Source organism: Zingiber officinale, chromosome 4B (assembly GCF_018446385.1).
Source record: "Zingiber officinale cultivar Zhangliang chromosome 4B, Zo_v1.1, whole genome shotgun sequence".
Classification (NCBI taxonomy): Eukaryota; Viridiplantae; Streptophyta; class Magnoliopsida; order Zingiberales; family Zingiberaceae; genus Zingiber; species Zingiber officinale.
Genome location: NC_055993.1, coordinates 129,368,360 through 129,484,181, shown reverse-complemented (window position 1 = coordinate 129,484,181; position 115,822 = coordinate 129,368,360). Strand labels below are relative to the sequence as shown.

Below are 115,822 nucleotides of genomic sequence, written 5' to 3'. Positions count from 1 at the left end.
CTCGTTGCTTCAGTCGACGGTTAGTTCTTCTGAGACATCCTGGCTCTGATAGCACTTGTACGACCTTTGGTGGCCGGCTAGAGGGAGGTGAATAGCCCTACAAAGAAAAATGAAAAACCTTTCTCAAACTTTTATAGCTTTATCAAAATTAACACTTGCATAAAATATATAAGACTAGTTAAAAAGAAAGATGCACAATAAATACTTGGTTATAACTGGGGAGGTTGTTAATTCAAGGAAGTGGAAAGCGCACTAATTTCTCCTTCAGGCGGAGAAGCCTCTTTACAGCAGTTGAAGTACTAAAAATACAAAGCTAGACAAAAGAAATCATTTACAAGTGTTCTCAAGTGTTGTCTTTTGGCTTCTGGGACCAGGCTGTATTTATAGCCCTAGTTGGGGCGTCTGGAAGGGTTCCAGGCACCTGGAGGGGGATAAAACTTTATCCCCGTGGCAACGGATCACGTTTGACGCGATCCAGATAAACATCTTAGTCCGGGCACCCGGACCAAGAAAGTCAACATCCTATTGAATTTTGGTTCCGCTCTCCTTGGTCCAAGTCTTCCGCTCCGGCTCCGGCTCCACTTGGGTGATCTCGACCTTCTGGAATAGGGCTCACCCGAACCTAACTTTCAGCCTTTGAGCAATCTTCTGCTCCGGCTTTTCGTCCCTCGGAAACGTCACGCGCCTCCTTCTCGTCCGCCTGCATACTCTTCAACAACACCTTGTCCCTCATACACACCAAGCCTGTCGGCTCTCTCCCATGTTATCCTTCTTGCTAATTGCGTCTTTCGCTTGATTTCCTGTGCTCCTAAGTTCCTGCACACTTAGACACAGGGTTAAAAACTAACATGACCTAACATAACTTGGTTGATCACATCAAAACTACCTTAGGGTACTAACATTTTAGACACTCCTAGTTTATTTTGATTTGATATATATATATATATATATATTGACATTTTCTAGTCATTTGTGCAAGAAGGCTACATTTTCTTGTGAAAATCCATCCAAAAGTAGTCCATTTATTCTGAGAAGAGCATAACAACAACGGTCTTTGTCGCCGGCGAAGTTGTGAAGATGCATCTCGAAGAGTAAAGGATTAAGGGAAGGGAAGGAACCACTAATAATATGTGCCTAAATGAACTTTTGAATGTCTTCTCAGGGTGGTCTAGGGGCTAGCACATGAGGTGCTTTCAACTTGAGGTCTAGGGTTTAGGAATTTCTCATTTTATATACCTAACTTTCTTAATACTAAATGTTGGATCGGGACGCACGTGAGAGGGGGGGGGGGGTGAATCACGTAGTTTTAAAAAACAAGTCTTTTTCATTTTTAAGAGCAGAGTGCGCAGCAGAAAACTAAGTAAGAAAGCGAAAATAGAAAAGCAAGTAAAAGAACAAGTGTTTGATTTTATTTGATTTGGAGCCTTCGACGACTCCTACTCCAAGACCTAGGTTCTGCGGATCTATCGATGGGTAATCTACTAAAATACCTCTTCCAGTACCTCCGAAAGAGAGAATTGAATACAAAAGAATTCAGAACAAGTGCAACACACTGCACTTATCCCGTTGTAGTTATTAAGTACACAAATGAAAAAATTACCAAACACTCTTTCAATAGGGTCGACTTGAGCTCGGTGTTTGGTCAGCTTCTTAGCAGTAAACGAGCGTGGTAGCATCGTAGCAGAGTTGTAGCAGGAAGTTGGAGCGTTCAAAAGTCCAATTGGAAGCGTAGATGATCGTATGAGTTTTGTATTCTGAAGCTCGGTTGAGTCCCCCTTATAAAGGATGTGAAGGCGCCTTCTATAACCATTGAAGGCACCTTCAATGTGACAAATTCTATCCTGACTTTGCTGCACCTTATTTGTGACGAGATCCAAGATTCATCTCGTTGAAGGCGCCTTCAAAGAACTGAAGGCACCTTCTATGAATAATGCTAAGGCGCCTTCCACTTCTTGAAGGTGCCTTTCATCCCTTGGAAGGGGCCTCTGGTACTGTTCACCCAAGGGTTTTTTCTCGCTCTTCTTGTCCTGCAAAGCATGTTAGTCCAATAAACCAAATAATAACATGCAAGACAAGTGTTAGCATAATAATACTGAGTAGTAATTAAACCTTGTGTTTAGGGATCCAAAATGGTCCTAAACTGGACCGACATCTACTGTCCCTCAACCGGGACGCGTCCTCATCGAGTCACTCTTCTTTAGTGATTTACCTTTACTTACCAACTTGCAGTCTGTTTGACTAGCCTCTTGACCCATCAAGTTTTCACGCAGTTGTCGGGTCCTGCAGATCTAACTGGATTTCTGCAGGTTGTACACCGGACTTCCTGCCAGATATCAGGTCGGCCCGTTGACTTATCTAGACTTCGCACCAGCTATCTGGTCCTATAGACCTAGCTGGATTTTAGCCTGCTGTCAGGTCCTTCAGACCAATCAACTTCTGTACACTTGGTAGAAATGTTAGACACACACTACATCTAACTTTAACTTATTTGTCATACATTAAAACCAGATTATTAGTGCAACCTGCACCAACAATCTCCCCTTTTTTGATGTGATGACAAACTAGGTTAAAGTTAAAAAAATAAATGCAATTAAGCATTAAGCATGAAATATTTAAAATATCCTTATAAATTATCATTACTAACATATTTTATTATCCTTATATAAAAATTTAAAATATTTATAATTGTCAATATAAATTAGTTTAGGTGACATTTATATTTGTCATTATTTAGATAATAAAAGGGCATTTATAAATGTCCATGAAATATTTTTTCGTGACATTTTTGATTGTCATTATATTCCTATATTCAAGACACTTTTGAAGTTAGCATAAATATTTTATAATGACATTATACAAATGTCAGGAATACTAGAGGGTCTGTGCTAACATCGCATTTCAATACATTTTTTGGTGATGTCACCATAGCTTTAGTGTCACTAAAAGTATACTATAAGGGTGCGTTTGGTTCAAGTCATCATGTATAACCTTGGTTATATGATTACCAGGTAATCACATAACCAAGGTTATAGGGATTAAAACATAACCAAATGTTGTTTGGTTCAACCTAGGTAATGCAACAAAAACTTATTTGTTTGAAGGTTTTAATGAATACCCTAGTTTAATATTTTACTGTATTACCCTCAGTTACAAAACCAACTATACATAATAATAATAATAATAATAATAATATTATTATTATTATTATTATTATTATTATTATTATTTATTTATTAATATTTTTTTACTTTTCTTTTTCCTGTATATTTTTTTACTTTTTTATGTGTTTTTTTATTTTTTAATGTTTTTATATTTTTTATATTATTTATATTTTTTTATTTTAATTTTTATTTATTTATTTTTTTTAAATTTTTTTATTTTTAAATTTTTTTAAATTTTTTTAAATTTTTTATTTTTAAAAAAAAATTAAATTTTTTAAAAATTTTAAAATTTTATTTTTAAAATTTTTATTTTTTATTTTTAAAATTTATATTTTTTATTTATATTTATTTTTTAAAATTATTTATTTTTTAAAAAAATAAATTTTAAATTTTTTTAAAACATTTTTTTTATTTTTTTACATTTTTCTCTTTTTTTCATGTTTTTTCTTATCGGAGGGTATTTTTGGTAAAAAAAAATTCGTTAACCCCGGAATCAAGAAAAACCTAAGGTGCGTTTGGTTTGCACCGTTTTCATTTTCATTTTCTGGAAAACGCGCGTTTTCTAGAAAACAGAAAATGACTTTTTGTCATTCTCTGTTTTTCTAGAAAACGATAGCCAAATTTTTAGAAAACGCGCGTGAAAAATGCAAACCAAACACCGTTTTTCAGAAAAACGCGCGTTTTCCAGAAAATGAAAATGGAAAACGCGCGTACCAAACGCCCCCTTAGTTTTCTGAGGTTTTCCAATTCCGGGCTGCATGACCCTTTTGCTGACGTATCGGGCATGGAACATTACTCGGGAATCATCGAATACCTAAACCAAACAAGATTTTTGTTGATAACTTTGGATGGATAACCAAGGTTATCAAAAATAACCCCGAACCAAACGCATCCTAAGGATATTTATGTGTGTCCTTAAAGACCTTAATTCTAGTAGTGTAATGCATTCAAGTATGCGAAATGAGAAATCTTCAGCCGTACCTCTTTCTTCGACCTTATCTTTGTTTATGGTCATTCTTTCTTCGGTCGTACCTCTTTTGTTTATGGTGTTTGTACTTAGTCAAATCCACTTGTTTTTTTATAATCTAGATATCTAAATGGTTGGATCAATAATTCTAGAGGTGGACGGTCTTCATCCGATTCATCCATCAAGTAAATCCAGAAGTGCAAGTGGCAATACATGTTGATCTTGGAGATAATTAAAGAATGTCATGTGTATAGGGAGGTCAATAGTCCTACTAAGATGACGGGCAAGGTCAAGGAAGAGCCAAAAAGTTCCTCGAGTCCGTATGACCTCAATTATCAGAAGCCCTTGACTCCATGGCATTCTCGACCCCAAGTTGTTTATCCCCGAGCTACACCCCGACTCGGTGACCCTTGACTCAATGATGCTCTCAACTGAAGACAATGTCTCCGTTTGTTTCGGTAAAAGTGGATAATGCTCGCGCAGGTCTCGGGATTTCATTCTATTTTAGGAAATAGATAACGATCGCATGGATCTTGTGATTTTGAACTATTTCAAGAAATAAATAACAATTGTGAAAATCTCAGGATGCGCGTAAAACGTAGAAATTACTGTCACTAGTTATATAAAAGATAGCCCATCCTATGGGCTTAGGTACACGAACACACGTATCCAAAAATCCTAAACAACTCCTTTTAGTTCTTCTTTCTTCACCCCTGTCGACGATTGACTTAAGTGTTGGATGGTTGCACTGGGGAACCCCCTGACTGTCATTCTAACTCTATTTTTTTTATCTTCTTCTATCCAGGCTCCAGCAGATCTCCCTACCAATCCTCGTTGTCACTAGGTGATTAGTGACCAAGGTGGCTTCTATGCCCATTCACTGGAGGTTCGTTCGTCGATGTTCTCAAGCAGGATTAAATTGGTGCCGACTATGAGAATACTGAGTTAAGACCCAAATTGAAACGTTAAAATATATGACACCGGAAGACTCAACGTCATCATCATGACAGCGAAAGATTTTGACAAGCTGGTAGCTATGACAGTACAGATAGTATTGCAAGGGTAGCCCCAACAACCACTCCCACTTAGAACCCATTCCCTAACCAAACCACTATCTCAGTTGGTTGAAGCTACGTCGGCACCTCATCAGAGGACACCTTAGCCCACATGAACGTTGTAGACTGTGTTCCCCACGCCAGTACATCAATAGCGAGGGACTCTTCTATGGAATCTTTGAGAGAGACCCCTCATCAGGATCCTATGATGGGAAAAACTCCCATATATGGTGGGTTAAAGGCCCCTCGAAGCCCTCCGTTCTGAAGAAACATCCTTCAGGATGAGTTACCGAGATATTTTCGGTGTTACAAATCGGGAAATATAATGGTACTACCAACCCTAAGGATCATATCTATAAATTTGAAAATGTCTCCCTGTTATATTAGTATACAAATGACGTCAAATGTCAAGTCTTCTTGACAACACTCTCGGACTTGTCACAAAGGAGGCTCATCCATCTGCCTCCCCCTCCTATATTCAAACTTTCGAGGGGTTCAAAATTGTATTCATGCAGCACTTCGCCACAAGTTGAAGATATCAAAAAACTCCGCATAATCTGTTTGCTCTCAAACAAAAACCCAAGGAACCTTTGAAGCAGTATCTACAAAGGTTCAATCAGATGGTCATGGATGCTCTCTTGGTATTCCCAAGGTGCAGGTTAGCACTTTCTCACACTGTCTAATCGATGGAGACTTCTTCAGATCTCTAGTGAAGAACCCCCAAGTTGGCTTTGACGGGTTGCAAGCCCATTCACTCAAATATGTTCCAGTTGAAAAAGCCTAATATGCAAAGAGAAAAGAAGTCGACTCCAACTCTCACCTCTACTCAGATAGACTGTAAAGCCCCTCTCATTCATTTGCGGAATCAGGAATTCACTAATAGGATAGAGGAAAAGGTGGTGCAGATCGTGGAAGCGGCCCCGACTTCTACTTTCGAAGCCGATCAGGAATTTCCTGAGAGAGATCGCTATTGTGCCTACCATTAGTTTAACACTCACTCCATTCAAGACTATCACCAATATGCGAGGGAATTAAGACAATTGACTGATCAATGAAAAATTAGTTGGAGTTGACCAAGTAAAAGAAGCTCTCCCGAGCCATACAAGTGCTGAAAGACCTGATCCTGGTTCGGAACTGATGATTTGACATTTTAGATGCATGCCCAATTCCGCGGATGGAGTCCTTTTCTGAGCCTCTAAGTGTTGAGCCGGAGGAATAACAAATGTGACATGGGTTTGGGTTTTATATTCACGCTACTTGCAAGTAAATAGCGAGGGCTCAACCCCTCGGGTGGAGTTGATTCTCTAATGGGCGTTGGGGGAATAATCTTAGTGGAAACCTTGGGCGGAGCACCATCTCATCCATAGTAAGATCCACAATCTTCGTGCCACGCGCCTCCAGTTTAGCCTCAACTAGCTTCACTAATCGGTTCAGGGACGCCCTTAACATGGTAGCAGTTATACGAATCAACAAGCATTTAGTTAGATAACAAGACTTGTAAAAATGAATGGCCTTACCAAATGAAGATGTCAGCAGCGTCAAGAGAAGACTCAACATGAACATATGAAGCAACCCCTCCTTGAGTAGAGAGTTGCTATTGAACTTCAAATCCTGCAGCTTTTACGATGAACTGAAATATCCCTGCTCAAAGTGGTAATCTTTCAGAGTGGGAGGTGTGGACACCTCAAATTGCCAACAAGTTGGCCAAGACACGGGGCTAGGAGGCTTTACAACAAAAAATTGGGACTTCCAACCCTTGTGCGAAGTTAGGAGGCCTTTCAACAAACTAAGCCCGGCTAGAAACGAAAAGAAGAATACTCCGTCTTTCATCTTCTTGAGATAAAAGAAAAAAAATGGAAGATATGAGGAGAAAGGGGAATATGATACAGTTAGAAGAAAATTGCTATATCGATTAAGATGCAGAAAGAGTTAGGGTCAAGTTGTGATAACATAATGTGAAAATACTGTGACACTTTGGCAAAAAAGGTCGGGATAGGGAAACATAATCTACTCAAAAGGTGACCTTTGAAAAAGGTCACAAAACTAAGAGAGGATGATCTGACCGGTCATTACCATTAGGAAGCCTTATCAAATGGTCGGTCAGAATGCTATAGGTGGTCCTTAATCGATCTAAGGTTGCGTTGGTAAAGCTTGACTCAATATACCTATACCAAGGAGTAGAAGACGAATCCCCAACTATCGAGATGGACACTACCCAACTATGACACATGATCAAAAACTGATTGAAATAAAGAACGACATGAAGGAAACAAGTGACTTACTGAACAAGAAGATGCAGAAAGCTTGAAGATGAGAAAGATGAAGAATAGTAGACTCAGAAGTAGCAATTGTGTGATTAAGAGAAAAACATCACTCTGCAACCTAATATGTCTCAGCGGGTTTGATTGAGATCGTCGAATCTTTTCTATCTCACCAGTTAGATGAAATTTTGGCCTTTGGATTAATCACATGGATTAAATCAAATTTGAGTAATCATTACAGTGTAAATGACATTTCGTATTACCTATCATGGGTCCCATCACATTAATATAATGCAATCTCGAAGATGCACTGGTGCATTCTAGGCTTGGAGATTAAGGCAAATCATGCATACACTGTATTTAAAGCGTAATGTCGGAGGTGTGCTTACGTTTAATACATAATCTTTTCGAAAATACGCAAGAGATGCGTCACATGGCTTGGGCAGTTAAGACTAGGGGATGCAAATGAGTCAAACTGCTCGCAAGCCACTCGCAAGGGCTCGACCAAAGCTCGACTCGAGCTCAAAGTTGACCGAACTTAAGTCGAGCTTTAGCCAGCTTGTTTAATATTCAAACTGATCTCAAGCCCATTTTATACCGGCTCGATGGCTCATCGAGCCTTATCCATCTAAGTTAATTCAGTATTCTAATATTTAAAATAATTATTATTTTAAAAATAAATAATGACTTGAGAAGGTATCTATGATTAGAAAGTTTTATTGGATTTGCTAATAGTCCAAGGTTTGAAATACAACTTGCATAGTGCCTTTTGTCATTTTAATTCAATTTTTCGAGCCGTGCTCGAACCCATGATTAGATAACCGAGCTCAAGCTCAAATTCATAAACTCGCTTGGGCCAAGCTTTTTTAATTTTCTCGAGCTTGAGCTGATCCGAGCTCAAGCTCATGATTAGATAGTCGAGCTTAAGCTCAACTTCACAAACTCGCTTGAGTCGAGTTTTTTTTTAATTTTCTCGAGCTCGAACTGATCCGAACTTGACTCGGCCCACGCGCACCACTAGTCAAGACAATAGGAATTGACCCATTTGGCCAAACTATCCTCTGGTTCCGAGCTCCTCCCAATAATGTCGCCATTTATTTCAGAAAAAAGTGAATAACGCAATAGATCTTAGAAACGTAGGAATCAACCGTCTCTCCAGAAAAGAGAGCTCACTCCTACGGGCTTAGGTAAATGAACACTCATCCAAAAATTCTAAATATCTCCTTTCGTTCTTCTTGCTCCACTTCCGCCAACAAGTAGTTGTCTTGAACGTCAGAGCCATCATTTTAACCCTTTTTCTTTCATCTTCTTCTATCACTACTAGATCTCCCCACTAATACTCATTATTACTAGGTGATTGGCGACCAAGACAGCTTCTAAACCTATTCGTAAACCTATTCATTGATAGTTCACTAGTTGACATTCACACGCAAGATCACACATAGTGCCTCAGTGGTCCAGAAGTTCAAATATGAGAGGCGTGTACTTACCGCTGCACCGCACCGTGCCCGGGGGATAGTCAAATCCACTACTGCACTTGGGTATGGTCGTTCATTGGGTGGCACAAAGATGAAGGTATATGAATCGACTCAATCAGACCGCACGCCAGATGTTCGATGAATTGTCTCAGATGAAGGTCTCCTGCATCACTGAAGTGATAGTAAGTAGTAGTCGACATTTGATCGACTTGCATTTCTGATTGAACCAGCCAGAAAAACTTGCGAGCTGATGGAGCTAGATTTGTACTTCTTACTCACAATAGATGGTGCATATCGAAGTTAATTAAGATGCTCTGTGCTCAATAGTCCAATATGTCTGCTGGAAGAGGGTCGCCCATTTCATTTTGAGATTGAGTTCCATCCAAATTCAACATGGTATCAAAGTTAGACTTCTCCCGAGTGACAGGTATTTTGAGATGAAATGAGCTTTATCCTAATTCAACCAAAGCTGCGGAAAGGACAGGAACACTGTTCAAATTCCAAAGCAATTAATGCAAAAGGCTGCTGCACAAATTTCCTGAGAGTTATTGTCCGTAAAGAGGAAAGTAAATCAGAGGTTGCTGTCTGCAACGATGATTCCAAAGCCAAACTCGCAAGAAACTCTGGTCGGATGTACTCCTATTTGCCTGCCGTGGCAAGAACAATTACGGTTGTTTTACTCATTCTGAAGAACAATTGCAGTTGAGTACATATGTTATCCAACTCTAGTACTTTTTCAGTTGATTATTTTAGTTTCTACAATGATTTTTTCCCCTGAAAATACGAACATACAAGCTTTCAGTTGAGTCGATCTTGGAAGCTTGAAGAATATAAAAGTTTGGAAATTAACATAATCTACTTTTTTGTTTCAGAAATGATGTCATCTTTACTTGTGCATGATGAAACCATAATCTTGTGGAAAATATTCTTGTTTAGATTGTGTGCTTTGTCGATGGACCCGTAAAGCATATGCATCTTTTCCTCATCCACTTTTGTTTGTCAGCTGAGCTATTTCTTTCCTAAAAGCCAGAGGCATCTATCACAGACACAATGAATATATATAGCATTTCACATTTTCAAGATATCTAGTAAACTTAATTTCCCTAGAAAGATGAAGGATTTTACATAGAAATTTTAATTTTATTCCAATCGATAATGATACAGTAGATCTCCATGCTCTTTTGTCATGGAGTTTGACTTCATGTTCTTGCTGAGATAGCTTCCTCACCATCACTACTTCCATCAGAGAGCTCAGTGACACAACTAGAGTCCATGGAAGAGGAGAAAGATGGCCTTATTCGACCCTGTTCGTTATCATTCTCCATCTTGGCTGTTCTTTTCCTTCTAAAAATTCGACAGAGCACCCAATCGCCTTTTGAACCTGAAGAATTCTGCATTTTGATTATCAGAAATATTTCTTCCTCGGTTTCTTGTTCTTCAGAAGAAATAGTAAGATTTACAGGGAATTGAAAGCTCACATGAGTAGAGTGATTCCTTTGTGGAACATGACGGTACTCATGCATGATCCAATCAGTTCTAGTTTGTGGCTTTCCGCGGTAGAAGACCAAAACCTTCTTCATCCCCACCACCTGGTTGTGCCAAGAAGCCACCACTTGCTTCTCCTTCCCTTCAGCTTTCCAGTACCCCGATCTAGCACCTCGGTTCAATTGGCCATGGCCCAAAATTTTTGCATCTCTGCGAGTGAAGAAGTACATCACCTCTTTGCAACCACCTATGGAATTAAGCTGACAAGTGAGTCCTAAAAAATAAACAAACAAAAAACTCTTTTTTAATTAGAATTTCTAGGAGAGGAGCAAACCAGGAAGATCCCAGGGATCATAGTTCCTGAGGTTGATGATATCGGGGATGATCAAGGCAGGCAAGGGACAGGAGTGGATCTTCCTCTTAAGGTACTGAACCACAAGTTCTTCATCAGTAGGGTGGAACCTGAACCCAGGAGGCAGCCTCAACACACTGCCATGCCTTGCGAAAACCGTCTTATCCATGCTCCAACCAAAGAAATAACTCTCCTTGTGCTTGAATTTTGCAGGATTACTGAAGAGGAGGTGTGTTTCAAAGTAGGGAGAGGAGGAGGAAGTTTTATAGCAAAAGGTGAGTAGTAAGGTGGCGTGATCAGGACTCAAAGGTTTGACGTATCGATACTACTAAGTGATCCAAGAATCTAGTACTAGGAAATGCCTATGGAGACATGAAGAAACATGGTAAAATCTTTTAACTCTATGGTTTGATACCTTTTAAGGAACTTTTCTTGGGTAAATTAACTGATGTCTATGAGTTTGTATCAATCGGTTGGGGGGTTCGGTGTTCGAATTCATTTCTTATGTGTTGCTAGAACCAAAGATGAACTAGTGGAGGAAGCAAGGAGAGGAGCATGGCATGTGAGGGGGAGGCGATTTTCGGTAGTCCTCCAAATTCTCGAATGACCTTTAGGGAAGGGAAATTGAGCCAAATCGGGAGGTGGATCACATGTGATAGTGAAGTTTTATAAGCTTAAATGAGCGAGACACTATTAATTTGAACTTAAACATATTGAATTGTAGTATCCCTTTCACGATCATCTAAAATGTATTCATTTTTGTCATCCTTATAGATTCATATATATAAAGTATCATAATCTCACCGTAAAAAAGCGGGAAAAAGTGAATGTCTATTATCGGTTGCTATGCACATGCCTCACCGACTCGTTAACTTAATGAAACATTCTAAAACTATTATTGGGTGGTCCAATATGTAAGGCTCAAACTCAAAGTGGTAAAACATCATGCGCACCTTCAACTATGGTTCTAAAGCCTCAATCATGGAGCCATGCCACTCTTTCTAAAAGTTAGGGTTCCATCTTACCAAATGGGATTTACTTTTCTTCTTTCTTTTTTTGTATTCGCTTTCGATTTAGCATCTGATCTCATGGACATGTCGAAATTCCACTTGGAGGAGTCATGGGGAGTAGGATTCTAGCTAGAAAGGTTGAGCAAGGGAGATGTGCCATGTTGGGTGATAAACTAAAGTTGAACACAATATTAAGGCAATGGGATTGTGACTCGAGTTGCATTTGTCTTTGTGCTTGTTTATTATGATCACAAGCAACTTAGAATTTTGGAAGAATTTAGTTTGAGTTAATAAGATAGTTGTCATGGATGTGATAACTCAATTAAATTATTGTGTGGTGTGATTTTAAATTATTGTGAAAATGAAAGAAATAAAATAGAAAAAAAATACAAGGTTGTAGTTGCATAATAATATGCCTTTTAATCCAATTTATTTTCATATATTTTATATTTTCATTTTTTGTTCTTTACAAATAAGTGCTTTTTCTTATTCTTTCGACTTCTCGAGACTTTTTATGTATTCATTTTCTAATTTTGAATAGTTTAAGTTAATATAGTAATTTTATTTAAAATTGTATATAAATTTAAGTGGTTCAAAATTCACATGTTTCAAGAACCTCTCGAGTTATTCCATCCGCTTATTTTTAATTTTTTTGGGGGGCAAGTTTAGATTTGTATAATAATTTTATTTAAAATTGCTATATAGATCTAAAATTATCAAATTTGTACTTTTAATAAAATAAAAAATTTAAGGGTTAAATGATAATTTCCTTTATAAAATCATATCAATATTTTTTTATTACCTCATATATTCAATTTTTCGATCGATTAATTTCAGAGATCATCAATCCTCGATCCCCGATATACATATTTTTCAAAGATAGAACTCGTCACAATAATAATTTTATTAGAGCAAAAGTAAATTTGTCACCTTAGCCGCCCCTTCAGAACACCCCATAAATCATAGGGAATATTTTTCTTAGTATAATAGTCTTTGCATGGAGAACTCAGACATCCAATTAGGTAATTTCATGATGATAGATTCGATGTCCAATCTGAATAAAGGATAATATGAAAAAAGAAAAATTTCTATAAATACATCATAATTATGGATTGAATCATGGGTGCTTGGGTAATAATATAGATGTCTTATTGTGGCACGATATCCTAAGGACTATTTAATTATCTATAAAGATATGTATAAAGAATAGATGAAAATGAGAACAGAAGATATTAAATAATCTAAATTCTACTAATTTCTATCCCTATTTTGCACCAATAATTTTTTTTAATTTATTATTTTAATAATCTAAATATTAACTGTTTCAACCGATTAATCTTGAAGATAGCCCCAATGATTTTATTGAATATTCCCAATGTATTATTGTGGAGAGTTGATTGATATGATCACATCGTCTGTTCCTGTTATTCCTCCTCCCTTTTCGTCTGTTCTGCTCTTTCGCTCCCTCTGCCTCCTGTTGCAATCTTTGGATCGAATGCTGCTGCTGGAACCCTTGCCCTAGCGATTCTTCGAGCGCTTCGCGGGATCGCTCTTGCAAAGTCTTCCTTTTTTTTATCGGCTCTTCAGTTCTCTCCCTCGGTTTGCTTTGGCTTCTCGATCTCACCGCCCCTGCTCGATTCCGTCGCGAAAGGTTTGTTTTTTCTTCTCGTCAGTTTGATTTTGTGGAGTTCGTATTTGGTTGACGGATTTTACGATCGTTGTCTTTGATGGGTTCTTCATGTGGTGTTAGATCGGGGAGAGCAAATGCAAGAAGAGGATCTGATCGAGCTCAAGTTCCGGCTGTATGATGGATCGGACATCGGTCCTATTCGATACTCGTCTTCTTCCACTGTCGCGATGCTCAAAGAAAGGATAATCTCCGAGTGGCCTCGTGGTAGGAGTCTCACTTTCTCGTCTTACATTCTTGTCAAATTAATATCTTTTTTTCTTCTTCTTGTTTCTTTCTGATTCTAAATAAATGAAACTTCTTTTCATTTCCATTGCTCAAGAACCTTTTGATTTTTTTTTTAAAAAAAAATCCTTACTTTGTTAGTTTCCTCGTGGCATCTTGTTATTCTCCAGAATTCAGCTTTGACAACTTTATGTTTGGATTTGTGGTACTCCTTTAACGTTACCGATCTTAGTGGATTAACTCCGTTTAACATTGTTGCTCTTTGCCTTGCAATGCCCTTTCTTATTAGTAAAGTTTCAATCGTTTTCTCAAATTTGTGTGAGCAATCCAACAAGTCAACCAGAAAACATTTGTTCTCTGCCACAGTACCTCTGACGATCTTGGAATTCAGGTAGTGGAAAGTAGTTTGGAGCACTATGAAGTTGTGAAACCTCAAGGGGAAATGTTAAAAGTTTGATCCCGATCAACTTTTCCCATTTTACTTGCAATTATATCTTCTTCTTTTTTTTCCCATTGTTGTTATTTTTTACATGGTTTTTATCACTTTGTTTAAAGTATTTTAACAGTATACCATGAAGCTTTGCCTTTGCGCTGCTTCTCAATGCATTGATCTAACGATGAATTAATTTCAACACATTTCAATATTTTATAATACTTGCCTTCAATATTTGTATATTTTCTGATTTTCTGATTTTTTTTAATTTTTTCTTGACTCATTTTGTGTGATGCAATCTGTGCCTGGTCAGTACTTGTCTTTAATCATTATCATAGTGCATTGGCATTTTTCTCTTTTTGTTTGATCCACATTACAATCTTTTCTAGCAACTGTACTATCCATGTGAGGATGTATGTGATTGGCTAGCAATGGTGTTGAATCTAGGACTGCAATGGATATTGTTGATAACCACCTTTTTCTTCTAGATGTTAGTTAGTGTCAATTATAGTAGTGTGGTAACAAAGAACATAGTAGTGGGATAGCATTCGGGAACTCTTATGATAGGACCTTGTTGTAGTTCATTGCGGTGCAGTTTTGATACATATTTAATTATTTATTCTTTTGACATTGTAGTTATTAGTGTTGATCTTTTCTTCTTAGGCAGAAGAAGTCTCTTGCACAATCAGCAAGAGATACAACGTGCTGCTTGTTTTTTACTATCAAGTCATTTACTTTAGTAAGGAAAAATACTTCTTTGGGGAAGTAACCCTAACTTTGAATTTTTTTTGGGTATTACTGAAAATGAGTCATCTAACATTTGGAACTAAAAAACAAAATGGTAGTAATAATAATATAATTAGAATAGAAGTTTGCACTGAATCCATTTCATGCAAGTTGTTCAAAGGTTCGTAGTTATTTATTTCAGATGATCACTGGGAGTCTCTATACATGCACTAGTCAGGTGTGTTTTTCTTCTATTCGTTATTATTCCTCTTGTCCATTTATGTTCTTATATATGCCCTTCATGTTATTATGGCTCTATGTTTACATGATTTTTTTGGTGATTTTGATTTTTGTACATGTTAGTCTTTGACTGCGCCAAGCCTACCGTTTAACTTAGTTTTGATTGCTGTTTTCTGTAGACAAGAAGATTGCACCAAAAGTTGCTAATGATGTTAAACTAATCAGTGCTGGCAAAGTATTGGAGAATGGAACAACAATTGCCCAATGCAGATCACCTTTTGGTGAGCTCCCTGCAGGGGTTATCACGATGCATGTCGTTGTGCAACCTACATTGACTAAAACAAAAACAGGCAAGTTGGAATAGTTCATACCGTGAGCTTCCTTTTGTTTTCATGCATTATTAACTTTTCATTGAGAAACAGCAGGTTGGTTCTAGCACTATGAAGAACTTACATTTCTTTTATTTTCATGCATTTGTATCTTATAATTGAGCGACAGCAGGTTGGTTCTCTAGCACTGTGAAGAACTTAGATTAATTCTATCTGGAGAAACTTCAATTCAACATCTTCTTAATCATCACTTGACAAATCATTTATCATAATTCCAATACACAGTTTTTGTTAACATTCTGATCTCACTCCCATACGACTAGTTTGGTTGAAAATAATGAACAATAGTATTGGATGGTTTTCAATGGTTGAAATCAAGAGAGTAAGCTATAAAGGAATAGTTTGAATGATTGAAACTAAAGAATTCAACCACATCAAAAGTGTCCTTCCATTCAATCATAACGATTTAATTTAAACCTCTTTATTACAAATTTGAGAGGGATAAAATAATGCTATATTAGTAGAAAAGAACTGTTACACTAGAATTGGATGTATAAGAGAGACACTCTCTGTCATCGACCAAGACATTCCACAAGATGTATTTTATCACGATCAATCACTAGTCATTGACCTCCTAACATTGAGGTTCTAATTGCTTAGATGGCAGATATGAGAGAGAGCAATAAAAGACTTAAAATTAGATATGGAGCATTTGTTGTTGTCATTTTTCGTCTTCATCCGATCTTCCATCCAAGTGATCAAATCCTCCTAAGGAAGCTTATGTACAGCATCTATTATTTCACTCTTATCCTAACTACTTGAATCTGCCTACTTGCTAGTACTCTTCTAATATATCTAACCCCTCAGATGATTCTTTTTCTTATTGTTTCCTCTTCAGAAAAGAAGGTCGACGAGTTGCCAAAGAAGAAAACTTGCTCTTGCTCCTGCTCTATATTGTAGGGCAATAAGATAGACGACAATTGTTCTATCCATCAGCGATAGTATGATCTACCATGTTGTTCGATGGTGATAGCATTTCCCAGCACAGTGAGTTTTGTTAGAGGAAGCTGTCATCCTGCTTTGTGTTTTAGCCAAAATTTGAGTTTGAGTTGGTTCATGGCATGGGAAGAGAGTGCCTTGTAGCAGTCTTATTTGTGGGGTGGGTTGCTCCCTATCTTCACTCATACTCTGCAATTTTTCTTAGACATGTTTTGTATAATTTGATTGCATTGATTGCAAATTCATAAGATAATACTGATGGTGTCTCAGCTCTATCTTCTATCTATTATATGTAAAAAGAGAGATACAAACTTGTATGATTTTTTTTTTAAAGTTGAGAAATTATACCACCAAAAGGTTGAATAATTATAATAATGTTTTTCTATTATTATTTTCCAGAAAATTTTCATGCCATACTACTGTTTAAATATACAATGATTGAATTATGTTTAGAATGGCAATTTGAATAATGAATTAGTTTTCATTCTTTATTTAATGTATACGCACAACTAAATTATTTTAATTCCTGAAAATATTTATTATTTTCATTAAAATAGTATAAAAAAACTAAAATAGGATTTCTGATAGTAGTTTTGATTAAAATTATTATAATATGAAGTATTTTGGTTTTAAAAAAATTCTTTAGTGATGGTTAAATTTTTTCTATATTATAATAATATTTAAATATTTTTAATCACATTAGAATAATTTTAATTGACCTACATTGTACTATTACCCTCTGTTTGGGAGGAGGTGAGTAAAGGGGAGGGAAAGGTAAACATGGGTAAAATGAATTTTTACCCTTGTTTGGGAGAGAGTGAGCTATGAAGGGGAAGGGGAGAGAAGGGTAAAGCCTCCCCTTGCATGCTCGGGAATAAGCGAAATTCCTTACACCCCAAATTGGGGTGTAAGGAAGGGTAAGGAGAAATTATTACAATTATATCCTTATTTATTTTTTCACATGCAGATTTATTAAAAAAATAAGAGGATATTTTTGTAAATTTGTATATTTAACCTTCATTCCATCCCTTTCCTCTCACATAAACTTTCCCTCCCTTCCAAACAAGGGTAAAATAAATATATTACTTTCCTTTCCTTTCCCTTCCATCCCCTTCCATTAATGAACCTTATCTCACCCCATCCCAAGAGAGGCTTAGAGTCATTTGATTAGTTTTAAAGTAGCTTTAGTCAATTTAAATAATTTTAAAGATTTCAAAAATTACGTGTAGAATAGTTTTGATCCCTTTAATCAATAATAAAACTTTTAACTAAAATTGTTTAGACTAATTATAGGTTCATCTGATGGTCGATCTGTATAGTCGGACCGTATCTCTAGGGTTAGTTGGACCGACGAGTCAGATATCTGAATTAAAAAGAAAAAAAAAAACGTTAGTTCTAGGTAGGGGTGCAAACGAGCCGAATCGAACCGAATAATGTAAAAATATTAATATTCGAATTCGAACTCGAAATATATATATAATGTTCGAATTCGATTCGAAGCTCGAAAATACTAATAACTTTAGCTCGAATTCGATTCGAAATAGGATTCGAGCTCGAATTCGATTCGAATTATTCGAATATTAATTCGAGCAGAATCGAACTTTTAACTAGAAATGTCTTAAGTTTGAGTTCGATTCGAATTATTCGAATCTAAATTTTGTCATATTCAAATTAAAATTATGTGCAGTACAATAAAAATAAAACCACATAACAAATACACAACAATTTCATAACATGAACAAAATACAAATACAAAACAGAATAAAAGCTACACAACACATAACATATACAAAATAAAAATAAAGTCTAAACAAGTAAACAACATATAACATATACACTTATACTGACAACAATTTCATAACATGAACAAAATACAAATACAAAACAGAATAAAAGCTACACAACACATAACATATACAAAATAAAAATAAAGTCTAAATAAGTAAACAACATATAACATATACACTTATACACAATAAAATTACAAAACAGAATGAGATTAGTCTTTAAAGTAGAATAATGGCCACAATGAGATAATCATGATACACATCAAATCCAAATTCTCAAGTCCCACTCCAGAAGCTCATAACATAGACAAAATAGAAGTTCAACTCAACACATACAAAGTTGAGTTAAAATGAGATTAATGGCCAAAAAACAACTAATTACGAAGCCTCCTCTTGATGCATCCCAAACTCCCAAATCCAGACTCCAGAAGATCTCCATTTCCACTACATTCCAAAGCTACACATTCATGCTTCTATTCCAAAGCTCTTCATCCTTTTGTCATTCCAGAAGCTCTCCATTCCTCTTACTGCATCCAAAGTTCACCTGCCATTGCATTTTCATGTTACACAAAACAATACAAAGACTTTAGAAAATAAAAAAAACTTTATACTTCCACGATTCCAGGCTTCCATCTTTTCAATCTGTGCAGAATTCAAAAATAAAATATATAAATGATTAAATAAGTTAGCAAACTCAAAATATAAAATGCTAAAAATTAAATCTATACCTCAATCTGTGACATAACCATTCAACTTCTAATTATCAACTTTATTTATAGGTAAATCAATTGTCAAATGTTGTTTTTCAACCTACAATAATAAAGATAAAATGTATCATTTATTTTTAAATTTATTTTCTGATTAGAAGCAAAAAAAACATAAACAAAATATTTTAACATCATACCTTAGACTTTTTAGTCACTCCATGTCGCTTTCGACACCAATCTCCACCGCACATCAACATTTCTACTGTTGTAGGAGCTAAAGAAGCACGATACTTGTCAATAACACGACCTCCAGCACTAAAAGTTGCCTCTGAAGCTACTGTAGAAATGGGTATTGCTAATATATCTCTAGCCAAAGTTGACAACACTGGAAATTTGTATGTATTGAGCTTCCACCAACCAAGAGCATCGAATGCATCATTTGGATTATGCCTATGACACCCTTCCTCTAGATACACATCCAACTCAGATTTTTCAGGTTGTACCATTTCAATTTCTTTTAAATAAGAAGAGAATTCAGTCCATCCAGAAGAAAACGTAGTATGTTCTCTATTACTTTGAATTACAGTGTTGCTATCTTGAGATTCAGAGTTGCTTTTTGATCCTTGAAGCTTTTCAATAGCAGTATCTGAATATTCCTTATAAATTGCATACAAAAGCCTTTGGACCTCTTTAATATTACTTTCTGCTTCAAATGAGTTATAAAGTTTAGGAAAAGTGAATTCAAGTACTCGCATTTTGCATCTTGGATCCAAAACTGAACCAACAGCCATTAATAAATTGCATTCACCCCAATATTTATCAAACTTTTCCTTCATTTTTTGCACCATTTTTCTAATAAACTCTTCTTCATCACAAGATTTCTCATCCAAGATTACTTTTACTCGATAGACTTCATTTAGAAAAAGATTGGCAGTAGGATATTCACTTCCAGAAATAATTTTGGTTGCTTCATAGAATACTTTCAAAATTGAAAATACTTTATGCAATTTCTCCCAATCATCTTCTGTTGGACAATGAATATAGCTAGGTTCTCGATCTTTAAATCTTGAAAAAACTTCTTTAAAAGCAATTGCTGTTCTCAACATCTCATAAGTTGAATTCCATCTTGTCTTACAATCATCAACCAATTTTCTTTCTTGTAACTTCAATTGTTTCACAATTTCAGCAAATTGAATGAGTCTAGCATCTGTTCTTCTAATGAAATCTACACTCTGACGAATTACATGAACAATATCCTTAATTTCATTGAGGTCATCCTGAGCTATAAGATTTAAAATATGTGCACAACATCGAACATGGAATAATTTCCCCCCACAAATCAGATTTGTATTAATTTTCAAGAAATCTTGCTTCATATATTTAATTGCAGCATCATTAGCACTTGCATTATCAACGGAAACAGTATATATCTTATTTTCAATTTCCCATGCCCTTGCACACTTTAGAAGGGTATCTGAAATTTGAGGACCACCACGAGGAGGAGGAATATGAAAAAAATTAAGAACGCGTTTATTCAATTTCCATGAAGAGTCAATCCAATGACCAGTGATAACCATATACTCTATTTTTTGATTTTTTGACTTCCATAAATCTGTCGTGAGGCTGATCTTTGTTACATTTTTCAACAAACCATGTAATTTTTTTTTCTCGACTTCATATATTGCAAAACAACTCTTTTTTGCTGTTGTTCGTGATATACGGGTCCACTCAGGCATTCCACGTCTACAAAACATATTAAAACCTTCTTCTTCTAATAATGTAAATGGATGTTCATGCATTAGGATCCATGTGGCAGCTGCTTCTTTCATTCGTTCCATACAAAATTTCCCATCAACTAATAAAGGTGACATAGTTGTTTCAACACTTTCGAAGCCTAACAATAGTTGTTGTTGTTTGAGTTTATCTTCAAGTTTCTTTTTAGACTCCAAGTGTTTAGCACAGTGATCCAAGTGTCGTTTTAAGTGTGTTGTAGTACCTGACTTCATTTTTGCAAGGAATAGATTACAATGTTTACACTTGTACTTATCACCTTTTGGATCCTCAACCTCAATCATGTCTGACCATACTAGAGACCTTTTTTGTTTCTTTGACTTGTGAAGCAAATTACCATCCTCAATCAAATTATTAGTTACACTATCCCCTTTATCTATGATTTGTTCTGGGATTTCATTTGAATCTAATGAAGCTTGAATAGCTGAATTTGCTGCTGGAGCAGAATCAACCATCTTCTTTGAAAATCAAAAGAGAAAGTATAACTAAAAAATATTAATAATGAAATAAATTATTCAAAGTATCCTAAATCCTAATCAACATATCTTCAAGAATAAAGCATAAATTACACAAATAACTTGCATGGAAATATTACTGTATTTAAATATGAAAAATTGTAACTCTAAAGTTATCAAAATCAACAATTATTGCATTAAAAATCAATATTTAACTATTGTTTCTTCAAGAAAAAAAAACAAACCGAAAGACTATTTCTTCAAGAAAAAAAACAAACAGAAAGATTAAGAAAAAAAAAGAAAATAATTCCTTCCAAAAAATGATAAAAAAAATAACTATGAAAAGGGTTGAATCCATTATGTACTTCAAAGAAAAATAGAGATTGAGGGAAAAAAAGACATACATCTTAGGTTTTTCCAAGCAAAAGTACACTGGGTGAAGAGAGCTTCCGTGTGGCCTTTGGCAAAAGCAGTGAGAGCAAAAAAGGCTGTGCTTGATCTTCCGACAGAGGGGGAGGCAGCAGAGCTACCAGGAGTTCTCGACGCTGGTAACGTAGAAGAGGCAGTAGGCACGAGCAGTGAGAGTAAGAGAAGTTGCGCTTGATCTTCTAGCAGAGGGGAAGGGGAGGCAGTAGAGCCATCAGAATCTCTCGAGTCTCGACTCTCGACGTCGATAACGCAGAAGAAGCAGTCCCCCAGCGCCTTCTCCTTCTCCAACACCAACTCTAGATCCTTCTCCAACACCAGCACCTTCTCCTTCTCCAACACCAACTCTAGATCCTAAGCACTTGAAGCACAATCGCTGGACAAGAACCCTAGCTACCTTCCGCCACCAGTCTTCACACTTGTTTTGTGGAAAAGATTAGGGTTCGCCGGTTTGTAAAAGGATTAAGTTATAAACTTATAATATAAATATGAACTATTATCCGTTAACCCATAATCCATTAACCCGCAATTTGTTAACCCATTAAGCATGATTGCAGAATCGTTACTCATCAGTCATCAGGTTCAAAGTTTTAAAACCATTACAAATTTACAATACATTTATTGAATAACATATTAGAAAATAATAAAATTATACAAAAGCTCGCGAGCGGCTCGCGAATATTCGAACAAAATGTTATAGATTCGAATTCGGCTCGAAACCTTATCGAACATGTTCGAGTTCGGCTCGAATTCGATAAATTCGAATACGAATCAAATATATTTCGAGCCGGCTCGAAAAGCTCGCGAGCCGGCTCGATTCGTTTGCAGCCCTAGTTCTAGGTAAAACGAATATACTACTAAAATAAATTTTAATTAAAAAAATAGTTTTAATGTTTTTTAAACATTTATTTTTTTATGAGCTCCTGCGTCGGTCTTATCTCTTCAATTGCAGGGTTCGAGCAGCTCAAAACCCACGGCATCTTCGCCTTCCTCCCGAGTTCCTCATCAATGGCGGCTTCTTTGACCTCCATCGTAACTGACGCTCCTCCCTTCTCTCTACCTTTGCTTCAATGTCCTGTAGTTACGACTTATCTCTGTCTCTCTTGTAGGCGAGCGTACGCCCAAAAGTTGCGGGTGTTCCGAGCATCGCTCCCCGGTCTCCTCTTCTGAGGCCTTCGAACACCTACTCGGGCCTGAAATCCTGGACGCGGCCGGAAATTTCGTCTTCCTCCGCTCTCCGATTCGCGCCCGTTTCCCCAAGAATAGCCCGCTGCACCATTTCGCCTCGCGCGGAGCTGAAGGTTGGACGATTCGATTGATTAGGGCTTCCCCCTCTGTTGATTCTTTATTTCTTGAATTGATTAACTGCTTTCGCTTTCCCCCTAGTCTGGTTGCTATTCGGTCCTTTGCTCCTTTATTTTGAATTGAAATGTAGTTCTTTTGTGTTTTCTGACGGGATTTAAGGTGACTGAGCTGCAATCTAAGGTTACCACTAAAGTGTATTTTGACATAAGCATTGGCAACCCGGTTGGGAAGGATGTGGGGAGGATTGTGATAGGGCTGTTCGGTGATGATGTTCCGCAGACGACCGAAAACTTTCGTGCTCTTTGCACAGGTTGCCTTCGTCCTCTGATTTTTTTTTTTTTTTAATCTTTTTCTTTTTGCTTACTTGGTTTGACAGTATTTGCTTGTCATTTTTGTGGTTTGGCCAGGTGAGAAAGGTTTCGGGTACAAGGGATCTTCATTTCATCGTGTAATCAAGGATTTCATGATTCAAGGAGGAGACTTTGACAAGGGAAATGTAGGTGTTCATGATGATTTGCAAGCATGTACTGCATTGGGACGTGTTCATAGTAACAGCTTCCCTTGAATTTTCTTTTCGTTTTTAATAGAAAGAATGAAAATAGACACAAACTGATTGAAATTTTGAAATAAGACATTCCTGAACCAAAAAAAGAAGGGTCTAGCACTATCAAATAATCTTTCTCCATATCATGTTATTGAAAGAATTTCAAGAATTCATACTAAGCATACAAGATCCGTATGAAGATATATAATGAATATCCAGAATAGTAAAGACAATTTCTAGGTTAAAAATATAAATCTAACTTTGACATATTCTACAGTCTCATACAAATTACTTGACTAAAAGTATTAATATTAGTGAACTTAAATTTTCTATGGTGCATTAGTAGTATATACATACTTAGACCACCAATAAATGTTCCAGTTAGGCGATGTGAAACTATGACAAACACTCATATCAAACGAGGAAGAGGAAGACCAAAAAAGACCTGGTTAAATGATAATATAGTAGAAGATAGAGCTCAATAGCGTAAAAGGATCTATATAGTCGATCTCACTTAGTGGGATAAGGTTTGATTGTTGTTACTGCTTCTATTAGGAGCATATACATCTACAGAATATATGATGACTATTGTATAACATCTATCTACTGAAACTCAGAGGGAAGTTAAATATTTTATCAATTGCAGTTAGGGAATAAATTGTTTCTATTGTCATTGAATGTTTACAGTGTCAAATCTCATTAAGTATTCCTTTTGTACATCGTGTTCCACTGTATTAACGCTAAATAGCATTATAATCTTGGAGCCATTCAATACACTATGGATCGTACTTTGGTGTGTGATTTACTTAGGAAGCACCTAACAAAATTTACGACTGTCTTAAGTTAACATCAATGAGTCCATTTTGGATTGTAATCATGTTTTGGAAATATTTGCTTGACTGTTATGTGGATGCACACAAAGGAAAATCTTTATCAGAAAATTGTATTGTTGAATTTCAGGGAACTGGTGGTAAGAGCATTTATGGTCGCACATTTAAAGATGAGAACTTCAAGTGTAAGTTCAACATGTTCAACATTGCCATTATTTATTGAAACTGTACTATATTGGATAAGAGATGCTTATCTACCGAGGAATTTGCCAGTGGTTCATGTGGGACCCGGAGTGCTTAGTATGGCAAATGCAGGACCCAACACTAATGGAAGTCAGTTCTTCATCTGCACTGTGAAGGTAAAGTTACGTTCGAATTAATTCCTGAAATTTGGTCTGGTATTTGCAAATTTTCCATGCGTCTTGACATTTAGTCAACTATTTCAGTTAGAATAATGTTATATTTCCTAGAAACTGTAAAAAGGATCTAGTAGACGCACATTACTTGATATTATTCCTGTTAAGTCAAAAATATTTGAAATTCCGTTGGGGTGGTTGCTGAGTCATGCTGTGCTTTATGTTAATTTGAACAGAACTTTAATGGTTTTTATAATGTACCTATCATCGAAGGAAAATATGAAAGGTTGGATTGCATTGCTTCTTTTGTTTGGAGGCTTGCTTTCAAATATGAAGACAAAAAATGTTGGATGGAGGACAAAACTTGTTTTCTTTTCCTCTTTCCACTTGTTTCCTGCATTCGTTATCATTACAATAAGTTGGGTGTTTGGTTCTTCTGTTTGGAAGCTTGCTTTGAGTTTGTGAGTCCATTAATGATCAAATGGAGGACAGCTTGTTTTCTTTCTATCTTTCCACTTATTTCCTGCCTTCAACACCATAACAATAGATTACGGTTTGGTTCTTTTGTTTGGAAGCTTGCTTTGAGTTTTACGTCCATGACTGATGAGGGCATTCATCTTGTTGCAAAAGTAAAAAAAAATTTCTTGTCCCTCATGACCATAACTTGTGCACATAATACAATGCTCAGACAATGAAGAAAAGATTTGTTCAGTAGTCTGATAATTTGATAATTAAATTGAACTCTACTATAGATTATTTGATTTTCCTTGCAAAAATCCTCTTTTCTTTTAACTACTGAAGATATCTCAAATTAAGTATGGGGTTGGATATTGTTAGTTGATATTCATCTGCAAATATAAACGCCAAACCATCTCCAGTTGGAAACTCATGAAGATACCTTCGGAATGATGCTTCCAATGTGGAGAAAGGTGGTGGGCACGGGCACTGTAAAACCTGTGACTGGGGATACTATTTAATTTTATGAAGCCCCTTTGTAACTAGAAGTGGAACCACCATATAGCATCGTGTCTTTTAATTGAATGCCCTTAGAAATTGCAAGTGGGAAAATTTCATTATAGAATTTTTAATAATACAATTAGCATTTTGTGGGCCAATGGAGCTACTTGAAGTAGAGGTCTACAAGGCAAGTTTTCCTAATCTAACAGAAACCAAGCTAGGAGGGAAACCCTTACTGGTCTGTGTTTTCTTTCTTCAATTCGCATGAGTACCCCAGTTAACAATGCTGGGGAGGATGACAGTCTATAGCTGTACCAGTTGTCACCATTTGCAATCTTCTCATAAACATGGTCACTCTACTGCATCTGTTTATTTTCACAGTTAATTAACCTAACTGCATCTGTTTATTTACTGGTTGGGGCCTACAAATTCTAGTATGGTAGTCTTATTTACTGGTTGGGGCTTATTCCATGTTGACGAAAGCTAACAAGTTTGATCATTGTGTCTAGTAGTCAATTTTATCATGGTCCATTGTTTTATGCCCTTTGCAATGTTGCCTGTCAAGATCGAAAGACAGTGCCTTACACTTATCTTGGAACAGTATGCATCATTAGTCCCAATAAGCATCTTGAGATCAGTCACTTTAGCATAATATATTTTATCAGTAGATTCTTTAGAACCTTTTTTTGTCCCTTGATGCGTTACCAGGCATCGACAACTTTTTTAATCTCATTTATAGAATCATTTTCCTGAACTAGATTTCAGACTCCTTTCTTCCTTATGGTGCCATTTATTATGGCCAGTGATTAAGATGCAACTCCTTTTTGTGCAGACGCCATGGTTGGACCAGAGGCATGTTGTTTTTGGCCATGTTCTTGAGGGTATGGACGTGGTGAAGTTGATCGAGTCTCAAGAGACAGATCGCGGAGACCGGGCAAAGAAGAGGGTTGTGATCAGTGACTGTGGCGAGCTTCCAGTGGTCTAAAAGAGGACATTTTTTTTACCTGAATAAGAGGATCATCTGGCACTCGAACTTACAATTTTCTACTTTTCATTGTGGCTTGATCGATAGTGACAAGGTCGACAATATTTGAAGAATGCATTGATTGCTTGCTACTTCTTTTCCAGGTTTTAGTTCAATCTGTACGAGCTACATCAATAATCAGAAAAACGGTTTCATTTAACTGGTTTTAAAATAATACTCGCTTGCAATTTTCAATATTGAAACCCTAGCTGCTTGCAAATGTTGAACTCAAATTTCAACAAGCCTCAGTGTGCCATTTAAAGGGCAGACAAGTTGGTTTAATTGGTTGAGTTAGTTAAGCGATTTTAATGGGTTGGTTGGGTTGGAGATCAAATCCAACCCAAGGCGGTAAACAAGCAAAGCTGATCCAAGTTTTGTGATGTTTAAATTTGTTTGATAGAGTAAATGAGTCAAGTCCAGTCCAAAATGAACAAAGACATAGACATTGAAATGATTGTTTAAGTTTAGTTTAGTTTACGAGCTTAAGCTTGTTTACTTTCAATTTAAACTTATTTGATTGTTTGAAATATTTACATTTTAAATTTATTTGGTTAGTTATTAAGAGGGTGTTTGGTTCTTTTCTAGGAATAGGAATCGGAATGGGAATCATTGTAGTGTGGAATGGGAATGGGTATGAGCATGGATATCACTCTTAAAAGTAATGTTTGGTTAGTTGCATATTTTCTATCGGAATAAATCAAAATTTCTTTTTTTACCTTTAAAGGAAAATAAGAGAAAAAATTAGATGAGAGAGAAAAATATGATGAAAGAGAATGATGAGAGAGAAAGTATGATGAGAGAGAAAGTGTGATGAGAAAGAATAAAAAGAGAGAAAGTGTGATGAGAGAGAATGAGAAAAGAATGTGTGATAGAAGAGAGCATGCTGAGAGAAGATGAGAGAGAAAATATAATGTGAGAGGATGAAGAGAGAGAGAAAATATAATGAGAAAAAATGAGAAGAGAGAGCATGATGAGAGAGATTGAGGAGAGAGAAAGTATGGTGAGAGAGAAAATATGATGAGAGAGAAAGTGTGATGAGAAAAAAAAGAAAACAATGAGTGTGATGGGAGAAATTGAGGAGAGAGAAAGTGTGATGAGAGAGAAAGTGTGTTGGGGAAAAAAGAAGGGAGTGTGACAAGAGAGATTGAGGAAAGAGAAAATATGATGAGAAAAAAAAAGTAAAGAGAGTGTGATGATAGAGATTGAGGAGAGAGAAAGTATAATGAGAGAGAAAGTATAATGAGAAAAAAGAAGGAAGAGAGTGCGATGGAAAAGATTGAGGAGAGAGAAAGTGTAATGAGAAGAGAAAGTGGAAAGAGAGTGTGATAGGAGAGATTAAGGAGAGAGAAAATATGATGAGAGAGAACAAGGAGAGAGAAGTGATATGAAAGAAAAAATAAATAAATATATTTTGATATTTGATATTAAGAGAGAAAATTTAAGTTTTAGGTCAAGGGTATTTTTGGAATAAGGAAATATTTTGATTGATGAAAATAGGGTAATGACTCATTGAAGGGGAGGTACATGGGAATGAGTTATTACCCAATTTCAAGGATTCATTCCCTTATTTGTATTCCTATTCCTAGAATCCAAACATTAACAATTGCAATCAATGATTCTCATTCCCATTCCTTACTCTTATTCCCCTAAACCAAACGCCCCCTAAATTTAATATGAATTTATTTATTCATTTTTATTTTTTTTATTTAACATGTTAATAGAAGTTTTATTGATTGTAGCAAAGATGATTACGCAAACTCCAAGCGTCCTTTACAATTCATCCCTAGATTATGTAAAAGAAGGTAAATGATAAGATCAATTTATAGTCAACCATCAAATTGGCTAGGAGATGAAAGGGATTTTTATTCCAAAGGCATGCCCTCTAGCCAATTGGACATCATTTGGGGACCTAAGAGTTTTATTGATAAATATTGTTCACAAACATGCATACGAACGTTATTTACGAACATTAATGAACTAAAAATATATGTTCAAGCTTGTTTGTTTAATTTAACGACTTGTCTAAGCTTATTCATTTAATTAATCTTGTGCGTATTGAACGAATATAAAGACATGTTTACTAAATCAAACACCAAACTTGTTAAAAACGTTTGATTCATTTATAACTCTTCCAACCCTTGTCATTGAAATGAATAGAAAATAAATAAGCAGGTTTTTTAAGAGATTCATCTAATCCAATCCATTCCCATTCAAATGAATAGGAGAAATAAACAAATCTTTTCTCATTCAAATGAGTTGGTTAAGGTATATTGTTTTCAATCATTGAAAGGAGTTTTGTTGGATTTGGCATTGTTTGTGTAGATGCGAGTACAAAAACAGAAACAAATACAGCAGTGTTCATCCTACACAATTGAGTATGTGAAGATAAAAGGAAACAGACGGAGAAGGAATCCTAAGACTTTCAGTAGAAATCAATTAGTCGGTACTGTTTAGACATGCGATCAGTATGACAAATGGAGATAAAAAAAATAATGATTAGATCACAAGATATGTGGGCAACTCATCTAACCTGACATCCTAGTCCAAGCCATCATAGGAAAGGGATGGAACTTAAAAGATCAATAAGACTTCAATCTTTAGAAAATTCCACTATGCTTGATTCCACAATTTTTTTTTCTTTTTCATGGTGAGCACTATATTTGATTCTGAAGGTTGGTCGTACAGATTCAGGATCACTTACCTGACTGTTGGTCATTCAATTGCATACTCACATCTTCCACTACTTCAGTAATAACCTGAAGAAGTTCAACAGGTGTTGCTGCAGGGTCCAATTCAAGGCAGCCCTTCAAAGCATTATGAGCTTCTTCGCCTGTTAGCAGATAAGAAGGAACCCGATGTGAGAAACAGAACATTTCTTCTCTTGCGATCCTCTTAACCTTCGTTGGGTCCATGTGCCTATGGAACACTGCTTTGAAACCAGCAACTTTCACCAAAGGCATGACAGTAACACCAGATTCTTCTTGATAATCAGCAAGTACTTCAGCCATTTCATATTTGTATATCACATCATCAGGTGTAAGCTCATTCCAATCTGGAGACCAATTGCTGTATAAGGCCCAGATATCGCCTTTACATGGAAGAATTCTAATTATTCCTCTCGGGCCCTTCTCCCATCTAACTCTATGTGAGAATATATTGACTGTGTCACTGATACGATATCGGCCAACCCTGAAATCCCCGCATGTCTTTGCATATCCAGAGGCTACCCAGTTAATCGGTCCTAGTTCATGGTTGGACTTAGAAGTGAGGAAACTCATGCGAATACTGAAAGGTCTACGAGACAAAACTTTCTGAACCATTGCATACAATCGAGGCATACCATCTTCGGAGTCATATGTAGCCCATACCTGGTCTCCTTCAAAAATCCTTTCCAAGCGATCCTTGTCGAAATCATAGAAATCCGGATCAGGTACGTCAATTGATACAGGTCGAGGGACTTTCTCACCTAAATTCACATCATGGTCACTAGTCGATTCCTTTATGCTGGAACCATAAGGAAGTGTTTGCCCACATTTATCTCCATCCACTATGGCTCTTTCTCGACCACTTTTATGCTCTAGTTGTTTTTTCCTTTCAACTTCTTTATTTTAGATGACGATGCAAGTGGATATATTTTCAGTCACACCTCTTCCATGATACTTGATACCTTCGTCAGTCTTGTTTCTCTTCTTTTTTGGTCTGCCAACCTTAAAAGCAGGCTGCTCTTGACCAGTAGTATAATTTCCAGAACCATCAGCTGAGCTGTTGACATGAACTTCTGTCTGAACAGGCTGTTCCCTTCGAGCGGCTGCTTCTGCCTTCTCATATTTTCTCCTCATTTTTTCAAACTTCTTGTGGTTTACATAAACAGTTTGAAGTGAAGAATCTGTTGTACTGGTAGCCCCAGTTGATCCTGTAAAAGCGCTCCATTGAAAATTTTGATGATTACCAGACTCCAAATTTGCACCATGCTGGAATTCCAAAGTTCCTGTTCTGTGAAACATTGACGTACTGGACTCGGAAGGATATCCATTCTTACCAGTGTAGTTATGGTTTGAATTTTGCCGGTGCTGCTTGGTTGGCCAAGGAATAGAAGAATCAGCTGCATTACCAGGAATTCCTATCTCAAGGGCCATGAAGGCTTGGTGACAATTTGGACAGAGAAGATTGTGATTAAGGTATATCCTAAGGTATTCATACTGCATCCTGCACTGACTGCACGATGTCCAAAATGTGTTCAGATTAACAGAATGAGCTTGAGGGACAGCAGATGGAGCAGCAGTTTTGCTCTTGCGAACCCTTTTGCTAGATGTTGTGGTGTTGGAAAATGAGTAAAAACCATTTGCAGTATTATGAACAGCACTATCACCACGCGGTTGAGAAGCTTTCTTAACAAAACCATTGTCGTTTGTCAATTGATCAAACGCCATTTTCGCACTCTTGTCCGACAGCACACTCCAAGCCTCTGAGATGAGTTTGAAAGCACCTTCGGCCCCTATGGACTTGTACTGCATCTGTTTATTTTCACAGTTAATTAACCTAACTGCATCTGTTTATTTACTGGTTGGGGCCTACAAATTCTAGTATGGTAGTCTTATTTACTGGTTGGGGCTTATTCCATGTTGACGAAAGCTAACAAGTTTGATCATTGTGTCTAGTAGTCAATTTTATCATGGTCCATTGTTTTATGCCCTTTGCAATGTTGCCTGTCAAGATCGAAAGACAGTGCCTTACACTTATCTTGGAACAGTATGCATCATTAGTCCCAATAAGCATCTTGAGATCAGTCACTTTAGCATAATATATTTTATCAGTAGATTCTTTAGAACCTTTTTTTGTCCCTTGATGCGTTACCAGGCATCGACAACTTTTTTAATCTCATTTATAGAATCATTTTCCTGAACTAGATTTCAGACTCCTTTCTTCCTTATGGTGCCATTTATTATGGCCAGTGATTAAGATGCAACTCCTTTTTGTGCAGACGCCATGGTTGGACCAGAGGCATGTTGTTTTTGGCCATGTTCTTGAGGGTATGGACGTGGTGAAGTTGATCGAGTCTCAAGAGACAGATCGCGGAGACCGGGCAAAGAAGAGGGTTGTGATCAGTGACTGTGGCGAGCTTCCAGTGGTCTAAAAGAGGACATTTTTTTTACCTGAATAAGAGGATCATCTGGCACTCGAACTTACAATTTTCTACTTTTCATTGTGGCTTGATCGATAGTGACAAGGTCGACAATATTTGAAGAATGCATTGATTGCTTGCTACTTCTTTTCCAGGTTTTAGTTCAATCTGTACGAGCTACATCAATAATCAGAAAAACGGTTTCATTTAACTGGTTTTAAAATAATACTCGCTTGCAATTTTCAATATTGAAACCCTAGCTGCTTGCAAATGTTGAACTCAAATTTCAACAAGCCTCAGTGTGCCATTTAAAGGGCAGACAAGTTGGTTTAATTGGTTGAGTTAGTTAAGCGATTTTAATGGGTTGGTTGGGTTGGAGATCAAATCCAACCCAAGGCGGTAAACAAGCAAAGCTGATCCAAGTTTTGTGATGTTTAAATTTGTTTGATAGAGTAAATGAGTCAAGTCCAGTCCAAAATGAACAAAGACATAGACATTGAAATGATTGTTTAAGTTTAGTTTAGTTTACGAGCTTAAGCTTGTTTACTTTCAATTTAAACTTATTTGATTGTTTGAAATATTTACATTTTAAATTTATTTGGTTAGTTATTAAGAGGGTGTTTGGTTCTTTTCTAGGAATAGGAATCGGAATGGGAATCATTGTAGTGTGGAATGGGAATGGGTATGAGCATGGATATCACTCTTAAAAGTAATGTTTGGTTAGTTGCATATTTTCTATCGGAATAAATCAAAATTTCTTTTTTTACCTTTAAAGGAAAATAAGAGAAAAAATTAGATGAGAGAGAAAAATATGATGAAAGAGAATGATGAGAGAGAAAGTATGATGAGAGAGAAAGTGTGATGAGAAAGAATAAAAAGAGAGAAAGTGTGATGAGAGAGAATGAGAAAAGAATGTGTGATAGAAGAGAGCATGCTGAGAGAAGATGAGAGAGAAAATATAATGTGAGAGGATGAAGAGAGAGAGAAAATATAATGAGAAAAAATGAGAAGAGAGAGCATGATGAGAGAGATTGAGGAGAGAGAAAGTATGGTGAGAGAGAAAATATGATGAGAGAGAAAGTGTGATGAGAAAAAAAGAAAACAATGAGGGTGATGGGAGAAATTGAGGAGAGAGAAAGTGTGATGAGAGAGAAAGTGTGTTGGGGAAAAAAGAAGGGAGTGTGACAAGAGAGATTGAGGAAAGAGAAAATATGATGAGAAAAAAAAAGTAAAGAGAGTGTGATGATAGAGATTGAGGAGAGAGAAAGTATAATGAGAGAGAAAGTATAATGAGAAAAAAGAAGGAAGAGAGTGCGATGGAAAAGATTGAGGAGAGAGAAAGTGTAATGAGAAGAGAAAGTGGAAAGAGAGTGTGATAAGATTATGAGAGAGAAAATATGATGAGAGAGAACAAGGAGAGAGAAGTGATATGAAAGAAAAATAAATAAATATATTTTGATATTTGATATTAAGAGAGAAAATTTAAGTTTTAGGTCAAGGGTATTTTTGGAATAAGGAAATATTTTGATTGATGAAAATAGGGTAATGACTCATTGAAGGGAGGTACATGGGAATGAGTTATTACCCAATTTCAAGGATTCATTCCCTTATTTGTATTCCTATTCCTAGAATCCAAACATTAACAATTGCAATCAATGATTCTCATTCCCATTCCTTACTCTTATTCCCCTAAACCAAACGCCCCCTAAATTTAATATGAATTTATTTATTCATTTTTATTTTTTTTATTTAACATGTTAATAGAAGTTTTATTGATTGTAGCAAAGATGATTACGCAAACTCCAAGCGTCCTTTACAATTCATCCCTAGATTATGTAAAAGAAGGTAAATGATAAGATCAATTTATAGTCAACCATCAAATTGGCTAGGAGATGAAAGGGATTTTTATTCCAAAGGCATGCCCTCTAGCCAATTGGACATCATTTGGGGACCTAAGAGTTTTATTGATAAATATTGTTCACAAACATGCATACGAACGTTATTTACGAACATTAATGAACTAAAAATATATGTTCAAGCTTGTTTGTTTAATTTAACGACTTGTCTAAGCTTATTCATTTAATTAATCTTGTGCGTATTGAACGAATATAAAGACATGTTTACTAAATCAAACACCAAACTTGTTAAAAACGTTTGATTCATTTATAACTCTTCCAACCCTTGTCATTGAAATGAATAGAAAATAAATAAGCAGGTTTTTTAAGAGATTCATCTAATCCAATCCATTCCCATTCAAATGAATAGGAGAAATAAACAAATCTTTTCTCATTCAAATGAGTTGGTTAAGGTATATTGTTTTCAATCATTGAAAGGAGTTTTGTTGGATTTGGCATTGTTTGTGTAGATGCGAGTACAAAAACAGAAACAAATACAGCAGTGTTCATCCTACACAATTGAGTATGTGAAGATAAAAGGAAACAGACGGAGAAGGAATCCTAAGACTTTCAGTAGAAATCAATTAGTCGGTACTGTTTAGACATGCGATCAGTATGACAAATGGAGATAAAAAAAATAATGATTAGATCACAAGATATGTGGGCAACTCATCTAACCTGACATCCTAGTCCAAGCCATCATAGGAAAGGGATGGAACTTAAAAGATCAATAAGACTTCAATCTTTAGAAAATTCCACTATGCTTGATTCCACAATTTTTTTTTCTTTTTCATGGTGAGCACTATATTTGATTCTGAAGGTTGGTCGTACAGATTCAGGATCACTTACCTGACTGTTGGTCATTCAATTGCATACTCACATCTTCCACTACTTCAGTAATAACCTGAAGAAGTTCAACAGGTGTTGCTGCAGGGTCCAATTCAAGGCAGCCCTTCAAAGCATTATGAGCTTCTTCGCCTGTTAGCAGATAAGAAGGAACCCGATGTGAGAAACAGAACATTTCTTCTCTTGCGATCCTCTTAACCTTCGTTGGGTCCATGTGCCTATGGAACACTGCTTTGAAACCAGCAACTTTCACCAAAGGCATGACAGTAACACCAGATTCTTCTTGATAATCAGCAAGTACTTCAGCCATTTCATATTTGTATATCACATCATCAGGTGTAAGCTCATTCCAATCTGGAGACCAATTGCTGTATAAGGCCCAGATATCGCCTTTACATGGAAGAATTCTAATTATTCCTCTCGGGCCCTTCTCCCATCTAACTCTATGTGAGAATATATTGACTGTGTCACTGATACGATATCGGCCAACCCTGAAATCCCCGCATGTCTTTGCATATCCAGAGGCTACCCAGTTAATCGGTCCTAGTTCATGGTTGGACTTAGAAGTGAGGAAACTCATGCGAATACTGAAAGGTCTACGAGACAAAACTTTCTGAACCATTGCATACAATCGAGGCATACCATCTTCGGAGTCATATGTAGCCCATACCTGGTCTCCTTCAAAAATCCTTTCCAAGCGATCCTTGTCGAAATCATAGAAATCCGGATCAGGTACGTCAATTGATACAGGTCGAGGGACTTTCTCACCTAAATTCACATCATGGTCACTAGTCGATTCCTTTATGCTGGAACCATAAGGAAGTGTTTGCCCACATTTATCTCCATCCACTATGGCTCTTTCTCGACCACTTTTATGCTCTAGTTGTTTTTTTCCTTTCAACTTCTTTATTTTAGATAACTTCCATTCTTTTAGCTTGCTACAAATAGTCATCTTAGCTTTGTTGATCAATATCTCCCGCATATTAGTTTGTGAGACTTCCTTCAAAGAGTTATGTCTGGAAACCATCCTAGATCTAGGAAGGTCAACTGCAACACTACCATCCCCTTGGACGATGCAAGTGGATATATTTTCAGTCACACCTCTTCCATGATACTTGATACCTTCGTCAGTCTTGTTTCTCTTCTTTTTTGGTCTGCCAACCTTAAAAGCAGGCTGCTCTTGACCAGTAGTATAATTTCCAGAACCATCAGCTGAGCTGTTGACATGAACTTCTGTCTGAACAGGCTGTTCCCTTCGAGCGGCTGCTTCTGCCTTCTCATATTTTCTCCTCATTTTTTCAAACTTCTTGTGGTTTACATAAACAGTTTGAAGTGAAGAATCTGTTGTACTGGTAGCCCCAGTTGATCCTGTAAAAGCGCTCCATTGAAAATTTTGATGATTACCAGACTCCAAATTTGCACCATGCTGGAATTCCAAAGTTCCTGTTCTGTGAAACATTGACGTACTGGACTCGGAAGGATATCCATTCTTACCAGTGTAGTTATGGTTTGAATTTTGCCGGTGCTGCTTGGTTGGCCAAGGAATAGAAGAATCAGCTGCATTACCAGGAATTCCTATCTCAAGGGCCATGAAGGCTTGGTGACAATTTGGACAGAGAAGATTGTGATTAAGGTATATCCTAAGGTATTCATACTGCATCCTGCACTGACTGCACGATGTCCAAAATGTGTTCAGATTAACAGAATGAGCTTGAGGGACAGCAGATGGAGCAGCAGTTTTGCTCTTGCGAACCCTTTTGCTAGATGTTGTGGTGTTGGAAAATGAGTAAAAACCATTTGCAGTATTATGAACAGCACTATCACCACGCGGTTGAGAAGCTTTCTTAACAAAACCATTGTCGTTTGTCAATTGATCAAACGCCATTTTCGCACTCTTGTCCGACAGCACACTCCAAGCCTCTGAGATGAGTTTGAAAGCACCTTCGGCCCCTATGGACTTGTTTTTGTCAGGGTGGAGCTGTAGTGATAAATTCTTGTAATGTTTCTTCAGTGTCCCTTTGTCCATTGAGGCAGTCGCAGATAGAATTGCATACCAGTCCTTCGCCCCATTAATCTTCTTTTCAGCTGCAAGATAAACGTCCAGAGTGGAAATCATTTGGTTTATGCCTTCGAGTGACGGAAGGAGAGTTTGAGCCTTCAAAGCTGACTTCTTTGCACCCTTGATATCATGGGCATTGAATTTCTTTTCTGCAATTTCCTTTGCCTTAAGGGCCTCCTCCCTGTTACAATCCATGCTACAATGTTTCTTCGCTTATTCAATCAATGATCATGATTAAGAAAAGAAGAAAAAAAAAAATTTTAAAAACAATGTGAAATTCTTGGTGCCCTTGTACTATCACCAACTCGAAAATCGATCTTCTCCTGCAACATGATCGAACATCATCAATTAAAAAGAAAACAAAGAACTAGGAATTCCAAAGCGTTACCACATGCACTGAACCATAGAACACTAGATCTATATAAAAGGAGAACAGCTCAAACACATTTCAGCTAAGCACATCAAAGCTAAAACAAACAAGCTAAATGGAGTGAAACAAAAAACAAAAAAACTTCTTTAACAGAGCCTTTGTGGTAAAAAAAAAAAAAAACCTAATTTTTCCCCCCAAGATCCCGAGGCTTTCAGGAAAGAAGTAGATGAGCAACTGAAACACTAAACAACGAAGATTTGAAGAATAACAGAGCTTCTCGAGCCTGAATTAGCAAACAGTGGAAGCGAATTCCCATTCACGTTCAAACCTAGAAACCCTAGATGTCCTGATCGCCACTACAGAGCAAACACGGTAGTAAAAAAGAAAGGAAAAAAAAAAGAGGGGGAAGATAAAATAGTAGATCAAACAGGGGATATAAGATCAGAAATTAAGGGAATGAAAGATCACCGAATTGAGAGAAGATCCGAATAAATGGAGGAATTGCTAGATCCGAGCGGACGCCAAAATTTCCTCCCAAATTCTTCAAAATTAATTAAGGGGAAGTTTGAGCACCTTTAGTCAAACAATATTTCCTAAATACCAAAATACTTAATCCAGGAAAATATACAGAAAAGGGAAAAAAAACCTAACCTTTCTTATTTATTCTATTCTTCTAACCCTAACCAGGGTTAAACTTTTACCACAGTGTGATTTATTCTTTTAGTTAATAATAATAGAAATTTAAAAATACTTAATTAGGGAAAAAGCTTCACACATCCTTGTGTAGCTGTATTTCATGTATATTTTATTGCTTTAGGTACTTTTCCACCATTGTTGCAATAGATAAATAGTTCATCTTTAACCAGAACAAAATAATATAATTTCTTGTTCTTTTCTTATGATGATGATGAAAAAAAACAGTATTTGAAGATAGAAATATCGTGAAATATTTGAATATGCCATGAATAGGAGTTTTGAAACATAAATTCTGTTTCAAATTTATCTATGAAACAAATAAGGAAAAAAAAGACAATCTATCTCCAGGATTAATCGGTAAAATCTGGATAGGGATCGATCCAGCATTTAGCGTTAGCTCTTCTCCATCTTTTTTGGAAAATCTTCAGTTCAGCATAGGAGCGCCGCCGTATCTGATGAAAGAAATGAGCATAGGTCAACGCATAGCATTCTGACTTCTATGTTTGACTTTTAACTGACAAACAAACTGAAATCTGTCAGAATAGAAACACACACAGCAGATGGTTCGGTGATTTTAGACGATCTGATAGGCACGTGAAAGATATCATATGCAATTAGTCGAGCCGATCCAACAGTTTGAAGGTGAATGAATAAGGTTGGTATGAGCCACGATAACAATGTTCGTAAGGTAACAAGCTAAACTATATATCGGTATACAAGAAGCAATGTTTCGGCAGTCGATCCAGCTATATCACTGACTATAGTGACAAAGGGTCGCGAATATCCAAGTCATCGATCAAACAAATTGCCATATGTAAACTTAAGATATATGTTCTCTTGAGGTAAACCATGCATTATTTTAGTCTACAAGGGTTTAATGTTGGTTATTATTAGGTTGAAGTTGTAAATAGGTGTATGTCGAACTGATATTACAATAATGCACATAATAATAACGGGTGTAAATAAAATTCTGCCACGGAGAAGCATCAAGGAAACGTAAACCTTATTAGATCACAGGGCAACAAGGTAATTTAAACCTTTACAGGACAAAAAGAACGAGGTCGCCCATCCATAATCAGCCACAAGTATCCAATTAAGAAAACTGTACGGTGTTTGCGGTCCATAAACTGTGCTAAAACAATTTTGAGAATAAAAAAAAAAGCGCAAGTTGACCAAGAGAAAGCACACTCCAGACAGTTTGAATTGCAGATGGCTTTGTTTTTGGTTCCTGAAACCTTCCTATGATTTCAGGCTTGCAAACTGAACTTGGAGATTGAGAGTATATGTGATCCTTCCCCCTTAGAATCATTGTTTCAATAGCCAAGGAGTCGGTCAACTTATGATCCACCCTACCATTTGTTGAAGATGATGTGCAACTGAGAAAACCATGCTTCGGATCCTTAGCAAGGTATGTTGGCTCTGTAATCCCTGTCTGATACACCTATCTGTACAAAGTGCACAACCCTTCCAAGCAGCTCCGGTGTCTCAACCAAAGCCAAACCCTTCATTGGCCTCATGGATAGCTAAAAACAATCGCTCCTGCAACTGCTCTTTTGAAGTGTATTCTGGCAAGTCCAATTGATTAAAGCTGCAGCAAATACAAAGTAGAAGACGGCATGAGGAAATGACTTTGATGGAAGTCTCAATGCAACTCAGGCAAAAAAATTTATTGCTTCTGGAAGTGAGTGCACGATAACCACAACTAATAGAACAAAACAAAAGAGAAAGAACATCAGACGAAAGAATACAACTCATTAGAAGTCTAGCATAGCGATTATAAAAATCAAGTGTTTTACTAACTATATAGCAAGTCATGTGGGATGTGAGCTTCCTATTCTTGACTCCGTACTTGTATGAAGTCGGCCTAGATAAAGTACACGGACAACGAAATTCCAAAAAAATTGTTATCAACAAATTACTCATATCTCTCTTTTTGTAAATGGTTCTCTACAAGGATTTTCCTACATAAATGTGTGACTTACAGTTGGTCCACACAGTCCTCCTTTGGAAGGAAAAAAAATCAGGAAAAAAAAACAATCTAATTCATTTTAACTTTTCAGAATACATATGCCACAATTGGAGGAACAACATACCATGTATGAGCTGAAGGCAGATGATGGGGGCTTCCATATGCCTTGTGAATCTGAAACCGCTGAGAACCTGAAATTCCTTGAAGAGCACTAAAACCTTCCAATGGCACCTATCGGTATAGGAAAATCGTTGGTAAAGGCAACAAAACATCAACTAGTGGAGACATGCTCAAAAAGAAAAGAAACAAAATAATAAAAAAAATGCTAAAGCAATTAGGGGATGCACACAATGAGTAATAAGCTGATGAATTCAGATAGTAAAAACAAATGCTGGTATTACAAATTCAAGTATATAGTATAACAAATAATGATAGACAATCAAGGTTTACACATTGACACGCAAAAGAGAATATTAATCATAGCTGACTGATTACAAAGGTAATGTCTACTCATGTGCCAATATGAAGAAATAGCAGTCGTCAAACAAAATGCCAACAAAACAAGCACAACAATATGCTGTCATCCTCGTGGGCAGGTAAGATCTGTTTGGACATGGGTACTATTTTTAGGCGTGAAACATAGTAAAGGAAGATTCAGCGATGATAATAATAAGCTCTCATAGGGATTTCAGAAATAGAAGGCTTAATTCCAAGAAATGCATTAATAAGCTACCAAATGATTTGTAAGGCAATATAGAAAAGGCTGAATCCAATAATCTCATTCATTTCAGGTCCAAAAGCAAGAGTTCATAACCTAGACAAATGGATCTCCTTCCAAGCACGGTATGTTCTTGCTCATCAATCAAATTAATGCCAAGAAAAACAAATTGTTGCTTTACCCACTTCAAAAGTGATTACTTTGTTGGTGCTTCAGGCGGTTAGACATAGAGGTTTATAAGATGAAATCCACAATGCCTAGTAACCACCACATGCTATGGTGTATACTAATCCTTCTAGTTAGATAGCACTAACACAGGTTTCTCTATGTATTCGCCAATTGTTATTTGTTTGCATCTAAGACATTTAATGCTTCATAGCTTACCAACCATAATTTCTAATTAAAAAAATTACCTTTGAGGTACCAGTAACAAATTGCAGGAATCGGGCTTTGTCCTCCTTACTGAAGCCCTGAACAACTTCCCAAAACCATTGAATAACAGGGGATGCATTACTGTAGCCAGAATATTCAGTATTGGTTCTCAAGTCGTCCACTGCAGGAGGTACAGAGAGTAAGAATAAGAGAACGAGCATTCAGATATATAATACCATGACAGATTGATGAATGAAAGTCTGAAAAAAAAAAAACGTGTCAAATATCAACTCACAATCGATATCTGGAAGTCCACTTATCAACAACTCAAATTCTTTATCATTGAAAATGGAAATCAGATCCTTCGGGATCAACTCGTTAAATCCTTCCATAAATGCATTTATCTGAGGCCTAATTGCAGTTGTTAGCAAATGTTCTGCCACACGATCAACATATTCATGTTTGTTTTCTTCTGTGACACGAATATTTCTTCCCCCAGGAATCAATTCAGAATCAGTTACCTGAAACATATCAATACAACAAAGCATAACTTATTGAATGATTTGAAAGGATTATAACTTCAGAAGATACATTAAAAAAATGATATCATATTTTTTCAGGTCAAACATTAAGAAAAGCACCATACTTCGGGATTTAAAACACTAAATAAGATATCCTATTTTTTTCAGGTCAAAGATTAAGAAAAGCACCATACTTGGGGATTTAAATTTCAAAACACTAAATACATGCCTCAATTGACAGAACATAAGCAAGAAAAGGAAACGTTTGACATAGCATCTTAGCATATTATTCTAGGGCTTTCACTGCTAAACTTGGTAGCAACAATGCAGAATATAATAAAAGGTCAATAGGTATGGCACGAAGAGAATTGTAAATAAAAATAAGAAAAATAATAAACCCAATAAAAGCCCACTCATAAGCAGGATGTTTGGTCATTATGTTAACAGTAGATATAAAGATTTAATCCATCTAACATTTTACCATGCACATATCTAGTTAAGAAAATGCAACTACCTATAGCAACCATATTTTCCCTGCAACAAGTTCCTGGATAGTTAAGCACAAACACACAGATCATACAAAATATATGCTTCACAAACTTAATACAGTCGTTATCAGGAACACATTATTAGACAGAAGAAAGAAAAGATAGTCATCACCTCTGCCTTTTCATACAATATCAATTTTTCCTCATCAGCATCCATACTAAAAGTAAGGTCCAAAACATCGCTTATATCATTCTGCATCAACATGACAATGAACATAAAATGTAATTAAAGATTTTAGGGGGTGGGGACACAAATGAAACTACAAAGAATAAAAGAAAAACAAAATAGGTTATGTACTCTAAAGTACCTCAAGCATCCACTTCAGGTTCTTATAGTAATCTGGATCCACAGCCTCAATGTCATGATAAGTAACCTTTACTCCAAGAATGTGCTTGTAGAATGATCTTGTGAAATGGACATCAAGGAGCTGACCATCAAAGAGTGCTTTACCAACCTGGAAAATAGAAACAATTTAGCAAATTTCAGATAAAAAAGTTTAAAGAGCTTCTAGTTAAGCAAACAACATACCACTCGTCCAACAAACTTGAAATATGAAAGATGCTCTGTCTGGTATACTGAATTGGGATTTGGCTGGAATGTTGAATCATTTCCAACAGTCGTAAAAAGTAGAGCGCCCTTATCAAAAATTACACGAGAAAGCAATTGATACCATTCCCTAGTAAGTCCACCTGCATCAATGCCTTCTTCTCCTTGAAAATGCACAGTCAATTTTCCCTTTAAGTCTTGTGGTGAACGCATTCGCAATTGATTATATGAGTCCTCCAATATATAAGCTCTTCTCACTGATATTCTAACTGGGCTGTGATGATGGTCATGCTGATGTTTTATCTTTGATCTAAAATGAGAACGTTTATTGTCAAATTCAATGAATCTTGGTATTTTAAGCATCAAAGAAAACGACTTCTCAAGTAAACCAGGATTCTGTCGGATGAACGAATTTAACAACTTTCTATGCCTCTCTAAAAACCTAACAAAAACAACTTGTTTTTCATCAGTATTTGCAGACCCAGAAGATTTATGTCCTCCAGCTGAGGTACTTGCATCCTCGATGTCAGTTGCCACAGAAGTAAAATCTGGTACTGCTTCATATTGCCCAGGACGCAACTTTTCACATGTCACAAAGAATGACTCTATATATGGCAAAATGTTTTGCACTCCAGGTGGAAGTGGTGGCACTGCACCAGTGCTAGCGGATGCTGAATTTCCTGAAAGAGATGCTGAATCTGATGGAATTTCTGAAGACATCTCAATTTTGCTTATGCAGTTGCTCAATTCTAGCCATAAAGGTTCCAGTGTAGAATTTATAACCCATACATGAGAAAGGGCATCAGTTTGGTCTTTCTCGGCAAATGAATCGGGTTTCTTTTTTTCATGCAATGCAGCAACAAGGGAGCTCAATGCCTGAAGAACTCTCAAGATTGCAGTCCCATTGATAGAAGACGAACTCAGAAGAGCTTTTTCAGCATCCTCATATAAGTTAAGTTCTTTCATAGCATAAACACATAAATTCCCCACAGAAGTGACAAGCTCTGTAGTGAATAAATGGCAATATGTAGGAGCACTGGCCACCATTTTTTTTAACACCTCAGCCACAAGATTGTAAGCATTATCTGACAATCTGCAAAAAAAAATAAAAAAATAAAAAAATAAAAAAATAAAAAAAAGATCACTCAAGAAATGCCAAATAAATATTTCCAGGTAAAAAATCTAAATACTGGAGCAGCAGTGAGGCTCAGTTCGACAAAGTAATCCAGTCTTTTTGCCTAATTTTACATGGCATAAATCAAGTAGGTGTGTGACATGAACACATTCCCAGACAAAACTGAAAGATGCTAAATAGGAAAATCAAATGAGTAAAAGGTAGCAGGCAAAAGAAAAGAAGCATGCAGCACAGAGCAGGCTAATTGCATTAATGAAACAAATACTATACTGTCTTTCACCGTGTAAGTTACATACCCTAATTAATGATGAATCAATGATCAGATTAGTGTGTAGCATGACTGACGAGGAAATATAATAGCATGACTAACAGCCCTAGATTAAGCTTGTGTGTAAAAAAAAAATGCTACTGCAACAGGCTCTTATAGATTCTGACAGAAAAGAAAATTTCATTAAGGTTTTATTATCATTTACAATTATCTGGAAGCATAACTTATGAAGAAAAAGGAGCTTTGACAAATAATCTTGTTCTAACAATCTCATTTTCAATTACGGAAGTAGGTACAAGGCTTAGATCATGCAGAGAAGGCAACTGGACAAGAAAAGAATCATACCCTTCACGTGCAAGCAATGAGCATAGAAGTCGAAGCTCTTCTTCCGGGATACTAAGTAAAATATCATATGTATTTCTCTCATTGTTCGTACCACAAGTAGAAGGCCTTCCAGAATCATCAGCTTTGATCAATTTAACATCCTCATCGGCAGAAGACACGACAGCATCGGCAGATAATGGTGTGTCATGCAAAGTTTGCTGCTCAAGTGAAATTTCAGCTTTGTTGGAGAGGCCAGAGTCAATAACAACCTCAATAAGGTTTAACAACTGAAAAGAAAAGGTTCAGTAATAGTCCAGAACTTGAAATAGGAATTAGATATTGGCTACTCTTGTTTACTAGCAGTACCTGTTCCAAATGGGAAACACTCCTCGTGTACAATGGTTGCCTCAGGAGCCCCAGAAGCAACACAATCGCATAAGCTCCAATTCTAAATTCAGATTTATCTTCATCCATTAGTACAGCTTTCCCACGACCCCTGTCTGTTGCTTCTGGCAAAATTGGCAATTCAAGATGTAGTAGCAGCTTTGACACTTTGGGATGGTTCTTAGCCAAGTAAGTCAATGTCTCCAGAATGCGACGTGATAATAGTGGGGGAACCCCTGCACATTTGAGAAAAAAATAGTGAGCATGAAGCAAAATATTAATAAATGATGATAATATTTTTGATTAGCAGATGGAAACAACAATAAATAGCTGTTGACCAAGAACAAACTGTACACTCAATTTTCAAGGACTCATGACCATATCATCAAACAAATATACTTCATGTGATTGAACAAATATTCTGCTGAAGTTAAGACTTTACCGCCATGAAATTGAGGACGAGAATATGCAATATAACTCTGACACCCATACAACCTAAATGGTGATTCAGAAGATTCAGTCGAACTGTAAATAGGTCCCCTCAGATCAATCATTAGCATTTCCATCAAAATTTTCACCAAAGAAGTTCTTGTCTCATGATGGGTACATAGATTCAAGAAAAGCCTCTGTAGTTGACCTTTGTACAGTGGCTGCAAATCAAACATCACAAATGTCAATTGAAAATCATGTTACTTTTTCATTAAACATCAAAATAGAAAAAATATACACTTACCTGAACTATACGCAACAATCTAATCATTGCCTTAAGATCATTCATGTCAACAAGGGGAACACCATCAGTTTCAATCAGTTTGCCTAGTGCAGTTCTACGTGCAGCAGCCTCAACATTTCTGTCCAGAGACCCAATAGCATCACCATGTCTAGAAGACTCACCCCGGCGACTCCTGGAACTCATACCAATGAGTGCTCCAGTATGGTGCCGATGGGCGAATCTTTCACGCAACATATTTGCTTCGGCAACAAGTGCAGGGGTCAGTGTCGCCAAAAGAGTATCAGGTGAGGTCAGAAGCACCTAAAATGAACAGTGTATTATTCATTATGGAAAATGATATTTCAAGGAGGATACTTATAGATAATGAAAAAACAGATCTAACCCTGAGATAAGTTCTTAAAAACAGATTCTTATATTCACATTGTGTCTGTCCAAAGTATCTAGGTTCTGCAACAGCATCTAATACAAAAGAATAAGCTAAGCAGCAAAGTTTACCTCTTCTCGAACATCTGAAGGAAGTGTAGCAATTATTGAAACAGCATCCATCTCAACTGGTTGACCTTCCAATTGTTGTGATTCTTGTCTCCTTTGAGCCCGTTGTTGTGCTAGAACCTCATCCCTTATATCAGGTGGAAGTGCAGCAAGAAATTCAGGATCAATATCTCCATCGGCTTGAGGTTGTTCATTTGAAGCCTGTGACACTTGATTCTGCCGTGAGGAAAGTACTTCAGCTCGCAATTCCTCTGGAAGAGCCTCCAAAAATGTAGGGTCTATTGTATCTGTATCAACATTTACTGTTGGTTGCGGCTCCTGCTGCTCCTCATTCTGTTGTGGGACCTCACTCACACTTTCAAGAGATGTATCACGGACACTAACTGGCATAGCATTTCCTGATGACCTTCTCAGCCTACTCACCGACTGCAAATCACCCAAAGGAAGTCTATCAACGGGACCTTGCCTATCTCCATCATCATGTCCATCTACACTCCCAATTTCTACTTCCAAACTGCGAAGGCTTTCTCCTATAGTTGCCCCACTTCCACTGCTTGCTTGACTCACTGCTTCAACATCTCGCACAACAACATCAGCTCGTTCATAGTGCATCTCTGACACTTGCTCGCCTGCACCAGATGCACCAGTGTCTTGGAGTGAATCACCACTGGAGGTTACAATACCAGCATTTCGAGAACCGTCTATTGCTTGTGAAGGTATAACGATGTTCTCATTGTTCTCATTGTTCTCATTAACTCCTGCAGCTCTTTCTTCCCTAACTTCAGTCTCTGCAATTTGCAACTGACTGGGTTCATGCTTTTCTTGAGGACTATTAACCTGCATGCTTTGGTTTTGGACAAGTGTAGGCGGTCTTAGTCGGGAAACAAGCATTTCTTCAATCCCCTGAGGCACTACAGGGGCACTAGATGCACCACGTTGATGGCTATCATCCAACCACATATTAAAACGATGTCCCTGTCGTCCATTCCTCAATGTACGGAAGATAGCATCCATTCTGTAGGAAGTGTTCTCATGATTTCTATCTGAGAAAGCTATATCCACAGTATTTTCTGAAAAAAAATTCAAAAATGAAAGCATGAGATATCATTAGTACTTCTTGAACTACATAATTTAACAGATATGTTTATTATAATGCGTTAATTGAACTAAAAATGATTAAGACAAGAAAAACTATGAAAAGTAAAAGATTAAGCATGAACCAAAAAAATATAATTTGACCTGATTGTCTCTGGTGAACTAGATGTCTATACGAAGAAGGCTCCTCCAATAACGGATGTTCAAGATGAAGGGCACTGTTGTCACCAGTTCGTCCAAGAAGATTGTAAATGGATGTTGTCCGCCCTTGACGTCTAGAGCCAAATATGTCAACAGGCATTACAGAAAAATTGTCACTACCTAGAACTTCAATGTGATCAAAGACATTTATTCCACTAATTCCCTCCTCTAACTGGAGTATTACACCATCATCATCTTCATTGTCATCATCTTCTTCTTCCAAGACATCTTCATCAAATTCTTCATCGTCCATCTCATGCTCATCATGATCTGTGTCAGGATGAGAGGTTTGATGAACTTCATCCTCCTCCAAGTCATTATTGTCATCATCATCCTCATCAACTTCTTCTCCCTCATCCCCTGACATGTCTTCATCATCATCATCATCATCATCATCACCCATGTCATCTTCAGCATTTTGCTGAATATCAAATCTTATTTCCACAGTTGAAACACCATTCTCAATACCTGTACCATCTTCTGAAGCTTCATGCATGAAATCATCTTCAGCTTCACGAGCAAAACCCACATTTATTTCACGGTCATGATCCATGTCGTCTAACATGGAACTAGAATTGCTAAAATTTTGGATGGCTGTTTCTCTTTGGTCAGCCATCACTTCTGCATTATCAGGTTGTGAGATTGTTTCCAAGGCCTCAAACCTATCACCATGATCATTAGATAAACCAAGTTGATGCTCGTTAGACGCCAACGTCAGGGAATTGTCCCCCTTTGCTGTGTTGATGTAAGCAGAATGAACATGCTCCTTTGTCACTAACTCTAACACCTTAATGATTCCTGTGATGAGCTTTGGTGAATCAGCATGGTCCAAATCAAGCACCTTAAGTGTCGAACTTAAAGAATGAACAAGCCCAAGATCAATAAAAGTAACTGAAGCTTCTGCCGAAATATATGAACCAGTTGGTGAGCGAGCAGCAAGGATATCATTAAGTAGGTCGACAAAGGCATGCATGCGGGAATTGGCTGCCCTACAGCAACTAGATGAGTTAATGAAGTCATTAAACACATTGCTTATTTCAGAAAAAATTCTTCTACGGGCTTCCGCTGAACGAACAGATGATGCCACCAAAAATTGGTTTGATCTGGTAGCTAACTTTTGCCTCCAATCTCCATCAGTTTTCTTATCTTTCTTAGAAATTCCCGAATAAGGAAGAAAATTAAGAAGAATATGATGAAAGATTCCCCCGCTAGTATTGCTATTTATACACTTTGAAAGAGCACGAGAACTACTGAGCTCAGAATCTCTTCTAAGTAATACATGAATTGATGAAGCATAAGTGAGAAGTATCTCTGTCAAAAGTTTAACAATAAAAACACTTTTTGCAATAGATGTAAGAGCTTCCTGGGAATCATTTTTGCCATCCGGAGATGAAACATCAATAACTTTTCCTTTTCCTTTAGCAGAGGTGGAATCAATATCCATGTCTGATACTGATGCAGTAGGAGGACAAGCATCAGCTTGAGAATCTGCATTTGGAAGAGGGACAAATTTCACAATCAAATCCAAGAGATATTCAATCACCGTTGTAAAACTTTGTGGAATTTTTCTATGGGCCTTGCTGTTCTTTGTATAAGGATCTGATAGTTTACCATGCCCACTTCCAGGGACAACTGAGGCCACATCTACCCCAGTATTTTTTTCATCACTAGTAGATACTTTGTCTTTCTCAGCTGTCTTCTCTTTGTCTTTAGCCTTGGGCTTTTCCTTCTCACGATCTTTCAAGAGCACTACATTAGGTCGGTCACCAACCATCTCAATCCTGCATACAGCTTGCGCAGCTTTAAGAAACACCACAGGATCCCTGGAAATAACAATACCCAAGTTCTGAACAAAAGTTCGTGGTGATATTCTTGCATTTGAATGTCTGCTAGTTGCTGCAATGAGGCTATGACGTATTTCTAACTCCATGGCTTGCTGAAGAGTATTAGGATCTTCCAAAATGTGGCGGATAATTGCAGCTGCCACATTATTGAACCCCGGAAATAAGCTGTTTGTAGGCAAGCTGAGTAAAGCTTGCAAACCTCCCGCTTCAAGAAAACTAACGGCAACTGGGTGATATTTAGTTAATGTAGAACACAGCTGCAGCACCACATGCATCGTCTCAGAAGGAAACTGACTCTTTATACATCTGCAGCATATTTCCAAAAGCTTCTTCTGGTCCTCCATATCCAAAAATCCCATAGTAGACTCCAGAGAAGACTGAAAATCCTTTGTTTTATTCTCATCAATCACAATTGATTTCTGAGGATTGAGGTTATCCTTTCTTATTTGTTCTAGATTGTATATTCCAGCAGACATCTTAGGATCCACCTGCAGCAACTGATCAACAGAAAGGAAGCATGCAGTGACCCACTTTGGAGCTTGAGGTTTTGCTTCATCAGAAGAACCCAGATTCCACCTAGAAAGCAGATCCAGAGCAATCTTTATCAGACCAGCTTGATAGGCAACTTCCCGCGCCATAGCATCATCATGGAGAATTAGAGCAAGAATGTGAAATAGTGCAGACAACACATTCTCACTTAAAGGAACTGATGGTATAGAAGAATGTTTTACATGATCCATGATGTGAGAGAGGATCTTATGTCTGTGGTGACCATCATTTTGAGTGCATATCAAAACAAGCAGATCTTTCACAGGAAACGCTAAGGATCCATTCGCCTGCAAGAGTTTCATGCATGCTGACAGAATTTCATCAACAGGAGGCAATTGGACAGCTTCCTCTTCCTGATCAATGATCTTAGAATTTGTAATTTCATTTTCCTTCAATGGTCCATCTGAGTTCCCTAGGGACATGGCAACAGCTCTAGCAAGTTCATCATCTTCTTGTGGTTCCTCTGGATGTGAAAACAGCCAATCAGTAGCAATCTCAACACTATTCATGCCAACTTGTCTCAATGCTTCTTCTGCTCTTGCACGAGAAAAGCCCATTTCTACAATCAATGATATAGCTGCTTCATCAGGTGGTGGACCAGCTAAATGAGATCCGCCACTAGTATTGACATTCCTGACTTCAACACCAATGTAAATATGCCGCATAATAGAGATCATTGAAGTAATAAACTCTAAATTGCATTCAAAAAATTGAGGATGAGTCCAAATGGGAAGTACAGCCTTTAAAACCTTGGATTGAAGCAATTTCACAAATGCCTCGGCATCTTGAGGAAATGGAACAATCCCATTTGTGATTGGTTGCTCAAGCAGCTGCTTTGTTGAGGAAGACAAGATGAAAGATGATGTGGCCAAATGATCCAGTACAGTACCATAGCTAGCCAAAGGACCATATATCCATGAATTTTCTGGCTCTTCTCTGTCTTCCTTTTGACATTTATCATCCATTTCCATTGGGGAAGGTGGGACTCTGTTGTGTGTGAAAAGCAACTGACTTGTCGCTTCAAAAGTGGTTATAACAGACTGAATGACACCAAGTCCAAACAAACATTTAAGCATAATTGGATTGGAAGATTCTGGCCTGTCTAATAGAACCCCATTCAGAAAATCAATAACTTTGCCAAGATAGCGACATTTTGTAGACACAGAAGTCTCACACTCTGAAGTGCTTGCATGCCACCTAAAATTCAAGTGACCTAACAAAATTGAGGAAACTGTGTTACCAACAGATACAATAGATTGAGAGATATTTATAGGATTGCTCTCACGGCGCAAAGTGAGTAGCATTGATTTTCCCAGCTCCATAAAGAGATGGTTTATATGATAAGCAAGTGACCTCATCATGTCATTACATAAAGAAAAGTAAGATCTCTGTTTGGCATCTTCTGTTCTACTCACAGGAGAGCTGTCTGAAGAATTAGAAGACTGGGATTGGTAGCCAGAAGCAACTCGCAAAGTTGAAAAGCTATCTATACCCCGTCTATGTAAACCAGTGGCTGCACGTCCAAGATCTCGATATATGTTAAATAGGTCAGAAACTTGAGTCTCGAAAGTCCAGCCAGGAACTCTTCTTCTCAGTAATGGATCAAGATACTGCCTGAAAGTACTAAAGCGTTGCTCTTCAGGAGAATCAACCACATGGTCCACACCAGGATCTACATGCACCTCATTAGAAGAATCATCTCTTTCAGCCTTTGAATCTTCAAGAAGGGCAATATGCCACAGGACTTCACGATGGATATGCCCAATGTCTTCTAGAACATCCTTGCTAGAATCTCCGAATTCAGTAAGCAATGCACTAATCCAGCGATTGTCTTTTGAAGCAGCAAGGAAGAGGAGAAATTCAACAACAAAGAGAGACGATAATATCCCACTGTCCTGTATAGACTTGGAATCCTGCAAAGATAAACCAGCAAATGAACTGAATTGATTCATAGAATTTTTCAAATGCTCCCTAAGCGAGGAAGAAAAAGCTCGTGCAAGGGATGCAGAATGATGCTGGGTAAAGCCCTTAAAGACAACTGTGCTATGCAAAGCAATTGGCATGGCATCCGATGACTGAGTGATGCTAGGTCGTTGAAGAAGTTTTAACAATGCTTCTATACCCTTCTTCTCAACAAACATTCTACAAGTTTCAGAGTTTTCCATTGTTCGATGAACTAACACCATGATATGAAAGATGGATAACTGCTCAAACTGTTCATCGCTGATTCCTTCAACAGCCATATCCATGGCACTCACCAAATCATGCCCTTCATTTGCCTTTTCTTCACGATCAGTTTCCATGGCAGTGTTCTCATCCATATCCACCACAGTTTCCTTGGATTTATCATTCCCAAAAGATGTAAGTTTGTTGATAATATCAATAATAATCTCAACCCCAGTACTCCTTAGTGAAGATACATGCCGAAGAAGCTCTTCAACAGCATTTGCTAAAAGAACAACACCCTCATTCATTGCTACCAAATATTTCTTTGTTGTGAAGGTGTCAACCAGAAATCGCAATGCAGCAGTTTCTTTCACTGCCTCTGATCCCTTGGTATTAAGACAGATAGCACCAAGACCATTAGGAACACAGATGAGTGCCTTTGAAGAAGGAAGAATCCCAGATGTCACTGATAATAAAAACGACTTGGGGACAGCAAACTCATCAAGAACAGGAAAGCATGTTGGATCCCTATGAATTATTTCGCCCATAACAGTTACTGCTGCAAAATAAATATCCCCACCAAACATGCTTACATTTCTAAATATCAAGGATAAAGATGAAAGCAAGGAGTTTTGTTGGGAATCTTGATTCCTTGCAGTATTCACTGGAGAGTACATTGCAGAACCCAATGCCTTAAGCAAGCACTTAATAAGGTGTTTCTGCAAGTACAATTGATCTTCATCGGGGCTTATTGTATCTGCAGATGTCACTGAGTTACTTGTACCTTCACCTGGGCCAATGATTCTGTATACTTCAATCTGCAGCCTCTTAGACAAAAGTTCAATCCCTCCTAAATCTTTTAATAGAGACACAGCAGGGCTACTATATTCCATCAGCTTTTGTAAGGTCTTAACAGCAGAGGAGACAATATGCATATGTGCCAGATCAGAGTCTTGCAAAAGAGGTAGAAGAGGAGGAACCATTGCTGAGCCCCTTACAGCACTACCAGAACTCGAGGAAGATAACACATGAAGTAAGAAGAACTGAAGAAGAGCATCAACAAACACTGGAGTAGAAGGATCATTTGGGTTACTAAGTGATGCAATAGCTTTCTGAAGCACATTTAGCAGCATCATACGATTCCCATTACCAGATATAATACTTGAACCACTCAATATTCTAGCCCGTTCATGAGATGATGCATAGGCTGCTAACTGAGCTCCTAATGCAAGCATAGCCAATGCCCTAACATTTCCCGGCACATAATCTTCATTGCGAACAAGCTTGATAAGCTCATTTGTATACTCAGGCTCATTAGCAAAAAAAGAAGTGAGTTCATCATGAGCATCATTTGATTGTACCAAAACAATGAATGCAAGAATACTAATCCTGCTATACAACCTACATATTCTAGGAGATCGGAAGGCATGGGCGTATCTAATTCTTGTAAGTAATGAGAATCTGTGCTCAGGAGGAACATTAAACTGTTCGACACATTGCTTCAAAATGTTCAAATCATCCTCTTTTCTCAAATGCATATCAAGGATCTTTATGACACAAATATTAGATGATTTGCTTCCTTCAGTGGTAGATTCTGTAGCTAAGGAAGAAGGTATACTGTATTCAAAATGGAGAGTAGAACCCAATCGATGTTGGGTCCCATCACATTTGTCACCAACATCAGTAGGAAACAAGCTTAATCCCTCGTGTTGATTTCTCTCATTTGTCACAACACATGAATGCAAACCCAAGCCTTCTTCTTTGCTTCCCCAGCCCTGTGCTAGAGAGAGCAGATAGCTATTCAAAGAACCACAACCAATCAGTTTCCCACCCAAATGCATCTTGGATGGATTTATCTTCACCAACGCAGAAAGAGTCTCCAAGGAAGCTATAAGGACATCCGGATCTGTGGATGCAAGTAGAATCTTGAAATGCTGATTCAGGAACATGATTAAAAAGTCAGAAACAACATGAAAAGCAAAGCTAATATATAAGTCCTTTATAATTACATGCTATATGGGTATGATTCTTCTTCTAAAAAATAAAATTTCAGATTCACCTCTAGACCTCCAAATGAACTTTTGTTGCGACAATTTTCCAGAATAATCTGCATGACTCTTAAGATCTGCATAACAGAATGTTTGGGAAAGGGTTCTTCCTCTAAAATATTTTCAGATAAGAGGTCTTTTCTGCAAGAAAGATATGTCTTGAAGTATGTATCAAAATGCATAAAAAGTGGCCTCCAATGGTGGAAATTTCCCTGAAATCAAATTAAAGCCAAAGATGCATAAAAATAGATCAACCTCAGATGTTAAGTGATTAATAAACAATACTGTACCTTATTATACTCCCAACGGAAACCAGAAAGAGGAATGGCTATATCATGTAATGGGCTCTTAATCACCCTATCAATGAAATCCTTGACTTTTGGTGGCTGCAAATACAAACTAGTATGAGACAACTGAAAACCTAAGCATAGGACATTAATTAATAAATAGAAAAATAATCAAAAAAAAAAAACTTGAGTGCGTTTAATTGACACGACATCAGTTCTAGAATCATATTCATAAACACATCCAGTAAAGAGGACATCACATTTGTATATGAGACTGTTTTTCAAATATCAAAAAGAAAAGAGATACACCATAATAGTAGTGCATATACAACAGCCTTGAAAAAATTATTATCATAAAAACAATGTCTTATCTCTCACAATAATTGACATTCTGTAAAGACCCATACAAAGAAAAAAGTATAAAGTAGTAAACATGGGGTCCTGTGCCTATGAAAACACGGGAGAATTGTCAAACTTAGATTACAAACATGCTGAAATTATATGTTCACTCAGAAATAATGCAGACTACTGTATCTGCTTTCAGAGGGATACAGAAACACTGAGTCCACTACACAGGATGAACAGAGGCCAAAAAAAAGGTGGCTAATTCATTCATCATGCCATGTTTAATTCTGTATGGTAGTAGTTCCACTCTGAAGAACAGGATAATGAATTAAAATTTGTCAAGACGAAACTCAAGTTGGATGAAATCTTGCACTAATCTATATATCAGAATTATTATTTCCTTAGTTCATTATCTACTCAACATGCACCTTCTCATGCATTAATCTTATATTTTATTTTATACCATTGTGAGTCATCATAATTGATATAAATAATTCATAATCTATGAATTACCCTACAATTCATCAATCACACTTTTCTTTTACCAGCTCATTAATTACAAAATATAACACTTGCAGCATCTTATATACCCCAAATTTAAATGAGGTATACAAATGGCAGAAAAAATCAACTACCAAATCAAATCTCTGGGAAAATATAAATCATTCCAACTTAACAATAGCCTTAATCTACAAAGACAAAGATAAGAAAAGAAGCTTTTAGAAAGAATAATGTGTCAAAGATGAACTACGCATCAGAAGGAAAATGAAGATTAGCCCCTTCCATATCAGCCAGATTAGAGATTGAAGAACAGAATGAATGGGATAAATCCAATTTAGCTAGAACAAGTTGGCGACTAGGATCAAGAAACGTAGCACTTGGAATCTTGGGATTATGACATGGATTAAAATCAAACAAGACTTTCAGAATTGAAACTTGTCTCAATCAAACCAAGCTTATTAAAACCCAATCAGAATCAAGGAAAAAGAGGTAAGATCCAGTTTAACTAGGAGTTCAGAACATGACTAGGAATCGGATCAGATAGGTGATACAGTGAGGAGAGTGGGTTCTTCCAATAGGAGTGAGTGCTAGGAAACTGCAGTCATCACATGTATTAAATCAAACCAAACACTTTCAGAACTGATAGTGATCCAGATTAAACAAAGCTTAAAAACCAGGATCAAATTAAGGTGAAGAAGTCAATAAACAGTGAGCCAAGAAGGTTCAACTTCCATAACGAATTGAAGTTCATTCCACAATGGTGAAACATGGACCAGACTGGCTAGTTTGCTTGGAAAAAATTGTAACAATCCAATTTCTCAAAAATCCTTTATGACAGATTTTCAGTTCATCAATGTGTGTTAGATGTAGATGAATTAAATAGTTTACCACAGCCATGTTAGTCGTGATTGTAATTTGGACCTTGGGATCTTACAATGTTAAAACCCAATCTGACTTGGACAATCCAGACTCTAGGTAGGATATAAATCATGCTGTGAGTTTTCAAAGTTACCTTCAGAGCCTATGCTCCACCATTACAACATGGATCACAAACCCAACAACCCTCACTTCATGGAATATATTTGCATTCATTCAGATATTTTAAAGCTTCAAATTTGAAGGAAATCTTTTCAATGTTTATTGTTTAAAAAAAATGATTATATCAAAGTCTTTTTAACTTCTAACTAAAGAGATAAATATCACAACCAAATGATTCAATGCATCAATCCTACAATACAAACCTACAAGTCTCCCCTTGTTCCTAGTTTGTATCTCAATCCTAGCAATGAGTATCTTGACAACCATGACTACATCTGCTTCTGTCTTGTTAGGAAGTATACAATAATTCAAGCAATGAAGTAGCATTGGTACTTTGTATATAGACAAAAAAAAAAGAAGAAGGAATAAATACATAGCCAGAAGTTGTAAAAATTAACCTTAACCCTAAATAGATCTCAATAAAAAAAACTTGGAGACAATCCATACAGTGGCCCTTGTTCACTGTATTTATCAAAGTCTTTATCAAGGGCTCAAATTTTCTTTTTTCTTTGAAAGCCACATAAGTTAGCTGCAGAAATCTTAGGTATGCATTGTCACACTATATGAGGCACACAGATTTGCAATTAAGAAGGGTAATTTGGAGCATCTCAATTGATTTTCTTGGCCGGGTTGATGCTTGGAAGCGGATGCAATTCAGTCTCTTGAATTTGAACCACCATTCCAACAAATGAATCAATGTCCTGGAGCTCATCTAGTTTGATTTCTATAACTATGATTCTATAATAAGACGATTCATAAATTGACACTGAATGATCAACTCATACTGATATGTTGTTTAATCAGCTGAAACCAAAAAGTTCATCAACAACAGACATCTCATGACAAACTGTTGGAATTATCTCAAACGAGAATCAGTCAAGGATTTCAAGTAACATGATCAAACAAAATAAATAGAATTAATAGAGATTTCCAATGGTAATGTTTAACTTGAGAGGAAAAAACCCAAAAGAACAAGATACTGAAGGGTCTAAAGTTTGACTGTGTCTGGCAAAAGTAACTCTCAACATGACCTATCAGTTACGCCTAACTAAAATGCACAGAATGCATGCAAGATACTCCAGCAGACATGAACTATCCAAGTGAAATTTATTATCTCCAAATCAAGGCATCTGCATTGATATCTTTCCTTAAGGTCAGGGCAGAAAATGTGGGATAGCATGTTGGTTTAGCTTCTCAAGGATGATGACAAATGTAAATTTCTCACAATCAAGTTCACAGAACATCAGTGCAAGTCACTAATTTAGCGCAGAACAATTCCAAACTACACGATTAGAAACTTGGAAGCGTCAACAAGACTTGATGGATTCAATTCTCTCCATAAATTTCATGTCACAAATTACAACATTCATATGCATCATGTTTTCCAAGTGTACGGCATGCACTATCTTATACCACCTTAATTGTAACTTTCACATCAAAACGAATACATGAGACGTCATTGGAATATCTTTATGCTAAGCACATTTCTTTTATTACAAGTCAAAGCTTTGAATTGTCCTGATTGTTTAAGCATTTCATAGTACGCAAACCTTTTCAGGTTGCTCCTCAACTTTAAAGACTTAGAAAAATTGTATACAGAATCATTTATATGTGGAAAAAGGTAATAATATCCATTCAATTAATGTATAACAAATTGAACCCAGACCATGTTCGTGACACTGCATGCATAATTGCCTCAACAATCAAAAGTAATGTATTGTTTCAGATTGCATGATAATGATGAGAGAAAAAATAGTGTTCTAAAGTAGGATCAAATAAGTACACTCAGAAGCAAGAAACATCATTAGCCTAATGTTACCCAGTAAACAATATCTCAAATTCAGATGTTTGTTGCAACTCCTATTCACGTGTGTTTTGGCCCTTATTGAGATTTCTGCTTTTGCTCTGAAAATCTAAGATGCCCTGAGTAATAACTTTGCACGTCAAGTAGCAAGTTGTTCACAATTTTTTTTCTTGCTAATTCAGATGCATCAGTTGGACACGAACATACTAGCTAAGAAGAAAGATGGATGAGAAAAAGAATCACAAACACCATGCTAAACGAAAGAGTTGAATCTCCAGCAAATTTTTTTACTTTGCAACTAATAACATTTTTCACCAATTAGAGCAAACAAGTTTACAACAGAAAAAATATACAACAAAAAGGCAGTAGCATTAGTAGCTTCGAGATCAATTAACAAGAAAATCTATGACACCAGTTCATTATTCAATCTAAACAAATCATCCATACATGCAACCACACTCCAGTACCCACTGCCGATAACATAAGCATGCAAGTAACAATCAAAAACAGAAACAGGAGGTTTAGTCTAGGGATAACTCACGGGCTCGCTCTCCAATTTAAGGACCGGCGAGAGGGACCTCCCGCCAGATAAGATCTGCTGCAGCCGCAGCGGGAGACTCGAACGGTGCCCTGCCATCGCGGTTCCAGACCACGCCCTACCTCAAAACCTGCCGCCCAAAACCCGATAAGAATCGGCGTCGCAGATCGGAACCAGCGATTAAAAAAAAGCAGCAATCGAAGCTAAGGACGACGGACCTGCGATTAGGGCGACGACGGCAGAGCGAAAAGGAAGCGGAAGAAAAAAGGGTTTTGGAGAGAGAGGAAGAACAAGCCGTGATGAGGCGATGATGCATACACATCGACTTATTAAAAAGGGAACAGAAAGAGAGAGAGAGAGTGGAGACGAAGGAAAGAAAAAAAGGACCGTCACCGATGAAAACCCAACGAGGCGGAGCAAAATGCACTGCCACGATTCGCGACGCGAGAGATATATCTTGCCACAAGGTCGGCGTACCGCAACGAAGGAATAGGGCAGTGTCACGCTGATTCCACGTGCCATGCGTCCGGTTCGGTGGGATTGAACCGGGAGTAAGCCCAATTATAGGCGATCTTACTTAGTCAAGAAGTCAGGTAGTGAATTTTTTTTATAAAAAAAAATTAAAAAAAAAACCTTTTCCAAGAAACTGAAAAAAAAAAGAGAACTTATTTATTATACGCCATATCAGAAATAAAAAAAATGAGAAAAAATAAAAATCTTGGGAAATGCAATATAAAGAAAATTATCACGGTAAGAATCATTGGATGAAATTTTCAACGGAATGTGATCTACCTATCTTTATTGGGATCACCCTGGACGATTTCATCATCTTTTTTTGCTGCTAATTATTTATCAGAACGGATTTGGGCTTATGTAAGCCCACTTTCAAACACATCTTCCGGCCTAGTAGAACCTAGTCCACTCTATATATGCCCCTCACCTTCGTTCCGTTAACCCTAGTAACAGAGCCATTCTCTATGCCGCCGAAATAATCCATCAATTCTTCTGACGAGTTCTTCTTCGTTCTCCGTTTATTCAATCGCTGGTATAGCGGCGTCGATCTTATCGCCATGGACGAACGCCTCCTATGACCAGCCAGATTCAGCCGTCGATCTCTGACCGAGCGGACTCCTCTTTTCCTCCACGGGCCCCGTTCTTGTCTAGATCTGATACATCTCCGGTTTCCTTTTATTTCTTCTTCCTTTTGGTTTTGAGTTAATTTTGCATTTTTGATTGCGATGGTCGCTGGCGATGTGGTGTTGAGAATTGTTATTTAGGGTTTCTCTGCACCTCCCATGTCCAGCAACATAAATCATCGCAGCCATTATTACGGGTGGTGTTGTTTCTTTGTTTTTTTCGACATCACCCATGCGACCCGGATTTGACATTTTTTTTCTTCATATATCATTTTTGTTCTTCATTCTCATTCGAGGATCTTGTCGAGATAACTCTTATTAGCTACTATACCTTAAGTTTTTGGGTCGAAATGTGTTAATATTTATTGATAATCGAGTTTTCTCCCATTTTAATTTTTGCTGATTCAATTTTTTTGCATGGGGTTCTCGAAAGAGTTTTGCTTTTGACTATGCCTACTATGTACGGTTTGTTCTACGCCTCGTCGGATTGTTGGTCTCTGATTGCTCCGGCTTTGTCTATGTGTTGGGTTTGATAGCGGGTGTTTCATCATTTGTAATAGGCTCAGGATTAGGCTTATCATGTATATGTGCTATCTAGGGATTCAGATTAGTGAGCCAAAGTCTGCGTCAGTTTGAAGCTCCTTGCTGACAGATTATAGGATACTTGGGAGTCGACATATCATATGAACTACTATAATGGCCGCATGGATTCCTTTAAGCAATTTACGTTTTGCTGGGAGAGATTTATGCAATCCATTTACATTTGGTGCCTTCATCTGTTGATATTGATATTTTGAACAGCATTTGCTGGAGACCTACATACATTGGAAGCTTTGTTATGGCATCGACTGATATGGTCATTAATAAGATAAGGTATGAGAACAGATGGAATTTAAAGAATACCTGTCATTAATGATGAATTTTGTAGTGTTTAGGGAAATGTGATTTGCTCGGCTGAGATGAGCTGGGTTGCTCTGTTTCATTAGTCCTTTGGTCGGACCAAAAAAGCTAAAATAATTCGGCATTTTATTGAACTGCTAACTTTTAAGATTTCTCAGGGGGTGCTTGTTTGGGGGGTTTGGAATGGGAATGGAATGAAACTTGTGCTTGGTTTGGGGAAATGAAGGTGGGACCCACGGATTCATTCCTCTAAATAGAGGAATGGGTCATTCCCCACTAATATGAGGGGTATGGGTATTATTCCCATTTCATTAATATTTGTAATCAATCTCATATCCTTTCCCATTCCCTTATCCGAACCAAGCACCTCCTCAATTCGCTTATTTAATTTTAATAATATTAAATCATGTAGGGCATTCTACCCGTCCTTTAACTTTTAAAAGTTTTTTATACATGTTATTTATTTTATTTTTAAATGATTTAGAATTTTGTAGTTTAGATATTATTTATAGATTTATATTATTTAAAAAATTGATATTTTTTTAATCAAATGAGTCTTGGAAATCTATGATTAGTGAATGGTATTATCCTACATATGAAAATTAAATTATGATAAATTTTATTAAGTTTTTATAAGTATATAAATTCTTAATTCCAAGTATATATATATATTAAAGAGGCTTTTAGAAACATAATAATTTAGATAAAACAGAATAAGGACCTAAATAATTTAAGGAGCTTCCAAACATAACATAAAATCCATCGCAACAACGCCAAAATATATTAAATTAATGAGAGGAACGCACGAGTTACTACATGGTTTTCAATTAGTTCAAGGGAACATTAGATTTTTTACACCATTCAACGCCTACTTATCGAAGATAACAAGCGGTTGGTTCGAAACGTAGCCTAGCCGGAAACTTTAAAAAACAAGTTTCAAGCCAAGAAAGGCTAATTGATACGCCAATCTACCAGACGTCAAGCCCAATGCACCATTCAGGTTCCTGACTTCGCACCCACCCAACGCCATTCCACCTAAATCAAATACCCTAATCAGTTCCCTCGATCGACCTCACACTATATATATCATCCCATCGAGATCGCTATGAATACCAACCCATAGCGATGGATTCTCCGGGAGCAGTAATAGTGCTTCTGACTGTCGTCTTGCTGTTTGTGACGGCGCCGGCGACGACCGAGGCCGTGTGCAACATGTCGCAGGCGGGGGCCGATGCATGCAAGCCGTCGGTGACTCAGCCGAACCCGACGCCGCCATCCGCGGCGTGCTGCAAGGCGCTGGAGGCCGCCGACCTGAAGTGCTTCTGCTCGTACAAGAATTCGCCGCTGCTGCCGAAGCTGGGAATAGACCCGGACCTCGCCGCCAAGCTGCCTGCCAAGTGCAACCTCAGCACGCCCGACAATTGCTGAGCAATTATGATTACCGTGTCGTTTTCTTTAACGAATCAAATGCTTGTTTGCGTCTTTCTTGTAAATTTCCAGAATCAATGTTGCATGATTTATCTTCCTTTAGATCTGTTTTTCAAGCGGGTCCAATTATTTCAATCCTTGACCGATCTAATCCATCAATTAATTAATTCAGGAGGCACAAATGGATACACTTGTCAAGAATGGGATTCGCGAATTGAACGACACGTTATATAATTCTCACCGAAAGGTCTGAAACACTACAAGACTCCTCACATGCAACGTCTGCGGACTAGGCATAAACTACAATTTTGTTCGGATCAAGATCGACCTGTGAGCTCCCTAATGCCGCCAACTCGCCTCACGGGCATCACCCGTTCGCCTCTATTTAATCTACATCGCCGTCGACTTACGAACGCATGGCGAATCAGCAAATGGCGAAGGCGCCGCCAGCTCTGCTCTCGGTCCTCCTCCCCCTTCTGCTGCTCCTCTACTCTGGCTCCGCCGCGGCAGAGGATAAGAGCATGTGCAAGATGAACGAGAAGGGGTTCATGGCATGCTTGCCGAGCGTGAAAAGCGGGGCCCCGGCGCTGCCGCCGTCGGAAAAGTGCTGCGCCGCGCTGGCCAAGGCGGACCTCCCCTGCCTCTGCAAGTACAAGGACTCGCCGGAGCTGCCGCAGATGGGCATCAAGCCCGATCTCGCCAAGCAGGTGCCCGCCAAGTGCAAACTCAACGCTCCGACTGAATGCAACTAAATAGATGTATCACGAAAGAGAAGCAATGGAGGCCTCCGTTGCCGATCGATAACGACGTGTGTTCGCAGAACCAGTCTTAAAATATATAATTTTATGCGTTTGCGCTGTTGTAAGCTTTTAAATGAGTAAATTTGTCTGTCTAGTTGTGTTTCCTTTGAGGCTTCGCTGTGGTATTATATCTCCACAGTTTAATTAAGAAATAAATTAATAGAATCTTTCGTTCTCTGATCTTGTTTTTTTTACAATAATATATATGGGATCAATGTTGGAAAAAAGAACGACGGCAGAAAAAATAAAAAAAAAATTATGAAAGAAAAATCCACTCTATATAGAAATTAAAAAAATTATGGAAAAAAATCGACACTCTATGTGAAAGAGGAGAATAAATTAAAAAATTATAACAATTACCACCTCATCATATTTTATCTAAATTTTTTTATCACAAACTCTCATTCTTATTAAGAAATACCATATCATCATATTCCATCTCTATCTTACAAACTCTCGTTAATAATTGTCACCATATCATATTTTATCCATAATTAAATTTAATTTTCAACACTCACTCTTGAATTTGATTTTATAACTCCAAGTAAATTTGCATCTTGATAAAGTCTTCAAATTTAAGAGGCTTGGTCAAAATATCAGCAACTTGATTTTGAGATTTTATGTCTTCCACTTGTACCTTTTTTCTTATAATATACTCTCTAATATAGTGATAGTGTGTATCGATGTGCTTGCTTCTATCATGAAAAACTAAATTCTTTGCTAGTGTTATTGCAGACTTGTTATCAACTTGAATCTTGGTGGCCTCTTTTTTTTGGTAAACTTAGTTCATTCAATAAATTTTTGAGTAAAATAGCATGGCAAACACATGAGGTCACATTCACATACTTCGCTTCATAAGTAGAAAGTGTGACAATAGGTTGTTTCTTGGGCATCCAAGTGAAAGTTGTATCTCCCATAAAGAACACAAATCATGTAGTGCTCTTTCTATCATTCATATCTCCACCCCAATCATTGGCGCTATATCCTTCGAGTTTGAAATAGTTGGATGTTGAATAAAGCAATCCAAAATATGTCGTACCTTTGATATAACGTAAAATTCTTTTAGCGATCTTAAGATGGGTGGTAGTCGGAGCTTCCATGTAGTGGCTAACAAGTCTAACACCATAAAGGATATCAGGCCTTGTGCACGTCAAGTATCGTAAACTTCCAACCAAACTCTTAAAAAATGTTGGATCAATTTTTTCTCCTTCATCATGCTTTGATAGTTTGACTCCATTTATTACTGGGGTATTTATGGACTTACTGTTATTCATCTTGAACTTCTTTAATATCTCTTTTGCATAACCTTCTTGTGAAATGAAGATTCCATCTTCCCTTCGATTAACTTCGATGCTCAGATAGTATGTCATGAGCTCAATATCAGTCATCTCAAACTTCTTAGTCATTGCTTCTTTAAATTCTCCAAACATATTTTGATTGCTTCTTGTGAAGATCAAGTCATCGACATATAGGCATATAATCAAAACATCTTTATCCTTACTCTGAATGTATAATCCATGTTCACAAGGACATTTAATGAAGTCTTTCTCTTACAAGTACTTGTTTATCCGACTATTCCTGCTCTTGGTGCTTGCTTTAGCTCGTATAGAGCATTTTTCAATTGTAGAACTTTGTCTTCTTGTCCTTTGACTTTATAACCTAATGGTTGATGAATATAGATTTTCTTTGATAATTTCATTTAAAAAAGTATATTCTACATCCATTTGATGTATTCTCCACTTATTTTAAGTTGCTAAAAAAATGATTAGTCTGACAGTTTTTAATCGAGCAACGGGAGCGAATACCTCATCATAGCCAATGCCAGATTTTTTACTGTAGCCTTTTGCCACCAAGCTTACTTTATATATTTCAACTTCTCCTTTGACATTCTTCTTTATTTTGTACACTCACTTCACACTAATTGTCTTATGTCTGTCAGGAAGTAGAGTTAATTTTCATGTACCAACTTTTTCAATCGTATTAATTTCTTCATCCATCGCATCTTTTCACTTTTTTCTCTTTATAGATTCTTGGAAATATATAGGCTCACAATCGACAAAGAGACAAAATAGAGTAATATTATCTTGATTTTAAGTTTCCTCATAAAGGTCCTATAAGCTTCTGCCCAAAGTTCCTTTAGTATACTGCACATGCAACCCCTTCTGCCCAAAGTTCCTTTAGTAGCCTCTTATTTTTTAGAATACTCCTTATCATATCAAGGATGGTTTGATTCTTTCTTTCTGCTACTCAATTTTGTTGAGGGGATCTTGGAACTATCAAGGGTTATCGTATTCCGTTGGATTCATAAAATTCTTGAAATTCCTTTAAGGTAAATTCTCCTCCTCAATCAAAACGTACAGCTTTGATCTTGAGACCGCTCTCCTTTTATACAGTGGTTTTAAATTTCTTGAATATGCCAAAGACTTCCAATTTTTACTTCAACAAATATACCCAAATTTTTCAAGAAAAGTCATCTACAAAAAAAATGAAATAATTACTCTTACCAAGTGAATTTGGCTTTATCGAATCGCAAACATATGTGTGTATAAGTTCAAGTAACTTTTGGGCTATTGAACTTAACTTCTTTGGAAAACCTTTTCTAAATTGTTTTCCAAGTAGACAAGCTTCACATAGTTAATCAAGATGTTTGATGTAAGGTAGTCTTCTCACTATTTCCTTCTTTGAAAGCAATTATAGTCCTCTGAAATTGAGATGCCCAAATCGAAGATGTCATAACCAAATGATGTCTTTATTGTTAGGACCGATGATCACGGCTAGAGAGGGGGGTGTGAATAGCCGACCCCAAATCTTCGCGTTTCTTCCTTAGACGCAGCGATGTAACGAGGTTCGGAGATGATACTCCTACTCCTCGGCGTGTCCGTAAGGTGGACGAAGCCTATCAATCCGTCGGTGGATGAGTCCCCGGAGAACCGGCTAATATATACTCCTTGTGGGTGGAGAAACCTCGCCACAATAACTTGCAACAACAAGAAGGAGTACAAGAAATACAAGTAGAAAGACAAGAACAATGTACAAACACTAACTCGCCTTCTCGTCGACTGCCTGTGAAGCAACAACTTCTCAGACAACAGCAGCAGCTGACCGTCGACTGGAAGCTCACACAAAGCTTACTGGGGAGAGCTCAAACAAAGCTCAGATCGCAAGCAGCAGCAAGCTAGAAGAAGGAGAGGAAGAAGAGAGTCCCTAAGCCCTGTAGCCCTCGACCTCTTTATATTACCTGTGCCTGCGAAGAGCCTGCAACGAAGACAGAAGACGCAGAACCTAGCCGTTGTTACTCACAACGGCTAGATCCAGACCGATCAGGCTTCACCATGATCGGTCTGGGCCTTGCCTGATCGGTCGTGGGGACCGATCAGGCCCTGTGCTGATCGGTCCCCAGACCGATCAGAAGGCTTCACAGAGAGTTGCCCAACTCTCTGTGTGGAATCTGATCGGTCCCTGGACCGATCCCACCTCAGGTGGTAGCGTCCCTGATCGGTCCCGGGGACCGATCAGGCTCCATGCTGATCGGTGCCCAGACCGATCAGTAAGCCCACAGAACCATGATCGCCTTCTGTTTGTTATCTGATTGGTCACCAGACCGATCAGATACACAAACGTATCACTGGATCGGTCTGCAAACCGATCCAGAGCTTAGTTTTTGCCCAAACCAAGTTCCACGCCTTCCAAATCAATATCCGGTCAACCTTGACCTATTGGTATCTCATGCTTAGCATCTGGTCACTCCCTTGACCTGCTAAGACTCACCACCAACTGTCCGGTCAATCCCTTTGACCCACTTGGACTTTTCTCTTCGTGTCAAGTATCCGGTCACTCCCTTGACCTACTTGACCTTCTCAACACCAGATGTCCGATCACCCTTGATCCATCTGGATTTTCCCTTGCCCGGCTTCACTCACCAGGACTTTCACCTAGCTTCACTCACTAGGGTTTTCACCTGCCTTCACTCACCAGGATTTCCAATCTGCCTGGCTTCACTCACCAGGACTTCCAAACTGCCTGGCTTCACTCACCAGGACTTTCCCGAATGCCTGGCTTCACTCACCAGGACTTCCACTTTCACCTAGCTTCACTCACTAGGATTTTCACCTGGCTTCACTCACCAGGATTTCCCGACTGCCTGACTTCACTCACCAGGACTTCTCCGACTGCCTGGCTTCACTCACCAGGACTTTTCCCCGTGCCAAACTCCCTGTTTGGACTTTCCCCGTGCCAAGTCTCCATACTTGGACTTTCCGCGTGCCAAGCTACCTGCTTGGACTTTTCCCCGTGCCAAGTCTCCGTACTTGGACTTTTCCAGTGTCAAGTCTCCATACTTGGACTTTTCGCGTGCCGAGCTCCCTGCTTGGACTTTTCCCGAATCAGGTCAACCAGGTCAACCTTGACCTAAGGTTGCACCTACAATCTCCCAAACACCTATTCTTGTCAAACATCAAGAATACAACTCTCTTCTCGTCAAACATCGTCAAACATCAAAACATAACTCGAGTCAGGTCAACTCGAGTCAGGTCAACCAGGTCAACCTTGACCTAAGGTTGCACCAACATTTATAACAAGCTTTGAGACAATTGACAATATTTTGAATATTAAGCAAGAATATTCTATTTCTTAACATAGGTACCTTAGCAATTAAGTAACAATATCATCTTTCAAGATAAGCATATTATCTTTTAGTTGAATATCATATTCTTTTCCCAAGAGTTGTCATAAGCTGAAAATGTTACTCTTCATATTTAGCTCAAAGAAAACATTCAAAATATATTCATGTTTTCCATTCTTTGAACGGATGAGAATGTTACCTTTGCCTTTCACATCGACCTTTCATTCATCTCCAACAGATACATTATCGCCAACTGATTCATCAAACTCTATGAACATGCTTCTTTTTCCACACATATGATTTATTACACCAATGTAAAGATACCATATTGTATCTTCACCTCTTTCATTATCTTTATACGCTTGCAGTAGAGTGACATCTTCTTCTTTCCTTTCTTTCATATAATTTGCTCTTTCATATACTTTATTCTTGGGTGATCGACATTCTTTAGCATAATGCCCAAATTTATCGCAATTATAGCATTTAACTTTAGATTTATCGTATCTCGAGTATGTGTACCCTCTTCAGCGCCCTCTTGTTGAATTTTCTCCTCATTCATTGTTGTTGTTGGAAATCCATCCTTGCTCATTATCACAGCCTCGTCCATAACCATGACCACTTCCATGTTGACTTCTATTGTCACTGAAGCTTTCATCTTTCTTTGTCGGTTGAAGAGTCATCTTTAGGAGTTGTTGAGCAATTTCTTCATTTATCTTCTTCTTTTCTTCATGGGATTGTAATGAACACAAGAGTTGCTCTATGGTCATGACTTGTAAATCTTTGGTCTTTTCGATGATGGTTATAATACTATTAAATTTTGAATCCAGTGATCGAAGAATTTTCTCAATGATAGTAACTTCTTCTAATTTCTCACCATTTCTTTTTAGGTGATTGGAAATTATAGAGATTCTAGAAAAATAATTAGATACCAACTCACCTTCTTTTATACGAAGAGCATCAAATTGACTTCTTAATATCTGAAGTCGTACTTTTTTTTATCTTTTCTTCTCTTTGATATGAGACTTGGAGTTGTTCCCATATTTGCTTGGCCGAGGTAGCACTTTAGATTTTCTGAAAATCATCCTCATCTAAAGCTTAATAAATGAGGAAGAGAGTATTATTGTCTCTCTTTCTTAAATCTCTCAAACTGTTTTTTTTTCTGTTGGAGATAGCGTCGAGTCATCATATGGCTTAACGTAGCATTTTTCTATAACCTCCCAAATATCATGAGCTCGAAGAAGCGCCTTCATCTTGATACTCCAATTATCATAATTACTAGCCTTAAGTACTGGAACTTGGAAGGGAGTCATATCTCCATTTGTCATAGCTCTAATACCACTTTGTTGGAAAAAAGAATTATGGGAGAAGACATAAAAGAATTATGGGAGAAAAATCTACTCTATGTGGAAGAGGAGAATAAACATAAGAATTTAACTTGCTTTCATTCATGGGAAAAGTTACATATTTATAGGCTTATTGGATAAGTACTAATCTCAAATACAATGAAATTATAGAGATGGTTATAATACTATTAAATTTTGAATCAAGTGATCGAAGAATTTTCTCAATGATAGTAACTTCTTCTAATTTCTCACCATTTCTTTTTAGGTGATTGGAAATTATAGAGATTCTAGAAAAATAATTAGATACCAACTCACCTTCTTTTATACGAAGAGCATCAAATTGACTTCTTAATATCTGAAGTCGTACTTTTTTTATCTTTTCTTCTCTTTGATATGAGACTTGGAGTTGTTCCCATATTTGCTTGGCCGAGGTAGCACTTTAGATTTTCTGAAAATCATCCTCATCTAAAGCTTAATAAATGAGGAAGAGAGTATTATTGTCTCTCTTTCTTAAATCTCTCAAACTGTTTTTTTTTCTGTTGGAGATAGCGTCGAGTCATCATATGGCTTAACGTAGCATTTTTCTATAACCTCCCAAATATCATGAGCTCGAAGAAGCGCCTTCATCTTGATACTCCAATTATCATAATTACTAGCCTTAAGTACTGGAATTTGGAAGGGAGTCATATCTCCATTTGTCATAGCTCTAATACCACTTTGTTGGAAAAAAGAATTATGGGAGAAGACATAAAAGAATTATGGGAGAAAAATCTACTCTATGTGGAAGAGGAGAATAAACATAAGAATTTAACTTGCTTTCATTCATGGGAAAAGTTACATATTTATAGGCTTATTGGATAAGTACTAATCTCAAATACAATGAATCTAGACACTTTTTCTTTTGTCATCTCATCATATTCTATCTCCACGAACTATTATCCTTATCAATAATTACTACCTCATCATATTCTATCTCTGTTTTCTTATCACGAACTCTCATTCTTATAAAAAAAATGTCATCATATTCTATCTCTCACTTAGAAACTCTCATCAATAATTACCACCTCATCATATTTTATCCATAATTAAGTTCAATTTCCAACAATCAATGGTTTGTGATGTAGTCCGTGTAAATCTGGCCAGGTTATCACCCTTATTTCAATTCTATACGTCAGCTAGCGCCCTCTAAATCACCGAGCCCCAGCCTCTTCTATAGCTCCCAAACTAGGAAAGGCGAACTTTCTAACCTCAACTTCTGGCATTCCTTAACATGGTACTGGCCCTAAGGATATCTACAACCCTAAATCAATAAATTCAACTTTGTTATGGGACCTACTATACCACATTACTACCACACTAAAAGTAAAAAATCCATAACTTTTAGAAACCTCTCGCCACAGTCATCAACCCAAAAAATAACCTTATATTGGGGTCGACCATATCATTGTTGGAGCAATCTGAGTACCCTAGGTTTTGATGTTTGGACAAAGGTTTAAGTTAGACTTATTGTTGTATTTGATATGCATTGTGAGTGTGTAAGGTATAGGTACAACAAGGAAAGTCCAAGTGTGATCTTGACAAAGGAGAAAATCCAAGGATGAGTCTTGGCGGTGTAAGTCCAAGTATGTAGTCTTGACAACGTAAGTCCAAGTGTGGCTTGGCAATAGATGAAGTCCCGGAGGTGAGGAGCCTCTTGGCAAAGGAAGATCCGACAATATGGACAAAGCCGAAGGAAGCTCTATAAGGCAAGACATGAAGGATGGGGAGACATCCGAGGGACGCGAGGCTGATGTAGGAGGCTAGAAGGCTAGGTCTAGGTTGGTCGGGCGAGGACGAGTGTTAAGTGATTGTACTCAGGGCAAAATTCTATGTGTTTAGGATTTACTGTAGCAACACTGTAGCGACACTACAACAGTACTGTAGCGACACTGTAGCAGCACTGTAGTAGTCGATCGGTTACTGCAGCAGTCGATCGGTTACTGCAGCAGTCGACTGGTATACTGTAGTAGTCGACTAGTAGTCGACCGTTGAGTAACGGTCGACTTCACTTAAAGGACCAGTCAACTGGTGCATACACCAGTCGATTGGTAGCGGGAAAACAGCTTAGTGTTTTTCTCTCGAGCTCTATTTAATAGAGCTCGGGATGTTTGGGCATAATTGACGAAATAGAGGTAGTTAACCCTTATTAGTAGTCTTCCAAAGCCTCCAAGCTCTTCTTGTGATCTAAGAATGTTTGGATCAAGGTTGTGGTGAGGTTTCTCCATCGAAAAAGAGGTTTGAGCTAGCCGGAGGTTTCCGGGGAGTCATCCACCGACGGATTGAGATCGTCCATCTTATGAACAGCCGTGGAGTAGGAGTCCTAATCTCCAAACCACGTAAACGCCTTGTGTTACGATTTTTTTTTTGTTTATTGTCTTTCCTTATTGTTTATAGGATTTAGTTTTCTTCTTTTTAGTTTGTATTTTATTTTCCGCTGCGTACTAACAAGTGTAGGAATTGACGATTTGGGTGAAACGCTATTCACCCCCCCCCCCCTCGTAGCAGACGTCAAAGATCCCAACAAGTGGTATCAGAGCTAGGTGCACTCTTGTTGGACTAATAGTCAAGGGAGCAAGTGCTAGAGGAATAAGATGGAGTCGGAATGTCCGCTAGGATGGGACATCCGAATCCCACCTCCATACGAGCGCGAGGACTTCGACTATTGGAGGAAGCGCATATAGATATGGTTCCAAATGAATTGGAACCAATGGATTGCATTGGAAGAACCGTTTAAAGCTCCAACAGATAAGAAGGGAAAGCATCTTCGACATCGATATTGGATCGAGGAGCAATCAGAGACAGACAAGGAGGTAACTAGAATTTTAATTAATTTATTACCTCCTGATGTGATAATGAATGTAGGTGAATACGAGAACGCAAGTGACCTTTGGAAAAAAGTAATTACGCTTCATGAGAGTCCTACACAAATCCAAGAAGAGAAGGAGCCCAAGAAGAAGGGCTCATTGGTCCAAGAAGAGAAGAACCAATCGGATGTTGGCACGCGTTCAACATCCAAAGAGGAGAAGAAAGATGAGGAGGTATCATCCACATCTACAAGGGAGGAAGAAGTAGAATCATCGACATCTTCAAGTGAAGAGGAAGAAGTGGAATCATCGACATCTTCAAGTGAAGAGGAAGAAGAGCAATCTAAGGAAGAGATCTTGGAAGCTCAACCCTCCACCCCAACTACCAAGAAGAGCACAAAGAACCATATCAAATGCTTTGAGTGTGGTAAGATGGAGCACTACAAGAGTAGGTGTCCTTCACTCAAGAAGGTAAAGGAGGTAAACTCTAAACTCACTAAAGTTAATTTAAAAACTAATGTGAGTTGTAGGAAGAAGAAGAAGGAGAAGAAGCACATTAGGCGCTTTACATGTGATGAGTGGGGTCACTACCACACAAAGTGCCCAAGGAAAGGAGAGCTCAAGAAATTGATGCACTTGAAGAAATGGGAAAAGAAGAGGAGCTCAAGTCAAAGAGGAGCTCAAGTCAAAGAGGAGTTTCAAAGGTAAAAAGGAAGATAATCCCTATTTTAAAGTTTAATCTATGCTCTCGACTTTCCCTTTTCTCGTTGTTATTTGTTTTTTTAACCTTTCCTTTCTCTCTCCTAATTTTTCCCTGCTCTTATTTTTTTTCTATTTTTTTAACATTTCATTTCTCTTTCCTAATTTTTCCCATCTCTCATTTTTCACCGCTAAACTTTTTTCTGTCGCCCCCATCCAACAAGAGAACCTCCTTCTCTTCATGCGATGTTGGCGATCTATAGCCGCCAGTCTACCTCCAGACTCCCTAGTTGTTGTTCGTCCTCCTTGCGTCGGTGAACATAGTAAGTTGTTGCTGTTTTGACAGCAAGTTTGTAGCCTCGCCAATTTGCCGCTGTATCAAGTATTGTTGCTTACAAAAGGAGGAACCTACTGCTCTTTGCACCACTAATTCGTAGTGTACCACTGCCTCAAGTGATGCTCCTTTGTGAAGAGGCGTCGCCCCTCATCTCTAGTGTGTCTAGTGTGCATAGGAACCTTCGATCAAGTGTTATCGCCGACCAAAGGAGGAACTTGTTGCTCCTTTGCTCCTAATCTTTCGCCGCTCTACTGCTCCCAGCCAATTGTAACCTACTGCTCCTTTGCTCCTAATCTCCTGCCTCTTTTCCACCATTCACCATAGATAAGTTATCATTACACAAGTCATTATTTTTATATATAATGTCAGAATTTTCTTCTCCATAATCTACCATAGAAATAAATTTTGTGACGCAACTCTCTTTCTCACCCCTAAAGTTCATATCTTATTTACCAATCAAACTTAACAATGATAATTATATGCTTTAGAATATGCAATTTCTTTCACTACTTCGTGTTCATGATCTACTCGGAGTTGTTGATGGTACTTCTCTTAAACCACAAGAAGACGATTCAAACTATGCTATATGGAGTAAGAAGGATCAACTAATTATAACATTGTTAATTTCAAAGATTAGTGAGCGTATACTTCCTACAATTGTAAGGCTTGTTAACTCTCATCAAATATGGGAAGCTCTTGCTCGAATCTTTGCTTCACACTCTCAAGCACGTGTTCTTCAACTTTGCATGCAATTACAATCGGTGCAATGAGGAGACAAGTAGACAAAAGAGAATCATTTAATATGATTATGTCTAAATAAAATTAGGACCTATTAATTATTCCTTTTATTTATTACTCTATCAATTAACGAAGTCTTATAATATTTTCTTTATTGCTGTGTCAATTGACAGTCTTATAATGTATCTATAAATTGTCCATTTATGAACAAACCAAAACAATCAACAATTTTATTGTTTCATCTCGTCTCTATTAAATCTTATTTATTTCATGATATTAGAGGCATTGTTAGAGTGTATACTAAAAGCCTAGCTTTTGGTATAAACATTATCTAGAAATAAGAATCACATTGGTCAAATGTTTACATTTATGATAAATGTAGTTGTTCAATTAATTTATATTGTAGATAACATGGTGTGTGGTGTCACACACAGAGAATCATGTTATCAGTATCTTATAAATTATAAACAGTAGCTCACGACCATAATGGAAAGGAACAAACCATTGGAAGGTCGTAGTGTAATTAGGTATTAGTTTATCTTAACTATATAATTACACTAGTACACTTAGAGTGTATTGAGTAGGACCATTAGAGGTCGTTTCTTTTATACTGACTTTATAAAGAAACAAAGACCTCAGTTATTATGGAAGTGTGTGCTCTTAATCCTAATATAATAACAAGCACATATATTTGATATTTATTTCTTTAATTTATCAATGGGTGAGATTTAGTTCGATGAATCAATAAGTCCGATAAGTTGGGAAATGATATCACTTATAGTGTGTGTTGTTGATTATAGAAGGAAACTGTGTCCTAGTGATCTAGGTTGAGAATGCCCCCAAGAGGAGCTCATAAGGATTGTCATGTTAAACCCTGCAGGTGGACTTAGTCCGACATGACGATGAAGTTGAGTGGTACTACTCTTGGAGCTAGATATTAATTAAGTGAGTTGTCAGTAACTTACTTAATTAGTGGACATTTGTTATCTTAAACACAGGGAGACTAACACACTCATGATAACAAGGAGCCCAAAATGTAATTTGGGATCGGTGCAGTAGTTCAATAATAGTTCTCTAGTGGAATGAATTATTATTGATAAAATTAAGTTGTGTGTTCGGGGCGAGCACGGGATGCTTAATTTTATCGGGAGACCAAAACCAATTCCTCCTCTCGGTCCCTATCGTAGCCTCTTAATTATAGAGTACTATACCCACCTATACCCACCTTCTTACCCATCCTATAGGGGCCGACCAAGCTAGCTTTGGAGATCAAGCTAGGGCCGGCCATGGGTATGTTCATGGGTGAATTCATGTGGCCGTCCCTATTAAAATAAAAAGGAATTTTAATTTTAAAATTTTTCTTATGTGGATAATATAATTTAAAAGAGAGTTTAAAAATTTAAATCCTTCCTTTTATAAGATTCTACAAAAGATTAAGAGAAGAGTTAAAATCTCTTTCCTTATTTGTAGATTAAAAGGTTGATTTTAATTTTGGTAAAAACTTTCCTTTTAATTATATTCATGATTTAAAAGAAAGTTTGAAAATTAAAAATTCTCTTTTATTAGTTTCTACAAAAGATTAAGAAAAGATTTAATATCTTTCCTTATTTGTAGATTGAAAGGAGATTTTAATTTTTAGAGATAACTTTCCTTTTTGGAAATTATCCACATGTTTAAAAGAAAGATTTTAATTTATAAAATTTCTTTTTATTAACCAATCATGAAGGGATTAAAATTATTGGAGAAATTTTTATAAATTTCTAGAAACAAATTAGGAAGTTTTAATTAAAACTCTCCTTGTTTTGGGGAGAAGAGTGGCCGGCCATTATAATTTGAAAAGAGAAAATTATTTTAATTAAATAAATTTTCCTTTTCAATGGCAAAAGAATTAAGGAAGTTTTTATTAAATTTTCCTTATTTGCCAAGACCAAGGATTATAAAAGAGGGGGAGGCTTCAAGGTGAACGACTCTATTCTATTTTTCCTCTCTTTTCTCCTTGGGTGTTGCCGGCCCTTTCTTTCCTCTCCTCTCCTTTGTGTGGCCGAAACCTTCTCATGGTGGAGATATCTTTGGTGGCCGGATCTGAGAAGGAGAAGAAGGAGAGAAAAGAAGCCTCTTTTCTAGCATCCCTTGGAGCATGGTGGTGGTGGCCGAACCTCTTCATCCTAGGAGAAGTTTTGATGGCCGAAACTTGTAAGGAAGAAGAAGGTGCTTGGTGGTTCTCATCTCGGAAGATCGTTGCCCACACAACGTCCGAGGTTAGAAGAGGAATACGGTAGAAGATCAAGAGGTCTTTCTAAAAGGTATAACTAGTAATTTTTGTTTCCGCATCATACTAGTTATTTTTGGAAATAATACTAAATACAAGAGGCATACGATTCTAGAGTTTCGAATTTGTTTTTGATATAGTGTTCTTTTATTTTTCTTTTCCTTGTGATTTGATTGTTCTTTTCGGTTAACCTAAAGTTATTTTAGGAAATTAAATATTAGCTTTCTATAAAAGGTTTTTTCTAGTCGGTGGTGGTTGCTCCCATATCCAAGAAGGCCATGTGCCTCGCCACGTCAGTACTGGGAACCAATTATGGAAATTAATATTTAATTGAATTAATAACTTAAGGTGACTTGGGTCGAACGTGTTAAGTTCCGCAGGAGATCTAAGTCAAAACCTAAAAGAACAAATAGATTAAGTTTTGGATCAAACGTGTTAAGTTCCGCAGGCGATCCAAAATTTAATTTAAAAGAACACATGGTAGCTAGGAAAAGGTTCAGACCTTTGTACAAAATTTTTGTACAGTGGAATCTCTAGGTTTTCCGAGTAGCAACCAACAGGCATATCCTTTTCTCTTCGCCCAACTTCTTGAGACTGAGATCTAAGCAATAAAGGAGGAATCTTTTTTTGTTTTTGTTACTCCCTAAGGGTATACTTGTCTGCCAAACCAGAGGGTACCCTCTAGTGATAATATAGGAAATAACCGATATCAAACCAATAAAAGTCAACACAAACATCGATGCAATATAAAATCATAACTCATAACAACTGATGCATATATGTATCTATGGACATGTGAACATACTAACTAACAAGCTAAAACCAACACTCAAAACATTCGATACAGAAAGAAAACTATAAATACAAGCAGTGGAAAAATACACCAAGCAATTCAACATAAATCTAAACTCGAGTCGGACCGGCAGCCAAGACCTTTGAGTGACATGACACATCCTCTACTTGCTAACTTGGAAATAGAGGAAAAACAAAGGGTAGTGAGTACAAAATTCTCAGCGGGTATAAAAAGATAATGCATGATCAATATATAAGGAGATCAAAAGGAAGCAACCTCAAGTAAAATACTTACTACAAAAATAAGAGTATCGACATAAAATCATCTACTAAACAGATCATAACCAACAATGTAACCCATCACTAATCTACTTCACCAGGTATAACAAATATATATCAAGTCATGATTGCGCGTAAACTCATGCAACCACTATCTGGTTTACTGGGCAATCAAGGTCACTATATGCGGGTAAACTCATGCTACCACTATCTGGTCTAGTGGCCAGACAAGATAAGGTATCTATCTAGCTCCTCAACTACTGACTACAGGCGGAATCACGCTACCACTATCTAGTCTAGTGGGCAGTTAGGGCGTATAAATGTCACTATCTGCGGGTGAACTCACACTACCACTATCTAGTCTAGTGGGCGGTTAGGGCGTATAAATGTCACTATCTATGGGTGAACTCACGCTAACACTATCTAGTCTAGTGGGCAAATAGGACATATAACTATCTAGTTATGGACTATGGGAATAACATCCTATCAGGGATGGTCCCGTGGACAAGTATATGTATCATGATTACTGACGACTCTCTCAGCCACAAATGAGAGACAATGGTCGTCAGGATATACTAATATAACGATAAGCAGAAAATGAATAATCATGTCTGATATAACACTCTATAATCATATCTTGGTCTAACTTCACTAGCGTATATACATGAGCCTGAATAACTAATAAGGGTTTAGTAAAATATTTGATATCCTACACTATGGTATGATCGTTCTAATAATAGGTACAAACTCAAATCATTTACCGGGGTCAAGTAGGATACTCAACATCCTACACTGTGGTATGATGATATCATACATATATGAAAATCAAGCATGAAGAATCATGAGACTGCATAGATATAAAATGAATTATCTCTAAGATCAAGCAATACAAGGTCAAGCTCAAGAGATAATATGAATAGAGTCAAGATAAGCAAATAAATATTACATAATCAATATATAAATAGATATAAACATACACTAAGATAAAAAATCTAAATAATATAAGCAGGAACTATCCACCTCTATTGTAGATCATTCTAACCAACTTCCAAACAAAAGTTTGCTTTAAGCTCGAACCAGCTTTACAATTTTCCTCCGGTGACTGTGGTTCCTAGCGGCGGGTGGACAACAGTGGTGTCGCATGACTGGGATGACGTCTAGCGAATAGTGGCGACAACAAGGCAGCGTGCTCGCTCGGCGATGAGGCGTGGTTGCTAGTCTCTCGGGATGATGTGGTCAAGCCTGAAGGTGGCAGAGGCAGAAAGTAAGAGCAGAATGTTGCGACATTGGAGGTAGCAACTGAGTCATCGCTGATGGTCAAGGTAGCGGTGGATCTTCAGGCTCGACGCCGTACAGGTGGGGAAAATAGGGTCGACCAAAGTACGAACTTGTTGCTCCTTTGCTCTTAATCTTCTGTTGCTCCACAGATCTATCAAAGTATTGTTGGAGTCTTGCAATATGTCACTATCACACATCTTGATATTACCTTTGTAGTAAATCGTGCTTGTCAGTTCATACATGCTCCCACTAAATAAAATTGGGAAGTGTGAAAAGAATACTTTGTTATCTCAAATGTACTATTTTACATGATTTTCTTTTATATTGTCAATCGTTTTAAGATTTACATGTCTATAGTGATGCGGATTGAGCAAGCTCTATTAAAGATAGACGTTCTATCAATGGATATGCAATATTTGTTAGACGAAATCTTATCTCATAGAATTCGAAAAAACAACCTACGGTATCTCATTCAAGCACTGAGGTAGAATATAAAGTCATAGCAAATACAATGTCTAAAATTTTATAGGCTTCAATCACTTATCTCTGAACTTCATCTTGCATTAAATATTGCACCAAAAATTTGGTGTGATAATATTAGAGCAACATATCTCATAGCAAATTCAATTTTTCATATGGCAAAAGGCGATTCGCTCATTCCTGACACCCCCGGCGTCCCCGCCAACCCATCCTTAGGCTAACACGGAGAAGGTAAATCACATATGACTACTAGTTGTTAGTGCAAATGACCAAGATATGGGGAAGACATGCTTGGACGTGTCGAGTTTCGACCCCAAGATCTCATGTGGCAACATCCCATGCCTCAACCACCACAGCACCTCGAGGAGACGCAAATATAATTTTTCATGATCATACAAAACATGTGGAAATTGATTTTCATTTTGTTCAAGAACGTATGACGATTTAACAATTGTTGGTTTCTTATATTTCTACATAGGATCAAATTGTTAATATTTTTACTAAATCATTATCCAAACATCATTTTAACAAGTTAGTAAACAAACTCAATATTAGAGATATCCTGTTGAATTTATCAAGGATAAAATAAAATCATTCAATATGATTATGTTAAAATAAAATTAAGACCTATTAATTATTTCTTTTATTTATTACTCTATTTATTAATCGATGGAGCCTTATAATATTTTCTTTATTAATGTGTCCCTTTATGGACAAATCAAAACAATTAATAATTTTATTATTTCATCGCTTTTTTATCGAATCTTATTTCTTTCACAATCAATGTTTGACCCGCCGGAGGATCGGCACAGGAGGAGTCTGACCATAGGAAAGAACTCCATCAGTTTGAAAGAGTTTTCTTCAAACATACATATATAGCTTATGTTAAGTAAGCAAACGATGGTGAATAGAAGCTCACCTGAATGAATTTCACCCAAAAGGATCAAGGGAAAGTAGCCAAAATCTAGTTATCAGGTTTGAAGTGTATTGAACAAGACGAATTTAGGAAAATCTATTAGATAAATGCAGTAGCCAAAATCTAGTTATCAAGTTTGAAGTGTATTGAACAAGACGAATTTAGGAAAATATATTAGATAAATGCAGTAGCTCTAATCAGGAGTCTACTTCATGGTAGAGGTGACGCCAAGAAACACCACTTCCAAACTAATGCTCACTCATCCTCCTGGCTGCGAAGCCTTGCTAGTTTGTTAGTCACGACAATATCTAGCTGTGCAGCTCGTTCGACGACCAATTTGCGCTTCTTGGTTGAAACACTGTGGCCAATTTCCGCACAGTAGGTCCTGACAGGAATTAAGAAGTACATTTGTAAAACAGGAACATATGAGCATTTTAGATTGTACCTGTTGTGCATCATCAGCGATTCCAAATCGGCAACATTATTTACCTCAAATTTCTTAAATCTATTGGGAAGGTAGTGGCGTGTCTTCTTGTCGGAGCCATAACCAATATTGGGCATCAAGGTGCATCCCTTAAACTTTCTTCTCGCAAAGAGAATCTATTCCCTTGGGTCTGCGCCAATTCGGCTACCACGCCAAGACAATTGGGAAAACAATAAATAAAAAGAAACAAAACCATACTGTGGTGAAATAACTGGTGATAACAATGGCAAAACCAATGATATCGAATGAAAAAAACTTAAAAGAATGAAGAATGAAGAGGAGCTAGATTTCTTAGTGGGTTTTTGTAGTTTAAATGCAAAGATCCCTCAAAGAAAGGCTATCATATCTAAAAAAGAGAGATATCAAAAATGAAGTAAAACAACAGAAAAAAAACAATATCCTGATTGACTGAGAAAAGGAAAAATTGGTTCCAGATTTTGCATTTTGTGCCAGGTTAGGGAGATATGATGCATCACGGATGCTTTTGGTAGATGGAATGGAAAGAAAATGAAATGAAAAGGCCAATGGGTAACTGCAATATTGATCTATATTTGACCTGTTTGGCTTGTCTAATTCCACCAACTGATTTAACCTTCTTGGTTCAGTCTAGTTTGTTTGGTTAATTTGGTTTGTTTCATATGCCTGTCCACGTGATACACCCAACCAGGTCGATCCACCTAACATTTCATGACTAAATCAGTTGGCTTGGTCCATCCTACCAAACATCCTGTCTAACCCGAATAATTCAATCAGTCTGCAGACATGCACTGCCAGAGCGATTAGACCGACCCACTAGCCTAACCCAACCTGTTCAGCCTATTCGATCAGCCCGCCGACGTAGACCAATCAGCAAAGCCCAGCTCAACCTGACTCGCCCATTATGTCCTCCATGCTACAAACCTGGCTTGAGTGGTCCGCTAAACATGCCAGCTCCAGTCAATCATTCTCATCAGCCAACATAATCAACTTGATCATTCCACCAAAGAAGTTCGGCTCATCCAACCCAACAGATCTGTCCATCTTGACTGTGCACCTGGCATGCCGCCTCATTTATTCTACCTTGTTGAGGCCTCCCAACCCTCCAAGTTTACTCATCTCATTTATCTCTATTTTAATTTTGAAATGATAATTAATTAAGTATTGTTATTTCTAAATAGAGGTAGAATTAATATTATCATCTCCTTAGACAATGGAATGGATGAAAAAGAATGAGTGATTGTTTGGAATGGGTCATTTGTTCAAATGGCCCAACCAAACATTTGAATGGAATTATATTAGGAATTAAACCATTTTAATTTCATACCAAATGCACCATAAGATCCTGAAACAACACTATCTTTAAAATAGATAACTGAAGGCAAACCGAACAATTACACTAGTTCCTAACAATTTGAGCAAAGAAGAAAGAAATAAGAATGAAATGTTGTACAGATCAAGAATAATCTAGTGGTTTGGAGATTAAGACTTGTGGAATGAGAATGCTGTACATGTCCAGGGAGGAACAATATACTTTCATGCATGAAAGGAACATGTACATCTTAATTATGCAGTTAAGAGATTAAGAGCCATGAGGGCCAAAATCCTAGACAAAACCACTTTTATTTGCTTGAAAGGTAATCGAGGAGTTACAGATACAAATGCAAATGAACTCTTCACTATCATTTTCATTGTTAAGTGTGGTAGTCAATCAAATTCATGCAGGCTTAATCAAAAAGTATCAACCAAAAAGGCACAACTTTCGAATCAATCTCATCAGTCTGTCAATACTCATAGGCTGAAAGTTTTGTAGTAAAATAAGAAACGCTAGTTGTTCAAAACAGTCTTACCTTCACACATATCTTGCGGTCGCTCTGAGGCCTCTTGAACTTCTTCGCGCGCTTCTTCGCGATCTTCTTCGTGAGCAAAGGGACGGCCATTTCTTGATCGCATAAGAAGTTAAAAACATTAGCTTTCCTCGATCAATATCTAGCAATCGGTCTTCAAACAAAACAAAACTCCATCCACTCAAACACTCGCAGAGATAAAAGAATGCATCGCCGTCAAGGACAGAACAATTTACCCGGTACAAAATAGGATGCAACCAGATCAAGACAGCAAGCTGAACAGGAAAAAAAAAGAAAAAAGAAAAACTCGAGCGGATGAGAAGTAGAATCAACCAGTATATCAAGAAACGAATTTAAGAAAAGCAAATTGCAGCAGCAGCTTACATCTGCCGCTCTGCGTTCTCCGACCAACGCTGCCGTCTCCAAGGTCCGACTGCAACCCTAACGCAGCACTGTTTGAGAGGGGGTGAGGAGGAGAGGGAGGGAGAGGGAAATTTTAAACCCTAGTTGGGGTTTAAGGTAGGGTAAGAAAAATTATATATGATCCTGTCGGTAAGCTGAGAAGATGAATCTGTCGGTGTGACGTGTCTGGTTTGACGTGTCTGGAAGGTTGACCGCATCCCCATGACTCGGATGGTGATCTGTCTCCTGTGTTGACCAAGTCGCCCGGAATCCTCGGGTCAACAATACCTGTAGCCAGCGACCGAGTCGCCCCGATCTCTGGTACCACGGTGCTCGAGGCGAATCCCACAAATATGTAAGCAGTCGAATATTAATGACAGAATAGTAGAATAAATGCAGGAAAGGTACGGTAACATACCCTGGCCCGGGGGGGGGGGGGGCGCCCTCGGATGGATGGGTGAATTGATCGCGCTGCTGATTGAGTCGTCGCGGCCCTGACAAGTGGATGGATGTGAACCCGCTGAGGAACCAGCTCTGAGGGTGACGACACAGAATCCGGTGAAACCTGGATCCGGAAAGTGGCATGTAGACCGGGATATGACAACGGCTCGCAAGCCGATACACGGCACGCAGGCCGGATAGTACAGATAACTCACAAGTATAATAATGGTGCGAAGAATGAAATACCACGGCTCGATGGCCGGAACCACATCGGCTCATAAGCCGAACATCATCTTAGCCCGTTGGTCGGAGTAAACAAACCTGAGCTCGCCAGATGACGGCTGTCCAGAGAGTGAAAGGGGCTACTAAGGGAGGCAGAGGTGACACCCATAGCAGTTGGAAGCGGTAGTGGTGGTTGGAGACGCCGCTGGCCACTGGGGGAGGCTGTAACGCCCGCCCTCCCTGCTACTCAAAAGGACGGGGCTACTTACTTACTTAACTATTCCAGGATACATGCATATTTAAAATTTCTTTCTTATAACATAAAGCAGCGGAAATGTCATAAAGTTATACTGGAATGTAACATAAATACAAATGGTTCATGTCAAACATAACAAAATATTATAGCAGGTCTTATTTGTCTCAGCCGAGCCACTGCCACACACACCTCCTTGCCTCTCCTGCAGCTCCCTTAGGTCATCCATCCCTTGCCTTTATCTGTGGTACAAGGAAGTAAGCTATGAGCACACGAGCTCGGTAAGATTCTTTCCTACTCACAAAAACTGTATCTCAAGCATAATCATATAAGCATATCATCATTGAAAACATAATCATCTATCAATATATAATGTGAGCATAGTTCCTGATCATAACATATCCTTATGAACCATGTTTCTAACATATCATAAATAAAAGGATCATATGAGGTGAGTCATGAGAAACATAACATATCATCAGATTTCATGAAACATAAAAGAACATATCATATATGAATGGGTGCATTATGCAAAATGTCCTTTTTAAAACATATGTCATGTCGAGTGCAAGATGTCTTTAAACATATCTTTTAATACTTAAACATAATGCATCATCATGAGGGCCCGGCTTGTACCACATACATACATAAATGTGCGCAATCCCTAGGACGGGGTAGCTAGCCCCGAACCTACTAGGGATCTAGACCCGTTCATAGTCCGTCGGCCTAGGGGCGTACTAAGGAACCCATCCCTTTTTACTAGACCCGTTCATAGTCCGTCGGTCTAGGGGCGCTTATGAAGCCCACCCTTGGTACAAGCCATACAAAGTAAAGTACATGTCATGCATATCATATCATCATAACTGCCATATCATATCATCATAGATGTCATGCTCTTGTCTTAACATGAAGAGTGTTCTTAATCCCAACTTAAGGGAAGTAACTCTTTGCCATTTTCTTATCATATCATAAGGCATACATTCTTGGCACATAGTCATCATATAAAACCATTATCATGCTTGGTTCATAAGCTTACATAAATGTGCATGCAACATATTTGAAATCATACATGCTTGAGTACATAGTCATCTTAAGAACCATGTCATGCATAATTCATAACATACATAAATAAACATGTCACTGGTCTTGTCATAAAGCATGCATACTTAAACATAAAACATATCATAAAGGTCATTATCATGCATAATTCATGAGCATCCTTAATTAAGTACATAAATTATCGTAGACAACCATAATCATACATGGAAAACATTTACTAGCATCTCCTAGTTCATATTCTAGTATGTGAGACACCTAGCAAAGTCATGATTGGGTCTCTAACCCTAGTTCATATGGTGGCCGAGAGTCACCATGCTAAGTTTTAGGTTACAACTACATATAAGCATGTGAACCTTAAATCAAATTCATGTCATAAGCTAATAAGAATATCATGAGCATAGGTAGTAGGTTCTAAGCTTCCTAGCCCTTTTAACTTAGTTGTGGCCGAACCCCTAAGAGCATGGAATTAAGTTCTACATGAGCATAAAAATAACAAACTACCTTCATATCATATCATAGGGAAAATTCATGGGCTTGCTAAGTTTAAGTTTAAACTTTCTTGAATCCTAGATTATAGTTATGGCCGAGAGTTCATAAAAAAATAACTTCTAAGCAACATACAACATGAATACTTAGCTAATCTCATAACATATCATAAGAAGTCTATGAACATACTAAATTAGGTTTGGAGCTTCATGAACCCTAAGAATTCATCATGGCCGAACCTTCATCAAATAGGAAATGAACTTCTAAGCAACATATAAGCATGAATTTCTAGCAAGTTTTATAACATATCCTAAGAAAGTCTATGAGCATACTAACTTAGGTTTTGAGCTTCATGAACCCTAAGAATTCATCATGGCCGAAACTTCATCAAATAGGAAATGAACTTCTAAACAACATATAAGCATGAATTTCTAGCAAATTTTATAACATATCATATGAAAGTCTATGAGCATACTAACTTAGGTTTTGAGCTTCATGAACCCTAAAAAGTTATCATGGCCGAAATATCATACAACAAGAAGTAGACTTCTAAGCAACTTATGAACATGAATACCTAGCCAATTTGATAACATATCACAAAGAAGCCTATGAACATGCTAAATTAGGTTTGGAGCTTTATGAAACCCTAAAACTCTATCATGGCCGAAACTTCATAAGCTAAGAAGTAAACTTCTAAGCAACATGTAAACATGAATCTCTAGCTAATTTCATAACATATCATAAGGAGGTCTATGAGCATACTAACTTAGGTTTTCTTTTGAGCTTCATGAACCCTAAAAAGTTATCATGGCCGAAACCTTCTCAAGCAAGAGTTAAACTTCTAAACAACATATAAACATGAATCTTTAGCAAATTTCATAACACATTATAAATAAACCCATGAGCATGTTAAATTAGATTTTAAGCTTTATGAACCCTAAATTTTCATCATGGCCAAACCTTATAAAAAGAGAAGGTCAATAACATATTAATAAGAAGATCAAATTTAAACATCATACAACATAATTTTTTTTAAACTAAATTCATATCATAACCTACTAAGATTCATGAGCATGGTTTCTTCTCTTTTTATTTTTATTTTCAAGAGTTCAAATCTTTCGAAAATACCGTAAGCGACTTGTACCACAGGTGAGGGAATACTTACATCCTTATTTGATTTTCTTAAGGGGAAATATCTTGCTTGTGGAGCCTTCCTAGAGAGGGGTCCTCCTTTGTTTTTGGATTTCGGCAAGGAGAGGTGAGGAGAGATCTTGGTCACGATGAGGAGGAGGAGGGAGGAGGAAGGAGGAAGAGGAGAAAATGAGTTTTCCTCTTTAATTTCCCTTTTATTCATCATGAGAGAAGGAAGGGAAAATATACTTTTCCTTCTTCTTTCTTTTATTTCTCCTTAATGAAAAGAGGAAGCAAGAATCCTCTTTTCTTTTGAGAGGGAGAAGGCAACTCTAACTTCTCCTTCTCAATGAAAAAGCTCTTTTCTTACTCTTAACTATATTGTTACTTCTCTCTTTAATAATCACTTCTCTTGGTCTATTGGTTAACACCTACATATATCTAGTAAGAGGTCCAAGGTTCAAGCCTTGGTCATATCTTTTTGGTTCTATTTTATTTTATTATTTTCGCACATTTACACAATAGGCATATTTTTATTCATGATAAAAATATATCTAAAATCTTGCTAAGTACTCCATGGGTGTTACAGAGGCGACGCCGGATGCCGGCGGCGACAGTGGCCACGGGGGGAGACAATAGCGGCTGCCGGCGGCGACTATGGCCACGGGAGGAGGCAGTGACGGCTGCCGGCGGTGACTGTGGCCACGGGAGGAGCGACGACAGTGAACGGTCGTGGCTCGTAGGACAACGACAGTGGTCGGAGAGGTAGCTGCAATGTACAGGCAAACAGCCACATATGTTGGACTGTTGCTGGGAATAGCAGTGAAGGCGGCAGGGACTGAGAGGGGTGATATGCTTCCGGCGGTGGCTGCGAAGGCCGCTGGCCTCAAAGGTGGCTGAAAACGGAGGCGACGATATGCTCCCGGCAGCGGCTCTCTCTGTCGGCGAGAGGAGAGGGAGCAGAGAAGAGAATGGTGGCCTGCTGGTGATGAAGGAGTAAGCGACGCTGTCGGCTGGATCGCGATGGCGTGGAGCAAGGGATTGATGGCGGCGGAGCCGCGAGCCGAAGACGACCCCTCTCCCCACCCTAGTAGCGGTGCTGGTGTGAAGAGACGGGAGGAGAGGACATGTGTGGGAAGGGAGCGCCGGCGGCTTCCTCGGCACCGACGGAGGGCTTGAGAGGGAGAAAACCTCTCTATGGCTGGCGGCGGCTAGGAGCACAAACTGGTCTCCCCCCTGCGGGTGAACAGTGCCCAACATTAAAACCAAAACCTAACTGTTGTCAAATGTCCAAAATACCCTCATCTTTCCTTCAAATCCCTCTTCTGCCCCTTAATCACATCCAATATATATATATATATATTGATCCTGTCCAAACGCTGAATCAACGGACGCTGGGCACGTGGCGCTCTCCGAACTGGTGACGTGGATCTCTGACCGGCCGTATGGAGCTCCGGCGAACCTGCAAAGAAGTCGGGCCGGGAAGGGGTTCCCGGCGACGACCCTCCGACGCTCAAGTCAGGCAAGAGGAAACTAGGAAGTGGCTTCGAAGATGCGAGAATGCATGATCGCGTACCTTCGTCGAAGTATGAGGACCCTTATATAGAGCTGTGGGGAGGCTTGTGCACACTTACCGAGGTATACACGTGTCGTTTCCCATACCGTAGTATGGGATTGTCAGAGGAACATGCCTGACACCATACTGCTACAGTCTGATCACCTTTCCAATGGGACAGCAGAACTTTCCGTCGTACGATTCTGCGTATGGCCTGGTCGTCAAACATGCCCTATGTCAGAAAAAGATGTTCCCCAATGTTCCCTCTGCCTTTGTCTTCTTTTCCCCCGAGCCAAGTATCCATCCGCTCGGCAAGCATCGACCCGATCGGACGTAGGCATCGATCCGATCGGGTGCTTGCCTCCAACTGTTCCTTTACAGTATCGATGCTTCAAGCCTCGGTCGAGCGGGCTACCCCCTCGGCCAGGCGACTCTATTCCCCATGAGCGTCGGAGACCCGACTCCCCGTCGGGTTGCCTTTGCTTCTGCTTAGACCCCCGTTCGGCCAGCCAGTTCCCCTTTTCCGATCAGCCATTTGACCTTTGACCTCCACGTGGCGTTGACTTCCCTCAAAGGGCAAAGGGGGTCCTCTGTTCTCACCGCCGGATCATATATATATATATATATATATATATATATATATATATATATATATATATATATTAATTTTATTTCTATTTTATTATATTAATTTTAAAAAAAATATTGTCTTTAGATATTCTATGCGAGGTAAATAATGGATGACTATTAGTCATTAGTGCAAGTGGCCAAGGCATGGAAGAAGACATGTTCGAACACGTTGAGTTTCGACCCCAAGACCTCATTAATGCAGGTGACCAAGGCATGAAGGAAGACATGTTCGAACACGCTGAATTTCGACCCCAATATTTCATATGACAATACCCTAAATCATAACCACCACACTACTCCAAGAAGAACCTAAATTCCAATCAGAGCATCATAATAAGAGGAGTATTTCTTTTGAATATTTATAATCTGACTTTCACATCATCATTCAAATATCCTAATTCTAGTAATTAAATATTACGTCAACTGGTATTTCTCTTAAATATTTGCAATCCATTTAAATATCCATTTTTTGAGGGGACCCTAAATTTTCATTAAAAAAATCTCAATTATCCTCATTGACTATCTCTGAGGGTAATCGGCCCAATCTCACAAAATTTTCCCATTGATCACTAGGGTAAATCAGGAAGCGCATGCGGCGGTCAACCGAGAAGCCTAGCATCCTTTTGTTACGCTCACAATTTAGAAAGAAAATTTCTACAAATACGTCGTAACTGAGATTCGAACCAAGATGTTTAGGTGACAACCTGGATGTCCTACCACGATACTATGGCCCCGGGGACTCCTAAATTCCCATCAAAGCATCCATTATAAGAGGAGTATTTCTGTTGAACTAAATATTTACCAATCAAATATCCACTCATCAAATATTCACTCTTAGAGCCGAGATAAATATCTCTCTTATGTGTTAGTCACTATTCCAAAGACTAGTAGCCGTCCGTGATTTACCTCCTCCGTGTTGACCTTTGGACATGTTAACGGGGGTGCGGGGCGTGGGAGACGAACGTATTTGCCTTTTGCCACCACTCTTAAATATTTTTAATTTTACAATTAAATATTTTACTAATCAAAATACTGATGATGAGAATTATTTTATTCATTTATATCTAATTTTAAATTTAAATAAAATTGATTATATTTTTAATTTTTAATTTTTAATTTAATATATTTTATTAATCATTTATCCATAAATATTTTCTTTCTAATATTTGTCTATATATTTTAATAATTATTAAAAAAAACATACCGTTACCATGACCCACAGCTTTTAATTTTATTTATTTATTTATAAAAATAAGAAACACCGGATAAATTCTAAATACCCCTATATATATCGATAGATAATTTAATATTATATAAATAATAAATATAATAATATTGATCTTGTCCGAATCGCTGAACCGACGAACGCTGGGCACGTGGCGCTCTCCTAGTCGATGACGTGGGTCCTCGTATGGGGGCAAGAACCTCCGGCGAACTTGCACAGAAGTCGGCCCGGGAAGGGGTTCCCGGCGGCGACCCTCCGACGCTTAAGTCAGGCGAAGCTCAATAGGGAGAAAGTGGCTCCAAAACTAGTAGAATACGTACCTCCGGCGAAGAATGAGGGCCTTTATATAGGGCAGCGAAGAAGTGAGTGCACACCTACCGAGGTGTACACGTGTCCATGGCCTATACTCCAGTAAGGGCTTGTCAGTGAGCTTTCCTGACCCATACTGCTACAGTCTAAGCATGTCCTCGATGGGACAACAGAATCCCCTATCATAAGATTTGGAGCATGGCCTACACGTGAAACATACTTGCTGTCAGAAAAAGACGTCCCTTGTCTTTTTCCCCTTTGCTCCAGATCTGGCGTCCGGGCGGACAACCCACTCAACATCCGGCCGGACATATGCGGTGGTTTACTTGGGGAGATTCTCCATCACGTGCTTTGTGGAGACTATTAGCAGTATGTTACCTTATGGCTTTGGCCGAGCGTGCAGTCCGCTCGGCCCTGCGACCTTTTCCACTGAGCGCCGGAACCCTGATTTCGACAGGGCGCCTTTAACCATCAGCTGAACATCGTCCGGTCGGCCAGCCGATCGGACCCATCCCTCTCCGGTCGTTCGATTCCACCGGACGGCCGGCCGGCCTTCCGGTCGGACCCGGCCCTCTCCGGATGGACAACTGCCACTTTGACATCCACGTGGCGTTGACTCCACAGGGCGGGGTCCCCTATTCTTACTACAGGATCACTTGCCTCCCCTTCAAGTCTAGTCGAAGGAGGCGAATAGTCCGACTGACTAGACTACGAATCTGGCCGAGCGGCTACTCCATGCTAGTATCCTCCGCTCGGCCAACCATAGAGGTAGCCTTAAGCGAATCAACCATGGCATTCACTGGATCTCCTTGCGTTCTGCGCCAATCTTCGACATTAAGGTTGAGCGTGCTTTCATTAAATGCTCCGAATGATTGAATGCCACGCGGAGCACTGCCATCGGTGTACGGCGGTGGTGGCATGGTGTTTTGATGTGATCGAAGCGATTCGAAATGGACGGCTCGATGCATGCTTTGATTCCCGTGACCTGGATCCAACGGTGGAGGCCGCCCGGCCTCCACCCTATAAGTTCTTCGTTTCCTTCTCTCCCTCACTTGCCTCTGCGATTTCAACCACTGCCCCCTGCGCTTTGGAGCTCCGGCGATCCTGTTTCTGCTCTCCGACGCTCTCCGGCGCCTTTTCCTTGATCCCTTTCCCCGCTGTAAGGTTTTATATCTTTCATTCCTCCTTTCCGGTGTTTCCTCCGCATTTCTTTTTCAGTTTCGATCCTTGAAACCTCCTCTCGTTTGCTATCGTTCTTCTCCTGCCTTTTCGCCTTTTTGATTCCTTCCGATCGGCCCATGGCTAGCTCTTCCAATCCCGAAGACCAGTCACTCGGCCCATGGTACACCACAATGCAGTCCCGATTCGACCGGCGCGATTTTGATATTCTGACAGACAATTTCGAAATCCCCGAAGATTTTGAACTTCTTTTAGCCGGTCCTTCCGCTCGGCCGCACAAGCCGCCGCGTGGAGCTTTCTGTGTCTTCCGCGACCAGTTCACCGCCGGTCTGCATTTTCCTGTACATCCTTTCATCATAGATGTCTGTAATTTTTTCGGCGTGCCGCTCGACAGTTTAGTACCCATACCTTCCGTCTCCTCTGCGGTGTTGTTGTTTTGTTTAAGATTCACAACATCCCCCTCCGACTGGAGGTCTTCTTTTATTTCTATTACCCCAAGCAAGCCGAGCCGGGCACCTTCATGTTCCAAGCTCGGCCCGGCTTGGTTTTCTTCAACAAACTTCCTACTTCCAATAAACATTGGAAGGATTATTTTTTCTACATCCGTATGCCCGATCAGGCCGCCTTCTCGACAAAGTGGCAAGTCAACTTGCCTCCTACTCCCGAGCTGAAGAAATTCAAGACCCGACCGGACTACCTCCATGCTGCAAACATACTAGCCGGTCTGCGACTCGACATCAATAAGCTCCTTCATGAAGGAGTGATGTACATCTTCGGCCTGAGTCCTATACGGACTCCTCTTCCGACCGGCTTCGGTAAGAACTTTACTTGGGCATTTTCTTTGATCGCTAACTGATTTCTTTTCTTTCTTTTGCAGCGGACATCGTCATGGATTCGGTGATGGCCGACTTTTTGAAGAGAAGGGCGGCAGCGTTAGAAGTCGCGGCCGCCAAAGAAATGGAAGCACTGGGTATCCAGCCGGTCGGATCCCATGAAGGAGAGAGCGGGACTCAGGCTGAGTCGGCCGCTCAAGCTTCCCAACAAAATGTGGCTAGCAGAGCCACCCCCTCAAGAGAACGAACTGCTCCCGAGGAAGGTTCCGCTCGGGAGGAGGAGCAGCCCTTACAAAAGAGGCGTCGAGTGGAGACTCCCCTGCGCTCGGCTACCTCAACTGTCCAACCCTCCGAGCGGGACACTGCAACCGCTTGAGGCAAGGCGCCAGTGGTTGAAGCCATTTCGTCCGACCGGACACCTTCTGAATGGGACGAGTCGGCTGCGCCAATTGATGCTATTCCGGTCAGCACTCTTCCGCCCGCTCGTCAACCAGTCCAACGCTCAACCATTCATTCGCAGTTCTCGGTGCCGACTTCTGATCCCCTCTCGACAGCCGGTCGGACGACCCCCGGTCATGGTCGTACCATTCGGGTCACTCTTCATCTCCTGACTGAAGAGCTGCTGCCAGAGGCCGATCAACCGACTGCGCCCGAGCACACTATTACCCTGAAGGGGCCTCTCGCTGAGATGTGGGCCGACGCTCGGGCACGCGTCGCCCTGATCCCCATCGGGAATTTGGCTAACAGCCATATGCAGCAGCCCACGAGGGTAAGTTTGTAATCTACCAAGTTTTGTCTTCCTTCCTCCCGATCGGCCACTAACAGTTTCTAATTCTTCTCGTCAGAGATGGGTAGAAGAAATTACGGTTTCCAATCGCTTGGCCTTGGTGGATGAAGAGCTGCGACAACTGAAGGCAGCGGTTGGTCCGTCTGGCCTTCAGGGCCCTTCATATTCCGATCTGCAAAAGGAGCTGAAGAAGGCCCAAGATATGCTGGCGGCCGAACAGAAGAGAACAGCCGACCAGGCTCATCATTTGGCCGAGCTCGAGCGACAAGTCAAGTCACTCGACCAAAAATTTACCCTGGCCACCACTCGGAAGAATACGGCCATTTCTGACTTGGAAAAGAAGAATGTGGAGGCTCGAGGCCTGGAGCTGAAGGTTAAGGAGTTGATGGAACAGCTTGACCAAGAAAAAGTAAGCCGCTCGACCGACGCAACCAAGCACAAGGACGAGCTGACTGCTTTGCAGGAATCCCTCTCTGCAGCTCAACTGGCATTCAAAGAGTACCAGGAGGCCGAGCCGAGTCGGGTTGCAACTCTAAGACAGGGCTATATCCGCTCGCCCGAATTCTCGGAGAAAATCTGCGAGCGGATGTACACAGCTTTCGACTTGGCCATGACTGCCACTATGACTTATCTGAAGTCGAAGGGCCTTCTCCCCGAGTCCACTTCTATTCCGGCCGGCGACCAGGTGGCGCTTATGGATAACATCCCCAAGACCCTTTATGAATATATTGAGTAGTTTCTGTAATTTGTCCACTTGACTGAACCATCCTTTTTTGTAATTAGGCCGCTCGGCCTAAGGTTTTGACTTTAATGCAATGTTTTCTTTATATTTGCTGTCTTTTTACATAACCAAAATATGTGTTCATCCGCTCTCCCATTATCACCCCTCTGGTATTCGAAAGGGATTTTTACTAAGTGCCTGGCATTGCCCTACCGTTCGGCTAAACATGTAATACTTCGCCTAATTAATTTTCCGCTCTAATAGCAGAGGTCATTCGCTATATACCGAGCAAGTACCTTTTGGCTCTGGGCCGAGCGGAACGTAGAGACGATTTAATGATATTGAGGGCGAGTTTCTGGGGCAATTGTATTCTTTTTATTAGCATTCCCCGCTCGGACGTTTATAGACGTCGGTTCGTCTCTCGATATTTAACGTCGGAGCTCGACGGTCTTCCGCTCGGATGTTTATAGACGCCGGCTCGTCTCTCGATATTTAACGTCGGAGCTCGACGGTCTTCCGCTCGGACGTTTATAGACGCCGGCCCGTCTCTCGATATTTAACGTCGGAGCTCGACGGTCTTCCGCTCGGACGTTTATAGACGCCTGCCCGTCTCTCGATATTTAACGTCGGAGCTCGACGGTCTTCCGCTTGGACGTTTATAGACGCTGGCTCGTCTCTCGATATTTAACGTCGGAGCTCGACGGTATTCCGCTCGGACGTTTATAGACGTCGGCTCGTCTCTCGATATTTAACGTCGGAGCTCGACGGTCTTCCGCTCGGACGTTTATAGACGCCGTCTCTCGATATTTAACGGCCGAGCTCGACGGCCTTCCGCCGGACGCTTATAGACGCCGCCCGCTTCGATATTTAACGTTGAGTTCAACGGTCTTCCGCCGACGCTTATAGACGCCGCTCGTCTCGATATTTAACGCCGAGCTCGGCGTCTTCCGCCGGACGTTTATAGACGCCTGCCTCTCGATATTTAACGCCGGAGCTCGACGGTTCCGCTCCGGCGTTTATAGCCGCCGCCCCGCCCCTCGATATTTAACGTCGGAGCTCGACGGTCTTCCGCTCGGACGTTTATAGACGCCGGCTCGTCTCTCGATATTTAACGTCGGAGCTCGACGGTCTTCCGCTAGACGTTTATAGACGCCGACTCGTCTCTCGATATTTAACGTCGGAGCTCGACGGTCTTCCGCTCGGACGTTTATAGACGCCGGCTCGTCTCTCGATATGTAACGTCGGAGCTCGACGACCTTTAAGGCAAACTTGAGCATAGCCGCTCGGACAACCCCTTAGACATCCTTTGAATTAATTTTGCTTCCTACATTACAAGGGTACGGGCGACCAAAATATATGCAAAAATAAGTTACATTAGTGCACCTTTCACCCAGCCTGATAAGGCTGGAGATGATTCGCGCTCCATGGCCGGTCCAGTTGACGTCCATCTTCATCCTCCAGATAATAGGCGCCCGAACGGAGCTTTTCAATAACCTTGAAGGGGCTCGCCCATGGTGCCTCCAGCTTGCCGACGTCGCCGACCGGCTTGACTTTCTTCCAGACAAGATCACCAACCTGGAATGATCTGGGGATTACGCGGCGATTGTAGTTTTGCTTCATCCGCTGCCGATACGCCATAAGCCGAACGGACGCCTTGGCCCGCTCCTCGTCAACCAAATCCAACTCAATGTTCCTCCGTTCGGCGTTGCCATCATCATAGCTCTGGATCCGAGCGGATTTGATTCCAACTTAAACCGGAATGACCGACTCGCCGCCATACACCAGGTGGAACGGTGTGACGCCCGTCCCTTCCTTTGGAGTCATTCGGATGACCCATAGGACGCCCGGCACTTCATCTACCCAACTTCCTCCCAAATGGTCGAGCCGAGCGCGCAGAATACGAAGAATTTCCCGATTGGCTACTTCGGCTTGACCATTGCTTTGGGGATAGGCTACGAACGTGAAGTGTTGCTCGATGTCATAGCTTTTGCACCAGTTCTCGAGCAGCTTCCCTGTGAATTGCCGCCTATTGTCGGAAACCAGTCGGCGAGGGATGCCGAACCGACAGATGATGTGTTGCCAGATGAATTTTTTGACCATCTGTTCGGTGATCCTTGCTAGCGGCTCGGCCTCCACCCACTTGGAAAAATAATCGACCGCCACTAGCAGAAATTTCCGCTGCCCGGTCGCCATTGGAAATGGACCAACAATATCCATCCCCCATTGATCGAACGGACATGAGATTGTGGATGCCTTCATTTCCTCTGCCGGTCGGTGGTAGAAGTTATGGTACTTCTGGCACGAAAGGCACGTCGACACGGTCCGAGCGGCATCTGCTTGTAAAGTCGGCCAGAAGTACCCGGCCAGCAGGATCTTCTTAGCTAGCGATCGTCCGCCCGGATGCCTTCCGCACGATCCTTGATGTACTTCTTGGAGGATGTAAGCCGAGTCCTCCGAGCTGACGCATTTCAACAGCGGGCGTGAGAAAGCCTTCTTGTAAAGCTGATCGCCGATGAGTGTGAACCGACCGGCTCTCCTCCTTAGCAGCTGGGCTTCATTCTGATCGGACGGTATGATGCCCGAGCGGAGGAACTCCGTAATGGGTGCCCTCCAGTCGCTCGGAAACGTAAGGCCTTCCATGCGGTCGATGTGCGCCACCAACAACACTTGTTCAATTGGCTGCTGAATGGCGATCGGCGTTATTGAGCTCGCGAGTTTGGCTAACTCATCGGCCGCTTGATTTTCTGCTCTGAGTATCTTCTGGACAATAACTTCTCTAAAATCGCCTTTAAGCCTTTCAAAGGCTTCAGCGTAGAGCTTGAGCCGAGCACTGTTGATTTCGAAGGTACCAGAGAGCTGCTGAGCGGCCAACTGTGAATCCGAATGAAGCGTTACCCGATTGGCTCCCACATGTCGTGCTGCCTGTAAGCCAACTATGAATTGAGGGCCTCATACTCTGCCTCATTGTTTGTAGCTTTATAACCCAGCCGGACGGATAAGTGCATCTTCTCTTCTTGGGGAGAGAGCAGTAGTATTCCAATCCCACTTCCGAGCCGAGTGGACGACCCGTCCACATATATTCTCCACATAGCTTCCGACTCCGGCTTCTGCACCTCAGTCACAAAATCGGCCAAGGACTGCGCTTTGATTGCCGAGCGGGGCTGGTATTGGATGTCAAATTCACTTAACTCCGTCGTCCATTTGATTAGCCGCCCGGACGCTTCTGGATTTAGTAACACACGCCCAAGCGGGCTATTTGTTTTGACAATGATGGTATGCGACAGGAAGTATGGGCGAAGGCGCCGAGCGGCGAGGACCAGAGCAAAAGCCAGCTTCTCGAGTCCAGTGTAGGGAGACTCAGCATCTTTCAAAATATGACTAAGAAAATACATCGGCTCCTCTCCGCTCGCCCTCACAAGTGCCGAGCCGATTGCCTGCTCGGTCGAAGATAGGTAGATACAAAGTGGCTCACCCGCAGTCGGCTTGGCCAATACCGGGAGAGAGTTCAGATATGCCTTCAAGTCTTCGAACGCCCGATCGCATTCTTCATCCCAGTGAAACTTAGTGGCCTTGCGTAAGATTTTGAAGAAAGGGAGGCTCTGGTCGGCAGTTTTGGAGATGAATCTGGACAAAGCAGTTATCCGACCGGTCAAACGCTGCACTTTCCTTGTATTTCTTGGAGGCGACATGTCTTGGAGAGCTTTCACCTTGCTTAGATTTGCTTCGATTCCCCGCTCGGTCACTATGTATCCCAGAAAACGTCCTCCCTTTGCTCCGAACAGGCACTTCTGGGGATTTAGCTTGACTCCATATTGGCGCAGCGTTCGGAAGGTTTCCTCCATGTCTTTGAAGAGATCGGCCGCTCGGACGGACTTGATGAGAATGTCGTCCACATACACTTCCAGATTTCGCCCGATCTGCTCTCTGAATACTTTATTCATCAAGCGCTGATAGGTAGCTCCCGCGTTCTTCAATCCGAACGGCATCACATTATAACAATATGTGCCGTCGGCCGTCACGAAGCTGACTTTTTCTTGATCTTCACGAGCGAGCGGCACTTGATGATATCCTTGGTAAGCGTCGAGCATACATATTAATTCACAGCCGGCCGTAGAGTCCACCAGCTGATCTATCCGGGGCAGAGGATAAAAGTCTTTCGAGCAAGCTTTGTTGAGATCCCGAAAATCTATGCATACTCTCCACTTGTTGCCCGCCTTGGAGACTAATACTACGTTAGCCAGCCAGCTCGGGAACTGCACTTCTCGTATATGGCCGACCTCTAGAAACTTCTCAACTTCCGCCCGGATGATGGAATTCTGCTCGGCGCTGAAATCCCTTTTTCTCTGCTTCACTGGCCGAGCGTCCGGTCGGACATGTAGCTCGTGCCGCGCTATATTTGGCGAAATTCCAGGCAGCTCATACGTCGACCAGACGAAGACATCACAATTTCTCTGGAGGCATTTGATCACTTCCTCCTTCTGGTTGGCCTCCAGGTCGGACGCAATAAAGGTCATGGCCTCCGATCGGGTTGGGTGAATCTGCACTTCCTCTTTTTCTTCATAAATTAAAGAGGGTGGCTTTTCAGTGATGGCGTTTACCTCGATCCGGGGCGCCTTCCGAGCGGAATTGGCTTCTGCTCGGACCATCTCGATGTAGCATCGCCCGAGCTACTAGCTGATCTCCCCGTACTTCTCCCACTCTGTCCTCCACGGGAAACTTGATCTTCTGATGGAAGGTTGAGGCGACCGCTCTGAATTCGCTGAGCGCCGGTCGTCCCAAAATGACGTTGTAGGACGAGGGAGAGTCGACCACCACGAAGTTTGCTGTCCTTGTCCTCCTGAGCGGCTCTTCTCCCAGCGAGATAGCCAGCCGGATCTGTCCGACCGGCTGAACTTCGTTACCCGTAAACCCGTAGGGCGGAGTTGTCATGGGTAACAGCTCGGCTCGATCAATTTGTAGTTGATCGAACGCCTTCTTGAATATGATGTTGACTGAGCTTCCTGTGTCAACAAATACACGATGAATAGTGTAATTGGCTATTACCGCTTTGATGAGTAGGGCATCGTCGTGGGGTACTTCAACTCCTTCCAAGCCCCCTGGCCCGAAACTGATTTTCGGTCCGTTCGCCCGCTCTTGGCTGCAGCCGACTGCATGGATTTGGAGCTGCTGGACGCTCGCCTTTCTTGCTCGGTTGGAGTTCCCTCCGGTCGGCCCGCCAGCAATAATGTTGATCTCGCCTCGGGAAGTATTGCTTCTATTCTCTTCCTCCCGAGCGGATGGTCGAGACCGTTCTCGTGACTTTCGGCGATTCTCCTGCCTTGGAGAGCGGTGCCGATCGGGCGTCTGTTGCTGTCGCCTATCGGTTCGAGTCCGATCGGTTTCATGAGTTCCCTGTCGCCTGTCGACTGAGGGAGACCGTTGTCCGCCATTCCGGGGCACAGGATGAACCACGAAGGGAAGACTTCGACAATCCCTTGTGTTGTGCGTATCCGTCCGGTGGAAGGAGCAGAACATCGGGGTCCATTTCTTCTTTGGCTTGGGCCGAGCGGCAGCTACTTCTTGCACGTGGGATCTGGCATGGGGGGATCAGATTGCTTCGGCCCTCGGTCCTCTGGGCGGCTGATGAGCGGCGTGCTGTTTCCGCTCGGCAGGATGCGCCCGCTCGGTTGGAATTTCTTTTTTCCTTGCCGCTTGCGCTTCTTCCACGTTGATGTATTCGTTGGCCCGGTGTAGCATGTGGTCGTAGTCTCAGAGCGGCTTCCGAATGAGCGATCGGAAGAAATCCCCGTCCACTAGGCCTTGTGTGAAGGCATTCATCATGGTCTCCGAGGTGGCCGTTGGAATGTCCATGGCCACTGTGTTGAACCGCTGGATGTAAGCTCGGAGCAATTCGCGGGCTTCCTATTTGATGGCAAACAGACTAACGCTAGTTTTCTGGTAGCGCTGACTGCTGGCGAAGTGGTGGAGGAAGGCCGTCCGGAAGTCCTTGAAGCTCGTGATTGATCCGTCCGGCAGTCTCCGAAACCACCGTTGAGCCGATCCCGAGAGAGTGGTAAGAAAAACGCGGCACTTTACTCCATCTGTGTATTGATGGAGAGTAGCTGTGTTATCAAACTTACCCAGATGATCATCCGGGTCGGTTGTCCCATTGTACTCGCCGATCGTCGGAGGCACGTAGTGCTTCGGCAGAGGATCTCGTAGAATAGCCTCTGAAAATTGGCGATTAATCCGTTCGAGCGATGCGTCCGCTCGGGGGCCTTTTCCTTTTCTGTCATCTCGCCTAGGCCTTTCATCAGAAGAAGATCCCCGATCTCTATTAGTTGCTGCGGCTTCAGGGGTGCGAAATAGGGCACGATGAAATGCAACGGTGGCCGGTGGTGCTTCCGGTCGGCCACCTGATGCTGATGTTGCCTGCTGCTCCGCCCGATCAGCTTGTGACTTTTGCTTCTGCTCCATAAGCTTAGCAGCCCTTGTCTCGATCAACGCGTCGAGTTCCTCCGCGGAGAGCATTACTGAATGCGGTCGTCCAGCTTCGTCCATCGCTTCCGATCGGATGCAGGAGCGTTCCCACAGACGGCGCCAAATTGATCCTGTCCGAATCGCTGAACCGACAAACGCTGGGTACGTGGCGCTCTCCTAGTCGATGACGTGGGTCCTCGTATGGGGGCAAGAACCTCCGGCGAACCTGCACAGAAGTCGGGCCAGGAAGGGGTTCCCGGCGGTGACCCTCCGACGCTTAAGTCAGGCGAAGCTCAATAGGGAGAAAGTGGCTCCAAAACTAGTAGAATGCGTACCTCCGGCGAAGAATGAGGACCTTTATATAGGGCAGCGAAGAAGTGAGTGTACACCTACTGAGGTGTACACGTGTCCATGGCCCATACTCCAGTATGGGCTTGTAAGTGAGCTTTCCTGACCCATACTGCTACAGTCTAAGCATGTCCTCGATGGGACAGCGGAATCCCCTGTCATAAGATTTGGAGCATGACTTACACGTGAAACATACTTGCTGTCAGAAAAAGACGTCCCTTGTCCTTTTCCCCTTTGCTCCAGATCTGGCGTCCGGGCGGACAGCCCACTCAACATCCGGCCGGACATATGCGGTGGTTTACTTGGGGAGATTCTCCATCATGTGCTTTGTGGAGACTATTAGCAGTATGTTACCTTATGGCTTTGGCCGAGCGTGCAGTCCGCTCGGCCCTGCGACCTTTTCCACTGAGCGCCGGAACCCTGATTTCGACAGGGCGCCTTTAACCATCAGCTGAACATCGTCCGGTCGGCCAGCCGATCGGACCCATCCCTCTCCGATCGTTCGATTCCACCGGACGGCCGACCGGCCTTTCGGTCGGACCTGGCCCTCTCCGGATGGACAACTGCCACTTTGACATCCACGTGGCGTTGACTCCACAGGGCGGGATCCCCTGTTCTTACTACCGGATCAAATATATTATTAATTATTATAATTCATTATTTTAAATAAGTATAACTAAATTTATTTAATTTTTAAATAAATTTTATTCAAATTGAATATGGGAGTTATTTAATTTTATTATGAGTCCAGTTCGAGTTTCAGAATTAAAATTCAAATTGAATTCAAACCAAATTTAAATTTAGAGATAACGAACAGAGCAGTCAGAGCTCCAGTTTCTTATTATTCATTTCCGCTCGGCTCGTTTATGGCCTCAGTCCTATTTTTTTTTTGTTTTTTTTTGAAACTTCAGATATTAAAATAAAAATTATTCAACAAATTTTGGGCTAAATTGTAATTTCACTGATAAGATTTTCCATATTAAAAAATTAATATACCTCGTTTTCCCGCCCAAGGAGTCGAGACAGATGTCATGGGCGCAGGTGGCGATATCCCCTCTCCGGCTCCGACGCCGAGACCTGCAGGCGCTCGCCTCTCTAATACTTGGAAGAGCCCTCCTACTCCGGCGACGATGTTTTCCCCTACCTCTGCTGCCGACCAAAAAGTAGTACGTGTCCTTTCCATTACCCTGTTTCGATTTCTTCTGGGCGATGTCCCGTTAGGGTTTCCAGCCTGAATCTTGATTATTAATCTTCCAACAATAACGGAAAAAAGATGTTAATTTTACAGGTTAGTCTGTTTGACTGGTGGTTGTTTGAAGCAGAAAAACATGTCGATGGTAAAAGATTGGCTGTAAGTGGATTTACTAAGAGGTAAGTCCTATAACACTGATCCGATTTTGTTAGAGTTAGTGACGTAGCTTCTCCTTGGGAATACCTGTATCTTCACTAGTTAAAGTAAAGTAGACATTTTTGTTAACCGTCTGTAAATGCTGCTTTCTTTGGATTTACTAATAGGTAAGTCCTATAACACTGATCCGATTTTGTTAGAGTTAGTGACGTAGCTTCTCCTTGGGAATACCTGTATCTTCACTAGTTAAAGTAAAGTAGACATTTTTGTTAACCGTCTGTAAATGCTGCTTTCTTTGGTTCCGTCTGGTTAATTATCTCTGTTTTGTGCGCGCGCGCGTGTCTCCAATAACTTGAAGCAAGCCTTTCGTCCTAACATTGCATATCTATACCTTGAATTCCTTAAACTTCAATTCAGGCAACAAGCAGCTAGAATCTTCTATTCTGCACCCATTGTGAAAAGAAATGATGCTTATACTATTGAGGCTGCAGATGGGGTTATAGTTTTACTTGATGGCATGATAAACAAATCACGCACGCAAGATAATGGCTTTCCGCTTGAGGTAGGCTCTTTTTTTTCTGCTTGTTAGACCAATATGTCAGAATGACTGTAAGTTATTGTACTTGTTTCTCCAAGATCGTTCCCTGGCAGTGCTCTTTAGCTAATAAAATTTTAAATGTTGTATTTTCTCACAACAAGATCGACTTTTAAATGATATTGAAAAAAATAATATATTGACCTAGAAATATAAAGTATAGCTATATTTGTCTTGCATTTTTTTTTTACACTTTTTCTATTCTACTAGTAATTCAACATACCTGAACCTTTTTTCTCATTCTATGTGCAGATGTGCAATCATTTCTTGGTTGGATTTCCATATGACTGGGATCATTATATTGGGGGTTATTACAGGACGAGAGCAACTTGTAATCCTGTAAAGTTATCATCTCATAATCAAATCCCTGTAGATTCAACTTACAGTGCAGGGAAAACATTACCAGTTCATCTTGAAGAATTTTCATTTGGTAGAGTGCGGAATTTCTTGAGCTCCGCTGGGAACAAAGTGACAGATAGCTTTATTGCCCTTCAAAAAATTGTTAGCAGTAGAATGGATCCGGAAATGCAAAAATTTGTATCATCGCCAGTGGATGAACTTAGTAAGCATGTGGACAAAAATGATGGAACAATGGTTGGTTCTGATCCATCATTCAAGATGTATGCTAAGGGTCCAGCAACTTGTCATAAACAAGTTGCATTCTCTAGCTTGAATGAAAATAATGCATTCCCATTGACTATGAGCACCCAGGCTACAAGTGGCATGCAGAAAAAGCCATCAGTGATCAACTTACATGAGATGAAGATAGACAATCATTTAGTTCCCATCCTCAACCTTGAAGAAAATATTCGAACACAAGATTCTGTGTACCTAAATGAAGATCCTGAAGGCCACACTAACTCTACTGGAAATGCCAATATTCTGAGCAATCCATCGTCAAAATCTTTAGAAATTTCAAATCTCAGTCACAGTGAGAAAATACCAGATAGTGTAGCAGAAATACTACCTTGTTCCAGTAAATCAGCATTAGAAACTATAAGTTCATCAGATTGTTTGTTTTCTCCTATGGATTTGAAGGATGAGAATGTAACTTCAATGAAGGGAATAAATTTTGCAAGTTTAAAAAATTCTGTTCATTCTGATATCTTGGAATCCAAGAAGGCTAAAGCCTACCAAGAAGATAATGAAAATTATGGAATAATGGTTGGTTCTGTTCCATCATTCAAGACTTTTGCTGAGGGCACAACAAATTGTCATAAACAAGTTGCATTCTCTAGTTTGAATGAAAATAATGCATTCCCATTGACTATGAGCACCCAGGATACAATTGGCATGCAGAAAAAACCATCAGTGATCAACTTACATGAGATGAAGATAGACAATCATTTAGTTCCCATCCTCAACCTTGAAGAAAATATTCACACAAAAGATTCTGTGTACTTAAATGAAGATGCTGAAGGCTACAATAACTCTACTGGAAATGTCAATATTCTGAGCAATCCATCGTCAAAATCTTTAGATTTTTCAAATCTCAATCACAGTGAGAAAATGCCAGATAGTGTAGCAGCAATACTACCTTGTTCCAGTAAATCAGCATTAGAAACTATAGGTTCATCAGATTGTTTGTTTTCTCCTATGGATTTGAAGGATGAGAATGTAACTTCAATTAAGGGAATAAATTTTGCAAGTTTAAAAAATTCTGTTCATTCTGATATCTTGGAATCCAAGAAGGCTAAAACCTACAAAGAAGATAATGTTAGAAGAGGAAATGTGAAAGGTGAGCTAGGATGCATTGCTTTTTCCAAAATGCTTAACAAGCTGTGCTCAGGAAATGCAGAAAAATCTACAAGAGATGAGATAAATGAGCTGTGCTGTAGTATCTCTGAAAAGATTAAGAGTTGTAGTATTCCTTCCGTGAGTCCTGCTCCTCAGAAGTCTTATTTAATTGATAATGCCAGAGGATTTGTGGTTGATATTTGCTCAGAAAAGGAACCTTTTGTTAAGTCTACTGAAAAACAAGAAAGGCAGGAAGATCTAAATCAGATGCACAACCAGGACTGTACCAAACTCATTGCCCTGGAACATTATAAGCATTGTTTTGCAGCAACTGAATCTCTAGATGTGGATGACTTAGGAGGTGAAAGTACATCCCTAAAAGAAAATTTATCGACTATCCAGGGTCCCAAGTATCTAATCCTGGATGGCATTTGTACAAGAAGTGGCCGTGTACTTAGCTCACCTACTGTCTTTTCCCAGCTGTCAGGCACAAAAGTCAAAACAGTATCTTCTTACAAGATGAAAGTCAAAAGAGTCTTAAAGAAAAAAAATGTTGCAACTTCTTCAATGGATACACCAAATTACAAATCAGATATCTCCAAGGAGGAAAAGCTTGCATCTACATATGAAGACCGTGGCTCAATGCATAAGCCTGCTTTGGATCTTGCAATTACGTCTGAGATTTGCAATTTTGACTCTTTCAAAGAGAAGTTGAATGCTAGTTGTGTGAAATACAGTCATAACTTATCATCTTTACCCAGTGATGATATGATCAATGAATTGAAAGATAAAACTGGATTTGCCATTGGTCACGTTGGTATGGAAAACAGCAGTCAGGAAAATTGTTCTACTTTCATGAAATGTGCAGTTCCGTTGGATAATGCTGCCAAGGTTTCCTCTAGTAAAGATAAATCTATGCTACTGGTTAATGTGAATTTAACTAACATGACAAATAACCATGATGTAAGTGTTCAATTGTATTTACTTACTGGTGACTAGGTAGAGGAACCTGATGTTTCAAAAGCAGAGGGATGCAACAAAAATATGAGATTGCAAATGTCTAGGAGGAAGAAAATGTCGAGCCAAAGCACCTATGTAAGTGTTCACTTTCTATTTTTTGTGTTGGTCTCATTTGCTTCCATACTTTAGTTTGCTCAGTGTATGTGATTTGGTATAGGTGGAAAGTACTTCATATGATAAATGTATAATATTTTCTTAGGCAGCTTTTAATTATTTTCAAAATCATTAGTCTTGCAATTACTTGTGGAAGGGGGGCGATGATGTATATATCTCATTGTTTAGTTACAAAGAGGAAATGATGGAAGGAAAGGCAGAAAAAGGTCCAATGTGCTAATGTGATATTCTCTTTTAAATAAATCAGCTTCTCTCCTATCATCTGCCTAATTTTGGGCAGATCTATTTCGGCAGAAAACGCAAGAGATGAATCCTCCAAACTGATTCTTCTCTCAGCTCTTCCATCAAAATAAACAATTGAAGAATGCTTTTTCACCCCTATTCCCCAATAGCATTTTTCTACTCTACCTTCTAACTAAACATGCTGTTAGGACTTGGGATATTATCACAGTAATATATTGATAGTATAAAATAGTTTATCGATGTATATAACCTAATTCTGCCATTTCCATTTTTGCATTGGGGTATGCTCGAATCTTATATCTGTACCTTATTCTCAAGTGTGTGACAATGTCAAATATGATTAGATCCTTTTGTGTTATGTTTAAGCTTATATTTCTTTAAACTTGTCTTCTACATTCCCCAGGTACACCAATCTCCACTTACTAGGGAAAAGGCTAAAAAACTTGCATTGGGCTTACCAGAAATTCTCAACTTAAAAAGATCCAGATCAGGTAATATTTTTGTTTTGATTATGTGACTTAATTAATTGACCCATTGTTTTTATGCCGGTTTCAAAGTTGATGCATAACTCAGAAAGTGTAACATACTTTGTAATTTTTAGCAGGTCGCTTGATCGTACCTCAGCTGGACAATGGGTGCCAGCAGATTGTTTATAATGCGGTATGTAATGTTTACTTTGCCATTGATTATATTGGGCCAGGAGGGTCTCTTAACTCCCCCTTTTTTTCTTCTTCCTAGTGGAGTTATTTCACAAACAATAGTCACATTTTGTTTGACAGTTAATGACAACTTAAAAGACAAGTAGTGGTTACGGTAAGAATTTTAGTTTTTACTGGTCGTATGTTATGGTTTGAATATATACAATATCAATTCATTATGTATGAACAATAAAATTCCATTGATACTGAGCTAAATTCGTGGCAGATGCACAAACTAACACTGAAACGTGTCATGGTTGAAGTTAACTGAGTGTGATATATTGAGTTTATGAATTCATTAAGATAACATTATATGCAACCCTATTAAAAAAAAACAGAAATATGTCATTATTGTAGTAAACTGGGTGTGCATATTCCTATTTACTGAATTTATGAATTTATTAAGGCAGCATTATCTGCAACCTTAATATCTTATTAAAAAAAGGTATTTGTTGGCGGCTTCCTCATTCTCTATTTCTGAATGCGATGACTCTGTCCTTCACAAAAGAATTTGCATCGTTGTCCCTCGTCAAGTCTTATGAGGACAACAGGTCAGATGCCTTTATTTCTTGTTACTAGCTATACACAAACGCCATCTAGGTACCTTCCTGTTTGAATCCTATCCAACTCACTGCAGGTTCTTATTCTTATATCCGACCACTATCTTTAAACAATAAATGAGTATTTTCTATCCATGTTATAAATGCATAATATGTTGTTACTAGTGGGGAGACAATTTATGCAATTTCCAACTCCATGTAGTCAGTGTTACCATCTAAACCGAATCTGAACTTGATTATTATGTATGCAACCTCAACTTAAGCAGGTGGGTATGAGTGGATATATTATAAAATTTTATCATTGCCATGACCTAATTTGTAATAGGCCCTTACATGTAGGGATGCCAACTTTATTTCAGAGTTCAAAAGGCTGATTGTTGCTTTTGTTTTTTCTGGACACTATTATTTTTTTACTTCAACTTATGCATATACTTGCAGGATGGTACAATCAATGGCATAAAGGGTGTTGATATGTTGTGTTCTCGTGAAGGTTTGTTCGACTTTTTCCCCCCTTAAAAAGGTTTATTTGTGACAGCCAATTTCTCTGTATTTATTTTTCTGACCAAAGCATAGATATCCTACTATCATTGTTTTTTCTTGCTTTTGTGATTTCTTTTGTTGGAATGAAAATGACCTTAAGGAACGATAGTGTTCGTTATTAGCCTGCCCTATGAAGTGAGGAACTACAAGTTAATCATCGTCTAAGCTTGTACATGGTGTTTTTGTGCTTTAGTTTTAAGATAGATCATACTCAGGCCCGAAAAGGCACTATAATATCTGGTAAATTAATGCAATTGCAAAGTTTTGAGCATGCAGGAATGCATAAGATTGTTTGGATAAAAAATTGTTTCAATAAGCACACATTGCTTTGCGTTCCTAATGTCACTGCAACTTACCAGTTCAATACACATTGACAGGGTGCTGAATTGGATAAGTGAACCAGTTTCTTCCCCTAATTTTTCTTCTTTTTATTGGAAAACAAGTCTGATTGTGTCTCTGCTCGTTTCCCCCCTCTAATCTCTAATTTATCTCCTATCAGGAATCAAGTCGGCACCACCAAAAAGGCGAAAAATTGTCACTAAGAGTTAGCAGGAGATGGCTAATGGACTTGGACTTGGAAGTTAGTTGTTTGTATCTTGACTCGTTTTTGTACACTGTTACTTGAGGGTTGGTTTTCCCTCTGTTTGACCCTTTTGATGCATATAAATGTAAATTATAATCTTTTTTTTTTCTTTAAGAAGATTACATTACTAAAAAATTATAACAGGCTACACCATTATCCATATTCAGTTCTCTACCACCATTTAATAAAAACTTAGCAATCTGATGAGCTCCTGCATTCCAATTTTTAAATTATTTTCTTTCATTGCATCTGGAGTTATGTTAAATTATATTCTCCAATATTATTAATGATTTAATTTGCTCTTTGTAGTAACTTAACAAGTCCATTTTTTTATTATTATTCCACTTTTTTGCTATATTAATTTTTTACACGACTTATTTTCTAATTGCTCAACTTAACAAGTACATTTTATAGTATGTGCAGATTAAATTCACCCATCATGGACCATGCTCGACCTAATGTTAAAATAATACGAGACTATGTTTGCTAAGATTTATTTATATTTTATTATATTCTTTTATATATATATATAATTTCTATTTTGAAATAATTTAACGATTTATAAATTTTAAATTACAATTTACATAATCTCAAAATTTAGGTTTCTTTATGACCCTGATTTAACTCCTATTTTGAATATCATCACAGGAGATTCTTAAATTTTATTATTCTAATTTAACCTATATTTATTTAATACAAGTAATTTCATTAAAACATGACCCTTTTATATAGTATTACATCGTCCATTTTATTTTTTTTCCATCCACAGTTTGTTCCTTTTAATTTTTCTGTACATATAAACTATCGTGGATGATCTCCACGTGGGTACTGACGAAGGAGCAAAAATTTTTATTCATTTTATCTGTATATAATAATTTTTAACTAAATTAAAATGAAATTCTCTTTCCGATTACATATAACAACCACCACAACAATACAATAATTAAGCCTTTTATACTAAATAGAATTGGTTATATGAATATTTTTATGTTATTGAATTTTATTTCTTACTATATGATTATCTATATTTAAATATATTTTATCTTATTTTATTATTACTAACTAAGTCTTTTTTGATATTTCTCTTCCTCGTTTGATATGTATATTTATCATAATTTCACATCGTCTAACTGAAACATTTATTGATCGTCTAAGTACATGTCGGTACCATCTTAAACGTGTCTCTTGGAGTTTTCCTCAATAGATGCAACTCCGACTTTCTCTCTAATGCTCTCCTTTCTTATTTTGTCAATCCTCGTATATCCACACATCCACCTTAACATCCTCATCTCTGTAACTCTCATCTTCTCATGTGCTCTAGTTATAGCTCAACATTCAGCTCCATATAATATAGCAGGCCTAACTGTGATTTTATAAAACTTACCTTTAAGTTTAAGAGATATTTTATGGTCATATAAAACACTCGACGCTCCCCTCCATTTCAACCTTCCTGCATGTATTCTATGTAAGACATCTCTCTCAATTCCTCCATCGTTTTATAAAAAAGATCCTAAATATTTAAATATCTTGGTTCTGGGCAACTCGCCCTCTCTTATCTTAGCAATTGTCTAATTTCCTCTAATATTGCTAAATTTAAATTCCATATATTCTATCTTTGATCTACTAAGCTTAAAACCTTTCTCTTCTAGTATTTCCTGTCAAGATTCTAGTTTAGCATTTACTTCTTCACGTGTTTCATCTACCAAAATAATATAATTTGTAAACAACATGCACTATGATACTGTGTGTTGAATGTGCGCAGTGAGTTCGTCCATAATTAGTGTGAAAAGATAGAGCAAAGATAGAGACTTAGAGTTGATCCTTGATGTAACCTTATCTTTATTTGAAATGTTTCAGTTACTCCTCCTGAAGTCTTTACTTTAGTTGTTACATCCTCGTACATATCCTTAATTAGTTCAATATATGTTACGCTAACACCTCTCTTTTCTAGAATTCTCCATATAATTTCTCTTGGGACTCTATTATAAACTTTTTCTAAGTCAATGAATACTATGTGTAGATCTTGTTTTTGCTCTCGATATTTTTCAATTAATTGTCTAATAAGATGTATAGCTTCTATTATCGACCTTCCAGGCATAAACCCAAATTGCTTTTCGGTTACTGTGGTCTTCTTCCTTGATTTTTTTTCTATTACTTTTTCCCAAAGTTTCATAGTATGACTCATTAGTTTAATACCCCTATAATTTGCACAATTTTGTACATCTCCCTTATTCTTATATAAGGGAATTAGAGTACTTATCCTCCATTGATTAGACATTTTTTTTATTTTTTAAATATCATGTTAAATAATTTTGTAAGCTATTCCATACCTTGTTTCCTTAGGCACTTTTATACATCTATTGAAATATCATCTCGTCTAACCGTTTTTCCATTGCGCATCTCATTTAAAGTTGGTTTTACTTTTGAAGTTTGAATTCTACGATAAAAATTAAAAATTCTATGCTCATTTGCCCTACTTAAATTACCTAAGTTAAGTTGGTCACCTAAATCTTCATTAAAAAGTTGATGAAAATACCTCTTCCACCGCTTTTTTATTTCTCCATCGTTTACTAGTACCCTATTATATTCATCTTATACATTTTATTTGGCTAAGATCTCTTGTTTTCCTTTCTCTCACTTTAGTTATTCTATAAATATCTCTTTTCGCTTCTTTTTTATCCAATTTTTGATATAATCGTTCAAAAATTTTATTTTATTTTCATTCTCTACTTTCTTAGCTATTGTATTTCCTCGTTCTTACAAATATATAATTCCTTATAAGCTATTCATTTTTCCTTCACTTTCTATTGTACTTTCTCATTCCACTATCAAGATTTCTTACTTAGTGGTGTATGCCCCGTTGACTCACCAAGTACACTCTTAGCTACTATTTTCAACTTTGATATCATCTTATCCCATATTATATTAGAGTCGTCGTATATTTTACCTAATGCTTGTACTTCTATCGTCTCCTTAAATATATTTTGTTTCCCATCCTTTAACTTCCACCACTTAATTCTAAAAATCGTATATATTTTCTTTCTATTGATACTATGTTTGAGGCGTATATCCAATACTACTAACCTATATTGGATAGTTAAGTTTTCTCCAAGGATAACTTTACAATCTTTACAAATCTTTCTATCTTTCTTCCTAACCATAAGAAAGTCAATTTGCGATGTATTATTCCCACTTTTTAATGTGACTAAGTGTTCTTCTATTTTCTTAAAAAATGTATTAGTTAATATAAGGTCATATGCTATCGCAAAATCTAATATAGTTTTTCATTCCTCATTTCTCGTTCCAAACCCATAACTCCCATGTACTCTCTCATATTCCTCATTTTTCACTTTGACATGCCCATTTAGATCACCTCCTATTAAAATCATTTCATTTGGTGGAATATTTTGTAATATTTCATCTAAGTCCTCCTAAAATATTGATTTGATGACTTTATCTAATCCTACTTGTAGTGCATATACGCTAATTATATTCATAGTTTTTTTCACCACTATTATCCTAAGGGGCTATAATTCTATCCCCTTTTCTAACTACTCATACAACTTCATTCTTTAACAAACTATCTATAATAATATCCACTCCATTTCTTGCTTTACTTTTTCCAGTATACCATAACTTAAAACTCAAGTTCTCCATCATCTTTGCCTTTTCACCTATCCATTTTGTCTTTTGTTCACACAAAATCTAATTCTTCTACTAATCAGTCATATCTACTACCTCCATTTATTTGCAGTGAGAGTTCATATGTTCTATGTTCCAAATCTTAGATTATTAATTTTTCTATCATATTTGTTCTTATCCAACCTATGATGTGAGAACTCTTGCCTATTTAACACTACACCTAAGTTTTTATGGAGATGTAGCGGTCTTTGCTGAGACGTTAGCGTCAAAATCTAATTCTTTAACATTAAACACGAACTCTTACATATTTAGCACTACATCCGAGTTCGGAGATGTAGCGGTCCTTGCCGAGACGTTACAATCAGACCCTGTAATGTGTCCGAAGAACAACCTAGCATTAATATAATAGTTTAATAAATCCATTCATTGAATATTTGTCATAGTTTTAACGCCGATTGTCAACCTAACACAACCTTCCTCCTTTATCCGGGATTAGGACCGACCGACCATGATCAACCATTAGGGGCGGAGTTCATATAACAACCACCATGGTACTTATTTTTAAAAACCAACATTATAACTTAAATACCATTAAAAAACTAGCACCATAATGGTGATTGATATATTTAAATTGTACCATAATGGTGACTAATATATTTAAATTATGATGTTGATTTTTAAAAATTAATATATAATGATTACATGCCATCAAAAGAGGGAGAATTTTATTTTAATTCAAGAGCAACAAAATAAAAAACAGATAAAAGAGATTCAAAAATTTTGCTGAAAACCACGACAAATGTATACATAGGATGTCGTCTACGAGAGAGAGATTTTGGAAGTCTTCAATTACGTCTCTTATCCAATTCAACGTGGCATTCAAAGATTTAAGTCATTTAACCTTTGAAGACTAATTATCAGTAAACAAACACATTCTTTAATCACATTACTTTCTGATGATCATGATCAAGACAACATTTTTTTCTTCATTCTTATAGTATTTCATAAGATGTATCAAATCCACACATTTTTGAAAACATCTTCCTGAGTTAGCTACCTATTAGATCACCAGGGTTATGGCTAAATCATCCCAAAATTTAGAATATAGTTAACAGATGACTTGTAGCTGCAACTTGAGAAAGCAAAAGCTGGAAGATAGTCCACGCGAAAATATACTCCGACTCTCTGAGATCCCTAGTTAAGATGGTACTGCCGATCGTCTGCGCATCCAAGCACCCCACGATAAGTTGCCTTCAGAATCATTCATCCTGCTCGCCCGCAACTTTGTGAGCTGATCTTCCCAATGGCCTTTCCATCCTGATTTTTCCTCCAGGTCCTGATGAAAAAACAAGGAAAATAACAATAAATTTCACTTCATGTAAAAGTTTGAATTACATTCCCTAAACTATAGGAAACAGTTTAAAGAAACAATACTAATAAGTGCCTAACCACAAGTATCAGCTTATAGAATCATGAATGCATTTTCATTGTGACAAACATAACACAATCGAACTCCAATATGTTCATCAACAAATCATATTTACATGTGTGCGTGCGCGCCTGATCACAATGGCTTATATAAGTTTACAACAAGTTCTCCTTGTAGGAAAACTATAGTCTTTGAACAAGAAACTAAACTCTGGTTATGAAGTTAAAACTCTATTTGACATGTGTTGCAGAAAGGGAAAACAAACTATAGAGATTTGCAACTCCAAACTCGAAGTGCTTGATGAAAAAGTAGAGAAATTCAAAATAAATCAAACTAGATAGGGTAAACTTTTGTCATATGAACACTAGTAGCATTTGTAAACAAGAGAGAAGTCCACAAACACCACTGTCATATAGAAAGGGACCTTTGGATGTTGTAAGGGCATGGACCTTTATTATGCTAATGATATTTGATACGATTCAAAAACAGATTCTCAGAAACAAAGCAACCACGAATTCTATATATCCTATAATTGTAAATAGTTTTAATGGGCAAAAGTAATTATAGTAGCAAGCTTTGCACATAGAGAATCAAACCCTTTTTCAACTTTCATCATAAAAAATCTAACAAAAACTTTATACTCGACCAAAAGTCTAACTTTAGATGCACAAAACAAAAGGAATTATCTTAGCCGATGAATGTAAAACCAAACAAATACAAAGGACTGGGATAGAATTCATCTTTCATCGGCGCAAGGCGAAAAATTGAAAACTTATCCTATTCATTAATGGTAGCTAAAGTTTTACCAAACTCAATGAGAAAAACCTCCTTTTGGGGGTAAACAAGAAGAAGAAAATATCGATTCTACGTGCGAATTCAGCTAAATAGGAAGTAAAAGAAGGCAGAAAGTCCGCAATCTTATCGAGATTTCGAAAGACAAACAAGAGAGGGGAACCCTAGATCAGACCTCCTCGAAACGGCTCCGGGCAGAGAAGGCGAGGGTCAGTCCCCAGGTCAGCTGGCGGTCGTAGATCTCACGGAGTCCGGGGTCGGAGAGGGTCTCGTAGGCCTCGTGGACCTCGATGAACCGCCGGGTGTACTCCTCCGCCCGGTCCGGAGGGGAGACGTCCGGGTGGTACTTCCGGGCCAGCCTCTTGTATGCCTTCTTGATTTCGCCGGCGCTTCCGCTCGCCGGAACCCCCAGGAGGTCGTAGAAAGTCCGTGCAGTCTCCCGAACGAAACCCTTAAACAAATTGGGGCCGGCCCGGCACGTGGTGGAGCGGAGCGAAAGGCGCCGACCGGCCGGCCAGCGTAGGAGAACGCGACCGCTAATGCGGACGGCAGAGGAGGCGGCGCCGGAGGCTGGCACGGGGGAGTGAACGGGGAAGGTCAGGTTCCGGGAGACCACTGCGGTGTTCATTGTGATCTTCTCCTCTGCGCCGCGCTCGCGCCTCACAACGTTCTCGTGATTTCCGCTGCTGCTGCAACTTCACAGACTGGAGCCCTCCAATAAATAGAAGTCGCCGCCCCCACGAGAACCGTGGGCCCCCCTATATACAGAAATTGCTATTTAATATCATTATTTTTTTTTTTTTTTTGCTTTGAAAAGCAAAATTTTATTCCATTTTTTCAGAGAGATAAACATAGTTTCAATTTATTTATATTTTAAATATCTTAAATATTTATTTTTTTAGAGAATTAAATAAAGCATGACGTGAAAACTGGAACTTTCTATAGGAAAGAAAATTTCAAAAACATTAAAAAGAAAAAAAATCACCTCCTGAGTCATCAGTGCAGGCCGATTAGGTCATAAGATTCAATGAACTTTCCATCATTTAGAATAGAACCAATTCCACTCAGAAATCTTCTCCACAATGCCCGCTTGTTGAGTTTTTGTGCGATAGTAAGCGATGTTACAGACTTTTTAGGGTTTAGGGTTTTAAACACGAAAAGTTTAAATTATTTATGATGTTAGATCATTTGTTAGGATTCATCTGTGCTTATGATTTATGGACTGGACTAATTGAACCGTAACAAATAAATAAATATCTAAATCATTAAAAATAATAAATAAATAATAGAGAGCTATGCTTAATGAATTGCTGTGTTACATAATAAAATTGAAGATAAATTAGGTCACTTGTTGAGTAATAAAGGCCGCAAAGATTTACTTGAGTCGAATAGTGAATGACACTAGAGTGCAAAGACAAAAAGGAACTCGATAGGCCAGTGCCAAATGGAAGAACCATCTCTTATGCAACGAGTGTTAAAAATCCTGTTACTTGAGTATACCATTAGTTTAAACAAACTCATGCTTGTAATAAAATTTTCTTATCAGGTGGAATATATGTTTAATTATCCTTAAATTAACTAATAAGCTCATTGTGATATCAACTAAATTATTTATTTTAAAAGCAAATGATCATCTCTTTTAATTGTTATTTTTATCTGGCTTCCATATGCCTTATTTTAATTTGTTTAATTGGTCATATAATTAATTTGATCATATCAAACTTCACCTTTTTGCCATTTGGCAGTTCAGGGGAATCAACATGTAAAATATATGGTTTAATTAAATAAATTTAAGAAATAAAATAGTCGGCTTAAATTAGAATTAGTGGGTTCCCAATTGCTAAGCAAATGCGAATGCAACAAGGTGTAAGATTCTATACTTGTCTCATACATATTTTTTTACACGAGGTATCCAACCAATGGCAACTACTCTAGGTAACCGATTCAGTCCTATAAAATTTTCCTATCAATAAGCAGAATAAATCCGAAAGTACTATAACGGATGATTTATCAACTTATCAATTGTCTATTAAAAAAAATTCATTTATTAATTAAGTGAAGTTATTGCTTGATCCTTGGATGTTTGAGAAACTGAGAAATGTCTTGCCGCTGTGCGTTGTCCCATTCAATCCTTGATTGGAGAGTTTGTTTGTGAAGGAATGATCAAAATCAGATGATGATACAACAATGAAACAATAATTAACTATTCAGTTTTGACTTGGCCTATAGTTTTACTTCACCCTACTTAATGTTTTTACTAATAGTTCGTTTCAAAAAAATTAGAAAATATTTCACAGAGATAGAGACCATTCATTATATCTATGTTTAACATGTTTAAATCTATCACAAAGTTCATATTTTAATATCAAATCCATCACTAATTAATTTGCTAATGGCAGAAAACCCAACATTGACTCCATCAATAGATGTTTCATCTGTTTATAAGTCTTTATTCCAATATTTTATGGAACTAAAGGCTACTTTTTCTTCTGAGCAAATCTACAATTTCAATGAAGTCATCAGAAAATCAATTTATCAATCTTACAAAATAAAGTCAATAGGGAGGTTAGCTCAGTTAGTAAAGACTTGGGACTAAGAAAGTTGTTGACAATGTCTTCACCGTGAAACCTTCTTCAACAAAAATATGTTGAAGGATTCTATGAAATATTATATAAGCAACACACTTTTGTTAATGTTTCAACTATCGTGCTTCTAATTATTGCTATCTATCCAAGCATACAATTTTAAATAACAGTCATTGACTCAATATTGCCTACTTTAACCTCTTACTATTTAATTAAAAATATAAAATCTTTAATAACTAATTTTGGTTAACCTCAAAATAAAATTATGTTAATATCCTTTTTTTTCTTCTTACGGAAAATAATTTTAAGACTTATTAGTAAGTTTCTTTAATTATTTTTATATAAAAAATATATATGATCATGATTCTCTTTAGTTCCATATTTTAGGATCGACAACACTAAGAATGTAAAAATTTCTATAAATACCTTAGACTGACAACGTTAAAAAATAAACCTTTAGGAAAAGTCAATTACAGGAGTTTACTACTCGAGTTCTCGAGCGTCGCCCTAAGTCTTCTGGCGCAGCTTCATCAAGTCCAATTTGTGGACATGATGAGAATAAAGGAAACCATTTTACATCAAATGATACCAAATTAACCAAATAAAAGTTTCAGAGAACTTGTACATCAAATATACATTTGACTATTCAGTGCTCGAACTTGGAAAACAAACTGCATAAAATCAAATAAAAGATACTATATCAGTTCTATAATTCATTGAGACCT

At 38.7% G+C, this 115,822-nt stretch overlaps 10 protein-coding genes and 1 pseudogene across 13 annotated transcripts; 5 read left to right on the top strand and 6 right to left on the bottom strand.

The window, feature by feature from the left end:
• Positions 1–10,041: 10,041 nt before the first annotated feature.
• LOC121976696 (NAC domain-containing protein 83-like) lies at positions 10,042–11,092 on the bottom strand. 2 transcript variants are annotated; one of them, XM_042528980.1, is made up of 3 exons: positions 10,742–11,092; positions 10,401–10,654; positions 10,042–10,303 (listed from the first exon to the last, which is right to left on the bottom strand). In XM_042528980.1, exons 1-3 carry the CDS (start codon positions 10,926–10,928, stop codon positions 10,217–10,219), a joined length of 528 nt encoding a protein of 175 aa, XP_042384914.1. In that variant the 5' UTR covers positions 10,929–11,092; the 3' UTR covers positions 10,042–10,216. The 2 variants fall into 2 exon arrangements, with proteins under 2 accessions (XP_042384914.1, XP_042384913.1); XM_042528979.1 differs by having other exon boundaries at positions 10,042–10,313; positions 10,742–11,081.
• Positions 11,093–13,163: 2,071 nt separating this feature from the next.
• LOC121976695 (membrane-anchored ubiquitin-fold protein 4-like) lies at positions 13,164–16,674 on the top strand. Its single transcript, XM_042528978.1, has 4 exons — positions 13,164–13,420; positions 13,520–13,663; positions 15,260–15,430; positions 16,308–16,674. The coding sequence occupies exons 2-4, from the start codon at positions 13,534–13,536 to the stop codon at positions 16,367–16,369; spliced, it is 363 nt and encodes a 120-aa protein (XP_042384912.1). The 5' UTR covers positions 13,164–13,420; positions 13,520–13,533; the 3' UTR covers positions 16,370–16,674.
• A 2,020-nt stretch (positions 16,675–18,694) lies between these two features.
• On the bottom strand, positions 18,695–21,148 carry LOC121978674 (zinc finger BED domain-containing protein RICESLEEPER 2-like). Its single transcript, XM_042530983.1, has 3 exons — positions 20,899–21,148; positions 19,100–20,184; positions 18,695–18,739 (listed from the first exon to the last, which is right to left on the bottom strand). The coding sequence occupies exons 1-3, from the start codon at positions 21,146–21,148 to the stop codon at positions 18,695–18,697; spliced, it is 1,380 nt and encodes a 459-aa protein (XP_042386917.1).
• A 1,352-nt stretch (positions 21,149–22,500) lies between these two features.
• LOC121976694 (photosynthetic NDH subunit of lumenal location 5, chloroplastic-like) lies at positions 22,501–26,750 on the top strand. The gene is made up of 7 exons (XM_042528976.1): positions 22,501–22,606; positions 22,684–22,875; positions 23,039–23,189; positions 23,287–23,375; positions 24,384–24,438; positions 24,527–24,612; positions 26,399–26,750. The coding sequence occupies exons 1-7, from the start codon at positions 22,583–22,585 to the stop codon at positions 26,549–26,551; spliced, it is 750 nt and encodes a 249-aa protein (XP_042384910.1). The 5' UTR covers positions 22,501–22,582; the 3' UTR covers positions 26,552–26,750.
• A 2,248-nt stretch (positions 26,751–28,998) lies between these two features.
• LOC121976693 lies at positions 28,999–37,504 on the bottom strand. 2 transcript variants are annotated; one of them, XM_042528975.1, is made up of 3 exons: positions 37,351–37,504; positions 35,321–36,835; positions 28,999–30,155 (listed from the first exon to the last, which is right to left on the bottom strand). In XM_042528975.1, the coding sequence occupies exons 2-3, from the start codon at positions 36,705–36,707 to the stop codon at positions 29,284–29,286; spliced, it is 2,259 nt and encodes a 752-aa protein (XP_042384909.1). In that variant the 5' UTR covers positions 36,708–36,835; positions 37,351–37,504; the 3' UTR covers positions 28,999–29,283. The 2 variants fall into 2 exon arrangements, with proteins under 2 accessions (XP_042384909.1, XP_042384908.1); XM_042528974.1 differs by lacking the exon at positions 28,999–30,155 and having other exon boundaries at positions 34,164–37,238; positions 37,351–37,494.
• Positions 37,505–38,560: 1,056 nt separating this feature from the next.
• LOC121976691 (E3 ubiquitin-protein ligase UPL1-like) lies at positions 38,561–58,432 on the bottom strand. Its single transcript, XM_042528973.1, has 17 exons — positions 58,224–58,432; positions 58,009–58,135; positions 53,783–53,878; positions 53,504–53,704; positions 46,829–53,378; positions 45,593–46,659; positions 45,098–45,397; positions 44,807–45,014; positions 44,347–44,600; positions 44,002–44,267; positions 42,236–43,346; positions 42,015–42,161; positions 41,819–41,899; positions 40,933–41,158; positions 40,679–40,818; positions 39,672–39,778; positions 38,561–39,166 (listed from the first exon to the last, which is right to left on the bottom strand). The coding sequence occupies exons 2-17, from the start codon at positions 58,102–58,104 to the stop codon at positions 39,064–39,066; spliced, it is 10,953 nt and encodes a 3,650-aa protein (XP_042384907.1). The 5' UTR covers positions 58,105–58,135; positions 58,224–58,432; the 3' UTR covers positions 38,561–39,063.
• Positions 58,433–61,166: 2,734 nt separating this feature from the next.
• On the top strand, positions 61,167–61,571 carry LOC121977964 (putative lipid-transfer protein DIR1). The gene has a single exon (XM_042530360.1). It carries the CDS (start codon positions 61,167–61,169, stop codon positions 61,467–61,469), a length of 303 nt encoding a protein of 100 aa, XP_042386294.1. The 3' UTR covers positions 61,470–61,571.
• Positions 61,572–61,707: 136 nt separating this feature from the next.
• LOC121977962 (putative lipid-transfer protein DIR1) lies at positions 61,708–62,447 on the top strand. Its single transcript, XM_042530359.1, has one exon. The coding sequence runs from the start codon at positions 61,886–61,888 to the stop codon at positions 62,219–62,221; it is 336 nt and encodes a 111-aa protein (XP_042386293.1). The 5' UTR covers positions 61,708–61,885; the 3' UTR covers positions 62,222–62,447.
• Positions 62,448–79,119: 16,672 nt separating this feature from the next.
• Positions 79,120–81,264, bottom strand: LOC121977961 (annotated as a pseudogene).
• An 18,960-nt stretch (positions 81,265–100,224) lies between these two features.
• Positions 100,225–106,815, top strand: LOC121976690. 2 transcript variants are annotated; one of them, XM_042528972.1, is made up of 9 exons: positions 100,225–100,377; positions 100,500–100,582; positions 100,977–101,121; positions 101,407–103,782; positions 103,891–103,986; positions 104,672–104,759; positions 104,873–104,928; positions 105,965–106,016; positions 106,566–106,815. In XM_042528972.1, the coding sequence occupies exons 1-9, from the start codon at positions 100,243–100,245 to the stop codon at positions 106,613–106,615; spliced, it is 3,081 nt and encodes a 1,026-aa protein (XP_042384906.1). In that variant the 5' UTR covers positions 100,225–100,242; the 3' UTR covers positions 106,616–106,815. The 2 variants fall into 2 exon arrangements, with proteins under 2 accessions (XP_042384906.1, XP_042384905.1); XM_042528971.1 differs by having other exon boundaries at positions 104,870–104,928.
• Positions 106,816–111,212: 4,397 nt separating this feature from the next.
• LOC121977960 (chaperone protein dnaJ 20, chloroplastic-like) lies at positions 111,213–113,209 on the bottom strand. The gene is made up of 2 exons (XM_042530358.1): positions 112,688–113,209; positions 111,213–111,627 (listed from the first exon to the last, which is right to left on the bottom strand). Exons 1-2 carry the CDS (start codon positions 113,138–113,140, stop codon positions 111,490–111,492), a joined length of 591 nt encoding a protein of 196 aa, XP_042386292.1. The 5' UTR covers positions 113,141–113,209; the 3' UTR covers positions 111,213–111,489.
• Between the last annotated feature and the right edge of the window lie 2,613 nt (positions 113,210–115,822).

What these genes read in the sequence shown, in the direction of transcription:
- LOC121977964 (XM_042530360.1), top strand. Translation starts at nt 61,167, where the DNA reads ATGGATTCTCCGGGAGCAGTAATAGTGCTTCTGACTGTCGTCTTGCTG.
- LOC121976693 (XM_042528975.1), bottom strand. Translation starts at nt 36,707, where the DNA reads ATGGATTGTAACAGGGAGGAGGCCCTTAAGGCAAAGGAAATTGCAGAA. An exon ending in ACAACTAGAGCATAAAAGTG is followed by an intron (nt 30,156 to 35,320) that starts GTCGAGAAAGAG and finishes AGCATAAAAGTG; the next exon opens with GTCGAGAAAGAGCCATAGTG.
- LOC121976691 (XM_042528973.1), bottom strand. Translation starts at nt 58,104, where the DNA reads ATGGCAGGGCACCGTTCGAGTCTCCCGCTGCGGCTGCAGCAGATCTTA. An exon ending in GTTCATTTGGAGGTCTAGAG is followed by an intron (nt 53,379 to 53,503) that starts GTGAATCTGAAA and finishes TTCCTGAATCAG; the next exon opens with CATTTCAAGATTCTACTTGC. An exon ending in TTGTTACTGGTACCTCAAAG is followed by an intron (nt 39,779 to 40,678) that starts GTAATTTTTTTA and finishes CTATACCGATAG; the next exon opens with GTGCCATTGGAAGGTTTTAG.
- LOC121977960 (XM_042530358.1), bottom strand. Translation starts at nt 113,140, where the DNA reads ATGAACACCGCAGTGGTCTCCCGGAACCTGACCTTCCCCGTTCACTCC. An exon ending in CCCGGAGCCGTTTCGAGGAG is followed by an intron (nt 111,628 to 112,687) that starts GTCTGATCTAGG and finishes TTTTTTCATCAG; the next exon opens with GACCTGGAGGAAAAATCAGG.
- LOC121977962 (XM_042530359.1), top strand. Translation starts at nt 61,886, where the DNA reads ATGGCGAATCAGCAAATGGCGAAGGCGCCGCCAGCTCTGCTCTCGGTC.
- LOC121976690 (XM_042528971.1), top strand. Translation starts at nt 100,243, where the DNA reads ATGGGCGCAGGTGGCGATATCCCCTCTCCGGCTCCGACGCCGAGACCT. An exon ending in TGTCGAGCCAAAGCACCTAT is followed by an intron (nt 103,987 to 104,671) that starts GTAAGTGTTCAC and finishes TACATTCCCCAG; the next exon opens with GTACACCAATCTCCACTTAC. An exon ending in TATGTTGTGTTCTCGTGAAG is followed by an intron (nt 106,017 to 106,565) that starts GTTTGTTCGACT and finishes ATCTCCTATCAG; the next exon opens with GAATCAAGTCGGCACCACCA.
- LOC121976695 (XM_042528978.1), top strand. Translation starts at nt 13,534, where the DNA reads ATGCAAGAAGAGGATCTGATCGAGCTCAAGTTCCGGCTGTATGATGGA. An exon ending in AATCTCCGAGTGGCCTCGTG is followed by an intron (nt 13,664 to 15,259) that starts GTAGGAGTCTCA and finishes TGTTTTCTGTAG; the next exon opens with ACAAGAAGATTGCACCAAAA. An exon ending in ATTGACTAAAACAAAAACAG is followed by an intron (nt 15,431 to 16,307) that starts GCAAGTTGGAAT and finishes TTTCCTCTTCAG; the next exon opens with AAAAGAAGGTCGACGAGTTG.
- LOC121976694 (XM_042528976.1), top strand. Translation starts at nt 22,583, where the DNA reads ATGGCGGCTTCTTTGACCTCCATC. An exon ending in CGGCTTCTTTGACCTCCATC is followed by an intron (nt 22,607 to 22,683) that starts GTAACTGACGCT and finishes TCTCTCTTGTAG; the next exon opens with GCGAGCGTACGCCCAAAAGT. An exon ending in GAGACTTTGACAAGGGAAAT is followed by an intron (nt 23,376 to 24,383) that starts GTAGGTGTTCAT and finishes GTTGAATTTCAG; the next exon opens with GGAACTGGTGGTAAGAGCAT.
- LOC121976696 (XM_042528979.1), bottom strand. Translation starts at nt 10,928, where the DNA reads ATGGATAAGACGGTTTTCGCAAGGCATGGCAGTGTGTTGAGGCTGCCT. An exon ending in TGATCCCTGGGATCTTCCTG is followed by an intron (nt 10,655 to 10,741) that starts GTTTGCTCCTCT and finishes TTAATTCCATAG; the next exon opens with GTGGTTGCAAAGAGGTGATG. An exon ending in AAAGGAATCACTCTACTCAT is followed by an intron (nt 10,314 to 10,400) that starts GTGAGCTTTCAA and finishes ATCAAAATGCAG; the next exon opens with AATTCTTCAGGTTCAAAAGG.
- LOC121978674 (XM_042530983.1), bottom strand. Translation starts at nt 21,148, where the DNA reads ATGGTTGATTCTGCTCCAGCAGCAAATTCAGCTATTCAAGCTTCATTA. An exon ending in CCTTGCAAAAATGAAGTCAG is followed by an intron (nt 20,185 to 20,898) that starts GTACTACAACAC and finishes TAAATCTTATAG; the next exon opens with CTCAGGATGACCTCAATGAA. An exon ending in GAGTGACTAAAAAGTCTAAG is followed by an intron (nt 18,740 to 19,099) that starts GTATGATGTTAA and finishes ATGCAATGGCAG; the next exon opens with GTGAACTTTGGATGCAGTAA.